At 33.0% G+C, this 141,492-nt stretch overlaps 15 protein-coding genes and 6 pseudogenes across 18 annotated transcripts; 14 read left to right on the top strand and 7 right to left on the bottom strand.

Moving 5' to 3' along the window:
* Nucleotides 1-2,740: 2,740 nt before the first annotated feature.
* On the bottom strand, nt 2,741-4,092 carry LOC149519864 (isocitrate dehydrogenase [NAD] regulatory subunit 1, mitochondrial pseudogene; annotated as a pseudogene).
* A 395-nt stretch (nt 4,093-4,487) lies between these two features.
* On the bottom strand, nt 4,488-7,355 carry LOC111308684 (SEC1 family transport protein SLY1-like). The gene is made up of 2 exons (XM_022907217.2): nt 7,097-7,355; nt 4,488-6,773 (listed from the first exon to the last, which is right to left on the bottom strand). Exons 1-2 carry the CDS (start codon nt 7,125-7,127, stop codon nt 4,936-4,938), a joined length of 1,869 nt encoding a protein of 622 aa, XP_022762952.2. The 5' UTR covers nt 7,128-7,355; the 3' UTR covers nt 4,488-4,935.
* A 413-nt stretch (nt 7,356-7,768) lies between these two features.
* LOC111308686 (Phosphoglycerate mutase family protein) lies at nt 7,769-10,288 on the top strand. The gene is made up of 6 exons (XM_022907221.2): nt 7,769-7,981; nt 8,337-8,417; nt 8,744-8,872; nt 9,032-9,094; nt 9,325-9,449; nt 9,872-10,288. Exons 1-6 carry the CDS (start codon nt 7,889-7,891, stop codon nt 10,062-10,064), a joined length of 684 nt encoding a protein of 227 aa, XP_022762956.1. The 5' UTR covers nt 7,769-7,888; the 3' UTR covers nt 10,065-10,288.
* A 289-nt stretch (nt 10,289-10,577) lies between these two features.
* On the bottom strand, nt 10,578-15,517 carry LAZ1 (organic solute transporter ostalpha protein (DUF300)). Its single transcript, XM_022907218.2, has 8 exons — nt 15,150-15,517; nt 14,993-15,049; nt 14,141-14,249; nt 12,996-13,180; nt 12,815-12,903; nt 12,223-12,484; nt 11,757-12,008; nt 10,578-11,372 (listed from the first exon to the last, which is right to left on the bottom strand). The coding sequence occupies exons 1-8, from the start codon at nt 15,285-15,287 to the stop codon at nt 11,022-11,024; spliced, it is 1,443 nt and encodes a 480-aa protein (XP_022762953.1). The 5' UTR covers nt 15,288-15,517; the 3' UTR covers nt 10,578-11,021.
* A 2,790-nt stretch (nt 15,518-18,307) lies between these two features.
* On the top strand, nt 18,308-19,302 carry LOC111307995 (butanoate--CoA ligase AAE1 pseudogene; annotated as a pseudogene).
* A 13,074-nt stretch (nt 19,303-32,376) lies between these two features.
* LOC111308697 (putative flavin-containing monooxygenase 1) lies at nt 32,377-34,691 on the top strand (annotated as a pseudogene). Its single transcript, XR_016328458.1, has 5 exons — nt 32,377-33,018; nt 33,147-33,317; nt 33,400-33,575; nt 33,716-34,074; nt 34,165-34,691. The product of XR_016328458.1 is annotated as a putative flavin-containing monooxygenase 1 (transcript).
* A 39-nt stretch (nt 34,692-34,730) lies between these two features.
* Nucleotides 34,731-37,860, bottom strand: LOC111308690 (lysM domain-containing GPI-anchored protein 2-like). Its single transcript, XM_022907226.2, has 4 exons — nt 36,346-37,860; nt 35,456-35,576; nt 35,164-35,354; nt 34,731-35,002 (listed from the first exon to the last, which is right to left on the bottom strand). The coding sequence occupies exons 1-4, from the start codon at nt 36,989-36,991 to the stop codon at nt 34,911-34,913; spliced, it is 1,050 nt and encodes a 349-aa protein (XP_022762961.2). The 5' UTR covers nt 36,992-37,860; the 3' UTR covers nt 34,731-34,910.
* A 464-nt stretch (nt 37,861-38,324) lies between these two features.
* LOC111308691 (glycerol-3-phosphate acyltransferase 9-like) lies at nt 38,325-40,417 on the bottom strand. Its single transcript, XM_089744986.1, has 5 exons — nt 40,226-40,417; nt 40,082-40,139; nt 39,839-39,957; nt 39,576-39,672; nt 38,325-39,078 (listed from the first exon to the last, which is right to left on the bottom strand). Exons 1-4 carry the CDS (start codon nt 40,393-40,395, stop codon nt 39,585-39,587), a joined length of 435 nt encoding a protein of 144 aa, XP_089601112.1. The 5' UTR covers nt 40,396-40,417; the 3' UTR covers nt 38,325-39,078; nt 39,576-39,584.
* Nucleotides 40,418-44,342: 3,925 nt separating this feature from the next.
* Nucleotides 44,343-48,303, top strand: RHS17 (root hair specific 17). The gene is made up of 10 exons (XM_022907222.2): nt 44,343-44,795; nt 44,941-44,994; nt 45,113-45,203; nt 45,401-45,477; nt 45,651-45,739; nt 45,825-46,008; nt 46,830-47,011; nt 47,218-47,320; nt 47,410-47,741; nt 47,864-48,303. Exons 1-10 carry the CDS (start codon nt 44,541-44,543, stop codon nt 48,294-48,296), a joined length of 1,800 nt encoding a protein of 599 aa, XP_022762957.2. The 5' UTR covers nt 44,343-44,540; the 3' UTR covers nt 48,297-48,303.
* A 735-nt stretch (nt 48,304-49,038) lies between these two features.
* On the top strand, nt 49,039-51,421 carry LOC111308688 (protein HIGH CHLOROPHYLL FLUORESCENCE PHENOTYPE 244, chloroplastic-like). The gene is made up of 8 exons (XM_022907223.2): nt 49,039-49,183; nt 49,265-49,503; nt 49,585-49,683; nt 49,768-49,962; nt 50,211-50,303; nt 50,412-50,507; nt 50,759-50,899; nt 51,034-51,421. Exons 1-8 carry the CDS (start codon nt 49,039-49,041, stop codon nt 51,208-51,210), a joined length of 1,185 nt encoding a protein of 394 aa, XP_022762958.2. The 3' UTR covers nt 51,211-51,421.
* Nucleotides 51,422-51,693: 272 nt separating this feature from the next.
* LOC111308689 (lysM domain-containing GPI-anchored protein 2-like) lies at nt 51,694-64,068 on the bottom strand. The gene is made up of 4 exons (XM_022907225.2): nt 62,788-64,068; nt 52,373-52,493; nt 52,081-52,271; nt 51,694-51,919 (listed from the first exon to the last, which is right to left on the bottom strand). The coding sequence occupies exons 1-4, from the start codon at nt 63,434-63,436 to the stop codon at nt 51,828-51,830; spliced, it is 1,053 nt and encodes a 350-aa protein (XP_022762960.1). The 5' UTR covers nt 63,437-64,068; the 3' UTR covers nt 51,694-51,827.
* Nucleotides 64,069-64,753: 685 nt separating this feature from the next.
* LOC111308692 (glycerol-3-phosphate acyltransferase 9-like) lies at nt 64,754-66,813 on the bottom strand. The gene is made up of 5 exons (XM_089744990.1): nt 66,629-66,813; nt 66,485-66,542; nt 66,242-66,360; nt 65,979-66,075; nt 64,754-65,481 (listed from the first exon to the last, which is right to left on the bottom strand). The coding sequence occupies exons 1-4, from the start codon at nt 66,796-66,798 to the stop codon at nt 65,988-65,990; spliced, it is 435 nt and encodes a 144-aa protein (XP_089601116.1). The 5' UTR covers nt 66,799-66,813; the 3' UTR covers nt 64,754-65,481; nt 65,979-65,987.
* Nucleotides 66,814-71,231: 4,418 nt separating this feature from the next.
* Nucleotides 71,232-72,096, top strand: LOC149519865 (O-fucosyltransferase 16-like). Its single transcript, XM_089744996.1, has one exon. It carries the CDS (start codon nt 71,314-71,316, stop codon nt 71,668-71,670), a length of 357 nt encoding a protein of 118 aa, XP_089601122.1. The 5' UTR covers nt 71,232-71,313; the 3' UTR covers nt 71,671-72,096.
* A 297-nt stretch (nt 72,097-72,393) lies between these two features.
* On the top strand, nt 72,394-74,791 carry LOC111308698 (protein HIGH CHLOROPHYLL FLUORESCENCE PHENOTYPE 244, chloroplastic-like; annotated as a pseudogene). The gene is made up of 8 exons (XR_016328474.1): nt 72,394-72,552; nt 72,636-72,874; nt 72,956-73,054; nt 73,139-73,333; nt 73,582-73,674; nt 73,783-73,878; nt 74,130-74,269; nt 74,404-74,791. The product of XR_016328474.1 is annotated as a protein HIGH CHLOROPHYLL FLUORESCENCE PHENOTYPE 244, chloroplastic-like (transcript).
* A 13,795-nt stretch (nt 74,792-88,586) lies between these two features.
* Nucleotides 88,587-94,255, top strand: LOC111308699 (uncharacterized). Its single transcript, XM_022907231.2, has 4 exons — nt 88,587-90,139; nt 90,387-90,598; nt 91,142-91,365; nt 92,691-94,255. Exons 1-4 carry the CDS (start codon nt 88,849-88,851, stop codon nt 93,430-93,432), a joined length of 2,469 nt encoding a protein of 822 aa, XP_022762966.2. The 5' UTR covers nt 88,587-88,848; the 3' UTR covers nt 93,433-94,255.
* Nucleotides 94,256-96,536: 2,281 nt separating this feature from the next.
* LOC111308700 (serine/threonine-protein kinase BSK1-like) lies at nt 96,537-101,309 on the top strand. 2 transcript variants are annotated; one of them, XM_022907233.2, is made up of 10 exons: nt 96,667-97,335; nt 97,438-97,573; nt 98,015-98,148; nt 98,266-98,371; nt 99,032-99,117; nt 99,463-99,651; nt 100,058-100,222; nt 100,307-100,420; nt 100,605-100,672; nt 100,875-101,309. In XM_022907233.2, exons 1-10 carry the CDS (start codon nt 97,009-97,011, stop codon nt 100,879-100,881), a joined length of 1,332 nt encoding a protein of 443 aa, XP_022762968.1. In that variant the 5' UTR covers nt 96,667-97,008; the 3' UTR covers nt 100,882-101,309. The 2 variants fall into 2 exon arrangements, with proteins under 2 accessions (XP_022762967.1, XP_022762968.1); XM_022907232.2 differs by lacking the exon at nt 100,605-100,672 and having other exon boundaries at nt 96,537-97,335.
* Nucleotides 101,310-102,278: 969 nt separating this feature from the next.
* Nucleotides 102,279-103,291, top strand: LOC149519866 (uncharacterized). The gene has a single exon (XM_089745008.1). The coding sequence runs from the start codon at nt 102,322-102,324 to the stop codon at nt 103,198-103,200; it is 879 nt and encodes a 292-aa protein (XP_089601134.1). The 5' UTR covers nt 102,279-102,321; the 3' UTR covers nt 103,201-103,291.
* Nucleotides 103,266-104,480, top strand: LOC149519867 (uncharacterized; annotated as a pseudogene).
* A 5,714-nt stretch (nt 104,481-110,194) lies between these two features.
* LOC111307996 (uncharacterized) lies at nt 110,195-111,094 on the top strand. Its single transcript, XM_022906368.2, has one exon. The coding sequence runs from the start codon at nt 110,195-110,197 to the stop codon at nt 111,074-111,076; it is 882 nt and encodes a 293-aa protein (XP_022762103.2). The 3' UTR covers nt 111,077-111,094.
* A 5,267-nt stretch (nt 111,095-116,361) lies between these two features.
* LOC111307998 (uncharacterized) lies at nt 116,362-118,607 on the top strand (annotated as a pseudogene).
* A 1,401-nt stretch (nt 118,608-120,008) lies between these two features.
* LOC149519868 (uncharacterized) lies at nt 120,009-120,978 on the top strand. The gene is made up of 5 exons (XM_089751134.1): nt 120,009-120,018; nt 120,143-120,270; nt 120,372-120,461; nt 120,532-120,750; nt 120,958-120,978. The coding sequence occupies exons 1-5, from the start codon at nt 120,009-120,011 to the stop codon at nt 120,976-120,978; spliced, it is 468 nt and encodes a 155-aa protein (XP_089607260.1).
* The last annotated feature ends 20,514 nt before the right edge of the window (nt 120,979-141,492 follow it).

A 141,492-nucleotide genomic window follows, 5' to 3' on the forward strand; every position in this document is an offset into this window, starting at 1 on the left:
AGAATCTTTCTATTAACAGTAGTTCATTACTAGTTGATTCTACTAAATATACATCAGATGAACAGTTTGACAATATCTCAAAATCATCTGCCACAAGCCCAATATATAGATTGACGTCAAGAACTTCGCTATTCAATGGGCTAAATTTTAAAACCACTTTGCACTCTGCTAATTCTAAGTTGTAATATTCAACGTGATCCACTGTATTTATCACATGCAGCGTTTTATTCTGAGTAAAGAGGTGTCAATAAATAAAAAAAAAAATTTCTTCAATTTTACCACTAAAAATGTATCACTGCATGTTTCCTGGCCTGCAGATTGCCAAAACAATTGGAGTTTGATTAGACCATGAGTCAAAAACTCCAGCAAGTATGCATTCTGAAACATTTGCTGAGGATAGTTCGATCCTTGTGATGAAGCATGAGACATTGTGTTTCTCTCTCAAAAGTTGTAACCTTTTGAAGGAATTGACGATAACATGGAATTGTAAGTAGGGAAGGTAGTTCGTGTACCTCCCTGGAAATAGGATTAAACAGAAAGATTTCTGATTCAGATGTTGGTGAAAAAGAAAGAACTTGGCCAAGTGAAGGGATTCAAATTGCATATAACAAGCAAATGTTCATGCAATATATATGACAAAAACCATTGGTGAAAATGCATATAGTAGCACATGGTTAGTCCCTCCGAAAAAATGAGCATGAGAACTAGTTTTCTGCAATACTTTGCAGATGTTACTTGCACGATATATGGCTACATGGCCAGTGGCCACAGGACATAAAACTAGTACAATATTATCATTAGAAGGCTACACAGGCACATCTAGCTAGTTTATTCTATAACTAAATAATATATGCAGCAAAATTTATCAAATTAAAAGAGTATAAAAACAAAAATAGTCATCCATAAGAGTAAGAGAGACACAGAAATTGCATTGTCACCCTTGTATATGAACTAAATCAATTAGCATCTCAAAAATCTAATTTTACAATCCGAATGATTACAATCCCCTCCAATACAATCAATCTACATTGCAATTAGCCAAAAGAAAAGGAATTTACTAGCCTGTACCCAAGAGAAGATCCTTTCAGCAGCCAACAAAATTGATTCCCTTAGAAACCTAAAAATCCGATTGAGCCCTATACCAGACAGGCCCATGTGAACTGAAAAAGATTTTTGTAATTGTCAAAAAGAAAAGAATTTATTCGAAGCCTGCACTAAAGAGTAGATCTTTTCAGCAGCCAACAAAAATCGAATCCCTTATGAACCCAAAAATCTGATTGAGCCCTATACCAGAGAGGCCCATGTGAACTGAAAAAAGTTCAATCTACATTATAATTGGCAAAAAGAAAGGAATTTACTCGTAGCCTATACCCAAACCCAAGAGTAGATCCCTTCACCAGCTAGCAAAATCGATTCTCTTAGGAACCCAAAAATCCGATTGAGTCTCAGGCCAGAGAGGGCCATGTGAACTGCAAAAGGTTCTTGAATAGTTGTGAACAATTACCTCTCTCAAATGGGTTCAAAGAAGAATTGATAAAAGAAAGGTACGGTATATACTGTATTTGGATTGTGGGCAATAAGGGTGGAGAAAAATTGATAGTTAGCAAAAGATATGGCTGGAACTTTACAACTGAACGAGAAAAAACTAAAGCAGAACGGAGACAGCCCATGTGGAAGAACGATGAAAACCCATCACAAGTGCTGAAAGAAAAGAAAACAAACCCAAACACAAAGACACATCGCATTTCCAAATCCAAAGACCATCACATGTGGGGAAAGAAATGTGGGGAAAGAAAAGAGAGAAGGAAAGGATGAGGAAATACAGGATTATCATGAGAAGAGCCCTAGGCCAGAGAGGCTCGTATGAACAGAAAAAGGTTCTTGAAAGTTGTGTAACAAATACAGCTCTGTCAAATGGGTTGACAAGAGAGAAAATCCACAAGAAATATTATGGGTTGACAAAAGACATGGATGCATGGATCTTGACAAATGGAAGAGGAAGAACCGAGAAGACACAGTGAGAAAACACATGCGGAAGAACGATGAAAACCCACAGACACAAACCCAAAGCTTAAGACCATTAATGGAGAAACAAAAGAGGGAAGAAAAGGAGGACCAAATACAGTATTACCAGGAGAATGAAAAGCAAGAAAATCATCAGGGTACATGTCGGTTTTTTGTGGGGACGACGAGGACGACGGGGGTCATCATCCTCTGCTGTTCTCCTCTTAAGGCGTAGTACTTCAGCCCTTCTCGAGCCAAAACCTTGGTGGCTAGTAACCCGGCCTCCTTTTCTTTTTGTTTCCGTCATTGTTTGAGGAGAAGAGAGGGTGGTTTTCATCATTGTTTGAGGAGAAGATAGGGTGGTTGATGAGGAAAGAATTCTTGACAGATATCTTGGAAACGCAGAGAGGCAGAGAGAAGTCTGTTCTTTGTTGTTAAGAATTCAGTTATAAAGGAGGTGCAACAAGGTACCAGTTATATATGTGATATTCTTTTTCTTCCAGCTCAAGAATTTTTTTCTTCAGGATAATTTTTACCATTAGTAAGGACTGAGACGTATATTCTTTTACTTTCAGTAATTATTGGAACTTATAACAAAGATATCAAAAAGCGGAAGTTATTAATCCAAGATCAAGAAAATTTAGAATCTCTGACTATCTCTGTTCTACTGTTGAACTAGTTTAAGACCTTTTATATATCACGAAGCTAAGTAATGTCACACGCTTAAAAAAGGACCTTTCACAGGATCATTTTCTAGTAAATGTTTTAAAGATTTTACAAGTGTCATATATCAATGTCTACTGCCGAGGAAAGTTCAAGACACCAACTGAATTACATATCATGCGTAAACAACAATGACTACCAAGTCAGGAAGCAGCCAAGGAGTTCATATTAAAAGATGAACTATAACAAAAGAAAAAAATTACAATAAGTTCATTATACTAGATACTTGGATATTTAGTTGCCACTTCCTGGCAAGACTCCAAAAACAACTCATCAGCCAGTTTCATAATGTTGGCCTTATGATCAGCAGTAACCTTCTTTCGATTGTTTAGATAAGCACATTCAAATGCATACTTTGCAATCCGCTCTGAACAAAACTTTGTTATCACCTACACCAAAGAACAGCCAAATTACCCAATAAGAAAATCTTCAATTTTTCACAAAAAAAAAGCAATTCAGTTATACTTAGTTACTTGCCTTAACGTTCTCAACAACGCCAGGCACGACCTCGTGTTCGAGACCCGAGTATTCCTCTTCAGTGTTCTCCATGATTAGTACGATATCCACCTTTTCATTTCTGGTTGGCAATCCTGTGGCACCCGTTTCATGTCGCCGTGAACTTCGTACTTCTCGAAGTAAACTGGGGCGTCCATTGCTTCCATCACTTGTTCCACCACGTTCGTCACTGATGGTTCGATTCCATCACCTGGGATTAGGATTACGGGTCTTGGAGCTCCGTCTTCTGGCCAGGGCATGTACGTCACGTCTCGGGTTTGGGTCTTTTGGGCTATGAGGGTACTCCGAAGAGGGATGGATCTGCGTGACGTGGACATTTTGGGGGTGAAAATGTATGAAGATTTCGGAGTTGTTGGCAGTCAAACTATGGTTTTAAAGTTTGATAGAAAAGGAAAAGGGTTGCAGAAAAGGCCGTTGACATGAAGCGGGAAGGTAAAAGAAGAGAAAATGATCATATTGCAAAGTACCCCCTTAATTTTAAGGATTTTATATTTTTGACTCTTAATTTGTGGACCGACTGGTCACTCGTTTATTGATGACAAATAATTTACAGAAGAGCTTACAATATGGTTTTTCATTTCCCGCTTTTAGTGTAACACTTCTTGATTGCATTGTAGTGTTTTGGTATAATACCTAAATAAACTCTAAAACTTCACTTTCAAATGCAAATAAGCCCTTAGTCTTTTATTGTACCAAACTAAGATTATGAACTTTTATTTTATTGTAATTAGAATCTTGATGATATAAAATATGCAATTTTTTGTTTAAAATTTTTTAATTGGATGATTTAATTTATAAAAAATACATTTTTAAATTCATTTAGATGAGTTAAATGATAAATATTTAAAAAAATACTATTTTAAAAATTCTATCAATTTGATATTATTCATATAAATTTATGATTTAATGAGTATAAATACAATAAAATAAAAGTTTAGTCTTAATTTCATAACAAAAGATCGAGGGTCTCTTGAAGTAAGATTCGAGGTTTATTTGAGTATTAAGCCTAACATTTGTGTTAAATTACAAACAACCGTTTTTTTTTTTTTAATATTAAAAATTTAATTTCAAGTAAAAAAAAATTGGACCCATGTACCAGGACAGAGGGAGGGGTTATTGAGAAACAGTAAAATGGAGTTTGAAGGGAGAAAGATACAAAGAATGCAGTAACAGGAAATGGGAATCTATGTTTGAGAGTAAAAAATTTTCTGACATTTTCCAAGAATACAATTGCGAACTACAAATGAATCTGAATAACACTAATATATTGATATCTGATGAAATTACGGGGTAAAAAGAAATCCAGGTGAAACTTTTTTAGTACAGCCAAGTAGGAGAAAGAAAGGTGATATAGAAAAAAAATAGAGGGCATCGATTGACGCCAACCCCAACTTCAGAAACTTATCCGAATAGAGGAAAAGGATGCTATTAATTGTCAAAATACCTAGTCACCGTAATGGAACAAAAATATATGTTCTTCTGAATAGTCAAAGGTTCAAGTCTTGATTAAAACCAGCATGTTCAAGAAAAAAGTGCGTGGCTCAACTAAGTGCATAGCCGCCCAGGTAACCAGCTTCACAGCTTCACATCTGTATTTACTTGGTCACATGGTATCTCCAAATTGGATCATGCTGCCTCCTTCAGCACTGGACCAGCGAATAGCAGGCTCTGCAAATTTATCCAAAAGCTGCATTAATGGGTTGCTGAAGAAGTAGCAACAGAACTGCCCAATCCCATCTTCTGCCCCAGTATTGTGAGTTGCTCAACAAACTCCATTCCGGTTAAAATTTCTGTTGTTCCATATATAACATGCTTGACAGGCTGCTGACGTTGTGCAAGGTCTTGCAAGCTGCCATACTCCACGTAATTTCCACCACCAATCATAAAAACAATAGCTTCTTTAAAGGGTCCTTTCAGATGGTTGCCACTAGTGCCAGAGCTCGACTTAGGGGCACGGGGATCAAACACAAGGTAAGAATCAATTTCAGGGTTTGGCTTCCCCTCCATCAAAGCTTCCACAGTCCTTGTCAGTGCCAGCTGCCTATCACTAGATAATAGGTTCTTCACACCTGCTGTGACAGCACTAATGGACTGGCCATAGAGCTTCTCAGCCCAATCAACAATGTTATTTCTACTAGCAGAATTTGTTGATGCCAATGAAACATTCAATGACTTGATCTTCTTCACATACTGAAATGCACTTGTATCAACCTCAGATTCTCTTAGTGCTGCTTCCACTGCTTCTGCTTCTGATGGGTTAATGGTTTCTGAAGAGATAATATACATTATAGCAAAACGCAGCTTATCTATCTTGGTACCTTTTCCCTTAAGTACACTCAGTAACTCATTTCGATCAATGCCACCTCTGACCATCATGTCATTCTCCTTCTTTACATAAGAGTCAAGAGATCTCTCCTTTATTTCACCCAAGAGCACTGTTGCAATGTTTGTGTGTTTATCAATAACCTGCTTCCGTTCTGTCAGCTCAGGCAAGGAGTTCACTGCGTTCATTAAGTGTTTTGTGTTCCCAATCAAGTCTGTCCCGTCAAACTCAGCTCCTGCAGTCCCACCAGTCCTTCTATTCACCTCATCAACATCCTTCTTATATTTGTTCAATTGGGTCTCAATCTCAACAGCAACTTCAGGGAATTCCAATGATCCATTTGACATCCAAAATGGATCTGAGCTATCCAACTCATATGATTTCATTCCACCTTTCTCTCCTGGAACACTCAACCTATTAAGCCTCAACCCAAGAATATCATGTACAAGCGGGCGGTACCTAAAATCATGTTGTATCCCAACTAATAACTCGAAAGTCCGATCAAAGATGCACAAAATTGGACGCTGAAATGAGCTTACAAAACCCCCACCTTCAGAAAACAAATTGTTCTTTGACAACAAATGATCCCTCAACTTCTGATCCAATGCTGAAGCAACCATCTCTGCTGGTCCACCACGCGGGCATCTTATTATAGGCACCACTGCAAGTGTAGCCAAAACACCAAATAATCCACTAACAACCGTCTCTATAATATCCTCAATCTCTTTATCCCCAGCAGATGGATCATTCAATTGCACATAAGTAGATTTATGGGACAAAGAGAATAAATTATCCTCTAATGTCACAAACTCCAAATACTGATCATGAACCTTTGAAATCCTATGGATTGAATCCGAATTCAAGGTCCCAGAAGCAAGATCCTCCAAAAGTGGCCTTGGTATAGATGAAGAGAAATTCAGATGGAAACTATCATAGAGAGAACGTGAGGCATCAGCTACAATTCTCTGGATATTGGAATGATCTGGCTGAACAAAATACACAGCCGGCACATCATGAACAGGTTTTCGATCCTTGTCAATAAGGAAATACAGGGTCACACCGTGTTTTCGCAGATCCTTAACATGGATCAATGGGGACAGTATGTTTTGACAAAATTTGTCATAAATCAAGATCTTGTAAACATCTTCATTAGCAGTTCCAGCAGGATTCACTGGTTGGTTCAGATTCAGCATCCGGATTACACATTCTGTAAACCCAACAAAATGATAAAGACCAAATCACCCACTAAGATCAAAATGACAGATCAAATTCAACAACCCAGTAAAGAAAAACCTAGACAAAACTAGATCCAAATAAAATTTAACAAAACAAATGGTGGGTTTGCGCTAGATTTTATCGATTTCGATTCAAAGAATAATAGATCAAATTTAACAAAATTTTAACAGGGTCAAAACAAGAGACATAAAAGCTTGTTCCAATTGCATCTACGTTAAAATCTACACGGGATATGAGATGCGTTTTGGTAATTTGAGGGGAAACGAAGGAGAGAGATCGAAAGAGAGAATTTACCTGTTTGTTTTTGGCGAAGATTGAGAGCCATAGGAGACTGGAAAACTGAGCTCTTTGAACAATAAGACTTTCAAACTTTAAGACTCAAAATTAGTTGCTTTGGGTTTTTCGTGGGTAATAAGAAGCCTTTGGGAGAGGTCTCTTCTCTGTTTTTCTTTATAGCCATTTTGAGGCAGTGAAAATGAAATTCATCTATCAAACTATCGATGGTTCAAGGCGTAAATGTTGAAAAAAGAACAAAAAAATGACCCTGGTAAACGATGTGTAGATTCCTCTGCGGTGAGTTTATTGTAGTATTCTACTGTTGAGAACTGAGATCTTGCCGCGTGGCGGGGAGATTTTTGGAGATGTGTTTGGTTGTCCACTAAAACTAAAAGATGTGGTCAAAATAATTCGAGAAAATTACGTTAATAAAAAGGGGGGAAAATCACATTTTTAAAACTTTTAGATGGGTCTGACATATGATGATGGGAAGATATTTTTTGTTATATATATATATATATATGATTATATTTATATATAATGTATAAATTTTTTGGCCCAATAAATACATTATTTTTATCAAATATTTATAGTGGTCTCATACTAATTTCTGTTTGGTTTTATTATTAATTAATGGAAATTTTATGGAAAATATTAAAAGAAAAAAAGGTCAAGGAAAAGTGTAAGAGAAACTCGTGTCTCTCCAAACGCGACCTTAAAATGATTTTCCATTTAGCAGAGGATACAGTTGCAACTGGCAAGCGCACAACAAGAAAGAAAACTGAAAGAAAGTGAGAAACAGCAGCAGAGATGGCAACGTCGTCGTTTTTGCGTAACAGATACTGGGTCCTCAGGCATGGCAAAAGCATCCCAAACGAGAAAGGCCTTATTGTTTCTTCATTGGTCAGTCAATCCCTTCACTTTTTTTTTTTTTTTTTAACATTATCTGTTCTTTAAGGCTTTTTTATAATTCTTTATTGCCTGCCTTTTTTTCCTGTTTTGTTTAAAGTAATGCTTATCTCATCTGGGTCTGTCCAGAAAAATGTAAAAAAGTGAAGGGAGCACTATGATGCGTTCAGGTCATAGTTTGTGAGATACCAAGTGATGCTGAGCTTCATTTTAGCCATAATTTCTTATTCATAGCGTTTGCAAAACCATAAAATTTATGTGTCACTCTAGATTGTATTTGTATCCATTTGCCAACTCTCAATTTTGCTACTTGGCGTTGGTTATTAACCAATGGTTAGAATCCCATCAGGAAAATGGCACTCGTCTTGAATATGGGTTAGCATCTGAAGGTGTTGAGCAAGCTCAGTTGGCTGGAAAGTTATTCCTAAAGGTATCTGCTTCTCATATAAATTTCCCTTTTTTTTTTTTTTAAGCATCCCATGCCAGAGAACAAATTTACACTGCTGATTGAAGGTTTCTGGGACTGACAATCACATAGCTGGCCTGTGATTGCTTTAACAGAATTTAGGCACGAGGCACTAAGTAATGAAACTAAACAAGTTTCTTGACTGAAACTAGTTCTAATCAGGAGTTGAGGCTCTCATTTGTTCCCTATTTTTTTAACCTAGCCATTTCATTTGTTTACTGTCTTTCGTGTCGCCTTTTATCATAAAAACAGGCTGCTTTACTCACAGATGGATTGCATACCAAGTGCAGGAATTGAAGGAAAACAACACACCACTTGAAAATGTGCGTATTTGTTACTCACCATTTGCGAGGACAAGTCATACAGCAGAGGTTGTTGCATCCGTTTTGAATCTTCCATTTGAGGGTCCTCAATGCAAGGTGAGCTATTTCACCATCTCATAGACTCACATATTGAATTAGAAAAGAAGGTTAGGAGAGGGAGGGATCAATTATAATCATCATTTATATTGAATGACATTTTCCTTTCTACTTTTCTTCTCACTGATATTTAATAAATGCTATTGGCTGGCGGCATAGGTTATAGAAGATCTTCGAGAACGTTACTTTGGTCCTTCATTTGAACTTCTGTCACATGAGAAAGTAAGTGATACATACTGGGCTCAATTTATACTTTACCAAGCATAATGTTGCACCTGAAGGATTCTGAGGTCTACTGTATAACACAACAGTTATTGGGTTATTGAGTTTATATGTAGGACCCTTAAAGCAACTGCCAGATTGTATAAACAATAAAGCATTGTTGCTTATTCTACCCTATGTGGTTGTTGACACTTGAGTCTTTCCTAACTTTTCTTGTACATTATAAACAGTATACAGAAATATGGGCTATGGATGAAAAAGATCCATTCACAAGGCCAGAAGGTGGAGAAAGTGTTGATGATGTAGCTTCTAGACTTGCAAGTGCTATGGCAACTATGGAATCAGAATACCATGGGTAAATTATTTAATTTTTGTTTTTCCACAAAGAAAATGTTTAACTGACATCTCGAATTATGAGATGTCCTCTGTTTCTATGGTAGGTTAGGTTCCAGCTAATAGATTTAAAACACTAACAGTTTTGGTGAGTATGGAATAAGTCATTGTATGCAGAGGCATGGAGTCCTTTATGATTGGAATCCTAAAAGTCCTAAGAGTTCTTAAGACTAATGAACAAGAATTAGTTTACTCCCACTAAAAGTAGAAATTTGCTCTAGTTTTATGACACCAAAAACATCATTTATTATCACATTGGTTGTTCCAATGTGCTGTGTAAATAATAAGGTATGCAATATCATAATCATGATAACATGCTGATACTGAGCTGATCCCCTATTGTGACACTAGTTTAAGTAATTATTCTTTCTTTTGGAGAAGCAGATGTGTGATCTTGGTTGTCAGCCATGGTGATCCCTTGCAAATCTTGCAAACCATAATTAATGCAGTTTCAGAACAGATGGAACCAAGTTGCAGTGACCTAGTGTCGAGAATTCAAGCAGTTAGAACCCCTTCTATTTTATCACAGCATCGAAAGTTTGCACTGCTGACTGGAGAACTGAGGGCAGTTCTATAATCCGCTGCTGCCCCTTTGTCGTAAAAACTTGGCGTGCATTTCATGACTGGAGACATTGATATGATCTATCTTTTATTACATAAGATAGCTATGTTTATCATGTTTCAATTATGCTCAGTCATTCCAGCTATGGTTACTTTGAAGAATTGTTTTAAAGCGAGAGAGATTCATTGATCACAAGTGGTCAAATAACTTTGATTTATTGAAAGGCGAAATGCTTCATAGCTACGCTTTATTTATCATGTGTGTTTGCTCGTAAATTTTTCATGCAAGAGCCATGAATTGCGAGCTCCTGATGAGGATTTTTATATGGAAGGCCAACATTTACCATTTACCATTTTCCCTTTTTTTTTTTAAAAAAAAAAATCTATGAATAGAAGATGAGAATGATAGGGCTTGTTAGGTTTTTTTAATCACTGGGTCAAGAAGCTATAAGAACGAAGTCACTGCAGTACTGTTCAAATTGCTTGATTCAGCACAAAATCACATCTTACATGAGAGACATAGGGAGAATGCATTCAAACGTGGAGCATATATTAATAGCAAGAATACAAACGGCTGTTATATGTTAAAGACTTTCTGGGCAATGATTTCCAGGCATCAGTCAGACTCCATGTGGACGTCTCTCAAAAAAATGAGCAAAAATGACCCAATCATGCAAAACCATTCTTAGTTCATTGAATGCAATGACCAAGCCCTCAATAAACTCTATACAACACGCCATCTATTAGAGAACATATCCACGGGTCCCCCGCATAAACCACCACCACGTTTTTGAGAAAATATTGACAGCAGGAGATTTGAAAGACATCTCCAGTTGCCACATGCAAAATAATGCTCTTCAGCATGTCAACCAAGCTAGCTGCCACAACCTAAGAATAGAAGACGTCTCTCTGAAGCACTCACACCAGCGTGTCTCGTCTTCTGTTCACATAACCACAATTATTCTTCTAAGCTTTAATCCTTTGTAACCCATCTACGGCCCCTAATCTGATAGCCACCATAACTCTGATCACTGCTGCTCTCTCCTCCACTTTCTGCACTGGTATATCCTGATTTTCTACTATGTTTCTTTCCCCTCGCAACACCACTATCGCTAATGCTTCCATTTAAGAGAGGATCATCTATACCACGAATTATCCTCCGTGCGGATGTGGCAATGCAACTGTCATCCTTTGTCTTTCTCCTGTCTTTGTCGTGCTTCTTTATGTTTTGAGAGATCTTATGCAGTTTCTCATTGAACTTGGTAATCCCCTTCTCAACAGGCTCAACTGCTTGGTTTACTGTAAATTTTACATCGTTTACAATCTGCAAAAGAAAAGAGCAGATTCAGCAATAGTATGTTAAAATAATAAAGAAAAGAATCTGGTAATCTGGTCTTTGAAGGATTTGACTTTATAGGCACTTAAAGGTAAAAAAGATTTTATGCTCTTTGAAAAAGCCCCCACCAAACATAGTGGGACAATATGCGTCATACTTTCAGGTTTTTTATTCTATTGTGGACGCTAATTAGCAACTTAATGAATTCCAATCCACCTGAAGAGATGCTACTGTGGAGAACCAACAACAACGCGTTCACCCTTAAGGTGATTACAGCATGTTATTATTATTTTATCACTAATTGATAACCACTAATCTCCACATACACAGTATAATCTAAAATTAAACTATTAGCATAAACTGAACACTTACATATTCACCACCACCAATAAATACATCCTTCACACTTTCTTTTATGGTCATTCCACTTCGAGCCTCTACGTCAGGCAGAGGTAGGCGTAGCTTTGTGGGTCGCTCACTATCCCTAACCTCATCAGGATCCAGAGGGCAATCTACAGATGCATAGTCTCCAAGTACTGAAACACTTCCAGGAATGCGGTCTCCCATTAGCTCATAAGGTTTGGAAGGGAAAACATATAGGTGAACAACAGAAGCAATGCCCATCTGTGCTGGAGGAATACCATGACATGTCAAACTTTCATATTAGAAAAAGACTTGTAGCATTTACAAGCTTTTTGGATTTAGATGACTGACAAGGGTAATGTTACAGTTTACATACTCATGGTTAAATCTTTTGCTTATTTATTATATAGCTGCATACCTATAGTAAATAGGAGTACAACCTAGAAGAAATACATTGGTGATTGAAGACATCTACCTCTATACAAATGATGAAGTCTTGGACACTTGACTTCAACTGCAAGCCTTCAGCAAATGGACTTCTGAATAGACCAAGAGCATAAATAAGGGCAATTGCCACACCTTGCCACCAAGTTAAAAACACAATTGATTTAAAAGTCAAAAACTTGGCCAATGGCTTTATGTGTGCCAGTTCATCCTTTGTGACAGTATAAAATTGAACTAAACAGTATAAAGCCCATGATTGACTGAAATTGAGAACCACCGCCATGTAAGGATACCTGCAAAATCAGGAAAAAATGCCAAGATAATGAGAAATATCTTAGGAGGGGCCATTCACAAAATTATATTTCACTAATGAATCACCACTTTAAATTCAAGAACAGCATAACAGAATATTTTAACCAAAAACTTATGCTCACAAGTGAAATGACATCATAAATTCAGATTTTAGGTGGCTTGTTCCTTAGAAGGTGAAGCACTAAAAGAGGCAAAAATATGAATAACAATCATTCAAAATTACTTTCTTCTACCCAGAAAAATCTTTCCACTACTAACTCACACAAAATCTTCAGCATCAAAAGCAACATTATACATTAAGATCATCTTACCCACAGCCCCATTTGAATTCTCCTTCACAATATACACCAAAAGCTTCAAGAATTACTGCTAAAAGGGCAGTCAATAACTTGATTATCATCTGCCAACAAAGCATACAACATTGTTAAAAAGGGAAACCAACAAGAGAAGAAAAAATAGTACTTCATCTTCTTTAAGCTAAACAGCACTTACATATTGGACAATGCCGAACTTGACAACTTGGTAAAACCATTGACCAAGTTTCCATGGTCTTAGGATATAATTCATAGGAAAAGGGTGCTTAACAGTTCCCTTTTCACAATCAAGTCCCAATAATGGAGTTTTAGAACTTGCACGCCCTAGCCTTTCCATGAATTCTATAGTCCTTTCTTCCCCACCTTAAAAGCAGAAATTGAAAGAAAGATTCCAATAAAGAATAGAAATTTTCTCAACATCAGCCACAAATATAAATAGCAGCTCAACTCTGAAAAATGAAGACCATTATACATATAAGGGAGAAGAAAAATACAAAGTGAAAATTTTAACAAATAGCCTGCATTGTCAAAGCACAAAAACTAGAGCAGTACTTTGACACTTATGCTGTATGATGGACCTTTGAAATCTCCATAAACCATAAATGCATATGTCATGCACAAGCTTTAATTTCGGGAAATTTTGACAGAAATTATTGTTATAAATTTAGGTCCATAATGTCAAATACATGAAAAAAAATAGCATGTGTAAGTCAGTTTGACAGAAGTACAGAACTGTCCAATCTTCTTTCCTACCTCTTTAATGAAATATTTACAATGCCCTTTTCTTTGTGTATGTGCATGTCAATGTGATTTATTTGATATGCATGTCATCACAAGCTCAATGAATGACATTCTTAGCACCAAACGACTTTAATTTAAAACCAGCCATTGGCTAGTAATTCGAAACAGCCTACAGCCACCATGTAGAATGTGCAGCATTCAGCCTGCGGCATTTGTCATCAAACATAAAGGTAAGGACTGCAAATAATCACAACCTGGACCTTGCTTGAGTAAAACCAACAGAGTAGTACATATTTTCTTTTTTAACTAGAATGAATTAGGAGCATTATGAGTGAGCACGGTATGTTAGACATCAGAAGAATCTATACATTCTTACACAGTAAGAAATGAAAGAATAAAGTGTTGAAATGTCTGTTCAAAGACATTGAAAACAATACCAGGGCGTTCAAAATTCGGATTCAAGGGTAATAGCAAATAACAAGACAGAACTGGAATTCCAATGATATAACATGCAAGGGTGGTGATCCAGAATTAAGAAATAAAATGTTTATTTACACTTCAACACTCTATAAATGGACATACCCAAGCAAGCAACAAGGTATCTTCCAAAGCAATACATGGCAAATGATTCATAGCAATCTCGTAGTATCGAACAATCAACACTAATTGAGGGATCCACCAACGAAACAAACTGTCAAAAACAATCTGGGTTAGCAAGACAGAAAATAACATATCATTGCACCAGATGCATGATGCAAAAAAAAAAAAAAATCATGTTGAAGTACTGTGCCAAAACTATACCTAAAATTCTTAAAGTTTCATAGACTCAAAGCACACCAAACTTAAAATTTTAACCTAAGATGAATATATTTCAAATTTCATACCAACACATTACTTAAATTAAGTAAAGAAATCAACTAACTACACCTTTCAATGCAAGCATGTAAGCAACATCAGATTACACTGTTCAAGATTCATGCCAATGTTTTTACATAAATTTTCTTAAGGTATATTCAGCAATCTCAAACACAAAAAATTTTACTTCAAATTTTCAAAAAGTCAGGCATGATATTTCAATTCCAGGAGTCTAACTACGGAAATTTCCCACCGCAAGAATCTCCAGAAGCAATAATTTTCCAGCATTGGTTACAAAAGATTTATGCCAGTGATTTTACTCTGATGTGCATTCCATAATACCAGAAGACCAACTTTCACCATGCAGTCCAGAAATTTGAGCAATAACAGACCGCGACTTCAAGCATTTTTTAATTTATCTGATCTCAAGACACAATTTAATGCTGTAACAGACAAGACCAACACTTATTTTCATCAAACAACTCAAAAATTAATGCAAAACACTAGGATTTTCATGATCTGAATTACATAAAACATCTAACTAAGAAAATAAGTCAAAATCTGATAAAAAAAACTAACCGATTCTACAGAATAGCAAGGAACCATAAGAATAACTCCGATCAAAAACTTTTGCTCCTGCCAGTCCAAAAACAAAAAAAGAAGTCAAGCAAAGCAATATCGAATAAGCAAAAAAAAAAAAAAAAAGCCTAAAATCTCTAACGAAACAAAAGCTTACCTCAGGATTCTTGTACGAAGAGAGGTGTTCGAAGATAAGATACATTGAAAGAGAAAGTGTTACGACTAAAAGCACTCCAGCTATCAAAGTCGCCCAAATAGGAGGCGAATAACCCAACAGATAATCTGTAATCTTCATCGGCTTCTACACTTTATTTTACTTTGATGATAAATAGCATACCTGACTTTCCACTTCAAAAAAAAATCAACGGACGATCATTGCTAATTTTTAAATTCCAAAATCGAGGGTTTTAATTGAACAGAAACGGGAAATTTGAAAACCCTAGAAAAAGCTTGATCGATTGAATATGGGAGGTAAAAGCCAAAAAGTAAGTCGTGTCTCGTGACTCAGAATGAGAGATGAAGCTCAGGCAGGGGTGCTGCACGTGAATCTGTTTTTTCCGTTATTGGTTAGATTACGTTAATGCCCCTTTAAAGTTTTGTGAATTTCGACTTTGCCTCTAGCTGTCTAACAGGGCTGTGTACCTAGAATCCGGATCTTCCTAGTGGCATATTTTTCTACATATTTTACCAGTTGGTTAATTTTGTTTTTTTTTTTCACTTTTTACACGCGTTTTGTTGGCTAAACAAAAAAAAAAAAAAAAAACAACTGGAATCATGGAATAGTAAAAATTGAAAAGGTAATTCTAGGTTGATTTACGTAATTTGATCTAACCATGCCATCATTTTTTTCACTTCACTGCTGATAAAAGAGGGCCTTTCTTTTAACTTTTGAGTTAAATTTAGATGGAGTTTTTAACTACTGTTTTCATGAATTTTTAAGCTTAGTTAATATATTTTTATTATAATAAAATATTTTTTATGTATATATAAGATTTTATATTTATGCACAGTAATTTTATATGTTATTAGAAGATATCAATTCATTAATAAAAAATTTTATTAATTTTAAGAAAATTATAAAAAATCTTAATTTTTTAAAAAAGAATTTTCACTGATGAATTAATATAATCTATTTTACTAATAGTATATAAAATTTATACATTAACAATCTACCAACTTTAAACTTTAAATGTAACACTAGACAAAGATATTTATCATTTTTAATTTATTGTGCGAAAATATTATTATATTTATCATTTTGCAATATCTTGCAACTTTATTTTATGTTGAATAATATTTTTATTTAATATATTAAGGTCATATTTGGTATATAAAATTATGATAAGATAAAATAAGATAATATTATAAATTTGATTAAATAAAATAATATAATCATTTTTTTTATATATGCAAGGATAAGAATAAAATAGTTTATTTATTTGTCAAAATTATCATTTTTTAATATTTATACGATTTAAATTATTGATATAATTTTTAAAGTTATAATTAGACATGTAAGTTTAATCATATGAATTAAAAATAATTCTCTCCACTTGAGATGATTAAATAATCTTATGTTAAAATGATACTAATCTTCATTGCAATCGTTATTCCTCTCTTTAGATACAAATCGAATATAATATATGATAATTAGTATTCTATCCTATTAATAATTATATGAATCAAACATGACCTAAAAATTATCAAATTAACCGTCAACTATCGCATCTAATATAGATATATTATTATAAATATTATATTAATTAAGTTTTTAAAAATGTACTAAAAAAAATGTTATACAATAAGATGGTTATAGACATCGATTAAGGATTATCTAATTATTATTTTAGGAATTTTTTATTTAAATTCATTATTTTTACTAAATTCAAGAAAAACTAATGCATTAATTGGACTTTACCTTTTTTCTAAATATCTTCTTAGCCAGTGTCACAAACAATTAGTTTTAAGAAAAAGAAAAGGATTTAACATGCATTAAATGAAATTTAACACAATGTTCATACCTGGCATTCATTTGCCATTTTAAGAAAAGGGTAAGATTCCCCCAACTAGATTAAACAATTGGCATAATCAAATTTAATAAAAAGCATACAATTCTTCTTATTTTAGGAAATAAAATCCACGCACTTCTAGGTTGATCTCAATATCAACCAGATTACCTAAATTTGATGAACACCTTGCTTAAATTCATTCCTATATATGTATAGGCCCTCAGCTCATGGTATTAACATCTTATATCCAGCAATTCTCCATTAACATCTTTGTTTTAATTGGGGATTGAGAGATTGGCAAGTATGGTTGGTTCAATGCTCTGCAAATTATTGTCCTCTCACTCGCGTACTCTTCCTGGAAAGTGCTTCCATGGTTTATAGTGACAGAGTCTCCATTGTTTATGGTTCTTTGAAATATACTTGGAAAGAAACCTTTCAACGTTGCTACAAACTTGCATGTGCCCTAAACCAATTGAAAGTTTCCCATGGCGATATTGTAAAGCTCTAATGCTTTCAACTTTTAAGTTGTTGTTTAGTTTTTCTTTTTATAACATTTGAAAATTTTTGTGATCAGGTTGCAGCATTGGGTCCAAACACACAGGAGTTATACGAGCTTCACTTTGCTGTTCCCATGGCAGGAGCAATTGTTTCTCCACTGAACATCTGCCAAGAATCACCACATTAGCTGTACAATTGAAACTGTTAGAAGCTAAAGTCATATTTGTTGATCATCAATTTCTCAACCTTGCCCTTCAAGCCTTTGAGATCCTCACCAAAACATGCACCGATTACAAGTTTCCTCTAGTTGTATTAATGCTAGAGACTGATCCTGTTGCCAAAATTGCCTCCAATAATCATCAGCTTTCGGGTCATCATACTTATGATTCTCTTCTTAATCTCACAAATGGTTCTGATGACTTCGATATTGTGAGGCCAAAAGGTGAATGTGATCCAATTTCCATTGTATTTACTTCAGGGACTACAGGAGAGCCAAAAGGAGTTGTTCACGGTCACAGAGGAGCGTATTTGACAACTCTCGCTGAAATTATTCTGAATGAACTGAAAGCCATGCCTGTTTATTTATGAACGGTCCCTATGTTTCACTGCAATGGATGGTGCTTTACTTGGGCTATTGCTGCTCCTGGTGGCACCAATATTTGCCTCAGGACATATGATGCCAAAATTATCTTTGCCAACATTATCAGGTACAATGTAACAATCTTGGTTGTGTAACCCCGGTCCTGAGTTTAATTGCCAATGCAAATCAGAACCCACTTCCATTCAAGGTAGATATAATGACGTGAGGTGCACCACCTCCACCTCCACCTCATGTCGTGCTCAAGGTGGAACACTTATGGAATGTCAGAGTTACTAGGACCTGGAACTGTTTATCCATGGAGGCTCGAATATTGCTCCTTATCGCCTGAGGAACAAGCAAAAATGAAATCTCTTCATGGCTTGAATCATGTCTTGATGGAGGGTGTCGATGTAAAAGACCCAATGACAATGGAAAGCGTGCCCTTTGATGGGTTGACAATGGGGGAGGTGCTGTTTAGAGGCAAGACCGTTACGAAAGGGTATTATAAAAACCCAGACAAAACTGAAGCAGCATTGAAAGGAGGATGGTTTCATACTGGTGATATTGCTGTGAGGCATCCTGATGGGAACATTGAGGTGAAAGATCGAAAACTTGATCTCATTATTTCCGGGCATAAGAAAATATCTGTGGATGTTGAAGCCGTGCTGTTTAGCCATCCAGCAGTTTTTGAGGCAGGAGTGGTAGGGCGTCCGAATGAGGTTGTAGGGGAGACAGTTTGTGCTTTTGTGATGCTTAAGCAAGGATGCAATGCGAGCCCTGAGAAGATTATTAAGTTCTGTGGAGAAAGCTGCCCGAACATATGGTGCCAAAAACTGTGGTTTTTGATCATCTGCCAATCACTTCAACTGGGAAGACAAAGAAGGCTGTTCTAAGGGAGAGAGCTCGGTCCCTTATCTAAAGAATGTCATGTCAAGGTCGTTGGGTCAGGGTGCATGCTTGAATAAAACAAGTTGATTTCTGTCGACAAAGATGAATAAAATGAAAAGTTATGTTAAGTTTTAAGTCTTCATTCTCTATGTTTCAGGTTGCTTTTGCCTGTTTAAGTTATAGTGTTTGATACATTTCCCAAACCAGCATATGTCGGTGAGTTAATATTTCCTGCACATGCAATGTATAAATGTTATATACAATCAATCCTTAACTATTTATATATGCATGTGAATTGCACAGACATATTTGATCGATTAGGCTTAAATTTTAGGAAGAAAACAAGCCCATTCAGCCCAAAATACCCCACCATTTTCAGCGGGCCAACTGGTCTGGGTAGGACCAACAATCTTCACTCAAAAAACATAACTTTGAGACCAAGAAGCCGAAATCATGTTTACCTACTGAAGAATTTACTTGGTTCAAGCGTTCATAGGCCCGCGGAGCGGTTTGAGATCTAATTAAAGGTCTAATAGATCAAATTTAAATCGATTTAATATTAAATTTAAAATTTAAAATTTGATTTAAATTTGATTTAATTTAATTTTTTAATTTGAATTTGATTCAAGATAAAAATTAAATTATTTAAATTTATTTAATTAAGTTCGATTAATACGTAAAAATAAGTTCGATTCTTATACTGTACAAAAACTAAATTATTTGTGCTCAATTTTAAGTTCAAAATATTTTATTAATTAAAAATAATAAAAATTCATTAACATATAAAAATTTGATTAGGCTAACAAGCAATTCGAATCATATATAAAAATATTTAAATTTGACTTGATCGATAAATAAAGTTATTCGAGTTCAAACTCGACTCAATAACAATTAAATTAAATTTAAAATTTATTTAAATAGAATATGAGTAATTTATAATTACTAATATATTATTTATACTTTTAATTTTTATGGTAAACTCTGAATAAATATTATCATGTAGATTCATTTTACTTTAATTAATTAGTAATTACTCTAGTTTTGACCTTTAGATATGGCTCAAATGGTCATGTCCTGACCTCATAGATAGTGTGTGTGGGGTGTGGGGAGTTAACGCACTACTTATGCTAGTTGTTTGACCTTTGAGTTTCGATCCCTATTTTATAGATAAGCACTGGGCAGTGGGAGTTTTTTTTCCAGAAACGTTGGTTTGGGACGTTGGCTGCATTTTAAGCAGCCTCTGGCAGATGGATAAGGATTAAACGATGAACGTGATTAAGAGTCCATTTTGTCAAGATTATCAGATGCCACCATTTTCATTTACTCTCCTGCACTCTTCACCATTTTCCATACGTAGCAGGTCCAGAGAGCTGACGCCATGCAACCTTGCTTTCTCTTATTATTTCGTCTGCTTCATTGTATGTTTCTTTATATATAGTATTTGTTTAATGGCATTAAAAGATTGGTTCACTTCCCTGTAACTCTAAATCAAGTTCGGCAATTGCCATCATTTGCCCCCATTCTGTTCCTTTCCTTTTCCATGGAGGTTTTTTTTTTTTTTTCATATTTTATATAGGGTATGAACATGTACGTATACCTTATATACCACCAGCAGTATGATTTGTTAATATAATATAAAATATTAATTTTAATGATGAAAGTTAATTTTTGTCAATCTTAAACATAAAAAAAATTCAATCATTAATGAATTATACATCTCATGTCATCTAGAGAGTTGAGTTGAATTACTCACCGTCTAAAGAAAGAGAGGAAGTTATGTTTTCGAGAAGGGAATGAGAGACGGAAGTAGTTCAATTAATAATTTGAATTATATAGCATGCTATCCCATTTTTCAGGGAGTTACTGAATTTTTTTACATATTTAAAAAAATATTTATATCATTACATTGTTAGTATATAAATTTTATACATTATTAATGATAGTTCATCAATAAATAAATATTCATTTTTAAAATAAATGTATGTAAATTAAAATAACTTACTAATTAATGACGTATTATTATTTGATTTATCTTATTAATGAATTATTATTATCTAATTTATTGATAATATATCAAATTGATACACTAATAATATATCAAATATAAATTTTTTAAAAAGATTACATCGCAGATTATGGCCAACAATGGAAGGAACCAACCGAACAAAACGAAATTAGTCATTTATAAATTATTTCATGGATTAGTATATTATTAGAGTTGATAATTAGAGATTGTGAGTTTGAAAGAGTTTAGAGGCATAATATATTTTTTAATTAGATATATGATAGGATAAAAAAATTTAAAATAAATTAGAAACATAAAAAAAAAAGAAATCATAATATCATTTTGAATATAATCTTATAAAAAAATCAAAATTATACCATTACTGAAATATCACTACAGCAAAATGGCGTATTAGCTGCAATTTTGTAGCGGCCTTTCATTTACAAACGTCGTTACCTTCTTTGTTTTTATAAAACTTCGGGCGTTTATTATCCAAACGTCACTAAATATTCAAATAACGGCGTTGTTACTTATTAACGCCACCCAAGACTTAATATTAAAGGCGTTTCTCAACTAAAACGCCTTGAATATTTTTTATTAAAAATTTTAGTGAATAGTTAAGGCGTATTTTTAGCAGACAATTCCTTCAATTATCATGTCATAAAAAATTGTATGAGATTAGTGAATGCGTTGTCTACAAGAAATGTCTTTAATATTTGGACCAAAAAATTTTACAGGCTTATTGAATTTATTTTGTTCAAAATACATTAAATATTAAGCTTATCAAATTGTTTGGATCGTGCGGATGTTTACCATAAGGTTGTTGGTTCGATCTGTCCTTTAGCCTTTTTCTGGGTTTTTACACAGATTATTTGTTATTGATTATTCTAGGCATTTTCTTGGCAAAAACACTTTCACCAATTATTTTAAAAAATTTTTCATAGAATATTGAAGGCGTTTTTCGTGGAGAGACGCTTTTAATAATCTATAGAAAAAATATAAAGTCGATTCTTGAAGGCGTTTTTGGTCGAATTCGCATTCTATAATCCAATCAGTAAATTTTTTTTGTGATTTTTAAATGCGATTTTGTAAAAAACGCATTTAATATTTTATAGACAAAACTTAGATGGGATGCTTGAAGATATTTTTGGCTCAAAACGTCTTTAATATTTTCAGCTATAAACTTTAATGGTCGAATTATTGAAAGCGGCTATATCCAAAAATGCCTTCATAATCGTTTTGTTAAGGATTATTGAAGGTGTTACCTGTAGGAAAATGCTCTTCATAATCCATTTGATTAATTTTTAGTTAGTATTATTGAATGAGTTTTTTACCCAAAATGCCTTTAATATTTCACATAATAATTTTTTGGGAGGATTATTAAAGAAGATTTTGGTAAAAAAAACATCTTCAATGTTTTCTATTAGGGGTGATTGAAGGTGTTTTCTTGCTAAAAACGCATTCATTAATCGCATCAAAAAAATATATTTGATACTGTATATGTAAAGTCAATTGTAGGTTTATACCTAGAAAAACGTTTGCTATCAGTTGTATATTTATGCCCAAAAAATGCCTGTTTTATATATCTGATACTATGAATTACATTTTAGAATTTACATAATGAAAATTGTTGTATTTCAATAAATTGACCACATATCCGAAATTAAAACTGATAACGTTGCCATATTAATATACTTTTCTGAAATAATCGTACTCAGTAATTTATTAAATACACATAATGTATTCATATTAAGTATAACAATAATATTAAACAAATACCTCCAATATACAAACTTAAAGTTTCCATTCAACATGGCATGTTAAAAACATTATAACAATTTGTTCCATATATATTTACATTCAACCAACAATGTCTAACCTGAAGGTTTATCAACATTAATAAATGATAATACATAATCACACCATTCTTTATAGATTTCATCCAGCTCTTCTTTCGTGAAGCTTTCTTTACCCTTTCACTAAAAAAAAATCAAAAATAAATGTTAAGAAATGAGAACATAATGTACCATTTTATTTTTTTGAATATATAACGAGTTTATGAAATTTATACTAACCTTGAATGGTGTGATCATAAAATCATGTAACATTATCTCTCATATAAAATGAAGGACATAATATCAACATTCAATATTATCGGGTTGACGAGGTATCTGAAAATTAAATTAAGTCGATTTAAAAAATATTTATCTACACAAATTCAGCATTAAAAGAATATATTTCACATTTACTGGTAATGACACCTATTTCAGTTTTTTTTTCTTATTGAATGTAGATATTACCCTAAATTGAAAAGAAAAAAAATTAGTGGGAACATAAATAAAATTACTTATGAAGAAATAGAACATATATAATATAATAAAATACTTTAATATCTCTTTATAAAAGTTTGAATATCGAGGTTAGGCATCGTCATTAAATTAACTGAATTAAGAAGATATGACGTTAAGGATTTGGTGTCAATCACAATAAGCATCCAATGATGACTGTAAAATAATAATAATGATATACTCAGAATACGCATCAGATCATAAAATGAAACATGTTGGAGTAATTAAGGTTGGAATATAACTTACTGCGCATTATACATGAGCAAATAATAATCAGCCAATTTTTTCATGCATAGGATCACATGATTAGCACGATACATGAACGTGTCACTCTACTCACTAATGAAGTTGGGGTCAATGAATCTAAATCTGTTCGTCAATTGTCTCCCCTTCAGCTCTTTATATAAGAAGTTACACGATAACAATCAATACTACTGGTTAGTATTACACCTTAATACTAACGTACTATATATTGAATTTGCATATTTGTATTTATAAGCTAACCTCATATAAGCATCGATTTCAACAGCTGATAATTCATCCATTTCACAAAATTCTTTCACCTCTTCCACACTAATGAAAAAAAATAATTGTTTATCAAATAAGTCTTTCTCAGACTCAATGGATATGAAGTTTTTGTCAGATAAATGCTCTAGTGAATATTTTGTTAACTCATCCATGAAGCCTGGACAAGGGTTATACTTTGAGTATGAACATCCTCCTACAATATTTAATGAAATATAAGTATTAAAATCAAATCAATCAATATAATAAACAAATTAATATTCATATTATAAACAATATCATATTTTTTGGGTCGTAGCGGATAGTGGGATCATTTTCTTACTTGCAACGGAAGCTTCTCATACGAAAACGATGCTATCAGGCTGAGCTACTAGTATAACCTGCTTCATTGGTGCCAATATGGACTTCAAAGCAACGAGTTTTTACTGTTGGTCATTGAGGCGTTGCTCCTGGTCATTAATTTGTTGTTGTTGTTGCTTAATTATTACTTCATATTGTGCATTTCTTATTCGTGAGGTTTTTGGTTGTTTACCAAAATACGTTGATGGCAAGACAAATTTACCAACCCCATGAACACGACCAGGCCTTTCTTTAACGCCTAATACTAAAGATAAATGATCTTCACCATATTGGGTTGCCAATTCACTATATTTTACTTTGACAGTATAATCATCATGAAAGACAATAATAAGTTGGGCTGTTAGAATAAATCTAAACAAGTTAGTATACACTCATGCATATAACCACAATGCCAATCATACATTATATCAAAAAAGTAGTTATACATACAATCTTTTTTGTTATTTCTTCGATTGCTTCATCTACGAATGATCTATCATTTTGTAGATTTTCTTGTTTTCAGACATCCTATATGAAAACTTCTGTGTTTGAGCTCACTAATTCCTATTAAATTACAGTAATAAAAGAATCAGAATGTATGAAATGAATATTCATAAATATTTATTAATGAGTATAAAATAAGTGTGCGAATACATACAAGCCCATACTTCACGTTTGCATATCCTTTTCTTGCTGTCTGATGGTGATGTTGCTATTTTGCCCAAATATTTCGATGTTGTTATTTGATTTTCTACAAAATTTAGAAATTAAGTCAATCACATATGAAGATCAAATGCTATATTGCATAAAGACTTATAAACTTGAACTATTTTGGTAATGGGTTTACATACCGAAAAATCTTCTGAAAGTCAATATTGAACAAAATTTATCCAATCTTCAACACTTATGACATTTGCATATGCCGCAGATGAAACAGCCAAAACATCATTTTCACCAGCTAACGATAAAATATATTGGGTTGTCAATCTACTTTTAAAGTCTCTGAAAGCTTTCCTAGCAGATTGTAACATAATCTTTTTACACTCAATTAAACGTCGAATCATTCCTAAATAAGTTAACACAATTAGTATCAATACATTGAATTTCAATTAAATGATCATTTAACAAATTTTACGAAATAGTTGAATAAACATACCACGATGGATTACCATATCTCATCATTTAGATCATCAGAAACTTATCATCAATCGATGTACGTAATTGAAATCCTCTTATGGACAATAGCTCCAATATGAGTAGCCATCTTGGCAGCTTCTTCCGACACAAGCTCCCACTTTGATTGAAGTGAACATGAATTTTTGTGTCAATTATTTTGATTTGTTTATTTGGGCCCCTTTTTTTTTTTTGACCTACACTTCTTTCTTCTGCATGTTCATTAGAAGGATAATGATATTGTTTGGAGTCCATAATACATGCAATATTGATCATAATTATACGAATTACACAATATGACCTTCTAAATTGATCATTGTACTTAATTTAATACAATAAATACCATACTATGTACAGAAATAACATTTAACACACCATTCAACAATGTGCTCATACACACCCTTTAGCAAACCACTCAGAAACATCATTTAGCATACGATTCAACCCCTCAATTTTATTCAAACCCTTTCAACAAAACAATATCAGATAATAAGGTTCAGCAAATCATTCAGCATGAAATATGATTCAGACCCCTAATATCATACAATATCATTCAACAATAAAATATTAGTAAATAAGGTTTAGCAAATCATAATATTTAATGCACACTACATAGAAACAGTATACTTGTAATATGAATAGAATCTTGGATGACTATGCTGATGGTGATGTTAATGAAAATATATAAACGCATATGTCAATATTAAGGAACCAAAAAAACATAAATTCTCTATTAAATATTGTAAATAATACAGTAAACTAAAAAAAAACTTACTGATTAAAACAGAGGTTTACAGCAGTGATTTGTTAAAGGTCGATGGTGACGAACGAGAGAAAGAAACCAATGGTCTGCTAGAAATGTGTTTAAGGGTTTGGTTTATTTGGTTGAATAACGTAACTTTTAATCGTTTTGTGTACTAGCCCTCTATAAATTCCTATGTTCAAGGCAGGGAAATGAATATAAAATTAATTATTAAAGGCATTTCCATGGAACAACGCCTTCAATAATCACCTAAAAATTTTATTGAAGATTATTGAAGCATTTTTTACAAAAAAGATGCATTTAATTATAAGCCTTTAAAATTGTCCAACCAACTTATTAAAGGCGTTTTTCATAAAAAAAATACCTTTTCTAATTCTTAAAAATTATAAAAGTCATTTTTATTAAAAAATCACCTTCAATTATTATGGATTTTCAAAGTTTATAACAAATTATTAAAGGCATTTTATAATAAAAGACGCATTTAATAATCCAAATTTTTTTTTTGAGAAATTATTGAAGGCATTGTTATCTACAACCACTTTCACTAATTATCTATAAACTGTGATAAAAATTATTAAATGCATCTTTCTTGGATATTTGCCTTCACTAACCGTGTTAAAATTTGTGTGACGGTATATAAAAAGTATTTTACAGTAGAAGACGCCTTTAATAATTACTAAAATTTTTAGTGAAAAAATTTTGAAGGCTTCTGTTATTAACAAACGCCTTCAGTAATGGATTACTAAGTTTAAAGATATATTAAAAGTGCATTTTCGAATAAACGCTTTCTATAACCATCGTGGTATATTAAAAGTGTGTCACAATAAAAGACGCCTTTAATAGTCTGAAAAAAAAATTTTAAGAAAATTTTTGAAGGCATTGTTATATGCAACCGTCTTTATTAATTATATACAAACTGTTATAAGAATTATTAAAGGCGTCTTTCTTGGATATACATCTTTAATAACCATGTTAAAATTTGTGTGACAGTATATAGAACGTATTTTACAGTAGAAGACGCTTTTAATGATTCTTAAAATTTTTAGTGAAAAAAATTTGAAGGCATCTGTTATTAACAAAAGCCTTCAGTAATAGATTACTAAGTTTAAAGGTATATTGAAGGCGTCTTTTCAAATAAACGCTTTTCATAACCATCGTGATATATTGAAAGTGTTTCATAATAAAAGACGCCTCTAATAATCTGAAAAAAAAATTTTAAAAATTATTGAAGACGTTGTTATTTATAACCACCTTCACTAATTATCTACAAAGTGTGATAGAAATTATTAAAGGCATCTTTCTTAGATATACGCCTTCAATAACTATGTTAAAATTTGTGTTACAGTATATAGAATGTATTTTACAGTAGAAGATGCTTTTAATGATTCTCAAAATTTTTAGTGAGAAAATTTTGAAGACTTCTGTTATTAACAAATGCCTTCAATAATGGATTACTAAGTTTAAAGGTATATTGAAGGCACCTTTTTGAATAAGCATCTTCCATAACTATCATGATATATTGAAGGCGTTTCACAATAAAAGACGCCTTTAATAATTCGAAAAACTTTTGTTAAGCAAATTATTGAAGCTGTTAACGTAAAAAATGTCTTCACTAATTATCTGCAAATGCTTTCACTAATTATCTACAAATTATGATAAGAGTTATTAAAAACGTTTTTTTTTTTTATATACGCCTTCAATAACCATATTAAAATTTGTGTGGTGATATGTTCAAAGTGCCTATAATATATTCAAAAAATATTTAAGAGGAAATTATTGTTGGCATTTTTTGTTAGTAAATGCCTTCCATAATCTTGTCCAATAAAATTTTTTTCAAACTTAGCACATCCAATCACCAACTTCAAGCTTCATCTTCATTATGATACTATTTCTCTTTCTAGACCAAGTACAATTTACTTTTCCTTTCTTCTGCTTTTAGTATTCGAGTATTGTCTTTTAGAACCTTATTCGACTATTCATTACTTATTGACTTTAGCTTTTACTTCATTCAACTATTCCTTCAGCTTTTGTAATTCACGATTTTTTTTTGGTGAAAAAATTTTTCTCTAAAACCCACATTATTTCACCTTATGTCAACCCCAACTATAAATACTCTTGGGTACTGTCTACGTTAGCAGTAAAGTTTTAACAATCATAATATCTAGTAGTTGATAAATTACTTCACAATAAGGAGTTTTCATTTTTGTATAAGTATTGGTCTTGTTATTATCTTTTGTTTAAAACATAGTAAACTTAAGTATTGTACATGTTCATTTTCATATTAATTATTTATATACATTTGGTTTGATAATGTAGCAACTAATAAATGGATAAGAGTTGGATGCAAAAGTAAAGATTAAGTCAAGAGTACAGAGATGGAATAGAAAATTTTTTTAATTTTGCTTTTGAGAATACCAGTGAAGATAATATGCTATTATGTCCATGTGTGAAATGTGCTAATATCGAGTGATAAATGCGTCAAGTTGTTTATGAGCATTTAATTTGTATTGGATTTCTATCGGGATATGTTAATTGGTATTTTCATGGAGAGTCTGTACCGTTAAGGTCTTCCACTATAGTTTCTTCAACATCAAAGGCTTCCTATCACCAACATGATCATTTTATAGCAGATGACATTGAAGGCATGTTGCGAGATACTTTTAACATTCATAACTAAAATTTTCATAATCTTTCTCCTCAAAATGAAGGATTTAATCAATCCAATGTTGAAATGCATGAATTTGATGAACCTGGGATAGGTGTATGTGACCAGCAACCTAGAGAAGAAGCATCAAAATTTTATAGGTTGCTTAAGAAGATGAATGAAAAACTTTTTAAGGGATCAAAGCATTCAAGGTTGTTTTTCTGTGTTCGTCTTTTTCACTTAAAATGCTTATGTGGATAAACTGAAAACTCTCTGACTTTATTATTACAATTTATGAAAGATATATTTTCTTTTGTAAAAATCTCTGAATTTTGTAAGGAATCAAAGAGGATGACCAAGGATTTAGGTTTCAGATATAAAAAAATTTATAGTTGTCCCAATGATTGCATGTTGTATTGGGGGGATAGAAAAAATCAAGAATTTTATCATTTGTGTGGTATTTCTCATTGGATTGACAAAAACCTCAATGAAAGGTTGAATGATGATGGTGATGAGGTATGTGTCAAAAAAAAGTCTGTTAAGGTTTTACGCTATTTTCCATTAATACCAAGACTTCAATGACTCTACATGAAAAACGAACGAATGATGGATCATTAAGGCATCTTGTAGATTTTTTGGCATTGAAGTCATTTCAGTCTAAGTTTTTAAACTTTGCATCTGATCCTCAAAATGTTATGCTTAGACTGGCATTTGATGGATTCAACCTGTTCAAAATGATGAGTATTTCTTATAGTACTTGGTCAGTTGTATTGATTCTTTACAATTTATCACCATAGATTGCTATGAAGCAACAATCATTTATATTGTCTATGATAATTCTTGAAGAAAAAAATTCGGGTAATGATATAGATATCTACTTACAACCACTTATTAAAGAGTTAAAGCAATTATGGGAAAGAGTTGAGACCTATGATGCATCAAAAGTAGAGAACTTCGATATGCGTACTGCTTTATTATGGACTATCAATAATTTTTTTGCTTATGCAAATTTATTTGGTTGGAGTATAAAAGGTCGTTATGTTTATTCATGTTGTGCTGCACAGACATGTTCAACGTGGTTATGTAATGGTAGGAAGTTTTGTTATATGGGACATTGTCGATGTTTAGATAATAATCATCAATTTAGATTCTAAAAATATCTCTTTAATAAAACTGAAAAGTTGAAGAGATCGCATTTACCCATTAGTGGGTCTAATATCTTGTCAAAGCTAAAAGATATCAATTTCATATATGAAAAAATGACTCCATCAAGAAAAAGAGTGAGGGACATCTTTGAAGGTATCTGGCCTCGTATTACGCAAGTTGATGATAGTCGTATAAAAGTTGATGATCTTGATGTTCAAAGTGATGAAGAAAACGATGAAGCAGATGACCCCCAATGAGTATGAATTGTGAAAAAAAGTATATTTTTTGAGTTGCCTTATTGGGAATATAATTTATTACGCCATAACCTTGATTTGATGCACATAGAGAAGAATGTTTACGAAAATTTTATTGGGATAATTTTCAATGTGAATAGAAGATCTAAGGATGACTTAAAGAGTGGGTTTGACCTAGTTGATATGGGGATTCACCAAAACCTTCATCCTATGTTGCATCCTAAAGACAAATATCGATTGCTTGCTGCTTGTTTTAAGATTTCTAAAGTTGAAAAAGATGTGTTTTGCAAGGTTTTAAAAAATGTCAAAGTTTCGGATGCTATACGTCAAATATATCAAGATGTGTGAATATGAAAGAGTGAAAATTTTTTTCATTGAAGTCACATGATTATCATTTTTTGCTGCAAAACTTACTTTCAATTGCTTTACATTCATCAATATCAAAGCAAGTAACTTCTGTGGTAATTGAATTAAGTAACATATTTAAATCTCTATGTTAGAAATGTATGACTATGAAAGAGCTTGACAAAGTTCAAGATCGACCCGCGATTACTTTATGCCATTTAGAGAAAATCTTCCCTCCAAACTTCTTCATTATTATGATGCATTTGGTTATCCACCTTCCATATGAAGTAAAAGTTGATAGGCCGATTTATTATCGATGGATGTATCCTACTGAAATGTATTATTTGTTAATAGATTAATTACATTTTTATTGATTATCAAACCAATCTACTTAAAATAACATATGACTAATGTCTTATTGTCGCAACAAATACTATCTGAAAGGTTAAAGTCTTATTGTCGCAACAAATACTATCTGAAAGGTTCGATTGCTGAAGGATATTTAGCAGAAGAGTATATGACATTTTGTTCTCGTTATTTGGAAGATGTTGAAACGATATTTAATAGACCTTCGAGAAATGTTGGTATGCAGCATACAGACTTGGCTTATAATTATCTTTTTCAAAGTTTTGGACAACCCATAGGCAAAGCTAAATTGGTGGAGTTAGATGATAAATATTGGGCACAAGCACATCGATATGTTATTTTTCATTATGACTCAATTGAATCATTTTACACGTAAGTTGTTTAGTAAAGAAATTATTCATTACATTAGGCATAATTTATTGTGTTTTTTCTATTGTTAATACTTTATCATGATGCTATATAGTGAGTATATAAATAATTTGAGAGATCCTGCACATTATCGACAATCAAACCCTTGAAAGCTTAATAAGTTGCAAGATACAAACATCGCTAATATTGAAGTATTTTTATATTTAAACACCTTTAAAATAACGATATTTTCTGTTACAAACGCCGTCAATGCAATGGTATTTTTCTCATAAAAACGTCACTAAATTAGAGGCGACTAAAATATACAAACGCCGCTAATATTGAGCCATTTTTAGATTCAAACACCTTTAAAGTAGCGACGTCTCAAAGATATAAACATTACTAATATTGATGCATTTTTTCGAAAAACTTCACTATTTATTGCGACAAGTGTATAGGCGACACTCTGCATGATATTTTTCGCAAACGTCGCAAATCTTATAGTGGCGTTAATAAACGCCGCTAAATGATAAAAAAAAAACGCTGCTAAAAATCAAAACCCTTGTAATGTATTTACATGCTGTTATATATTTAATTCAACAAATAATTTTAAAAATTAACATTTATTTTATTTTAAAATTATTATTAAATATACAAGTTTCATCTTACTAAATTTATTTGTAAAATTTAAAATTTTCATTTATAAAATAATAATAGATATTTATTAAATAATATTAAAAATCCTCGACCGCTAACTTTTTTTTTTCTTTTATGACCAACAATTTGGCATCATTCTCATCTCACCCAAAGAAAATAAAATAAAGCAGGTGCAAGTATATTATATTAATTAATTTGTTCAAAGTATAGATAAACATTCATCAATTACATAGATCTTATAACATATATTAATGCATTAATAAGATTAGCATTACCATAATTATTCTTTTATTTGAGATTAGGGGATTCACAAAAATCATGCATCAATTATTAATATTAAATTAAATGTTCGAGTGTTATTAATTAGTATTTATATTGAATACATTGATTAAATAAAAAGTTAGAATCATTGATCTTGGACCTTACAAATAAAATAAAATTTCCAGCATTGCAAGAGTCAGTAAAGGAACACGAGGAATTGTCATTATGTAGCTAGTTCAAAATAAATAAATAATTACATCAAGCAAAGCAGAAAGAAATGCCACTAAGTAGACCCAGTTAGTTCAATTTATAGAAAGTAAAATATTTATAATGAAATATCTACTAAGTCGGTTCAATTCTCAAGCTCTTGTATACAGAGGTCTATATAGAGAGAGAGGCAAAAAAAGGTGAGAAGATCAGCATATCAGAGAATTTGGCAATGGAGAGACAGGTGGCTATTATTGGAGCTGGTATAAGTGGCCTCCTTGCCTGTAAGTATACCTTGTCAAAGGGTTTCCATCCAATTGTTTTCGAATCACAAAGCAGCGTTGGAGGGGTTTGGACCAAAACGGTGGAGACGACAAAGCTCCAAACTGCCAAGCGACTTTATCAGTTCTCAGATTTTCCTTGGCCATCTTCGGTCACAGAAGATTTTCCTAACCAATACAAGGTCTTCTATTACATTCGGGCATATGCACAACATTTTGACTTGCTTAAGCAAATCAAATTCAACACCAAAGTTGCTGGTATTGAGTGTAACGGTCCCCAGGACGAAGAGATTCAATCTTGGAGCTTGTGGGGTGGCACTGGTGAGCCCTTCAGCTCCAAAGGGAAATGGAAGGTCATTGTGGAAGGCCTGAAAACCCTTTCAACTGAGGTATGTTAATCTACCAATTACAAATGGTGATTTGTGTTACAAAGTGATACGAAAAAGGTTACCTGGATTCCTTTCCATGCAGTAAATTTTCTTTGTTCAAATTAAGACATCAATGAATTTTATTGCAGATTTACCAAGTGGACTTTGTAATCGTTTGTGTGGGGCGGTTCAGTGGTCTACCAAACATCCCAGAATTCCCACCAAACAAGGGCCCTGAAGCATTTCATGGTAAGGTAATACACTCGGTGGACTATCCAGAGATGGATTGGACATTGCAATGGAGTGCTCAGCTGCAAATGGTAATTAAATAGAATTTAATCTAAACTGTTTGTTATCGTTCCAAGGAAATAAATTTCTTTAAATTTCAACTGGTGTTTGCAGGGGTGGAAAATCCTAGTACAGTTTTTTGCAGGACTGCACACTGGAATGTCCCTGATTATCTTCCTTGGGGGTTTTCACTCGCAAATATGTATCTTAATCGTTTCTCAGAGCTTATGGTTCATAAGCCTGGTGAAGGGCTTCTCCTTGCTCTCTTAGCTACAATTCTTGCACCTCTGGTAACATATTTCGTTTCCTTCCCTTTCTATTTTCACGTTAGAGTCAGATGATCCTCAATTTATTTTCTTTACTCGTATAGTTTTTTTTTCCATTATGTTTATGAAGGATGATTACTCATTTACCTGTAAATATTTGACAGAGATGGGCATATTCAAAATTTTTTGAAAGTGATATAACAAGGAAGCTTCGTTTGGCAAAACATGGCATGGTCCCAACACATAGCTTCCTCCAAGAAATCAGTTCTTGCTTGATCTCAAAGGTCCCAGAAAAATTCTATGACAAAGTTGAAGAGGGAAAAATCAAATTGAAAAAGGCCCCCAGCTTCAGTTTCTGTCACAATGGCGTTTTGGTTGAAGGTGAGACTACACCTGTAGAAGCAGACATGGTCATCTTGGCCGCAGGATTCAATGGGGAAAAAATGCTCAAAGACATTTTTGTGTCCCAAACCTTTCAAGACTATATAACTGGATCCCCTGATGCAGCACTTCCACTCTACAGGTCAAATTTTTTTCTTTCTTCCAAGAGAATTAATCTACACATTTATATATCTACATTTACCAATTCTCATCAAGTTTCTTGTTTGATCAGGGAGTGCATTCAGCCTAGGATACCTCAACTAGCCGTGATCGGATTCTCTGAGAGTGCTGCAGATTTGTACACCTCAGAGATAAGATGCCGATGGCTTGCATAACTTCTTGATGGCACATTCAAGCTACCTAGCATTAAATAGATGGAAAAAGATGTAACAAAATGGGATGAATACTTGAAACAATACTCGGGTGAATACTATCGTAGAAAGTGCATAGGTGCTCTCCATATCTGGTATAATGATCAGCTTTGCAAAGATATGGGATGGAATCCCAGACGGAAGAAGGGATTCTTTGCTGAACTTTTTGAACCTTATGGCCCCCTTGGATTATGTCCCTTCTTAAACTGCATGCCATGACAATTCAAATTCATGTTTTCTCATAATTTAGAGCTCAAAAATTATGCTTCATCATCTTGTTTGTCCCCTCTTTTCAATAAATGATTCCTGGTTTAGCTTAAATTAACATAATCATGTATGAAGCACGATTTGAATAAATTTGCTTTAAGATACTCCGTTTTGAATTTTATTCCATGGTTTACGTAGCCCAAAATGTAAGATGACTCTTCGAGGGAACTGTGAAAGAGTTTATTCACCACCACATCGAATTTGCCTTGACCAATTCAATAATTTCTGATACAGTATCATAAAAAAGAAACATCTTTTACATTGCAATATTCAACTCCCGGTTTTTCATACCGCAAAATAGAGGGTGATGGACTGGGACCCTGTTGAGAGTAATAACATTTTACTGGAATAGAGGGAAACAAAGCAAGACCAAGAGGAAAAGAAAGTCCCAATTCAAACTGATTCTTGAAACATCATTGCTTGGAGAGGATGCTGTTCATTCAAAACAGAGAAACAAAAAGATTGTAAGATTTGGCCTTTCCTAGATGTTGAAATTTGGAAGACAAATGGCCACTTGCATGCCCTGGACTATGAGCCACATACTGAAAAAATGTCTGCAAATTAAGACAGTTTAGAGGGTTATATTTACTTACTTGAACAAGAGGAGTCCTGAACAAGTTGTGTGAAGATGGTTGCGTTGTTAAAGCCAGTATAGAAACATGTGGATCTATTGCAACCCAAGGGGGTACTATCGCCAAGGGATAAACCTGCTGAACCTTCACATTGCATAGATGGGCATGCATCCCACTTGGATGGTTTATTCCGGGATGCTTCACAGTGTAATCTGACCAAGTCAGCATAGATATACATAATTAGATCCTGAAGAAACTAGCATATTGAAAGGCCAAATTCCTTACAGAACAAGGCATTTGAAAATCCACTTACGTCCAGTTGTTAGCAGCATCACACGTGCATCTCACACAACCATTTGCAGTGAAGACGTATGTGCCATTAGCAGCAAGCAAAGGGTAGTCCAACGAGTCATCTCCCACTGATGAGTTACAGGCTGTAAAAAGAGATGAAAACCATCAAATTACAATGACTTTAGGTCATAAAGCGTACAATCTTTTGGAGACTAAATGAAAGATTGTCTGCTATCATTGGAGCTAGACGAGGAAAAGTACAGAGTAATGGAAAATATATATGCTAAAACCTAAATCATAGGATTCTTTTGGTGGGACAAAACAAAAGAATGGAATCATTAATACAATATTTACCATATAAATATATATCCAGAAAAATAAAAATAATTAGTAGCATATCTGTATATGAAAAACAATCACTCTCCAAGCTCTCTTATACTAAAAATTCAACTATGAAAACTACAATATTTCTGCCATCACCCCAAAAGCATCATGGCTACATATGATGGAAATAACCTGAAACGTAAATCCAAGATGGATGAGGATGTATCTCAAATAGCCAACACCCAAAGGCATTGAGACCATACCATGAAATCAAACATTTGCAAGTGGAAACCAGCGGTGGAAGGAAAAACACTTTAAAGTGGTGGGCCATACCATAATAATGATTTGACAAAACTTGGGCTGTTCTCACCATTAAATCAGTCTTACTATTAGTATTATCTTTAATTAATTTAATGATGCCAAAGCATGAAAAGGTTAACCAGACATGGCAGAAAAATATCTAAGAAAATTGCAGAGGTTGTCCAATTTCATTGCCTAATTTCTAGCTTCCCACCTATTGATCTATACCATCTACAGATCAAGACCTACCCAGCTTTTAGTAGAGGGGTAAAACGAAAGTTACTATACCTCTGAGGGGAACGTCAATCGGTTGGCCAGCTATTAAGTCTTTTTCAGCTATCCCATTAATCCTAGCCAGAGTCTCCTCGTTAGTTCCAAACTCCTGAGCAATCTCCCCCAAAGTACTCTCTGACTGCACGACATGTGCGTAATGCACCACTTTCTCGCCGTCGACGTCATCACAGCTACAGGGCAACGGGAATTTCAGCTTCTGCCCTATCGCTATCACATTCGGATTTGGAATCCCATTGAACGCTGCAATTTGCGGGTACAGTACTAACCGCGAGAATACCTCAGCTGCTATGTGGTATAGACCGTCGTCTGGCTGAACCGTGTAGATAGTGCCATCGTTGGAAGTTCCAGTGTTGTTGTAGCAAACACAATTGATGGGGACTCTGATGACTTGTTCTGCAGGTATGGTGTGGTTGCCTCGAGTTTTAAGAGGCAAGTTGTTGGCTCCGAGGAGACTCCTGAGGCGCTTGACGTTGAAAAGAGATTGAATGGCGCTGATGTTGGTGTTGTTGACAGTGATGTAGCCAACCAGGGCACGACATGTTTTTGGAGAGCTACAGTTGAAGCCTTGAGCAGCGCTGTTCTCCAGGGTGAGAACTGAGAGCAAAACTGGTAGGAGAAAAAACAGTTTAGCAAAACCCATGTTTCTTTCTTTTTGCAGCTTCTTCTTGTTCTTTGTTAGTGGGGTAGGGTTTCTTATATGAGGAGTTTTGGAGTGGGGTCAGTTAGGTTAGGGAGGGTTGCTTTGCATCAGGAGGGAAGCTGGAAGTGTGGAAAACGGAGGTGTGGGAGAGAAGAAAATGTTGGGATCTGGTTTGAGTTTTAAAGGAGACATTTGAGTATTTTGACTGCCAGACATTTGAGTATTATTAGTCTTGTTTTGGTTGGACACGTTTGAGGGAAATTTTGTCTTCACTGCGTTCACATATAGCAATTGTGTTAATGTCAGCTTTGCCTTGATGAAAACTTGTTCTACTACTGTTTTAGATTCTACCTTTTTCTGCAACTTGGGTTTTCTTATCTGTCATAATTGATGCACGATGATTGAATTCCGGGTTCTGAATTATAGGAGTCTACTTGTTTTATTTTAAGGAGAAGATAAATCTGAATGGTTGACGAATGATTTGAGTCAATCCCAGCATCATTTGCAGGATAATGGGGCCGAAATGACCACAATTTTCTCATCAAGACAAATACCACAACCACCAGTGCTCCAACAAGAAACCAAAATGGCTAATTGACTTCAACGGTTGCATATTTTAAATGAATAATTTATACAAACAGAAAGATGGATCCAAACATGTGAATGACGAACTTTTCTTAGATTGGTTTTCTTTGTTGTCGTGCAGCTTTCAAATCGTTATTTTATGTATATCGGAAAAAGATGTAAGTGGGGCAGACCAGCGGAGTCTTTACGCCATTGTCGTCAGCTAACCAGTCAACTCGTTCATTCTGATTCTAGCTATATATCATGCATCGAGGCCAAACAATAAATTTTGAAGTAACTATGATTAAATCATCAATTGTTTAGTGCCATTAAAAAATAAAGTTGAAAAAAAAAAATAGCTACAATAACCATTCCAAGGATCAACCAGATGAAGTCCAGAAACAAAGACCGGAGTTCTAAACAAAAATTGTAGGATACCTTTCTTATTCTATTTGAAAAAGAAACCTCAAACCTGAAACTAGTACAATGCAAATTTTTAAGAGGCTCTTGTTTTCAATATGGACAGCCAAACCAACTAATTCTAATATTAATAAAATCAGCATCCCATAAATGAGAATCAAGTGGTGCAGACATGCCTCATTATCATTATAAAGACAACTAACAAACTAAACAAATGTACATTATGGTTATCAGTTTTCTTCCGGTCACCAAAGAACGGATTCAATAAAGCATTGTTGTCTGCAAGTGGGAAATGACCCATTTAGACTACTATTCTTAGTTCCAGAAGCCAGATCAGCGATTCCAAGCATAAAGTAAAAAATGAACAGCTTGTATAAAATCAGCCAAGACTTTAAGTGTTGGATACTTGGCAGCTCAATTCACATAAAAGAAATAAAATGACAGAATCACAAATGTAATAGTCAAAACAAATAAAAAATCTAACAATATAATCTTATTATACACAAAGGTTACTCAAAATTGGTGTCCCTATCTTGTGTAAGTCGAGGACTAGAAAATCCTGTTAAAGGGTAAGTTAACAAGGACAAGGGACCTAGTTGCAAGCGAATGGATAAATTGCTTTAGATGGGAATTTGTTGATGCATTGACATCAAAAGCTATATCTTTGTGGTATTAAAAACAAGACCACAAGCTACTGAGCATGAACTCATAGCTGCAGCTACCATTTAAGATGCCCCATGCGTTTATGTACTTAAAAGTATTACACATGGTGGGAAAATTCAATATTAGTGATTGCCATCTACATAAACCACAAATGAAGTTCCAAAGATATGAGATGTTATCATAACCAGAAAAAGGGGCAAAGGAATAGCATAGGTTTGTCTTACTTTCGCTCTCTATGCCTAGGGCTAGGGCGAGAGAGCTTCAAATATCCGTCCCATACAACCTTTTCGAGACCTGCTTGAACCTTTTCAGGGCTAGGGCTAGCGTCCGCAGTACTACTTACCAACCCATCCAGGGTGCTTCTGCAGAATGATAGCAAATGCAGCCATCTGTTCTAATATGATGAAATCGATCAAAGAAGTATGATTGGCCACAAACACCTGTTCAAACCATGGAAGGAATGCTCAGATATCTTTTAATTTTCAAAGACAACATAAAAGTCAGATCAGAACCTTATGAAATAAAATATAAAAAATAAAAATCTTAGATATACTGACAACGAAACTAGGAAGAATATAAAATGTAGAAAGAATAGTCAGCTAAACCCGAATGCTACAGTGGTTCCAGGACGCAACAAAGAAGCTGCAGATTAGCTCCACGAAAACACAATGAAAAGAAAAGATGATGAACTAACTAAGTCTAGGAATAAACTTTGCATGTGGTAAATGTGCTAGAATACAGGTAGCACAAGCTTGCTAGCAGAAAATAGGAAATCCCAAAGAGAGAATGCCAAAAGTTGCCATTTTAGATAAACTTTTTCTTCCCTCATAAGTATGGTGTGAAACCACCAACACCACACACAAACAAACACATACACGCTTACATATACATAGAGACATAAAAACTGCACAAACTAGAAGTGCATAAAAGCTCACACCTCCATCTTTTACAACTTATCGTGCCCTTTGAGTAGAAAGCGTACAGGAATGAAGGACGACGGAAATATTACCCATCCTATAGTGAAAACCATAACCCTGCAGATTTAACAGCACAATAAAAACTCAGAAACAAAGCAAGTATTTCAACAAATCATACACTACCTAACTAAACTCTAAAAATGACATAAGCAAACTTCATTCAATCATAACCCATCACGCATCAAACAATTCAATGTTAATTTTGAGAAGTACAATCGCTAACCTCACAGGAAATAAAATCAAGTACCGAACTGCCGCACCAAAAACACCAAAGAGGAAACAAATATATATTCCAGTTCCATGGTTCAGGAGAATTCCACTTAAAACACCATGTGAGTGAATCTTGAAAAATTTTCACCAGACACCTCTACTCAAAATCAAAACTTTAGGGTAAACAAGAACAAGCCGATCATTTTTTGTTTTATTAAAAATTAGCAGAACTTTTACAATGAGAGAGAGAGCTTACATCAACAATGGCACCAGCAGTGTCAGTTAAAGGGGGAGAAATATCAAGTAAATCCCGTCTGAAACCAATTCAAAAACAATAATCAATAATTAACTGATTTTTTTGAAAAAAAATCGAAAGAAAAGAGTGGGGAAGTGAAATTACGGGCGAAGCTTGCCGAGGGGTTCTTGAATGGAGGATCCGAAAGGGAGATAATCTTCGATGTTGGGCCAATCCAATTCCAATTCGGAGCTCAATGAGCTCAGCTTCCCTTCACTAATGCTTCGTGCGGTGTCGCAGATGGCCGTCGGGATTTTGTTTGGTTTTGAACCCATGCTTTTTTGTTCCCTTATAGTGGTGCCCATAAATAAACCAAATGCCCTTTTTAGGGTAAATAGCTCTCATGGTTCTCAAATTTTAAAACCTTTTAATTTAGTCCTTAAATTATAGAAAATAACATTAATCTTCACCCCCCTCCATTAGAAAAAAGACTTTTTGAAAATAATGGTGTTTTTACTTTTTAATTGACAAATTTTTTAAAGTAATACACTGTGTATTGGCATAAAAATTCAGTGGATTAATTACGCAAGGATTTTTAATTAAATTATTAAGTTAGGCCACTTGGGTCCTTCAAAAGAATAATTAAGTAGGACTGCTTTTCTCTTTTGGGCCAATAGTAATAGAGGAGTTCGTTGGGCCTTATATTAATAATGATACTGTTAAATATTTAATTTGAGAATTTAACCTATTTTTTTATACTTTAAAGCCGAGTTTTTAAATTTTATAAATGAAATTAAAAATTATTTTGTATTTCTTTAAATTATATTAATTTATTAATTTTTTTAAAAATATATTCTACATTAATGATATGTGATAATATTTAAATCCATTAATAAAATTTAAAAACTTCACCCACTTTATTTTAGATAATCTCCCATCTTTTATTCCCTTGAAACCCCTTTTTTTATTGAAAAAAAAATCAGTCTCACTCTATATATAGAATTTTTTTTTTTTTTGAACAACAGAATCGAATGATGTAGAAAGGATGGCGGCTCAAAGAATCATTGTCGGTAAAGCATCGGCTTCTTTTTTGAATGGCAGTTACAGGCGTAAAGCCCGACCACATACTAACACTGCACTTAAGGCATTTATAGGCCCAAAGGCCCAAACAAGATGGGCCTTGTTAAAATTCAACTAGCCTTAAGCTCCTCTCTGTTCTTTTTCTTTTTTTTTTTTAATAATAAAAATATAGTTTGAATGACTTTGAAAACATTGGTTTTGATATTTGGTATTGCCACTAGAGTTAAATTTGATTTTATTAATTAAATTTATTTTAATAAACTTATGAAATTTAAAATTTAAGATAAAAAGTTTTATTATTATGAATTTATTACCAAGGCAAAAGTGAGTTTATAAGTAATTTTATTTTAAATTTTTAAAATAAAAAATAAGTCTTAAAATATTCATTCATGCAAAAAGCCCTTTTTTTTTTTTTTAAGATTTGATAAAATAAAAAGGAAATCTTTTAAATTTGGACCTAAATTAAACTAAGTTTTCCACTTAAGAAAACCTTAATTGGAGGTAACCCTACGAAGACTATTTTGACCTACACTAATTTATTAAATAATTAAAATATTAGGTAACCCTACGAAGACTATTTTGACCTACACTAATTTATTAAATAATTAAAATATTAATTCTTCTCTAAGTCCCAAGAATGAAAGCCCTATATTTGCTAGATGAGTATGAAAAGCCTTAACTAAACTCTTTTAAGTACAATTAGTTTGCTAGATGAAATCAATGATTCAAAACCCAAGGCTTGGTTGAATCATTGGGTTGTTGCGTGTTGGTTAAATAAATATTCAAAACACCCTACACAATATATGATTTCTAATTTTTTAAATGCAAACTTAACTTAATTAATTATATAAAATGATTCATTTGGATTTGGTTGATTAAAAATAATAAGCATCTAAGCAAACATATATATATTTTTATAAATGATATCGTAATTTGATGTACGAAAAAAATAATAATTTTAAATATTAATATTTAAAATTTAAATTATAAAATATCAAAGTTTAAATTTAATTATATGACTCGACCAATTCAGTTTGTTTAAAGGCGGTGGAAATTGGTATCTTTTGGCTACAAAGCTCCATTTCATGTCACGTGGAGCTGCTCAAGTTTTGCTTATTTTTTGGCGTCGAGGATAAGAAGCATTTCGTCACAGCAAAAACAAACATAACAAATATATATATATATATATATATATCTAACAATAACAGTCCAAAATTTATTGTGAAAATAAAAATCAAACCTTCGATCTAAAGAAAAAGCCTGTCTTAGATAAAACACTGTCAATATTAAAAAATGAATGAGTCTAAGTTTAAAACTTTTAATTAAATATAAAAAAATTAGCATATGGTCAGAGGTACAGTTGTGCACTGAGTGGCCTATTTGGAATATTATATATCTTCCTCGATTATGTGTACTTGTTCAAATTATTTTCAACTTTAATATGAATTTTATCTACTCAGATACTTCACCCTTCGTTTTAAAAAAAAAACTAGATGTTAATTCATGCAAAATTCCTTCTTTTAACATGGAAATTGAAATTTATTACAGCTGTACAATTTTTCATCTTGTTTCAAGTACAACAACCCAATATTTTAGAGCGTTAGGTGCTTGACAATGATTTTGTTGCAACTGACTAATGATCTTAATTATCACCTAATTAACATAAAATTTTTTAGAAAAAAAATCTAAACAAATTATTGTTTCCAATAGCGTTATTCGGTTTAATAATTTTGAATTTCACTTTTTTTTTTTTACCGTTTAAGTGTTTTTAAAATTTATTTTGATATCCATAAATGTATTTAAATTTAAATTTTTATCTTTTTTTTTTTTATAAAAATCAAACCTTTATCGATAAAAAAAATTAAAAATTGAACCATCTCCCAACGTATATATTTTTTCTCTTCATTATTGGTTGGACATAAAATTAGGATACGATGCAATAAGGGAAAGAGAATGAGTGTTTTTAACAAAAGATATTGGCTGTTGTTGGATTCTGACTGAACTTTTTTACTGGATGTTAATTACTTAATTACTATTATTGACCCTCAATTAGTGATTTAATTATTGCTTAAAAGTTTGTTTAACAACAAAAGCCTTTGGATTCTGCGGCCAGGATTAGCCACTAGAAGACAAAGCACACACTTAATTGTCACATCGAAAACGTAACTATTACTTAAAACGACGATGTTTTAGAGTAAAGGAAGCGTTTTCATCCACGCACGTAAAAGCACGAGTCGCTGACCTGGCTTCGCTTTCACTGAATCAAATTATGCCACGCGCTTAACGGTGCGTTGGCGACTTGGCGTTATCATTTCTTGTCAGATTAGACAAACAGAAAGTCTCATAAACACGTGCCGGGCACGTGAGGAAGAGGGCAACAAAGATTTGCTGGCAAAAAAAATTCAGTATAAAAACAATTTGGAAATTTTCTTATGTAAACACTCATACCGTACAATTTTTATTTTTATAGGACTGTATTTTTTTTTCTTGTTCCACAAAATCAGTGGGAAATCAGAGGTGGTTTTTTTTTTTTTTTTTTAATAAATTATAGATATTATGACACATTTTAATAATGTAATTTTGAATAATAGTATGACAATTAAGGACAAAATACAAAACTTTATTAATTAGTAGATTTTAATTAACAAAATAAAAAATGCAATAAATAAGATAATGTTTGAATTAAGAGAGTTTATAATTCAGAAATAGTAAAATTTATTATCATTGGCAAGTAATAAATATTTTAATCAAAATAATTAAATTATTTATTTATATAAATGAAATTCAAATTTAAATATTTGAGTATTTATATGCACCTATCAATAATTTAAATATTCAAAGCAAATGATTAAATTAGTTCGAATTTAATTTTTTTAGTAGCAAGATATATGCATCTATCACTAATTCAAATATTTAAATAATAAATTATTTTTTTAATTCATTTATTTGAATATCAGATGTACAAATCTATCATTAATTCAAAATTTTGAATATAAATAAAATAAAATTTAAAATACCCGTCATTTTGGATAAGAAAAAAAAACCGTATATTTTAAACCATTTATTTATTTTATTCAAAACATATCTTAAAAAATTGGTTAAAACAAAAAAAACTCCAACAAATAAGATCTTACAAAGATCTATTCATTCAACACAGAGACAAAAGCCTTATATAATTTCAGCTACCGTCTGAGTACTCACACCTAAACATTTCCTTCCAAGGTTACGCGCCATCGGCATTTGCTGCCAAGGCAAAAAAATAAATATGTAATTCTTCTTTTTTTTTTTTTGAATTATTTTGTCTGAAACCTCTGGATTTTGGATTCTTTTTGTAAAACCCAGAAAAAAAAATTATTATAAAAAGGAAAGTTGGTGCTTAAAAGCATTACATGAAAATATTATGATGCTGAAGAATCTAAAACAGCTTATATTTTCTCTGAAAATGAGGAGAAAGAAAAGAGAACGTAACGATATCCATCTTCACGGCTCCAACAACTTTTGTATCCGACTTAACCTCATTCTTTGGCGCAAACGCCACCGTATCTTCTCCTTCATCTCCGCCGTCTCCGGTTGTCTCCTCCTCTTACTCTTCGCCTTATCCGTTTTCTCTCCTCCTCCCATCGCCACCAATCACTTCCTTTCTCACCACTCCTCGGTTCGTCACGTTATACCTCCCTCTTGTTTTCTTTCGTATTCATGCTATTTTCGTGTGTTTGTTTTCACAAACTTTAAAAAAAGATAATATAATATTCTCCTATTTTTATGGCCTGTTTTTTTTTTGTGTTTGTTATTTTGTTTAGGTGGTGAAAAGAGAGGCCGTGGAGTCCAATTTCAATGAGGTGTTTCAAGTTCCGGTATGATTTTTTTTTTTTTAAAGTATAATTAGAGCTTAATGTTAATTTTTTGTTTTGAGTTTGATGACTTGTTTGGATCTTAAAATTAGTTTTGATTACCTTGTTTTTGTGGTTTTAGGCAAGTGGAGGAAATTTAGGTCGTGATTTATGGAGTTCATGCCAATCAAAGTTCTACTATGGATGCAGTAACGCCTCTAAGAATTTTCAAAGTATTCCAAATTTAAATCTTTATTTTACTATTTAATTTTTTTGTTTGGGTTTTGATATAGAAATCTAAATTTAATTTTTTATATAGATTTTTCCCCATTTTGAATTGACTTTAAATTTAAATACTAGCTGTTTGTTCATTTACACTTGTAAAATACAAGGCTGCATTTAATGGTTAGCTAATTTGTGTATGTTTTAGCTGCTGATGTGAAAACACATCCCAACCGATACTTGTTGATCGCTACCAGTGGAGGGTTAAATCAACAGAGAACAGGGGTAAGTTTTTCTGAAACAGACATTTTATGGAGCAGCTTCTGGGCTGTTATGCTTATTGGAATTGACAGCTAATGTTGACTTTTTGCGGGGCTTATTGTCTTGTAAGGATGCAGTGAATAAGTGGGAAGTTTATATTTTTGGTGCTGACAATATTGTGACTTTTATGGCTACAGATAACTGATGCTGTTGTTGCAGCATATGTTTTAAATGCAACTCTGATCATTCCCAGACTGGATCAGAAATCTTACTGGAAAGATACCAGGTCTGCTGTTTTATTCATGTTTAATCCAAATGCAGGGAATAGTTTTTATTCTGTGCTTTTATAAGTGATGGGGTATTTGACGCAGTCGATTTGCTGAAATATTCAATGTTGATCGGTTCATTTCATCACTCACAAGAGATGTTGAAATCATCAAAGAGATACCACCAAAGGGAGGTAAAGCTTGGGTTCCACGTAGAATGCGTGTTCCAAGGAAGTGCAATCCAAAATGCTATCAGACTCGTGTTCTACCTGTTCTAAATAAAAAACATGTAAGTAATAGCTCTAAATTGGCTGCCACGCATTTCATGTCCTAGATTTTGTTTTATGTATTGTATATGTTTCGGCACATAAAAAAACATAATAAAACCTGATTTTACCAGGATCTAACTTTTTGGCTCTGCCAATGTTGCTTTCTACTGTACTTTGTAGTACGCGGCCAGCCTATCAAATTTGCTATGAATCATCACAGTGGAGATGTTGTTGTAACTGGAAGTCTGGTGTCTAGGTTAAATTCTAATATCCTTGGAAGTGATAAGCTACACCGTATAAATTCAATTTCATTATACAGGCACACAAATGACAAAAATCATTTGATGCACCTTGCCACTTAGTTGCTAGGCTATGTTACAAGTTACAACTGTGGAGATAGGAAATTGTTTTGCAATCAATAAGTCACCAAGCCTAACCATTAGCAGAGAATGGAAATGGAACCTGATATATTAGCACAGGGCATATAGTTAGGAAACCTTAGTTATTAGTACCCAGAAAGGCAAGTTTATTGGTTTGAAAGGCATCAGTGGCCTTTGTGGGCGTCAGTCATATCAAGTTTTGCACTCATAATGATTGTGTTAATTTTATATCCTGCGGTATTAATATCATGTGTTGATGTCAAACCTCTTCTTATTTACCAAGAAAGATGATACTTAATCCATCTTTTCATATGTTAAATTAACTGTGATGGTCTATCTCTTGATTGTTTTGTTGTGCTTGAAACAAGCATGTTATTAAAAAACTGACAATTTAATCATCTAAAATAGAAAATAACAAATCAAAAACTCACAATTTTTTCACCATCCTTTTCCTGTTGCAGGCGGTTGAGCTTACAAAGTTTGATTATAGGCTTTCAAATAGGTTGGAATCAGATTTACAAAAGCTCAGATGTAGGGTGAACTACCATGCTCTAAGATTCACAGATCCCATTCTTGAAATGGGTAAAATCTTGGTTGAAAGGATGAGGATGAAAACCAAGCATTTTATTGCCTTGCATTTGAGGTAAAGAGCATTCTGTTGTTAATCATATTGTCTTTAGATATTACAGTCTTTTTAAATGCCAATAATTTATGAAATTTGGCTGCGGCAATGGCTGCACTCTAATGGTGTTTATGCCTTTATTAGATGTTAAATCAGTTTGTCTGAACATTTTTACTGTAAAAAGTGAAGGACTTTATTAATGCAGGTTGATATATCATTTTCCATAGGTTTGAACCTGATATGCTTGCATTTTCTGGATGTTATTATGGTGGTGGAGAAAAAGAAAGGGGGGAACTTGGTGCAATCCGGAAGAGGTGGAAAACTTTGCCTGTAAGACCATGCAAGTTGTTAAAGCCACATCTTTAATCCTAAATAGCTTCTGAAGCATTATAACATGTTTATTTTGGTATGAACTGCAGGCGAGCAACCCGGAAAAGGTGAGAAGGCATGGAAGATGCCCACTGACTCCAGAGGAAATTGGTCTAATGCTGAGAGCATTGGGGTTTGGCAGTGATGTTCACATTTATGTGGCATCAGGTGAAGTATATGGAGGTGAAGAGACATTGGCCCCGCTGAAAGCACTCTTCCCTAATTTTCTTTCAAAAGAGACTATAGCCACCAAGGAGGAGTTGGCACCATTTTCATCTTTTTCTGGTCGCATGGCTGCACTGGATTTCATTGTTTGCGATGAAAGTGATGTTTTTGTCACAAACAATAATGGAAACATGGCTAGAATGTTAGCTGGTCGAAGGTATGCAACTCTTTTTTCGTTGGGTTGAGCTTGCCTATAGTCACTTATGCATGTAAATTACATTGACAACACACTTGTTTGCTGCCTTTTTTTCTACTAAATATATTTGTCTATTATCACAGGAGATACTTTGGGCACAAACCAACAATCCGACCTAACTCTAAGAAACTGTACAAATTGTTCTTGGATCGAAATAACATGACATGGGAAGAGTTTGCATCTAAGGTCCGAACTTATCAGATTGGCTTCATGGGAGAGCCAAAGGAAATGAAACCTGGCAGGGGTGAGTTTCATGAAAACCCTGATAGCTGCATATGTCAGGCTGAGGGAGTTGAAACTATTCAAAATCCAACTCCTGAGGACCATGAAAATGAAAACGACAGGAAAGATGCTATTGAAGAGAGTGATGAACAACTATCTATCGATGAGGATCCAGATTGGACTGATATTGATTATTTGGATAACGGTGGTGGGTTCAAGGAGCCGCCTAATCTGGACAGCAATGTGTTAACCAAACAAGAACAACCTGAAGTGGAAGAGTTCTTTTCAGACTAAGATGAATCAGGTTGGCAAATCCGTAATGAATTATTTCCTCAAATTCTTTGGTTCTTTTACGATCATACATTGGAGATTGCTCCCTCCTATTGTACACAAAAGGCCTTGGCAATGGTAATTGAGGTTGGGACATCCAGTTTCTGTAAATGTTGGCACATAATTAGGTACCAAGTAGAAAATTCGTGTTTTTACATTACTTTGGAGGGTTTTTGCCGTTAAGGCAATGATGGGTTAATAATTGGGATGGGTAGATTGGTTCAGGATTGAAATTAGTTGTTAGGTTATTCTTTTCCCTGTTTCTTAAAGAAAAAACCAATAAGACAAGGAAAAAATACCTTTGTCTCAAATGTTTTACTGAGAGACAGATGTTTAAGTACAGCAAAAAATTATGGAACAGAATGGAATAGTAGGTAGTCTTTCTTGTTTATTTTTGACAGGCTGGTTTGGTTTTCATTTTATTGGTGTTACTGGAAATTGCTTAATGTTCACACCAATAAGCGGATGAATATTCCTCAGAACCGGCATTTACCAGAAACGGCGTCGTTGGGGATGGCGCGAGCCAGAGCCACGAGCCGGATAGCGGCACCCCAATCAGAAAGTATACGTGGCATATTTCGTAATCCACTTTGATGAACGACGTGGCAAGATTTAGATCCATTGTTTTTCCTTTTCTCTCTCTCTCTCTCTCCTCTCTCCACCTGCCTTTTTTTTGGGGGTACGAACACACAGAGCAAAAACAACAATGGCGTTGAGACTTCCCACTCAGCTAGCGACACGTGGCATATTAAACCACCGCAACCACACTAAACCCACCACCACCTCGCTGTCATGGCGGCGGGCAATATCACAGGATACTCTACTCCCCTACCACACCTCTCTCACCACCAGTAAGCACCCAATTTTTTTTAACTTTGCTTCAAACGGAATTTCCATCTCAAATATTCTTGAATATTTTATCCTGCCTACAGAGAAACCGCGCGTGCAACAATTGGTAACATGCAGTGCCAGTGGAAGTGCTCTGGCAGTGAATATGGCTCCAGGTACTCCCGTCAGACCGACAAGTATACTAGTAGTTGGTGCCACTGGAACTCTTGGAAGACAAATCGTGAGACGGGCACTCGATGAAGGGTACGATGTAAGGTGCCTTGTCAGGCCCAGACCCACTCCTGCCGATTTCCTCCGTGACTGGGGCGCAACCGTTGTCAACGTAAATCTTATTTATAATTTGCGTAAAGTTTCAACCTTTTCAAATATTACCCTTTAATGCACATATTCATTTTTGGAGCAGGCAGACCTTAGTAAACCAGAGACAATACCTGCAACATTGGTTGGTATCCATACGGTTATAGATTGTGCCACGGGTCGTCCAGAAGAGCCCATCAAAACGGTATGATTGAATAATAATGGTGAATTTTTCTGTTTTTTGTTTTAACTTTTTGTTCAAATTATCTGATCTATGTGTTCTGTGTAGGTAGATTGGGAAGGAAAAGTTGCTCTTATACAATGTGCAAAAGCAATGGGGATTCAGAAATATGTATTCTATTCTATTCACAATTGTGATAAGCATCCTGAAGTTCCATTAATGGAGATCAAGTATTGCACTGAGAAGTTCCTTCAGGACTCTGGCTTAACCCACATCATAATCCGGTTATGCGGTTTCATGCAAGTAAATTTCATCTACAACTCAATCTTTCCTGTTTCTTTTTTTTGTGTCTCTTCCTTGTAGTTGATCTTGACTATTTATGTTTGTAAAATCATACAAAAAAAAAGTTCTATGCTTTAAAATGAACATAAATAAAAACATGATTGCTTGGAAGAAACAGTATATAATTGAATTAATGTATGAGTTTGCACCATGTTTCTTTTTTGTACTAAAGCTGTATTTTATATAAATGCCTGTTGCCAATTTGTCAGGGGCTTATTGGGCAATATGCAGTACCTATACTGGAAGAGAAATCTGTGTGGGGGACAGATGCTCCAACAAGAATCGCTTACATGGACACACAGGTTTAGACATTCATTAATTGTTTTGTGGATCGGTTTCATGTATATGAGGGAATACTTGTTATTGATCATGGGATTTTGGTATTTAATCAAGTTTTCTTTTGGTTTTAGGATATAGCTAGATTGACATTTATAGCTTTACGAATTGAGAACATTAATGGAAAGCTTCTCACATTTGCTGGTCCTCGAGCTTGGACAACCCAAGAGGTATATAAGAATCTTTATTGTTGTCGACCGACGTTCTGTTGCTGCGCTTTCACATTCTGACTATTTCTGGTGAATAATTTGGAAGATAGTGCAATGCTTTAGCTTTCCTATTATCAATCTCTTGAGATCTTTTTTGACTTCTTATGTTAGCATATTTCCATTCTTCAGGAACTCGAGAACAACCGTTTATAAGTGTTGATGTACAAATAAAAGCCATTGATTTATTTTGTGTTAAATTTTGTTTATTTTAGGTGATAGCATTATGTGAGAGGCTCGCAGGGCAAGATGCAAATGTTACCACAGTTCCAGTTAACATCTTAAGATTTACTCGTCAGCTGACTCGGTTTTTTGAGTGGACAAATGATGTTGCTGATAGATTGGCATTTTCAGAGGTATTAAGTTAATTTTCTCTTCTAGTGATTTCAATCATGCTCCATGAAGCAGCATGCTGATTTTAAATAGTCATACTTCTCAATTATCTTGCTCTAGAGCCTTGTCAAGGGTACTACTGTTGTGCACAATGCAGGTCCTTGCAAGTGACATTGTTTTCTCGGCTCCAATGAGTGAGACTTATAATCTTCTTGGTGTCGATTCGAAAGATATAGTTACACTGGAGAAGTATCTGCAGGATTACTTCACAAATATTTTGAAGAAATTGAAAGACCTCAAAGCTCAATCAAAGCAAACTGACATCATTTTTTGAAAGAAGACCTATTTGTAATTTCTGTGTAACTTATGTTACGTACCCAAGATACAAACTCCAGGTAAAACCTATGCAGGGTTTTGATTTCCATTTGGATTTCCTCTCTTTTTTCATGGAACAACATTCTGTTATTCTGTATAGAACCAGCCAAGAAAAAGGAAATTAGAGGAGAAAATCATAGCATTCATTCATGACTGAATGGATTGGTATTAGTTTTCTGCTCAAAATTGACTGGAGGAGAATGGAGATTATTGCCTGAGGATATATCTGAGCTCTGGTCCAAACATGTTAGTATGGATAATATAATCTGCAGGCCAGCCCATCAAATCTTATTAGGCTTCTATTCCCTTGAGGATGAACCCATTTAAATTTTACAAAGCAATTTTTTGTTGAATATTTTATTGAGAAAAAAAATGGGATTTCTAGCAGGTAGTTGAGGTAGTGACTGTGAAAGAGTTTATTCACCACCACATCGAATGTGCCTTGACCAATTCAATAATTTCTGATACAGTATCATAAAAAAGAAACATCTTTTACATTGCAATATTCAACTCCCGGTTTTTCATACCGCAAAATAGAGGTTGATGGACAAGGACCCTGTTGAGAGTAATAACATTTTACTGGAATGGAGGGAAACAAAGCAAGACCAAGAGGAAAAGAAAGTCCCAATTCAAACTGATTCTTGAAACATCATTGCTTGGAGAGGATGCTGTTCATTCAAAACAGAGAAACAGAAAGATTGTAAGATTTGGCCTTTCCTAGATGTTGAAATTTGGAAGACAAATGGCCCCTTGCATGCCCTGGACTATGAGCCACATACTGAAAAAATGTCTGCAAATTAAGACAGCTTAGAGGGTTATATTTACTTACTTGAACAAGAGGAGTCCTGAACAAGTTGTGTGAAGATGGTTGCGTTGTTAAAGCCAGTATAGAAACATGTGGATCTATTGCAACCCGAGGGGGTACTATCGCCAAGGGATAAACCTGCTGAACCTTCACATTGCATAGATGGGCATGCATCCCACTTGGATGGTTTATTCCGGGATGCTTCACAGTGTAATCTGACCAAGTCAGCATAGATACACATAATTAGATCCTGAAGAAACTAGCATATTGAAAGGCCAAATTCCTTACAGAACAAGGCATTTGAAAATCCACTTACGTCCAGTTGTTAGCAGCATCACACGTGCATCTCACACAACCATTTGCAGTGAAGACGTATGTGCCATTAGCAGCAAGCAAAGGGTAGTCCAACGAGTCATCTCCCACTGATGAGTCACAGGCTGTAGAAAGAGATGAAAACCATCAAATTACAATGACTTTAGGTCATAAAGCGTACAATCTTTTGGAGACTAAATGAAAGATTGTCTGCTATCATTGGAGCTAGACGAGGAAAAGTACAGAGTAATGGAAAATATATATGCTAAAACCTAAATCATAGGATTCTTTTGGTGGGACAAAACAAAAGAATGGAATCATTCATACAATATTTACCATATAAATATATATCTAGAAAAATAAAAATAATTAGTAGCATATCTGTATATGAAAAACAATCACTCTCCAAGCTCTCTTATACTAAAAATTCAACTATGAAAACTACAATATTTCTGCCATCACCCCAAAAGCATCATGGCTACATATGATGGAAATAACCTGAAACGTAAATCCGAGATGGATGAGGATGTATCTCAAATAGCCAACACCCAAAGGCATTGAGACCATACCATGAAATCAAACATTTGCAAGTGGAAACCAGCGGTGGAAGGGAAAACACTTTAAAGTGGTGGGCCATACCATAATAATGATTTGACAAAACTTGGGCTGTTCTCACCATTAAATCAGTCTTACTATTAGTATTATCTTTAATTAATTTAATAATTCCAAAGCATGAAAAGGTTAACCAGAAATGGCAGAAAAATATCTAAGAAAATTGTAGAGGTTGTCCAATTTCATTGCCTAATTTCTAGCTTTTCATCTATTGATTTATTTCATCTCTTATAACGTATAGATCCGAAGATTTATCGTTAGACATTAATTTAAAAGAGTCACCATCAATCTTTTTTATCTAGATACGATTGACTACCTAAAGAATCTGTCCTTTCGGGAAATACTTAAGTTTAAGGGTCCCTAAAAGAATAGATCCAGGTTTACTAACCAGAACAGGGTTCGAGAGTTTGGTTACGTGTGAGGAAGGTTATAGCACCCTCACAACGCCCATCGAAAGATGGTACCAGCTTAAATTTGTGTTATCCAATGAGTCTTAAAATTTTACCGAGTAATTAATTATTGAAAATTATTCTCAATTGATTCTAATACTTTTAGCAGAAAATTGAGAAAATTCCCTCACCTCAAGAATATGCAAGAAAAACTACTGTTTCACTTGCAGAGGCTCAATCGTCGGATTATTTAAAGAAAAAATCAAAATCAAAATCAAAATAAAAAGGAAGAAAAGAATGATTTTTTTTGTGCAAAAAAAATTGATACTTTCAACTTTTTCTCAAAAATATTTTTTTGAAACTTTAATTTCGAGAAAAATTGATACTTTCAACTTTTCCTCAAAAATTGATTTTTTTGAAAATTTATTTTTAAGAAAAATTGATACTTTCAACTTTTTTCCAAAAATATTTTTTGAAAACTTTGATTTTCAAGAAAAATTGATATTTTCAACTTTTCCCCAAAAATATATTTTTTTTATTTTTATTTAAAAAAATAGAATAATAAAACAAAATAAAAGTGAAGATAAATAAATAAAAAATAAAAAAAATAAAGAAAAGTAAAACAAAAATAAAAATAAAATAAAGATAAAAGAATATTAAATAAACCTAATCTAAAAATTAAAAAAAATTAAAAAAAATAAATAAATAAACAAATAAATAAATTCAAAAAAAAAAATCTGAAGCGGCTTGGAGTAGGCTCGGCTCAAGGAAGAGAAACGGCTCGGGGAAGTGGCTCGGGACTTTGGCTTAGCTCGGCTAACTACTCGGGGAGATAAAACACGCGCAGGTCAGGAAGCGGGTCGATGCTCGGGTCGGGTCGGATCTCGACAAAACGAGCGAATCTTCTAGGTCACTTAAGGCAAAAACGACGTCGTTTTGAGATGGTATATAAGGCTATTTCCTTCATTTTTCGACAGAAAGCTTCTCCCCTCACTCTTTTTTCCTTTCTTTTTCTCTCATTTCTCTCTAAAAAGGTCGAAGAACTCCGGTTGAATATTCACCGGATTCTGAAATTTTTCGTCAGAATCTAAGTTTTTTGTCGAAAGTTCATCGAAAAGTTGATCGATTTCTGGGATCCTTCATCGTAAACTGGGCAGCTGGCCAGAAACTTCAAACTTGGCCGAAATTTTCACCAAAAAATTCAATTTTCATCGAAAAATTCAATCGAAATCTGGAATTTTCCAAAAATTCCCAGAAAAAAATCTCTAAAATCTCCAAAAAATTCATGCTAATTCCTAAAACACTTCTAAACCTTTTCTTAGCCTTCTATAATTTTCTATCCGCCCTTTTTCTCTCAATCAGTAGCTTTTGCTCACTGTTTTTCTGTGTTTTGCTTCTGCTCCAGAGGGTCCCTTTTATAGAGATTGATCAAAAAAATTTTTGATCAATCACAATTCCTCTTTAGATCGGGATTCAATTATTAAATCCAACATGGACTCTTTTGATTGAATCTCAATCTAATTTTCAGCCAGATAAATAAAAAAAATCAAACGAAAATAAATCAGATAAACCAGAGAAATTAACAGATAAATTAAAATTAAATAACAAATAATACATAAATATTAACAGGAAAAAAAAGAAGAAAAAATAATAATAAAAATATATACATATTAATAGATACATAAATACTCAAGATAAAAAAATAATAATAAAAGAAAAAAAATATAAAATAATAATAAAAATAAAACTAAAATAGAAATAAAATAAAAATGTAAAATACAAAAAAATAAAATAAAATGAAGAGAAAATATATATATATAGACTTACCCATTTGGACTAGGTCCAATTGATCCGGGCCTGGATCAAATTAGGTGTCTACAGCTGCCTCTCTTTGCACATTTTCTGTGAAACAAAAATTACGCAAAGACGTAGACACCCAATCAAGACTCAACTCGACCTTTTTACTCTTTGTTTTTTTTTTATTTTTTTTGTTTTTGATAAAAACTCCTCTAGGCAGAGGTTCAATGACTTTGAGAAACATAAATGGCTCCTCTAATCAGAGGTTTAACAACTTTAAAAAAAATAAACTGCTCCTCTAAGCAGAAACACCACGACTTTGAAAAGTAGATTGCTCCTCTAAATAGAGCCACCACGACTTTGAAAAGTAAATTGCTCCTCTAAACAGAGGCACCACGATTTTGAAAAAGTAAATTGCTCCTTTAAACAGAGGCACCACGACTTTAAAAAAGTAAATTGCTCTTCTAAACAGAGGCTTGCTCCTCTAAACAGAAGCACCACGACTTTGAAAAGTAAATTACTCCTTGACAATCATGTCCAAAGGAGTTATAGATCGTGATTGAAGACATTTGTAATGGGAACTCGAAGATTCACAATTTGAGTTGACATTCATAAGTTCAGATTCGCAAGAGCCTTCCAACTTTGTAAGAATTTATTGAAATTTAATTCTCAAGATTTCAGTTTCATTTAAATTTGTAAGATTTCAAGATTTGCATTACAACTTGTAAGACTCGCATCAAAGATCCTCATTTGAATTTTGAAGGCTCACATCCAAAAGTTCAAGGCTTTTTAAAGGTTCTTATTTGGCAAACTTGGAATTCATATCCAAAAGTCTAAAGCTCTTCATTTGAATTTTGAAAATTCACATCCAAAAATTCAAAGCTTTTCATTTGAGTTCAAAGGCTCACATGCAATAAAACTTAGAGTTTCACATCTAAGTTCAAAGGCTCTCATTTAAAACATTGGAAATTCATATCCAAAAGGTTGAAGTTTTGTATTTTGGAGATCCACATCCAAAAGTTCAAAACTTTTCATTTGTTTGAAGATTCACATTCGATGAACTTTAGGGTTTCACTCATCAAAGATTCTCATTTTAAAACTCAAAGATTCTCATTTGAGTTCTCAAAAATTTTCATCAAAATATTCATAATTTTTTTTTCAAGTGACTCAAAAATTTGCATGAATGAATCTTATGACCAAAGATACATATGCCTTTTTAATGATGCAAATGCAGTAACCTATATTCTCATAGTGCCAAGCATATCCAATCAAATTATGTGCATGTATTATTCAAACAATGATGCCCCATGATGCATCTAATGCAGACGTCAATAATGTCATGGAATCCTAAATAATTGTGGTAATGTGGCTCTCAAAACTTCACTATTTTGTATGTCTTCCTTGTTCAGTTTTTCAATACTTTGAAATAAGTTTCATCAATCGATCATCACTTGACCACCATTCATAGAATTCTCAGCATTAAAAAATTTCAGAACAAGTTTCATCCACCATTACTGAGTCATTACTTACAGGTGTCTCAGCATTAACCATTCCAAAACAAACTTTGTCCATTGATTGTTTTCATCATTCAATCATAACTTGCAAGTCATATCGACCAATTCATCCTTGTACTCATCACTTTATTATACCACTTTTCAAGATTTGCCCATCATATTCTCCATTTGGTCACATCATATATCTTTTCAAATCATCTCTTTTAGGTTTCTACCACCATCATCTTAGATTTCTTTTCAAATGAATGTAAGACTCTTTTAAGCACATATTCATTCATTCATTATCATTTCAATTCTCGATAAATACAATGCAATCAAGCATTTTCTCAATTAATTCTAGGGGTGAAACAATAAGAGAACACAAGGTGAATTATGGTAAAGATAATCAATGAAGATCTATTTTGGTACAAAACAAATGGGAAAGGAAATAAATTGGATACATGTCATTGGGATCAATGGTATGTCCAAATGATGAATATTCAGACAATTCTCAACATTAATCTAGGATTCTTTTTTTAAAAACTCATTTCATTTACTACTGAAGTCATCTTGAGCTTAGCGAACTTTACCCCAGTTTTTTAGGGATCTTCAGATGCCTTTGATCTTTCATTCATGTGAGCCATTTGACCTGGATCTTTTTCTACCAAAATCACCCGTTCAGGTTTTCAATTTGAATCTCTTTTTTTTTCATTTTCTCATTTTTTTTTCATCATCTTTTTTTTTCTCATTTTTCATCTATTGTTGATATCTTTCATACATCAAACTTTAGAGCAATGTAGCATGATTCTATTACTTCATCATGAGCATACTTTCGTTCAACATATGATCATTTAAGTTGAGTATTCACACTTGATCCAAATGAACTTTTCAAGGTTGTAATGTAGGCCAAGGTGAAGGGTCATAAAAAATGGATATAATAGGTTCAAAACATGTATTAAAAAGGTTCAAAACCAAATGATCATTTGATACAACTTGGCATTTTGCTCCCATATCGTTTCACTACTTTTTTCTTTCCTCACATAAAGGATTCTCATTACTTTACCCCAAGTCATGTGTGGCATTTATTTATTTATTTATTATTTTTGAGACCTTTTATGATTTTTTCAAAAATTGCCCCCAGTGTAGAGGGTGATCTTCGGTTGAGGTTCCTCAGAAAAAGAAATCATAATAGGCTCAAAGGGGTAGCAATAAATGGTTTTTCGAATGGTAAAAGAAAGATGGTCATTTTTCATCTTAATTGTGAATACTTTTCTTGAACATCATCTATTGAACAAAGCTCATGATCCTATATAAAAGATTACATGTCTTCAAGACATATCTCTTTCACTTCTGGTAATGGCTTACCCTTTTTTTTGGTCAAATCATCTTCTCATATTAATGTGGATGAGTTCTCAAAATTAAATCCCAGAATTATTGTTATCATTGTCTAAATATTCATCATCTGAAATTTAAGAATGGGAGTATAAGTTATGAAAGGTAACAGAGCATGGAGTAATGGTCAAATGAAAGAGAAAAATGTAATGAAATGTATTAACTTGCCTTTATTAAGATGATAACAAGTGAAATCATATTGCAAAAAGAAATCTAACAATTACTCGAAAAAAAATCCTAAAATGACAAAAGAAACCTTCAACCAGCCTTATCTCCATTCTTTAAAATTGTCCCCCTATGCGATCAGGTGAAGAATCTCTATTGACATCTTGTCCCTTAATTCATTGTGACTCTCTGGATCCTTTTTATTCTTGACTTTCACTCAGAACGCTAACATTATGTGTTGTTGCTTTTCCTTGATCAAAACTTACCATTCCATCATTGATCAACCGTTGCACCTTATGCTTTAAAGCAGTGTAATTTTCAGTAGAATGGTCAGTAATTCCATAATGGTAGTCACAGCGGGCTGTAAGATTATACCACTTTGGATAAGGTGGTTTAAGCGGCTTCACATGGCTAGGGGCAATCAAATGGTTATTATAGAGTTCTCGATATAACTCTGTATAAGTCATAGGGATTGGATCAAATAGAAGTTTTTCTCGAGTAGTCCGTTGTTCTCGTGAACCACTTGCTTGATTAATAGAGCGAATTTGGGTTCTTGTAGGAGCTTGAATGTTAAGGCTATATGTAAGATCTTGAGGGCTAAAAATTGATCGGTATATGGATGAATAAGGCAGTTGTGGAGCTAGCTGGTATGGGTAGGATGAGGTATTATTCACAGCAAGATAGTATGAAGAGTAACCTTGGGATGGATAGGATTGATAACCCTGAATTATTGTCTATCAAAGCTCACAGCTTGAGCTTGAGCTTCTTTCTTTTCTGATGCCTTTTTGGTTTCTCCTCCTTTCAACTTGTCATTTTTTATGACACTTTCAATAATTTTTTCAGAGATCACCATGTCAACGAAATTTTTTGTTGCATTCCCTATCATCTTTTCATAATAAGGAGACTTCAAAATGCTGATAAATAACACTGTAGTTTCTTTCTCAGTCAGAGGAGGTTGTACTTGAGAAGCAATATCTCTCTACCTCTAGGCATACTCTTTAAAAGACTCGTTTGCTTTTTTTTTCAGATTCTGTAAAGACAAACGATCAAGGGCCAAATCGATAATATATCGATATTGACTGATGAAGTCATGTGCCATATTGCTCCAAGAGCGAATGCGGGTTCTGTCTAGCTGAACATACCATCTGGCCGCAGAGCCAGTAAGGTTATCTTGAAAGACATGCATTAAGAGTTTTTCATCATGAGCATGAGCTACCATCTTCTGATAATATATAGTGATGTGAGTTCTGGGGTATTTCGTACCATCATATTTTTTAAATTTTGATACTTTGAACTTATGAGGGATAACCATATCAGGGACTAGGCAGAGTCCAGCAGCATCAACTGACCCATAAAAACTAAATCCTTCAATAGCCTGTAGCCTTTGCTCTAACATACTAATCTTGGAGCTTTCTTGAGTTTCTACTTTTACCTTTTCTTTCTCCTTATCTTTCAAACCATCTAGATCAAGAATTGGTTTTATTATCTTTTCAGTAAAGACAGGATTTATATAGCTATTATAATGCCCTGGGTTGGAAGCTGACGGTATTTCAGGATATGTTGGATATGTGAAGTGTTACGGTGAAACCTCTTGAGTAGACTGGGCTTGAGGTGGGCCAAAACCTGAATGATATAAAAGGTCAGCCACTTCTTACAACGAGGAAACTTGTTGGCTTGTATCTTCTTCAACTCCTTTTCCCTTATTTAGCTTATTAAGAGTATCAATAATCTTACTCAGCTCACTTTCAATCTTTTCTTATGCTTTTTCTATCTTTTCAAATCTATGAAAATTTTTCTGCTCTATTTGTCTTGCTCTAGATCTTGTGTTATATCGATGGGCAAGGTTCTCACTAGATGAAGCTATCCTTGAACCTTTAGCACCATAATTATGATTAAAAATGTTATGCTATGCTTTATGTATGATGCTTTGATGCACGAATGAAATGTATATTTTTTTGAATGAAATCTAATATGAAATGGATGCAAATGATTGTGTTAAAACATGATCATGAAAGTAATGCAGATGCATACAATCAGACAAATAACCTAGTTAGTTTCATGGATGAAATGAAAGTGATATTGATGCACAATGTTACATATGATAATGAAAATGATGCATAAAGTTAAACAATCAAAATGATTAGATAAACACCCTTTTTGTGTCTTAATTTCAGGATATATCTATCATTGGGTAGAAAGAGCTCTATCCTAGGTTTAGACACTCTTAAGGTTCACTATATGCGATTTTAAGGTCAAAGTCTAAAGGTCTTCAAATTGTTCCTTACATCCTTATCCATCACAAACTAGTAAGGCACCCTAATCCTCACCAATTACAGGTTACAAGCGAAAAATGTTCAATTTGAGTGGGAGTATTTCGCTAGCCACTACGGAGGCATTAGACCTCACGAAAGTAATTGGTACTTTACTCCCTCCTAGAGGGATGAAGCTCTGGTGTAGAGCTCATGTTATGTACATGCGTATGAATGACATAATTAACAAAGCAAATAAACATGAATGAATAATAACACATATATACAAAAAGGTTCAATTTTATTAGGCTTTTGGATAACATAGATTATTTGCTGGCCTGACTCTTAAAGTCTCCAGTGGAGTCACCAAGCTGTCATAACGTCTAGATCTGAGGATCTATCGCTAAACATTAACTTAAGGGAGTCGCCACCAATCTTTTTTATTTAAGTGCGATTGACAACCTAAGAAATCTGTCCTTTCAGGGAATACTTAAGTTTAAGGGTCCCTAAAAGAATAGATCCAGGTCTACTAACCAGAACAGGGTTCGGGAGTTCGGTTACGTGTGAAGAAGGTTATAGCACCCTCACAACGCCCATCAAAAGATGGTACCAGCTTAAATTTATGTTATCCAATGAGCTTTAAAATTTTATCAAGTAATTAGTTATTGAAAATTATTTTCAATTGACTCTAATACTTTTAGCAAAAAATTGAGAAAATTCTCTCACCTCAAGAGTATGCAAGAAAAACTACTGTTTCACTTGCAGAGGCTCCATCGTTGGATTATTTAAAGAAAAAATCAAAATCAAAATCAAAATAAAAAGGAAGAAAAGAATGATTGTTTTTGTGCAGGGAAAATTGATACTTTCAACTTTTCCCCAAAAATATTTTTTGAAAACTTTTATTTTCAAGGAAAATTGATACTTTCAACTTTTCCTCAAAAACTCTTTTTTAAAATTTTATTTTTAAGAAAAATTGATACTTTCAACTTTTCCCTAAAAATATTTTTTTTATTTAAAGAAAATAGAATAATAAAACAAAATAAAAGCGAAGATAAATAAAGAAAAAAATATAAAAAATAAAGAAAAGTAAAACAAAAATAAAAATAAAATAAAGATAAAAGAATATTAAATAAACCTAATCTAATAAATAAAAAAATAAAAATAAATAAATAAATTCAAAAAAAAAACTTGGAGCAGCTCGGAGTACGGCTCGGTTTGACTCGGCTAACAGCTCGGGGAGGTAAAACACGCGTGGGTCAAGAAGCGGGTCAACGCTTGGGTCGGGTCGGATCTCGACAAAACGCACGAATCATCTGGGTCACTTAAGGCAAAAACAGTGTCGTTTTGAGAGGGTATATAAAGCTATTTCTTTCGTTTTTCGGCAGAAAGCTTCTCCTCTCTCTTTTTCTTCCTTTTTTTTTCTCTCGCTTCTCTCTAAAAAGGCCGAAGAACTCCAGTTAAATATTCACCAAATTCTAAAATTTTTCGTCGAAATTTGGGTTTTTTGTGGGAAGGTCACTGAAAAGTTAGTCGATTTCTGGGATCCTTCACCGAAAATTGGGCAGCTGGCCGAAAACTTCAAACTTGGCAGGAATTTTCACCAGAAAATTTAACTTTCGTCGAAAAATTTAATCGAAATATGGAATTTTCCAGAAATTCCCAAAAAAAAAAACTTCAAAAATCTCCAAAAAATTTCTGCTAGTTCCTAAAACACTTTTAAATCTTTTCTTAGCCTTCTATAATTTTCTATTCGCCATTTTTCTCTCAATCAGTAGCTTTTGCTCACTGTTTTTCTGTGTCTTGCTTATGTTTCAGAGGGTCCCTTTTATAGGGCCTCTTTGGATCGGGATTCAATCATTGAATCCAACATGGACTCTTCTGATTGAATCTCAATCCAATTTTCAGTCAAATAAATAAAAAAAATAAAAAAAATCAAATGAAAATAAATCAGATAAACTAAAAAAATTAACAGATAAATTAAAATTAAATAACAGATAATACATAAATATTAATAAAAAAATAATAATAATAATAATAAAAATATATATATATTAATAGATACATAAATACTCAAGATAAAAATAATAATAAAAGAAAAAAATATATAATAATAATAATAATAATAATAAATAATAAAATAAATATAAAATAAAATAAAAATGTAAAATAAAAAAATAAAAATAAAATTATATATATATATATATATATAATTACCTATTTGTACCAAGTACAATTGACGCGGCGTGGACCAAATTGATACACCGTCTACATATCAAGACCTACCCAGCTTTTAGCAGAGGGGTAAAACGAAAGTTACTATACCTCTGAGGGGAACGTCAATCGGTTGGCCAGCTATTGAGTCTTTTTCAGCTTTGATCCCATTAATCCTAGCCAGAGTCGACTCGTTAGTTCCAAACTCCTGCGCAATCTCCCCCAAAGTACTCTCTGACCGCACGACCTGTGCGTAATGCACCACTTTCTCGCCGCCGACGTCATCACAGCTACAGGGCAACGGGATTTTCAGCTTCTGCCCTATCGCTATCACATTCGGATTTGGAATCCCATTGAATGCTGCAATTTGCGGGTACAGTACTAACCGCGAGAATACCTCAGCTGCTATGTGGTATAGACCGTCGTCTGGCTGAACCGTGTAGATAGTGCCATCGTTGGAAGTTCCAGTGTTGTTGTAGCAAACACAATTGATGGGGACTCTGATGACTTGTTCTGCAGGTATGGTGTGGTTGCGTCGAGTGTTAAGAGGCAAGTTGTTGGCTCCGAGGAGACTCCTGAGGCGCTTGACGTTGAAAAGAGATTGAATGGCGCTGATGTTGGTGTTGTTGACAGTGATGTAGCCAACCAGGGCACGACATGTTTTTGGAGAGCTACATTTGAAGCCTTGAGCAGCGCTGTACTCCAGGGTGAGAACTGAGAGCAAAACTGGTAGGAGAAAAAACAGTTTAGCAAAACCCATGTTTCTTTCTTTTTGCAGCTTCTTCTTGTTCTTTGTTAGTGGGGTCAGTTAGGTTAGGCAGGGTTGCTTTGCATCAGGAGGGAAGCTGGAAGTGTGGAAAAACGGAGGTGTGGGAGAGAAGAAAATGTTGGGATCTGGTTTGAGTTTTAAAGGAGACATTTGAGTATTTTGACTGCCAGACATTTGAGTATTATTAGTCTTGTTTTGGTTGGACACGTTTGAGGCAAATTTTGTCTTCTCCGCGTTCACATATAGCAATTGTGTGAATGTGAGCTTTGCCTTGATGAAAACTTGTTCTACTACTGTTTTAGATTCTACCTTCTTTTGCAACTTGGGATTTCTTATCTGTCATAATTGATGAACGATGATTGAATTCCGGGTTCTGAATTATAGGAGTCTACTTGTTTTATTTTAAGGAGAAGATAAATCTGAATGGTTGACGAATGATTTGAGTCAATCCCGGCATCATTTGCAGGATAATGGGGCCAAAATGACCACAATTTTCTCATCAAGACAAATACCACAACCAGCAGTGCTCCAACAAGAAACCAAAATGGCTAATTGACTTCAACGGTTGCATATTTTAAATGAATAATTTATACAAACAGAGAGATTGATCCAAACATGTGAATGACGAACTTTTCTTAGATTGGTTTTCTTTATTGTCGTGCAGCTTTCAAATCGTTATATATCGGAAAAAGATGTAAGTGGGGCAGACCAGCGGAGTCTTTACGCCATTGTCGTCAGCTAACCAGTCAACTCGTTCATTCTGATTCTAGCTATATATCATGCATCGAGGCCAAACAATAAATTTTGAAGTAACTATGATTAAATCATCAATTGATTAGTGCCATTAAAAAATAAAGTTGAAAAAAAAATAGCTACAATAACCATTCCAAGGATCAACCAGATGAAGTCCAGAAACAAAGACCGGAGTTCTAAACAAAAATTGTAAGATACCTTTCTTATTCTATTTGAAAAAGAAACCTCAAACCTGAAACTAGTACAATGCAAATTTTTAAGAGGCTCTTGTTTTCAATACGGACAGCCAAACCAACTAATTCTAATATTAATAAAATCAGCATCCCATAAATGAGAATCAAGTGGTGCAGACATGCCTCATTATCATGATAAAGACAACTAACAAACTAAACAAATGTACATTATGGTTATCAGTTTTCTTCCGGTCACCAAAGAACGGAGTCAATAAAGCATTGTTGTCTGCAAGTGGGAAATGACCCATTTAGATTACTATTCTTAGTTCCAGAAGCCAGATCAGCGATTCCAAGCATAAAGTAAAAAATGAACAGCTTGTATAAAATCAGCCAAGACTTTAAGTGTTGGATACTTGGCAGCTCAATTCACATTAAAGAAATAAAATGACAGAATCACAAATGTAATAGTCAAAACAAATAAAAAATCTAACAATATAATCTTATTATACACAAAAGTTACTCAAAATTGGTGTCCCTATCTTGTGTAAGTCAAGGACTAGAAAATCCTGTTAAAGGGTAAGTTAACAGGGACAAGGGACCTAGTTGCAAGCGAATGGATAAATTGCTTTAGATGGGAATTTGTTGATGCATTGACATCAAAAGCTATATCTTTGTGGTATTAAAAACAAGACCACAAGCTACTGAGCATGAACCCATAGCTGCAGCTACCATTTAAGATGCCCCATGCGTTTATGCACTTAAAAGTATTACACATGGTGGGAAAATTCAATATTAGTGATTGCCATCTACATAAACCACAAATGAAGTTCCAAAGATATGAGATGTTATCATAACCAGGAAAAGGGGTAAAGGAATAGCATAGGTTTGTCTTACTTTCGCTCTCTATGCCTAGGGCTAGGGCGAGAGAGTTTCAAATATCCGTCCCATACAACCTTTTCAAGACCTGCTTGAACCTTTTTAGCGCTAGGGCTAGCGTCCGCAGTACTACTTACCAACCCATCCAGGTTGCTTCTGCAGAATGATAGCAAATGCAATCATCTGTTCTAATATGATGAAATCGATCAAAGAAGTATGATTTGCCACAAACACCTGTTCAAACCATGGAACGAATGCTCAGATATCTTTTAATTTTCAAAGACAACATAAAAGTCAGATCAGAACCTTATGAAATAAAATATAAAAAATAAAAATCTTAGATATACTGACAACGAAACTAGGAAGAATATAAAATGCAGAAAGAATAGTCAGCTAAACCCGAATGCTACAGTGGTTCCAGGACGCAACAAAGAAGCTGCAGATTAGCTCCACCAAAACACAATGAAAAGAAAAGATGATGAACTAACTAAGTCTAGGAATAAACTTTGCATGTGGTAAATGTGCTAGAATACAGGTAGCACAAGCTTGCTAGCAGAAAATAGGAAATCCCAAAGAGAGAATGCCAAAAGTTGCCATTTTAGATAAACTTTTTCTTCCCTCATAAGTATGGTGTGAAACCACCAACACTACACACACACAAACACATACACGCATACATATACATAGAGACATAAAAACTGCACAAACTAGAAGTGCATAAAAGCTCACACCTCCATCTTTTACAACTTATCGTGCCCTTTAAGTAGAAAGCGTACAGGAATGAAGGACGACGGAAATATTATCCATCCTATAGTGAAAACCATAACCCTGCAGATTTAACAGCACAATAGAAACTCAGAAACAAAGCAAGTATTTCAACAAATTATACACTACCTAACTAAACTCTAAAAATGACATAAGCAAACTTCATTCAAACATAACCCATCACGCATCAAACAATTCAATGTTAATTTTGAGAAGTACAATGGCTAACCTCACAGGAAATAAAATCAAGTACCGAACTGCCGCACCAAAAACACCAAAGAGGAAACAAATATACATTCCAGTTCCATGGTTCAGGAGAATTCGACTTAAAACACCATGTGAGTGAATCTTGAAAAATTTTCACCAGACACCTCTACTCAAGATCAAAACTTTAGGGTAAACAAGAACAAGCCAATCATTTTTTGTTTTATTAAAAATTAGCAGAACTTTTACAATGAGAGAGAGAGCTTACATCAACAATGGCACCAGTAGTGTCAGTTAAAGGGGGAGAAATATCAAGTAAATCCCGTCTGAAACCAATTCAAAAACAATAATCAATAATTAACTGATTTTTTTGAAAAAAAATCGAAAGAAAAGAGTGGGGAAGTGAAATTACGGGCGAAGCTTGCCGCGGAGTTCTTGAATGGAGGATCCGAAAGGGAGATAATCTTCGATGTTGGGCCAATCCAATTCCAATTCGGGGCTCAATGAGCTCAGCTTCCCTTCACTAATGCTTCGTGCGGTGTCGCAGGTGGCCGTCGGGATTTTGTTTGGTTTTGGACCCATGCTTTTTTTGTTCCCTTATAGCGGTGCCCATAAATAAACCAAATGCCCTTTTTAGGGTAAATAGCTCTCATGGTTCTCAAATTTTAAAACATTTTAATTTAGTCCTAAAATTATAGAAAATAACATTAATCTTCACCCCCCTCGATTAGAAAAAAGACTTTTTGAAAGTAATGGTTTTTTTACTTTTTAATTGACAAATTTTTTTTAGTAATACACTGTGTATTTGCATAAAAATTCAGTGGATTAATTACGCAAGGATTTTTAATTAAATTATTAAGTTAGGCCACTTGGGTCTTTCAAAAGAATAATTAAGGAGGAATGTTTTTCTCTTTTGGGTTAATAGTAATAGAGGAGTTCGTTGGACCTTATATTAATAATAATACTGTTAAATATTTAATTTGAGAATTTAACCTATTTTTTTATACTTTAAAGCCGAGTTTTTAAATTTTATAAATGAAATTAAAAAATTATTTTGTATTTCTTTAAATTATATTAATTTATTAATTTCTTTAAAAATATATTCTACATTAATGATATGTGATAATATTTAAAAACTTCACCCACTTTATTTTAGATAATCTCCCATCTTTTATTCCCTTGAAACCCTTTTTTTTTATTGGAAAAAAAATGAGTCTCACTCTATATATAGAATTTTTTTTTTTTTTTAACAACAGAATCGAATGATGTAGAAAGGATGGCGTCTCAAAGAATCATTGTCGGCAAAGCATCGGCTTCTTTTTTGAATGGCAGTTACAGGCGTAAAGCCCGACCACATACTATCACTGCACTTAACACATTTATAGGCCCAAAGGCCCAAAAAAGTGGGCTTTGTTAAAATTCAACTCGCCTTAAGCTATTCTCTTTTCTTTCTTTTTTTTTTTTTTAATAATAAAAATATAGTTTGAATGACTTTGAAAACATTGGTTTTGATATTTGGCATTGCCACTAGAGTTAAATTTGATTTTATTAATTAAATTTATTGTAATAAACTTATGAAATTTAAAATTTAAGATAAAAATTTTAATTATTATGAATTTATTATCAAGGCAAAAGTGAGTTTATAAGTAATTTTATTTTAAATTTTTAAAATAAATAATAAGTCTTAAAATATTCATTCATGCAAAAAGCCCTTTTTTTTTTTAAGATTTGATAAAATAAAAAGGAAATCTTTTAAATTTGGACCTAAATTAAACTAAGTTTTCCACTAAAGAAAACCTTAATTGGAGGTAACCCTACGAAGACTATTTTGACCTACACTAATTGGTTAAATAATTAAAATATTAATTCTTCTCTAAGTCCCAACAATGAAAGCCCTATATTTGCTAGATGAGTATGAAAAGCCTTAACTAAACTCTTTTAAGTACAATTAGTTTGCTAGATGAAATCAATGATTCAAAACCCAAGGCTTGGTTGAATCATTGGGTTGTTGCGCGTTGGTTAAATAAAATATTCAAAACACCCTACATAATATATAATTTCTAATTTTTTAAATGCAAACCTTAACTTAATTAATTATATAAAATGATTCATTTGGGTTTGGTTGATTAAAAACAATAAGCATCTAAGCTAACATATATATTTTTTATAAATGATATCGTAATTTGATGTACAAAAATAATAATAATTTCTAATGTTAATATTTAAAATTTAAATTATTAAATATAAAATTTTAAATTTAATTGTATGACTCGACCAATTCAATTTGTTTAAAGGCGGTGGAAATTGGTATCTTTTGGCTACAAAGCTCCATTTCATGTCACGTGGAGCTGCTCAAGCTTTGCTTATTTTTTGGCGTCGAGGAGAAGAAGCATTTCGTCATAGCAAAAACAAAAATAACAAAATATATATATATATATCTAACAATAACAGTCCAAAAATTATTGTGAAAATAAAAATCAAACCTTCGATCTAAAGAAAAAGCCTGTCTTAGATAAAACACTGTCAATATTAAACAATGAATGAGTCTAAGTTTAAAACTTTTAATTATATATAAAAAAATAAACATATGGTCAGAGGTACAGTTGTGCACTGAGTGGCCTATTTGGAATATTATATATCTTCCTCGATTACGTGTACTTATTCAAATTATTTTCAACTTTAATATGAGTTTTATCTACTCAGATACTTCACCCTTCGTTTAAAAAAAAATACTAGATGTTAATTGATACAAAATTCCTTCTTTTAACATGGAAATTGAAATTTATTACAGCTGTACAATTTTTCATCTTGTTTCAAGTACAACAACCCAATATTTTAGAGCGTTAGGTGCTTGACAATGATTTTGTTGCAACTGACTAATCATCTTAATTATCACCTAATTAACATAAATTTTTTTAGAAAAAAAATCTAAACAAATTATTGTTTCCAATAGCGTTATTCGGTTTAATAATTTTGAATTTCACTTTTTTTTTTTACCGTTTAAGTGTTTTTAAAATTTATTTTGATATCCATAAATGTATTTAAATTTAAATTTTTATCATATTTTTTTTTATAAAAATCAAACCTTTATCGATAAAAAAATTAAAAATTGAACCATCTCCCAACGTATATATTTTTTCTATTCATTATTGGTTGGATATAAAATTAGGATATGATGCAATAAGGGAAAGAGAATGAATGTTTTTAACAAAAGATATTGGCTGTTGTTGGATTCTGACTGAACTTTTTTACTGGTCGTTAATTACTTAATTACTATTTTTGACCTCAATTAGTGATTTAATTATTGCTTAAAAGTTTGTTTAACAACAAAAGCTTTGGATTCTGCGGCCAAGATTAGCCACTAGAAGACAAAGCACACACTTAATTGTCACATCGAAAAACGTTACTATTACTTAAAACGACGATGTTTTAGAGTAAAGGAAGCGTTTTCTTCCACGCGCGTAAAAGCACGAGTCGCTGACCTGGCTTCGCTTTCACTTAGGGGTGTAAATGATACATTAGTACTCGCAAATTACTCGAATTCGATTCGAAAAAACTCGAATTCGATTCGATTATTGTCGAGTCGAGCTTGAATTCGAGTAGCTCGACTTATCGATTGAACCGAATTCGAGTATTCTTATATCTGATTCGAATAGCTCGCGAGACTAATCGAGTTTTTATATTTAAATATATTTTTATTATTTTAATTAATAAAATATTTCGAATCTGAGTTCGAATTCGAATTCGAGCATAAATAATCGAACTCTTATCGAGTATACGAATAGAGCTTATTTTTATATATTAATCGAGCTTAATCGAACGAATTCGAGTAGCTCGAATTCGATCACGAATCGAGTTTGAACTTAAAAAATAAAACTCGATTGAGCTCAAACCGAGTATCGAATCTCGAATTATGAGTCGAGCTCGAGCTCGAGCTTCTCACTATTCGGTCCGGCTCGTTTATACCCTTACTTTTACTGAATCAAATTATGCCACGCGCTTAACGGTGCGTTGGCGACCTGGCGTTATCATTTCTTGTCAGATTAGACAAACAGAAAGTCTCATAAACACGTGCCGGGCACGTGAGGAAGAGGGCAATAAAGATTTTGCTGGCAAAAAAATTCAGTATAAAAACAATTTGGAAATTTTCATATGTAAACACTCATACCGTACAATTTTTATTTTTATAGGACTGTATTTTTTTTCTAGTTCCACAAAATCAGTGGGAAATCAGAGTTTTTTTTTAAAAATAAATTATAGATATTATGACACATTTTAATAATGTAATTTTGATTAATAGTATGACAATTAAGGAAAAATACAAAACTTTATCAATTAGTAGATTTTAATTAACAAAATAAAAATTGCAATAAATAAGAAAACGTTTGAATTAAGAGAGTTTATAATTCAGAAATAGTAAAATTTATTATCATTGGCAAGTAATAAATATTCTAGTCAAAATAATTAAATTATTTATTTATATAAATGAAATTCAAATTTAAATATTTGAGTATTTATATGCACCTATCAATAATTTAAATATTCAAAACAAATGATTAAATTAGTTCGAATTTAATTTTTTGAGTAGCAAGATATATGCATCTATCACTAATTCAAATATTTAAATATTAAATGATTTTTTTAATTTAGTTATTTGAATATCAGATGTACAAATCTATCATTAATTCAAAATTTTGAATATAAATAAAATAAAATTTAAAATACCCGTCATTTTGGATAAGAAAAAAAAACCGTATATTTTAAACCATTTATTTATTTTATTCAAAACATATCTTAAAAAATTGGTTAAAACAAAAAAAACTCCAACAAATAAGATCTTACAAAGATCTATTCATTCAACACAGGGACAAAAGCCTTATATAATTTCAGCTACCGTCTGAGTGCTCACACCTAAACATTTCCTACCAAGGTTACGCGCCATCGGCATTTCCTGCCAAGGCAAAAAAATAAATATATTTGCTGCCTTTTTTTCTACTAAATATATTTGTCTATTATCACAGGAGATACTTTGGGCACAAACCAACAATCCGACCTAACTCTAAGAAACTGTACAAATTGTTCTTGGATCGAAATAACATGACATGGGAAGAGTTTGCATCTAAGGTCCGAACTTATCAGATTGGCTTCATGGGAGAGCCAAAGGAAATGAAACCTGGCAGCGGTGAGTTTCATGAAAACCCTGATAGCTGCATATGTCAGGCTGAGGGAGTTGAAACTATTCAAAATCCAACTCCTGAGGACCATGAAAATGAAAACGACAGGAAAGATGCTATTGAAGAGAGTGATGAACAACTATCTATCGATGAGGATCCTGATTGGACTGATATTGATTATTTGGATAACAGTGGTGGGTTCAAGGAGCCGCCTAATCTGGACAGCAATGTGTTAACCAAACAAGAACAACCTGAAGTGGAAGAGTTCTTTTCAGACTAAGATGAATCAGGTTGGCAAATCCGTAATGAATTATTTCCTCAAATTCTTTGGTTCTTTTACGATCATACATTGGAGATTGCTCCCTCCTATTGTACACAAAAGGCCTTGGCAATGGTAATTGAGGTTGGGACATCCAATTTCTGTAAATGTTGGCACATAATTAGGTACCGAGTAGAAAATTCGTGTTTTTACATTACTTTGGAGGGTTTTTGGCGTAAGGCAATGATAGGTTAATAATTGGGATGGGTAGATTGGTTCAGGATTGAAATTAGTTGTTAGGTTATTCTTTTCCCTGTTTCTTAAAGAAAAAACAAATAAGACAAGGAAAAAATACCTTTGTCTCAAATGTTTTACTGAGAGACAGATGTTTAAGTACAGCAAAAAATTATGGAACAGAGTGAAATAGTCGGTAGTCTTTCTTGTTTATTTTTGACAGGCTGGTTTGGTTTTCATTTTATTGGTGTTACTGGAAATTGCTTAATGTTCACACCAATATGCGGATGAATATTCCTCAGAACCGGCATTTACCAGAAACGGCGTCGTTGGGGATGGCGCGAGCCAGAGCCACGAGCCGGATAGCGGCACCCCAATCAGAAAGTATACGTGGCATATTTCGTAATCCACTTTGATGAACGACGTGGCAAGATTTAGATCCATGTTTTTCTTTTTCTCTCTCTCTCTCTCCTCTCTCCACATGCCTTTTTTTTGGGGGTACGAACACACAGAGCAAAAACAACAATGGTGTTGAGACTTCCCACTCAGCTAGCGACACGTGGCAATTCAACCACCGCAACCACACTAAACCCACCACCACCTCGCTGTCATGGCGGCGGGCAATATCACAGGACACTCTACTCCCCTCCCACACCTCTCTCACCACCAGTAAGCACCCAATTTTTTTTTTACTTTGCTTCAAACGGAATTTCCATCTCAAATATTCTTGATTTTCTTTATCCTGCCTACAGAGAAACCGCGCGTGCAACAATTGGTAACATGCAGTGCCAGTGGAAGTGCTCAGGCAGTGAATATGGCTCCAGGTACTCCCGTCAGACCGACAAGTATACTAGTAGTTGGTGCCACTGGAACTCTTGGAAGACAAATCGTGAGACGGGCACTCGATGAAGGGTACGATGTAAGGTGCCTTGTCAGGCCCAGACCCACTCCTGCCGATTTCCTCCGTGACTGGGGCGCAACCGTTGTCAACGTAAATCTTATTTATAATTTGCGTAAAGTTTCAACCTTTTCAAATATTACCCTTTAATGCACATATTCATTTTTGGAGCAGGCAGACCTTAGTAAACCAGAGACAATACCTGCAACATTGGTTGGTATCCATACGGTTATAGATTGTGCCACGGGTCGTCCAGAAGAGCCCATCAAAACGGTATGATTGAATAATAATGGTGAATTTTTCTGTTTTTTGTTTTAACATTTTGTTCAAATTATCTGATCTATGTGTTCTGTGTAGGTAGATTGGGAAGGAAAAGTTGCTCTTATACAATGTGCAAAAGCAATGGGGATTCAGAAATATGTATTCTATTCTATTCACAATTGTGATAAGGATCCTGAAGTTCCATTAATGGAGATCAAGTATTGCACTGAGAAGTTCCTTCAGGACTCTGGCTTAACCCACATCATAATCCGGTTATGCGGTTTCATGCAAGTAAATTTCATCTACAACTCAATCTTTCCTGTTTCTTTTTTTTGTGTCTCTTCCTTGTAGTTGATCTTGACTATTTATGTTTGTAAAATCATACAAAAAAAAAGTTCTATGCTTTAAAATGAACATATATAAAAACATGATTGCTTGGAAGAAACAGTATATAATTGAATTAATGTATGAGTTTGCACCATGTTTCTTTTTTGTACTAAAGCTGTATTTTATATAAATGCCTGTTGCCAATTTGTCAGGGGCTTATTGGGCAATATGCAGTACCTATACTGGAAGAGAAATCTGTGTGGGGGACAGATGCTCCAACAAGAATCGCTTACATGGACACACAGGTTTAGACATTCATTAATTGTTTTGTGGATCGGTTTCATGTATATGAGGGAATACTTGTTATTGATCATGGGATTTTGGTATTTAATCAAGTTTTCTTTTGGTTTTAGGATATAGCTAGATTGACATTTATAGCTTTACGAAATGAGAACATTAATGGAAAGCTTCTCACATTTGCTGGTCCTCGAGCTTGGACAACCCAAGAGGTATATAAGAATCTTTATTGTTGTCGACCGACGTTCTGTTGCTGCGCTTTCACATTCTGACTATTTCTGGTGAATAATTTGGAAGATAGTGCAATGCTTTAGCTTTCCTATTATCAATCTCTTGAGATCTTTTTTGACTTCTTATGTTAGCATATTTCCATTCTTCAGGAACTCGAGAACAACCGTTTATAAGTGTTGATGTACAAATAAAAGCCATTGATTTATTTTGTGTTAAATTTTGTTTATTTTAGGTGATAGCATTATGTGAGAGGCTCGCAGGGCAAGATGCAAATTTTACCACAGTTCCAGTTAACATCTTAAGATTTACTTGTCAGCTGACTCAGTTTTTGAGTGGACAAATGATGTTGCTGATAGATTGGCATTTTCAGAGGTATTAAGTTAATTTTCTCTTCTAGTGATTTCAATCATGCTCCATGAAGCAGCATGCTGATTTTAAATAGTCATACTTCTCAATTATCTTGCTCTAGAGCCTTGTCAAGGGTACTACTGTTGTGCACAATGCAGGTCCTTGCAAGTGACATTGTTTTCTCGGCTCCAATGAGTGAGACTTATAATCTTCTTGGTGTCGATTCGAAAGATATAGTTACACTGGAGAAGTATCTGCAGGATTGCTTCACAAATATTTTGAAGAAATTGAAAGACCTCAAAGCTCAATCAAAGCAAACTGACATCATTTTTTGAAAGAAGACCTATTTGTAATTTCTGTGTAACTTATGTTACGTACCCAAGATACAAACTCCAGGTAAAACCTATGCAGGGTTTTGATTTCCATTTGGATTTCCTCTCTTTTTTCATGGAACAACATTCTGTTATTCTGTATAGAACCAGCCAAGAAAAAGGAAATTAGAGGAGAAAATCATAGCATTCATTCATGACTGAATGGATTGGTATTAGTTTTCTGCTCAAAATTGACTGGAGGAGAATGGAGATTATTGCCTGAGGATATATCTGAGCTCTGGTCCAAACATGTTAGTATAGATAATATAATCTGCAGGCCAGCCCATCAAATCTTATTAGGCTTCTATTCCCTTGAGAATGAACCCATTTAAATTTTACAAAGCAATTTTTTGTTGAATATTTTATTGAGAAAAAAAATGGGATTTCTAGCAGGTAGTTGGGGTAGTGACTAAGAAACCTCCTCTCTTGTTCACGGGGTTAAAAAAGTAGGATTAATGATTAGCATGGTGGGCCTTTCTTTTCCTTTCTGATGGCGGGAGTGGGTCATGTCAAACAACCTCAGTGGTCCATATCATCAATTGGCCCTTCATTGAAGCATTGGGTTGGGTTTGGCCCCAATTTGTACATTTCAAATTTCCTTATTCCAACAAAATTCACTTCTAAGATACTACAAGGTTGAAAGGTAAGTTAGGGGGAAAAAGGGGTAATAAAAGCCCCCACAAAATTTGATGTTTTGAGTACAAATTTAAGTGGGTAATAATTTGAATATTTATGATATGATGGTGTAATTGTAAGTGGAATTGAAGGGCCACAAATGCAAAGAGAAAGAGAGAGAGAGAGAGAGAGAAGAAAAGAGGAGGACCAATCATGGATGCAATGTGCTAATCTATATATCTATCACAATCAAAATTATTATATTTCCAACATTATGAAACTTTTGGTTCAAATCAGGTTTCCTTTTGAATTGCTCCAATTTGTAATCAACCTGAAAATATAGGGATCATGAGTAGTGATTTGAGCCAGGTTTGGGTTATTAAAATAAGGACTTAATATTTGATATATTATCGGTATAAAATTTTGAATATGCAAGCGATATTAAGAAGATGATACATATCTTTTATAATATATTTAAAAAAATAAAAAATTTAATAAAAAAAGAAACAAGATATTTATCACTCTTTTAATCAAATACGTGTAATTAAAATTTTATATTAACAGTATATCAAATATTAATTCTACAATAAATTAAAATGTTATAATTTTCTTAAAATAATTGTTTAAGTTACTTTTACAAACAAATATTTTTATCATATACATTGAAACAAAAATCATCTGATACATTGATTGGGAAAAATAATGTAAAAAACCCAAAAAGTTAAATCTTCTTAAGCCATTCAATTTCTTTTGTGAAAAAAATAAATTCTTATAATACAAGTTTTTCCTGCAGCGTGTGTATTTGGAAATCAAGTTAACAGCTAATATTACTATATCTATTTCACATCAAACAGTTTAAAATTCATGAATGTCAATTTGATGTGTAAAACAAACGACAAACAAAGGTAGAATTTGGGTCCTTTCCTTCTTTTTGCCTGTCTTATCCTTTGTTTTCTCTCTTCTTTTTGGAATTATGGGTGCTTGAATTTCAGTAGCATGAAATTCGTCTCTCTTTCTCCTATTATTGTATTATCTGTTTTTTCTTCCCCTTGACAGGTCCAGATATCCCGAGAATGATTCATGCTATGAATCTGCAGTTGCTAAACAGCAAGGAAGAACCTTGAGGTAAAATCAAGGTTATAATTATATAAATTTGGCCACCATCAAATTTCAAAAAAGAGAAAAAAAATAAAGGTAATGTACAATATGTGAAAAATGTTATCAAAATAAAAAATAGACACCCAATATTATTAAAACTGTTAAAGTGGATTATTCTGCCTATAATAAATTTTTAATATTTTATAATATTATATTTAAGATGAATTTTTTATTTACAATCAATTAATTTTAAGTTGAATGTTTAAATAGTATCAAAATTAAAATTTTTTTTTCATTACTCTTTCATAATTTGTTATATGAAAGCTTTTTTTCATCTTTTCCTACAAGTAATAGGAATCTATTAAAGTGAGTTATCTCACATCTAATAAATTTTTAATATCTTATAATTTTATATTCAAATTGGATCTCTACAATTACTGTCAATTAATTTTATTTGAAATCATAATATTTGGTTTTGGTTGATTTTTTTTATTTGATTTAGATCAAATTCGAATATTAAATATATATATATATATATATTAAGTTCAGATCGAATTTTAAATTGAGATATGAAAAATTGAAAAATCAAATCAAATTGAATTATATTTTTATTAGTTTTTATATATTTTTTAAATGTTTATAAAATAAAATAATTATTTTATATATAAATATATTTAAAATTTTATTAAAATAATATTTTAAAAAATAAAAAAAAATTAATAAACTGAACTAAATTAAATCAACAAAATTCAATTCATATTAAATCGATTTAAAAAAAATCAATTCGAATTCAAATTAAAATTTAAAATTTAAAATATTATATATTATATATTATTTTAAAAAATCGAATAAATCTCCTTCAATTCGAATTATTACCGTCCTTATCCATTAGAATAATTTGTAGTCACCAATCTGATGATGAGGGGCTCAAGAAAATTATTTGAAGACAGTAAAATTTGAAGGACGAAAAAAAGGGTTTTTTTAATTAAAAAAAAACAGACAACTTGTAATCTTTTATTGGATGGTCGAATTAAGGGGACTGAGTTTATTGCTTTATTGCATGTATCATGATTCAAAATCTCCATTGTTGACCATTTATCACTTTTTGTTTCTGCTCTGCAGTCTTAAATCAATTGATCAACTTTTTAAAGGAAACTTGATATGTAATCCATGGCTGCCATCCCAAAAAGGTTTGAGAAAATCCTTCTTTATAAGTTCAAGTTCCTATAAATATAGATTCAAATCTTGCAATCCTTTTCATGGAGGGCTAAAAAATGAACCAAATTCAAAGCGTTTTTCCAAATGGAATGACTGTAAATTTTGGTTAGAACATTGGAACATTGCAGATTTGAAGTTCATCCCTGTAGGGTTTATCTTGTCTTTGACTTTCCGTACGTCAATTGAGAACTACAAGTAACGAGATTGGGAGATTCCAAAGCTCCTGACTCGGCATAATTTGGATACTAGTGGAAACTTTGTACCATCGTTCACATGCAAAACAAAAAAATATACCCAAATTTAGCAAATCCCCCATCCTTGAAATACGTATAAAATGCCAAAAACCCATTATTGTTTTTTTTATTCCAAAACCAAATTTAATTAGTTTATATAATTATATTTAAAAGTGATATTAAGTAAAATTACGAGTTGAATTTTAATATTTATAATATTTTATCTTTTTTTTATTATAATTATTTTTATAAAAAATTATCTATTTTATGTGGTGGCCACTGGGGTCTGGGCTACATTTGTGTTTGCATTAATATTGGACCCCAGATTTTGATTCAAGGGGAGGCATTTGCATCAAAATTATCAGTCCTTCACAACCTTCCATTTACTCCTAGCAGTAATATTCTTTTGAAAAGAAATTTTGGATTCATGCTCTCAAGTAACTTTCCCATATTCCTAAGAGAATATTATGATTAAATTCTCTCACCATTCTTTACCATGGAAGACAAGGGAATCCCTCTCTTCTGCAACAAAAAAGTCTTCAATACTTTGGCTTTTGCAACAAATTGGTGGCAGGACAGTGTGCATATTCTTATAGGAATAATTTAATCAATAACAAATCTCCACTTCTACTGTTGTTTTGCAAATTGCCATGGCAAAACTGATGGTTAAGCCATTCATTTAAAAATCATTTTTTTAAATGGAAATTAAGTTTAATCCTGAAAAGTGGCAAAAACCTTGCATGCTTTTCAACAAGATCTGATGGCAGTTTTACATTCATCCGCTTGAATGTGAGAGAGGGTTTCAGAATTAACAGAGAAAGTGAAAGTGATTGTTAGGAGTCTCATCTCTGACTCACTTTTATTATCAGCATGGATACCTTTTACTTAAAAGAAGATACTGTTATGTACCAAAAAAAGAGAATCTACTGTTTCAAATTTGTGCTAAGTCACATGCCTTGCTACCCATATGGACCCTTTAACCCATATTTACAGTATATCAGATCTGTCAATTCTGCTCCTATCCCCCCATTCAGCCATTCTTCTTGCTAAACCAGCAACATTATAAATATCCTATGTAATTCAGTAATTCACCAATAGGAGGTGGGGGGAAGGAACAAGGTGAATATACTACCCTCTAAATTTTCCTGAGGATCAGGTGGTTAGTTTGCTAAGAAGTGATATATATATATATATATATATATATATATTCCATATGTCTCACCAGTAAAGTGAAGGGCAGCTTTCTTTGGAGGTGACTTGGTGTCTTTTCAAGTTCAAATCACAAATGGAAAGAATTTTATTAATCATCAAAGTTGTTCAGCAAGAATTATTGGATTAGATCTGTTTCAAATCATTGTCTGCCATAGGGATAGAGACCTCTCTCACATTTTTGTCTTTTGAAAAATATTTCATTGATCAGTGATTGATGAACCTTGCTTATAAAATCATAATTCGAACCTTAATTATTAAATATAAGATTGTATTTTTTCCTTGAATTGTTCTTAATTGAAGCTTATAATAAAAAAAGAATAACTGCTGAAAATAATATTCTCGTTAAATAAAATAAAAAATAAAATTTTCGATCACAAGTTGAAATGAACGATTGAGATTTTTGCCAAGAATAAGATAAATGTGGATGTTAATGGCAATAAACTCATGATTATGTTTGTTTATGAATTATCAAGCTTTGATTATAGAAAGGAAACTTTGGAAATTAAGCAGTGTTGGTGAATCCCTTCTTACAAAATTGCAAATTATTAACTTGAGACCCTTTGCTTTGTAGTTCATGTGCCTAATGATTATCCTCAAAAACATCAATCATCACGTGTATGTGATAATCAAAATTGAGTATAAATGAGATAAGTCATCAAATTTAAATTGATCAATAAATAATTGATTCAATCGGTTAAAATTTATTTTTTTCGATAAAAAAATTTTATATTTTAATTCTGTCGCTGATTATTTGTTGGGATTATTTTTAATACATAATCTTAAATCATTTATCTTAAACTATTAGATATGATACATCTTATCTTGATATAAAAGATTGAACAATCTATCTACTTTAAATTTTTCTTAAAAAAAAAATTGAACTGTCCTTCGAAACCATACAGTGGCAACATGCCAAACTGTTACTGCACATGATAGTAGCAGTTTTTGTCGAAAACCCATTATCTCAATCAATTACATCATTAATGTTTCATTTGAACGATCGATTAAAAAAAAATTTATCATCATATCATTTTATTATTGAATTTTTATAACTTAAGTAATGAACGAGAATCTTTTACGGTTGTTCAAATAAAATATAAAAAGGGGATACTCAAGAATTATGCAAATCAAACCAGATCCATCCATAAATATAATTAAAACGAAAGCTTATTTTGGCTAAATTCAATTTTAATGTAGGATTGCGCAATGGCACAAATTGAATAAAAAATGAGTGCAAACAGAGAGAATCCAATTACTATATGCACCTAGCTTTTTGGTTAAAATGTTGATCACGTTTCGATGTGGAACACATTGGATCCCTTTTTAAATGAATTATTAGATAATATTGCGTCATTTTTAAAATTGTACAAAAACTTATTAAAATTATATTAAAATTTATCAAAAGTATATTAAAAATTACTCAAATTATATTAAAAATGATCAAAATTAATAAAAAATTACCAAAATTATAACAAAATTTATCAAAATTATGTTAAAGATTATCCAAAAAAAAAAAAAAATCAAAAGTTATAACAAAAGTTACCAGACTGATATCAAATCTTACCAAAATTATATCAAAAATTACAAAAATATGATAAAAATTACCAACATTATATCAAAATTTATCAAAATAATATAAAAAAATAAATTCTATAAAAAATTATAAAAAATATATCGAATGTTAGTAAATCAAAAGTTACCGACATTACATCAAAATTACCAAAAATATGATAAAAATTATAAAAAAATTGCATCAAAATTATAAAAAACTTATTAAAATTATATTAAAGTTTATCAAAAGTACACTAAAAGTTCCTCAAATTATATTAAAGACTATCCAAAATGAAAAATAAAAAGTTATAACAAAAGTTACCAAAATGATATCAAATCTTACTAAAATTATATAAAAAATTGTAAAAATATGATAAAAGTTACCAAAACTATATCAAAATTTATCAAAATAATATAAAAAATTATAAAAAATATATCAAATGTTAGTAAATCGAAAGTTACCAACATTACATCAATATTACCAAAAATATGATAAAAATTATAAAAAATTGTATCAAAAGTTGCTAAAACATCTTTTTAATTTTTCAACTAAGAAAATCATGCAGGGCTGGTTCTCTCAGTGGGTTCAGTCAGGGACACATAATTGCAAAATTATGCAAATTTCGTTTTGATGATTGCTTCCATGAAAATTTACATGACATTATATGACAACTGCCGCTCCTCCAATAATTATTAGTTCTCAAATTTTGCACCATATAATTATGAAATATGAATGCTATTACCTTCACCAAACCTAGTTCATTCGACAATTATACAATTTAACATGTTCTAGCTATCAAATGAAATTGGATATATTAATTGATAAAAAAAAAAAAGGGTTCAAAAGAAAATTTTATGATTATTTAAAACTAAAAAAAATAAATATCCTGTATCATCATTTCAGGCTTACTTTCACAAGAATGGCAAAAAATGCAATAAACATTTAAAATTGTGGTGCTAACTTTCTTTTTTGGTTTTGTTTCTGATAAAAATAAAAGAAGTTTGAAAAGGACATGGTATCATAGCATTAAATGTATTGGTTGGTACTCATAGCAATCGTGGCCTTGGAGTGTTGACCCTCCAATGCCCTTTCGTAACTCTATGCCAATGCAAAGTGGGGACAAGAAAAATGCCATAGTTTTTGCAAGATGAAGTTTCACAGAATCAACGTCAGGGTGACTTCAGTAAAGCTTTTTCCTCCCTCTGTTGCTTCTTTGTTTTCATTTTTACTCTGCCTTTTTCTTATTATAGCTCAATCACATGGGGTTGGGGTATTTATGAATCCGACACATCAACCCTTAAAGATATTATATATATATGACAGAGATATTGATTAATTATAGCTTTTGGCATATGATATTATTATTAAGGGCTCGGTTAATCATGTTTATAAATACAATTTATTACAGTTTAAATATTATTTTTAACAGAAATTTGTATTTAACAAGTATCTAATTTTTCTTTCTTTCTTAATTTCATGCATCCAGCGGCAAATCTGCTTAATTTTTGTTTGTGCTATTGTGGTCCATTCTTGTCGGTGTCCTTTACATCAATGCCAACCATAATATTGAAGGTGCTTACTACTTAACTCATAATGTGAAAAACAATGTCGCTGGGGACATTTATTTTCATAATGGGGATCGAGATCCCAAAAAGATACCAATACTTTAAAAGAATGAAACGATACTATATATATTACTTCCATCATTTTAGTTCCAAGTTTCATCCTCCAATCCAAAAATTACAAACTCATAAACTTAATTATTTTACAAGCTAGGATCAATAATATTTCGATCCAAGTATTTTGAGAATAAAATCTTGAATATATCAAGTTAAAATGAGAGAATAGACCTTTAACATCATTCAAAAATTTAATCCAAATAAAACATGAAGATACTTTCATCTTATTATAAAAAAGGGTTTAGTTTTTTTTTTTTCTTGATAATAAGCAAACTCATAAAATTAAGTTATTACTCTTCGTCATTCCATGGTCATACTCACACATATATATATATATATGTGTGTATGTGTGTTTATATGTATGTGTGCACGAAAAGTATGCTGATGAAGAAAATATTTAATTCATAGATGATATGTTGCCAATGGTGTGAATTTTTCTTGGCTACGAAATAGTATAAAATGGGTTTTAACTTTCTGAAAATCAGAGGAAAATACTCCTATAGAAGAAATAAAATTAACTTCCTGGTAGATTAACCACTCTTGCCAAAGTGAAATTACTTGGTGCTTAAGGCTCTTGAAAGCTCTTTTATGCTGATCAACAACTCTTAGCCTAGGTTCCTTAAGTTTCTGAATTTTGCATTAAACTTTAGACTTCAATTCTCAGCATTGAACAGTAGAGGATCCAAGGACATGGAAATCAGATAATCACTGCCCCTTGGCAAAATAGTGAACTTTCTCTTCTCATTGGCGAAAGGACAATCCTTTTGATTGCATTTTCAACATCCTAACTTCATTTCTCGTTCCATTATTTGAGAATATAATTGGTGGCGTTGAGAACCCTTTTCTTTGTTTCAAAGTTACCATTGATCATTAATTTGAACAAAGATGTACAGTCTTGACTAATTGGACGGTTATAAATTGAAAGCACGAAATTTTTCACTATAAACCAATCGGTTGAGTTTGGTATTGAAAAAGAGATTTGGATTCTCTCAATCACATTTTCAATATATTTTTAATCATTATTCAAATGTATTGGTTCTACAATTCATAATTGAATCTTACAAATATGTAAACGTAATGATGAAAAATAATAAAAGAGTTTAACTTTGAAAGAGCAATATCCCAAAGTCTGATGAAGGAATAATTTTATAATTTTTTAGAACAAAAGAAGAAAGCCTCAATTTGAAAAAACGAAAAATTATTGTAGATGTTATGATTTGAATTTTAATTTTTTGTTGAATTAAATGAGTTAAACCTGGGTTCAATGGATTTATACCTTCGGACAAACCAAGTTTACCAATAATCACTATTAATCCAATCATGGTACATCTATGATTGGGAAAGATAATGTGACCACTTACCACTAAGAGAATATAATAATAGGTGAATCATAGATCAATGTGATAATCTAAGCAATATCTTTAATCAAATTGGGGTGCCATTGATTTAAATGTTATTGGACTGAAAAAAATGTCATGTGCCATCACCCTATAAAATTTTTTCTACTAATTTTTATTTATTCTATAAAATATTTTAATATAATCACTTTTTGAGAGGAAATAAAAACACATCCATATTATATTTGAAACCCAACCATACAAGTGATAATAAATATATATAGCATTCCAAATTGAGGCAGGATATTGTGCATGAATAGATTAGGTCAATCTCATACACTCAAAATGGTATAGGATTTTTTTTCTATTTTTCTTTGATTAATCACTCGAACCCTCCTCCCACGTGCATACTCATGGGCTAGAACTTTGAATATTCCAAATCAAAGACCTACCCTCCTCCCACGTGCATACTCATGGGCTAGAACTTTGAATATTCCAAATCAAAGACCTTCTAGAAGGAAGAAAGTGTTGGACTTGGTGTTCTATATTTGTTGGATTCATATCACTCACAAATGCTTTTTATAATAATATTAATTATGATTAATTAATCATAGTTAAAAATTATATAAGAGTTTATTATTTAAAAGGTTTAATTTTATATAAATTTTTTTATAAATTTTATATAATATTAAATTATAATTAATTAATTATATTGAAGTAATTATAGGTAATATAATCTTGTATTTGTTTATCTTTGAATGTTCGATCTGTGGGCAGGATTGGCTTGCAAGAGGGTTTTCTTTTTTTATGTTTGTTTTGCCTTGCCATGCTCATGCTACTTTAGAATATGTTCACAATCATGCTTGCCATTCCACAGCCTTATTCAAAGCAAAATTCAAAGTGAAAGTTTTCAATTTTTGTGGCTGCATACCACCGAAGTTTCCCCTAAAACATAAATCAAACACCTCTGGTCATTACTAATTATATACATCAAACATAAAATTTTTAAATTTTACAAGTGAAACTAAATATATCATTACCATTTATATGACATGATCTTATTAATTACAATCTTACATACAATTATCCATTTGTGTAATTTAAAAACTCGTATTAGAGTATTACTTCCCGTAAATGTCATCTTCCTTTGAACAGGAGGATTGATTTATTTTTATTTTTCTAAAATAAATTGAGATATAATTTAAGATTTAGGGATGAAAATTGAAGAACTTGAGTGAAATTTATAGATGAACTTGACAAATTAAAAAATAATACGATGATATAATTTAAAATTTTAATAAAAATAATAAATAAATTTAATAAAATAAAAAATATATATTTTATATTTTATATTAACATGAATCGTGATAATCGATTTTTATATAAATATATAAATTATTAATATTTTATATGATACAAACACTTAATTATCAATTTTATTTGTAGGTGCTTCATGGTGAATATATATATATATATATATATATATGTATGTATTTATACATGCATATTGAAGTTGGAAAAGCCATTGAGTATGGGGAAGAAAAGCCAACATCAAATTTAACACGTCTCTTAACGCCTTATCTTATTATCTTACGTTTATATATAATATATTTGAACATGAATTTGAGAAGACCGTTAGTGGTTTGATTGTGACTTTATACAAACATTTGACATCTTCATTCCAATCCTTAATAATATAAAAAAATGAGAAGAAATTCTAAATTATTTATTTTTGAATGTTGGAACTTTTGCTTAGTCATGGCTTATTTGTCTAAATTACCCATGTAGTTTAACAGATATTACCTGTTTTGACTTGGGCAATTTTGGTAGTCTATGACTTCTATTTAAACAGTTGTGAATTTTCTTTATAAAAGTAGAGGCTTAAAGGGAAAAAATAAATAAATGTAGGAATAAATATAAAATGTACACAAAAAGCCTTGAATCTGGCAAAAATTGCCTTAGCAAATTGGTTTTCTCTTCTGTGGAAAGTTTTTTTTTTTTCCTATAATTTTTCTTCTTTTTTAAAACTCATAAAATTAAATATCAATGGAAGGCTGGAGGAGTGCAAAGCTTTTAATTCAAGAAATGGTATAATTTGAATTACTAAATTAAGGATTATTGCTTGCCTAACTTTTTCATAATGTGGATTGAGAATATAATTTAAGTAAAAATTACTCTCTTGGTTCCATAAGTTATGTTTCATTTGATTTTTTTATGATTAAAATTAATCAATTTTGATTATTGATTTTTAAATATTTTATTAAATTATTTTTTTTTATAAAATTATATTTAAAAACTTACTAATTCAAACTTTTTAAAAACTATTTTTCTCATATTTTTAATTAGCAATATATTCAAAATAAAATGAAATTAAAATTAAAAAAATCTTTAAAAATCAAACCAATACATTATTTTTTTGTAAAATAATACCAAATATTCCCTTCCTCATGAAATCATTGAACTAATTTTAGTACTATTTGTAGGGTTTGGAGGGCCCTAATGATAACATATTTTAACTGAAAATAAAAGCTTTTAAGAAATGGGGTGACTATTGAGTGGGGTCTTAAGCCCACCAAGCTTAATATATTAGTCATATTTCAACAAAAAGCTATTTTTAAGGTACAAAATCAAGTTAGCATTTTTGACCATTCCCATAGGCTTAGGCCCCATCAACCAATAACAAAATGAGATGATTCTTGTACAACTCATTCCCAATTCCCCTTTCAACCTAATCCATTTCTAACCCCAATTTCTCATTTCCATATTCAATATTGCCTTTGCAAAAAAAGGTTAAAATTTGGTGTATTTCCTTTGGTAAATTGGAATATATATTTCAATTATTTTTTGTTAGATACAAAACTAGGAGTTTATAAACTTTTTACCAATAAAAAAAATTGTTGAATTTAAAAACTTATTTGGATACAACAAAAATATAAAAATTTATTTTAAAAAATAAAATAATTTAAAATCTTTTTTAATATTTTAATATTGTATTTTTTATTTAAGGAAGGAAGATTTGAATGACATTTTTTGATAGAGAGTTTTGCATTTATAATTGAAATAAATATTTTGATGTAATCGCATTGCGTAAGGAATCATTCATTTGTAATTGACTTAAATGTTTAAAAATAAGTACGTTTATAATTTTTAAACTAAAAAAATAATTCGAATAGGATTAAAAAAACTTAAAGAATCATGCATGCATCATGCGCTAAATGTTTGGACGTGAACACATTAAATTAGGTTTGATTTTTATAAAGAGCATTTTAAAAATAAAATTTTGAAATCATATGATTAATGTAAAAATATATATATTCTAAATCATTTTAGTTAGAGGACAATTTTTTTTAAATTATTAATTTATCTTTTAAATTTTTATTTTATTATTTATTTAATTAAAAAAATTACATATATAAAAATTTTAAATTTGTAACCTTCAAATATCACTTAATTAAAAGTTAAATGAAAGAAAGGGTATTTATGGAAGATCAGAGCTGATGAAAAAGACTAGGACAAATAACGTCATGATATGAACGCGGTAGCAGGCGTCAAAGTTTCTCTCAGACCAAACGACACCTCTCTCCTTTTTTTTTCCCTTCAAAGTCCACTCACAACTCCCTCAAAATCCCTCAAAAATAGAATAACACAAAATTTTTTAACCAAATTGTGTCTAACTAACTAAACTCACAATTAAAAAAAGAGTATAAAAACTATAAAAGAAAAAAAATGTGTCATAGGAGTTTGATTTTATATTTATTTTATCTAATATATATTATATAATAATATATAAAAATAAATTTATTACATAAATGTTTAGACAAACAATTCTTAAATGACACATAAAATAATTTTTTTAAAAGTATAAAATAGTTTTTATAATTACAAATTAAATAATTCTAAATTTATTCAAATATTAAAATTATTTAAATTATAATTAAAATACAATCAATTTAAATATATATATTTAAAATTAAAAATGTGAAATATGGATTTTATTTTTTTAATAAATAATTTTAGTTGTTTACCAAATAATCTTATTTAAAAATTATTTAATTATCAAAATCTTTCAAACATGTTTAAAAATTATAAAGATTAAGTTTATCCAAAATTTTTAACAATTTTTTTATCTTGATTTAAAAAAAAAATTATCTTTTTAAAAAATTTATATAAGATATTAAAAATTCAAGTAATTTTATGTAAGATTTTAAAAATTCAAAAAGTTTTCATCTTAAATATTTAAATAATAAAATTATCAAAATGATTATATATATTTGAACTCTAATTATTAAATTATATTTCAAATAAATACAAAAAATTTAATATTATCTTTATCACTTATTATATTCATTTTTTTAAAAAATTAATTTAAAAATTATCTATTTAATCCTAATTACCACTAAAAAAATTCTTATATAAATTTAAAACTACAAATATAATGTATTATATATCATTTTTTATTTTTTAATAACTTTTTTTAAGGTATATTCTATTACTATTGTAATTTATTTTTTTGTTTATAAATTTTTTAAAGATATATTTTATTGGTATTACAGTTTCATTTTTATGAAAAATAATATTTTTTAATTTATTTTTTTTCTTTTTTACATATTTTTAATATTTTTCATATTTTGTATAATAATTTAATATAATTTATTAAAGTGAAAGTGTGTTAATATTTTTTTATTATTTAATTTATCGTTCAATAATATATATTTTTATTTTTAAAAAAAGACATAATTTATTTTTATTTGATATAATTTTACAAGTATATAAATATTATTATAAATAAAAATATCCAAACAAAAGATATAAAATTTTTTTATTATTTTCAAAAAATTTATTTTATAATGAAAAGATAATATGTATAAATTATATATATGTTATAGACTTTAAAATTTTGAATATAATTTTTAAAAAATTAATTTTTATATATTTATATTAAATAAATAAAATTATTTTATGTATCACACCAATTATAATCTAGTTTGTAACAATAATAATAAGCTCAAGTAATACATACCGACTCACAAAGAAAGCACTGTTTCAGAAGCGTTTTGTTTCTCTCTGTCTCTTCTTTCCACTTTCTCTTTCTGCTACAACACGACGATAAACTCCGAGCTGGCAAAGATTCCCTCGTTGGCTTCCTTTCTTTCTTCTTTCTTTCTCTTACCCCAAAAATTTTCCCGAGAAACGATCACCACAATCATGTTTTTTCTGTTGTTCATCTAAATCGGTACTAAACCTGGGTCTTTTTTGTTTTATTTATTTATTTTTATTTTGGCAAAGTTATGGGATGTTCTAGTTCAAAGTTAGATGATCTTCCGGCAGTTGCTCTTTGTCGGGAAAGATGTAGTTTTTTAGATGAAGCGGTTCAACAACGTTTTGCTTTTGCTGAAGCCCATGTTGCTTACACTGAATCGTTGAAGTCATTTGGTCAGTCTCTGAATAATTTCATTGAGCATGATTTTGGAGTTTCTTCAGGGGCGGCGTTACCTCCTTCTCATCCGTCTCCTAATAAGCTAAAAAGTAAAGCTGTGGATCCAGATGAAGTTGGGTCAAGTTCACCCAAAAAAGGTGCTGTTTCTCACCTCCATTCCCATTCCAATTCTGGGTCTCATCTTCACTTCCGTTCTGATTCAGATGAAGATGACTCTGGCGGGTCTTTGCACCATTCAGATCATTCTTCTCCTTTGCACGACGATGATGGGGGTCATATTGGGTATATGAACCAAAATTATACCAATTATGGTGCTCTCGAAACTGGGTCTTTTCCAGGGTTTACGAATATGAATTTTATGAAAAAGCAACCAACGCCGTCTATTGTTTATGAACAAAGGCCTATGAATGCAGGGACAGTTTATATGGGTGAATCTTCATCTTCTTCTTATTATCCTTACTCTTATGCGAGTATTAATAATAATCCTAGTTCTAGTTCATACCCTTATCCGAGTTACCAAAATTACGGTGGTTTTAGTAATTATTCTTCTTATTCGGCGTCTGGTTATGAGTCTTCACTACAACCGTCGTCGAAGGCGGCGGGGTCATCCTCGAAATCGCCTCCGCTGCCACCTTCGCCTCCGAAAGCTTCAGCTTGGGATTTCTTGAACTTTTTTGAGAGTTATGAAAACAACTACCGTCCGTATACGCCGAGTAGGGATTTGAGGGAGGTGAGAGAAGCGGAAGGGATCCCTGATTTGGAAGATGAGGATTATCATCATGAAGTGGTTAAAGAAGTGCACGGAGATCAGAAATTTGTTGATAGCGGAGGTTATTCGAAGTCCCCAGTTGAAGATGAGAATGGGAAAGTTGTTGGTAGTGAAGCAGGGGCTTCGCTTTATCAGACGAGGCCGAGTGTTGGGATGGAAAATGATGCGGTGGAATATGAGGTTCATGTGGTGGATAAGAAAGTTGTGGATGATGAGAAGGCTGAGGAGCGTGGTAACGGTTCACGAGGCGCTCCAATGGATGTTTTTGAGGTACTTAGAGATATAAAGGTTCAGTTTATGAGAGCTTCAGAGGCAGGGAGTGAAATTGCCAAGTTGCTTGAGGTGGGAACACTTCCTTATCAGCGCAAACCTGGTAAGGATTTTCATGATTTTTTACGGGATTATTGTGTAATTGGTTTGTCTATTTTCTTGATCTGTAAGAAATTTCTGATTATACATCATCTGCGGATTGGAAAATTCTGATTTTTGCTATAAATATGAGTTTTTGATTTGCAGCTTGATTAGATTTTTTTCATTAAAATAATAAGATTCGTTTTTTTTTTTTTTTTTTTCTCTAAAAGTAATACTAACTGTGGGCTTTGGGGATCTTCGTGAAACAGTTTCCAAGATGTTGCATGTCGTTACACCTTCATTATCAGTAGTATCATCTCAGCCATCTACTTCTAAGACTGCTGGGCCTTCATCTTCAGCTGACAACACTGATCCAGCTTTTATAGACTTTGCTGAAGAATTGGCCAGGAAACCGAAAAATCTTTCCTCTACTTTGCAGAAGTTGTATCTTTGGGAAAAGAAACTCTACAATGACGTGAAGGTATATTGTGTCTTGATGATGTTTTACCTGTTGTTAAAATTGGTTTCTGTTTCTACCCAACCCTTTACTTATCAGCTCTTTAGAATTTCATATTCATGATTATCTCAAACTGCTGTGTAGACTACTTGATTCGTGGTTATTAGTATTGGTTTTACATTGGTTCCTTTTTTATTGTAGTGTATTGTGTTAGAATATGTTTGATTATCTATTATTATATACCTGCCTATGTTTTAGTTTAATTTGATTTACATCTCATTAAGGAACCATTTCTCTGAAAGTTACTGCTGTGAGATATTCACCTTTGAAGGGCTTCATGTTGTTGCATTTTATGCTTTTTCCTGGATAACATAATAGAGGTTTATATTTCAAAGTATGTTGTTTCTGCACCCATTTTAGGAATATATTGTCATTATCGTGACTTGGTTTTCTGGTGGCATTACAATGGCTTAGTTATTCTCTGGATTAAGAGCACGTGGGCCTTTTCTTTAATAGCTCCATAACCTTTCTGATGCTCTTTAAATTGAAGTTTCTGATGCAATGCAGGCTGAGGAGAAGATGCGGGTAGCTTATGACATGAAATGCCGCAAGTTGAAGCGACTAGATGAAAGGGGTGCTGAAGCCAACAAGGTTGATTCAACCCGGAATATAATAAGGAACCTATCCACTAAGATAAGAATTGCAATTCAAGTTGTTGACAAGATATCTGTAACAATTAATAAGATCAGGGATGAGGAACTATGGCCACTGCTCAATGAACTGATTGAAGGGTATTATTTCTGCTTGTTTAACTCTTTACATTTTTCCTATCTCGTTCTGCATTTTCTACTTACTTTCACTTCTTAAACTAGTATTTTGTTTTTAGCTGATATAATTTTCTCTTACTTTCAGCCTTGCCAATTGATTGTACGTATTGATATCTTTAACTAGCATCTTTAATCGGATTATTTGTTGCTGTCTTTATTCGTTGTATGGTAATTATTTTTTTTAATTTTTTCTTGCCCCTGCTATTTATTATGTAGATATGCCATTGTAGCTTGTGACAGTGTACAGTAAAGAGTGATAAGAGTTGGACGTGAAAGATGGTACTGGCGTGAAGGTGTTTAAAGGGTATGAGGGGTTAAAGAAAGAAAGAAAAGGAGTTAGCAAACCTGCCCCCCCATAAAAAACTGCTACTGCAGTTATTACTTATTAGGATATGTGCTGTTAGATCATACTTTTCTTTTCCTCGTTATGTGGATTCTTGAGATATTGGCATCAAATAGTTGGTGGGTTTTTCCTAAAACGTCTAGTTACTATGTTGGGAAGATTATTCATTTGAGTTTCAGGTTTAGTGCTTGAGATTCTATATCTATTGAAATCTCATTAGAAGTTGTTAAAAAGTCTGTCTATGAACAGAAAGATACAAAATAGATGCCAATTACTCTTAAAAGTCTATAAATCGCATCATTTACTCTTTTTTTTGGGGGGGGTGGGGTGGGGGGGCGCGTCTTCAACTGAAAGGTTTTTTTCTTTTCTGGTAAGTTTTCTTCCTGTCTGCTTTGCCTGAAGTGAAGACAAATAGTTGAACTAGTAATTAGATTTCTGTACATTGAACAATAAAATGTCCTTCATCTGAGCTTTTCGTAATGCACCTTACAACACATTATACCATATAATAGGTATGTGAGACTTTAGCACAATTTACCTGTTCAAATACACTTTTATGAGATCATGTTCACAAATGTAATCTAGGAAGAGTTGATAACCTTATTGGCCGTATGCCAATTAATTGCTGTTGAAGGACATTTTATTTTTATGTTGATTATAATTGTTATATGAATAGCATACAAAGGCCTGAGAAGTAAAGCAAACGTTCTTTGGCTGGCTCAGTAGTGCATGATTGTAGATAATGATGTCAAATTGCTTTCCAATTGAATCTCTTGTGCACTTTTTTATTTCCTAACGTGATATTTTTGTCTTTTTTCATGGTTTTTATTTCCTTAATTGTACTGAATTTGCAATTTTTTGTCACTTCAAAACCAAAATGTACCTATCTTTTACAACCATCATTTTTACATTAGTCTTATGTTGTTTCCTTGTAATTTTTTCCCAGGTTAAACAGAATGTGGAAATCTATGCTTGAATGCCATCGTAATCAGTGTCAGGTGATTAGAGAAGCCAAAACTTTAGGTTCTATTGGATCTGGCAAAAAGCTCAGTGATGATCATCTTAGGGCCACATTGCAGCTTGAGCATGAACTTATAAGTTGGATTATAGGATTCTCCAATTGGATAGGTGCCCAGAAGGGTTATGTCAGGGCTTTGAATAATTGGCTTCTGAAATGTCTTTACTATGAACCTGAAGTGACAGATGATGGAATAGTTCCCTTCTCACCTAGTAGGGTAGGTGCACCCCCCATATTTGTAATATGTAATCAGTGGTCACAAGCAATGGATAGAATATCTGAAAGGGAGGTGGTTGACTCTATGCGGATTTTTGTCACGAGTGTCCTCCAGCTTTGGGAACAAGATAAATCAGAAATGCACCGGAGAATGATGGGCAATAAGGATTTAGAGAGAAAGGCTAGGAGTTTGGAGAGAGAGGATCAAAAGTTACAGAAAGAGATCCAAGCATTAGATAAAAAAATTGTTTTGGTCTCTGGAAATGGTGATAGTCTCTCAGTAGCTGGAAATGTTGCGTATCAGAGTGAGACTAGCAACAGCAGTTTGCAGGGGAGCTTGCAACGCATCTTTGAGGCAATGGAAAGGTTCACTTCTGAGTCCTCAAAAGCCTATGAGGAGCTTTTGCAACGTGTTAAAGAAAGGATTGCTCAAGAGCGCGAGAGAGTGTCATAGGGCCATAAAATGAATTGAATTGTGGCATCCCTTTGGATTTGCAATCTGTTGCCCAGTGAGAAATAAAGCTAACTGGTGGTTAGACGGGTCCTGTAATGCACAACTTGGCTGGTTGCTCTTCTGTCAGGGAAGACTTGGAGTCAATCAGGTGATGAGGGAAATAAGATAGGAGCAAGCCTTCCATTGTTAATGTTGAGGAGATGATTCATCCTCTGCCTCTGATCAAGAATAATTACAGATGGGCTATGATGCATAAGTGAAGAGATCAGGAGGGGCAAGTAGCTGGTTGTTGCGGATTGCAAAGCCTTCAACTGACAGTTTTCGAGCTTTGCCAAGAGCCTGGGATATTGGTTTTGCATTTGCTCATGTGGGGGTGGTTAGAAGTGAGAACTATTCACGGTGTCCAAAATCTCACTCAAAAGTGCAACTCATAGCTTTCTACCAACTAGTTGGCATCATGCACCACTCTTTCATTAAAAAATAAAAAAATTTGGCATACTTTTGCGAACGAAAGCCGTCAATGTGACCAAGCCATCGGAGTAGGCAGATTCTCCATCAGTTTTGCATGATCAGGAGTTTTAAATGTGGTTTTTGTGAGCATTTTAGAGTGATGCAAGTCACTGGAATACCCACAACCAAATGTTGTAATGCCATTTTCTTTTCCATTGTGAATTAAATTACGTCAATTTTGTATAGAAGACAGTTCGACACCCTGCAAATTGAAAGCATTGTCAATAAAGGATGGTGTTATGACATGTCAAAATGAAATTTGTACCATTGAAGAACTTTGCCTGCATTAAACATTAAAAGTGCCCTTTAACTATTATCTAGGTTTGCTTATCATTTGCTCATACTGACTTTGTAGTTTGTAGTAGTAACTAATAGTATTACTGTATTTTTTTTGTTTTTTGTAAATTTATATATAATTATTTTAAAAATTTTAAATCATAATTTTTTTTATATCTTATAATTATATCGTATTTTAAAGTAGCAGATAATGGGTTGGTGTTATACTACTATTTGATGCAATGTTTTGAAAATAATTATACCCAACTTGACAGACTACAGCATCTGAGAGTATAGATTCAATATTATGAATTTTCCAGCTGAAACGTATCTGAACAACTGTTGCTGCCATGATTAATGCAGTAAAGAAAATCCAAGAAGTAATCCATGATTAATGCCTCCCTTTCTAAGGGGCGGTGGATTGTTCTTCTAAGTCCAAATGTGAATTTCAAGGCTTTCAATTAGTGATTTTCACTTCAATTTATTCTCTATGAAAACTGAATTGATTTAAATGGAAGCTGGTGGTGTTGAACCAAAGCCAAACAGCTTTAGCAATTTCATTTAAATGAAAGCTTTGATTTAAACCCTAAATTGATATGATGTTAGGCAGACTTTATTTGTCTTGGCATAATACAAATTCACAATTTCTATTTCCAGAAATGAAGGCTTTTTCTTTTCGTTCCACTTATTTTTTTCCTCACAAACCAAAATGGGTGGGTAGGTGGAGTCTATAAATTTATAAAAACATGTTCATCATTTTGAATCCTTTACATTTATACTAATTTCTACACTGAGAAAATGAAGCAGCAAAAAAATAAGACCTTCGTTTAACATTTTTTTTATATATTTAAGATTATAAAAAATTAAATTTTAATCATTAAAATTATAAGTTGAGAATTTTATTAACAGATTACATAATTGTCGGTTGTCTAACACTATTTTTAGTATTGATTATTATTGTAATTATTTCATAAAAGCCCTTGACTTTGGATTTTGATATAATATAATTTTCTCTTCCAAATATAATGGTTATTGTTTAATTAATCCCAATTTGGCAGCCATAAAAGGGCATGTTGGCCCCATGAATGGACAAACCTTATAATCTGTCATGACTTCTGAAATGGTTACTGCTGTCTTGCCTAACTATGAATGGAGTTGTTAAGTTATTTCAGAATATTTTTGTTAGGCTTTCCCCCAAGTCCCAGCTGGAAGAAAATCTTTCTTTTCTTCCTTAGACAAATTGCCATGCTCTGGCATCTAGGGGAGTGGTCATCTCCAATTGCTGGAACCAAGTAATTAGGCCAGCTATTGGTGGAGAATCTATGCTTTCTCCATCAGTTTTTATGCTTAATCTGTTCTTGGATTCTCATTAAAGCCAATTTGAACCAAAAAATGACACAAAATTGAGAAGAACATAAAAACAAGTAAACAAAATATTCTCCTTCTGTCTTGTAAGAAAAATAGTTCAACCACATGAAAGAACAATAATGAATAGCCTGAATCACTAAATGTTTAAAACCCATTATTGAAAATTTGAAGAAAAAAAAGGGATTTATTCTATTTTTTGGTGACCTCAAAATTGGGGGATCTAACATAGTTGTAAAGGCATTTTTATGATAAGGTTTAATAAAAAATTTTAATTTAATCAAATACTGATGGGTCAAGTTTAGCTGTAAAAAAGGACTAATTTGTTGACACCTAATAAATCTCATTCATATGTTACTTGTAGAAGTTTTTGGTTCAATGAACTTTTCCAGCCTTTTGGCATTTTCTTATGAAATTAGAGCAAAAGTTGATAGAATTTTTGATGTAATCACTTAACAAACATGATTTATCATCTGCCAACACAAGTTTCATACATTTTGCTTTACTGTGATTATTCTATTCATAGTATTATCATGAACAGTGTAAAAGGGTAATGGAAAAATATTGAAAAGGAAATTAATAAAGAGGAAAAAAAGAAAGAGAAAAGTCTCATACTTCTTTCACAATTTTCCCTATTATTGGTACAAAACTAAAAAAAACAAAGGTAAAATTATAATAAATAAATAAAATGAATGAATGAGTCTTCTTTTCCTTTATTTTTTAAGTAAAAGAGAGCATTCCTTTCACATTTACTTCCAATTTTCCTCCTATACTCATATTTAATAATGTGAAATTGATTTTAAAGACTAAATAATTTTAAATATGAGATTATAATTATATAATAAAAAAGTGATAAAAAAAAGAAAGCTATCGAATTTAAAATTTTAAATAAAAATTTTATATAAGTTTATTAAAAATAAAAATATTTAATATTTAATATATTGATATAAATTATAATACAATAATTATGAAACTAAAAAAAAAAAACAGTGTGAAGCTGAAGGTAAATACGGTATACTAATATTTTGCAATTTAAGTACTCCAGGAAAAAGCATTTATGATTGATGAATTATGATTTAACTTGAGAGAAGCAGCTTAGTAATTTCCCAGGGGCTGTATTAAAAAGTGAGTATCACTGTCTTAAAGTCGGAAATGATCACCTCCTTTATTACCTCAACCAGTTAAGCATTGAAAAAGGAAAAGCTAGAAGTGAACAGCCTCCTCGCAAAGGCAAGAAAAAACCTGAAACATAACAAAAACTCAACCTTTAAAACAAGGAAACAAACTACTTTGTTATAGTAACAAAGACAGAAACCCAAAGCTCCCCTCAAAGTCCTAAAACCCATTTTTTATTAGCCTTTTGTCTTTCTTTGTCTTATGATTTCTGTTCTGAAAAGTAAAAGAGAGCTTCAATCAAACTGAATTATGGGTTGTTGTGAATCATCTTTTCTAACAGAGACCCATCCAGAAAAAGAACAGACTCAGCAAGAAGTACAGCAGCCACGGAACCATAATCAATCAGGTTCGGGTTCTGAACCCGACCCGGCTGCTACTAATGGAGTCCCTTCTTTCTTGGAATTCTCTTTGGCTAACCTTAAAGCGGCAACCAATAATTTCAGTCCAGATAACATAGTTTCCGAAAGTGGGGAAAAAGCTCCCAACCTAGTTTATAAAGGTCGTTTACAAAACAGGAAATGGATCGCTGTTAAGAAGTTCGCTAAGATGGCTTGGCCTGACCCCAAACAGTTTGCGGTATTGCTATTATAATTATTTTTGGTTTTATTTTTTTTTTTTTTGTTTTTTTGGGTTTTTTGTTAAAAATATTTGAAGTGGGTTTTTGTGGATTTTGGTTAGGAGGAAGCATGGGGAGTAGGGAAGTTGAGACACAGGAGGCTGGCAAATTTGATAGGGTATTGCTGTGATGGAGATGAAAGGCTGCTTGTTGCTGAGTACATGATTAATGATACTCTTGCTAAGCATTTGTTTCATTGTCAGTTCTCATTCTCATTTAACTAGAAGAAATCCATTTTTTTTTGTTTAATTTTTTTAAAAAACTTTCTTGCTCATGTTTTAAGTAGTTTTATTTATTAGGCTTGATTTTTTACGTCTTGCTAATTGTTGCCAATGACATGCCTTACGTAACTCTAGCTTAGCCTTTGTTTCTCTTCCAGTTATTCTTGATTCTTTGTTCATGCTAAAAGCAGTTTATCCAAGAACTTTTGTTTTAATTTCTTGCTATTTTATTGAGTTTCTGTAATCCATACTGATTTTATAGGATAGAGTACAAGTAGATTTTATTGGTAAGTTTGATATAAATGATAATATTCTTTGATTGTTTTATTTTTTTAGTTAGATGCATTTAGGTTGAGAATACATCTGGGCTTTTCTGTTTATCTCAGACTAAACTTGCGTCTTTGTTCATATTATACAGGGGAAAATCAAACCATTGAGTGGGCAGTGCGTTTAAGAGTAGCTTCCTGTATTGCCGAAGCTTTAGATTATTGTAGCAGTGAGGGCCATCCGTTATACCATGATTTAAATGCTTACAGGGTTATGTTTGATGAGGTATTGGTCTCTTGAATTTAAGATTGCTTATTATGTATAGACTTATTTTCTGCCTCTTTCTCTAGCATTAACTATCACTTAGGGCAGTAATTGATGTCTTTCTAATGGATTTTGTAGGATGGTGATCCACGTCTTTCATGTTTCGGCCTGATGAAAAATAGCAGGGATGGGAAAAGTTATAGTACTAATCTTGCCTACACACCTCCTGAGTATCTAAGAAATGGTAATTCCTTTGCTATTTGATTTATTTCTGGTGGTTAGTATTTTGTCCAAATGTAAAGGGATATACCTGTTACGCATATCTGGAATTTACTTTGGTCCTTACTAATGTTACTTGACATAATTGGTTTATGTCAAATCCATTGGTTTTGCTTCAATTGCTTGCATGTGTTCCCTGTAAAAGGCTTCTCTTCATTTGTGTTTCATTCTTATGTTCTTCAATGAAGTTTGAGTAAATGATATGAATGATGTTAGGTTACCAACATTCGCAGACTTCCTCTTCTTACAACAGTTACTATTGCAACTTCTAGATATCTTTGTTTCTTCCTCACTTTCTCTGGCAGAAACTTGGTTAGTATTTTTCATAGAGCATACAAATAGGGAATTGGAGGCCAGGCTTTTATAAAAATGGATTCTGATGTTAATGTTTAATTGGTTGTGATTTTGTGTTCACATAGATGAGTTGTTCTGATCTTTACTATGTCATGTAGAAAATCATCTCCAGATGTATTATTGGCTGTTTTATCTGTCATTGTGTTGTTCTGAGCAATTATTACTGTTTTATGATGTATGACAACTATTTTCTCTTTTCAAATTGCATGATTCTTTTCATTGAATTTTCTCGAACTTATGCTTGTTATTGCCACAATCTTGTAAATTGTAGGGAGAGTCACCCCTCAAAGTGTTATTTACAGCTTTGGCACTGTTCTTCTTGATTTGCTAAGTGGGAAGCACATCCCTCCTAGTCATGTAAGTGGATTAAGTGGCTTATATTGTGGTACAAGGGATGCACATGTACTATTGTGTAGGTTTTCTTTCATTTTCAAACTGTGCAACTCAGAATCAGTTATCTTATGGACTCTTGCAATTCTTGTGAATGAGAACTTGCTATTTGGATTGTGAGTTCATGAGATTTAACTGCTATGGTTCAATTCATTTATTTCTGATTAATTTTGAAATCTTGTACTTACCAACTTTACTATTCCTTTTCAACTGCTGCTTGTCTTATGCTTTTACCTGTTTTACTATATGACAGTTTTAATCTTGAAGGATACAAACTTTGGTTTTATTCTTGATGGCTATGCATGGTTGCAGGCACTTGATATGATACGAGGTAAAAACATCATTCTCCTCATGGATTCACATTTAGAGGGAAAATTTTCTACAGAGGAGGCAACTGTGGTTGTTGGCCTTGCCTCTGAATGTTTGCAATATGAACCGAGGGAGCGGCCCAGTACGAAGGACATTATTGCCACACTTGCTCCATTGCATACCAAACCTGATGTAAGGAACTTTGCTGCTTTTACCTATTCAGTTTCATAATAATTTATTCTTAATTTATTGGTGAGCCAAAGATTTTGGACCTGTAGGTTGCATCTATTCCCTTTAGTTAAGAGTTGAAAATTTTCACATATATGGTTTCTATAGTGATTTAAATCACTCAATGGACCTAGATCGGATGAAAAAATGATGACTTTTGTATCTGAGTTGTCCCAGATACTTAAAGGTCTTCTGTATCAATGCTTCCTTACGTGCTTCACCTCTGCTATCGTTACCTGAACTGTCCAAAAGCTAAAACATGATATGGAGTGAATTTCATTACATTTATTATCTGGTTTCTGTTGTTTTGAATATCAGAGGAGCGTGCTTTTCTTTTTAGATCCTGATTATTATATCTCCTGGTTTGCAGGTTCCATCTTATGTCATGCTTGGAATCTCAAAGTATGAGGAAGCTCCACCAACTCTACAGCGTCCACTTTCACCAATGGGTGAGGCCTGTTCACGACTTGACCTCACAGCAATTCATCAGATATTGGTGATGAATCACTACAAGGATGATGAAGGGACTAATGAGGTGAATGACTTGTATGAGTGATTTCTTCAATCCATTTTCTTTAGTCTTTTGCTAAGAAGTTTATATAATTGTGGATTGCTTCAGTTATCTTTCCAAGAGTGGACTCAGCAGATGAGAGATATGCTTGAGGCTAGGAAGCGAGGGGACTATGCATTCCGTGATAAAGATTTTAAAACTGCAATTGACTGTTATTCCCAGGTTTAACTTTAAGACTTTAACTTGTCAAGAAGTTTTACATTCTTTGGTTGAAAATTTGTCAATGATGCTAACGTGCTAAGTTATTGTTTTGACATTTCCATAGTTCTTTGACAATTGATATTGTATTAATGGAATTTCCTGTTTGTTGGTTTTCCTGTCATCTATCCTTTTCTTATCTTGGAAGGGGTTCGTGTTCTTAATTTTCTCCTTTGGAAATATATATGTGGAAATATATATTAGTGTTCACCACAGGTTAGTTATCATATCATCAAGCAGCTTTTCTTGACCAAAATGACCATTTATGTAATTGAGGTTATGTGCTTGAAGTTGACCCTCTTGACCATCTGCATAAGTTTTTCTCATGCTGTAATGAGACAAATGTTAAACATAGACTAGTATTAAACCATCTTGATTTGGGATGGAAGCCTTTTGGTTACTTTTTCTTCCTATGCAGTTCATAGACGTCGGAACCATGGTCTCCCCGACTGTTTTTGCTCGGCGCAGTCTGTGCTATCTATTTTGCGAAACACCAGATGGTGCCCTTGCAGATGCAATGCAGGCGCAAATTGTGAATCCTGAGTGGCCCACGGCCTTCTATATGCAATCAGTTGCCCTTGCCAAACTAGACATGCATAAGGATGCCGCAGACATGTTGAATGAAGCTGCTGGGCTTGAAGAAAAGAAGCAACGAGGGGTGAAGGGATCATGAGAACAAACATCTAGTATTGATTCTACACCCCTGTACCCATTCTTGTTGAGGCTGCCCAAAGTTTGTGTAAAAATCTGAGCTTGAAATTGAATTTGAAAATTGAAATTGTATGAAATAGCAAAGAATATGTATTTTCCTCCCATTTGTGAATGGAGTATCTGTCCGTAATGTTTGCAAATATATGCTTAACTCATCAAGGAGGCTCCACCATGTCTCAATGATGGGTTTCCTGAAGAAAATTCTCAATTTCTCTTATAAAAGCAATTATCTTGTAGACTGATACGATTTTGCCTTAACAGACTCCCCAGAATGTTGGAGCAAAGGTGTAATTATAGTCATTCTTTCATTCTTTTCATAACAAAAATGGATAAAGGTGACAGTTTTTTCAAAATGTGTCCTGTGCCTCAACTTGCCTTGTCGCCATTGTTGGTTAACTACTCATCTTGATATCTGCAACTGTTTAACATAATATTTTTCCACCAATCTTCCGAGTCCTCATGTTTTGGAGGCAAGAAAAAATAGAAGACGGCTTAAATGCCATTCCTAATTGCTTTTATGTCTTATGCTAAGAAACAATTTGTTGTCTAAAGTTTTTGAGTAATGTGGCAAGTCGGCGAGGTTTCAACACTTGTTTTTCCACTTTGCACAAGCGGCTTTGCAATCCTGTCTCTCCTACCACCTAACATGCAGTGGGACCTCCTTTTTCTCGTTTGCAACCTGTAGATGTGGCTGTAGTTTGTTTTTCATAAACAAATTATTCAAAATTTAGCACAAGCACCACTGGAATCTTGTTCCCCAATAAGGAAAACCTCATCCTGATATGTAGGATCATTTTTGCATAACCAACTATACAGAAGGGATTGTACTAGTAGATGATTGTTTATTGCATGAGAGAAGACAGGGCCTCAGTGCCACTCGTGCCCAATAATTAAGCATCATTTCTGTTTAAAAGATTAGTTTGTTGAGATTATAATTGTGTGGTAAGTTGGGCTGGGAGGAGACATTGAGCATACATTGGAAGCAAAAATGTTGTGATCCAGATCAGGATCACGTTGCGACGCATGGAGGTTGCAGACGAGATTCTTTTTGTCTCCCTCTTGCCAATATATATGATCGGAGCTAGAGGGGGAAGAGGCACTGAGTTGATCAAATTGTACATTGAAGCCTTTAGCCTTTTGATCTAACACAAAAGATGGCTTCAACTTTCAAACAAAAATCCAATTTTCATGCTCGTTCAAACAGCTTGCCTTCTAGGCCTCATCCATTTATTCCTCAAATAGATGAGCGTATCTGTAGGCTAAAGTCCAATGAAACAGCCTCTTCATCATCTCCATCAATCCGCAAAAAACTAAGTGGCCTTAGAGATCTGTATGAGTTGGTTGATGGTTTCCTTCAATTGCCTCTCTCACAAAACTCCTTAGCCCAACAGTGCAATGATAAACATGTTAATGAGTTGTTGAATGTGTCTCTCAGGCTCTTGGATGTATGTGGTGTAGCCAAGGATGCTTTATTGCAGACCAAGGAAGATACCCAAGAACTTCAATCAATTTTGAGAAGAAGAAGAGGTGATGAAGCTGGGTTCACAAATGAAGCTAAGGCATACTTGGCTTCAAGGAAGAAAGCAAAGAAGTTAATAAACAAGTCTTTGAGAGATTTGAAGAGTAAATGTGACTTAGAAAATGAAGTTAAAGATGCAATTAGCATGTTGAGAGAGGTAGAAGGAGTTACCTTCACAGTGTTTGAATCACTCTTGTCCTATATCAGCGGCACAAAGATGCAACCAAAATCTTCCAAATTGTCTTTGGTGTCCAAGTTGATGCACTCCAACTCGAAACGCGTGACATGCGAGGGAGAAGCAACACAAACCAACGAATTTGAGAAAGTGGATGCTGTTTTTTCCGCTCTCATTGGTCACAAGAATAGAAAATCTAGTTACGTGAGCACTGAGAATGCACAAATTGAGTTGCAGAAACTGGAGTCAAGCATTCAAGATCTTGAAGATGGAGTGGAGTGCGTGCTTAGGCTCTTGATCAAAACTAGAGTTTCTATTCTCAACATCCTCAGCCATTAGCTGCAGAAAATTATAACTGATGGCATCTGAAAAAGTTTCGACAATTTTTCTGTACATCCTCGTATATGGCCAAAAAAAATACGTGTATAATTTATCTGATCATAAATGAATATAAGTTTCATGAACAAATCTAAATTTTTCTTTATTATACATTAATTGTTTATTCTTTGCAGGGAAACTTAGGCATCAGGAGAAATTGTTGAACGTAACACATCAAATATGCAGACAAAATTTCCATGATATACACAATGCTTCTATATATATATATATCAGACTGCTGCCTTTATCCCGGCAAGCTTTAGCACAAAATAAACACAAAGAATAGGTTCATGAGTTGTTGGATGGTTCTCTGAGGCTCCTGGACTTGTACAGAACTACGAAGGATGTTGTGCTGCAAACAAAAGAGAGCACAAATGAAATTCAATCAGTTTTGCATAGAAGGAAGAGTGGTGAACTTGAGCTTCTAAGTGAGGTGAGGAAGTACTTAACCTCCGGAAAAGTTGTCAAAACAACTATCCACAAGGTATTGGGAAATTTGAAGGGCATGCAAACAAAACATATTTTCTCTCCTTCAGAAGATCACGAGGCAAAGGCCATTGTTAGCATGCTACAGGAGGTTGAAGCAGTCACTTCTTCCATGTTTGAGTATTTGTTATCTGTGATCTCAGGGCCAAAGCCTGGAAGTTGGTCTTTAATTTCGAAACTATTGCACCTCAAAAGAGTATTATGTGAGGAAGTAGGAAGAAACGTAAATGAATTAGAAAAAGTTGAGGCTGCTTTAAAATCACTAGCGGGTCAGAAGATAAGCAAATCTGAGAACATGAATTTTGAGATGCAAGACCAGCTAAAAGACTTGGATCTGTGTATTCAAGATTTAGAAGATGGACATGAGTGCCTCTTCAGATGTATGATCAAAGCTAGAGTCTCCCTTCTCAGCATCCTCACCCTGTAAAAAATTGTGATTACCTCCACCTGTCAATCATGTATAGAAATGAAATATGCTCTTCATACTATAACTATTTACTCTTTCGCACATAATATAATGAGCATTGCATGTCTCATTTTCTTTGTCAGTAGCATTTATTTTAACCTTCTTTTCAGATTAAAAAAAAAAAAATCTCCAATGAAAGAAATTAGACAAGGTCAATAGAGGAAAATATTGCTTTGCCAAAGTAAAATAAACTTCAGAAAATTTTGCTTCTATTGCATATTCCTACTTTTCATCTTCACTTTTTAGTTCTTTTTTGCATTTAGTAACCATCTATTTCAAGTGCATTGGAATGAACCTCACGACTCAATGAGTTTAGATCATAAAAATAGCTGACAGGATAACACTATTTGCATTGTCAAAATGATTTGATTGCGAAGGGACCTAATATGGCTTCTTTATCAAAATAAAATCTGTCAAATTCCAATTGGTCTCAAAGAAAACAATTAAATTCTTACAATATAGATCCGGATTTTTGCATGGCTGACTCATATTTCACTCGTTCTAAGAAATCAAAACGTTCTTGACATCTTATGCCCTGTATATGTAATTGTGAAGGATTTAGAGCAGAGGAAGAACAAAGGAGAAAACAGAAGAAATTAATGTCACTTGCAGTAAATGAGTTTTATTTCATTAATTTATAGGTTTAAAAAATACAAAAGTTGGTTTAATTACTACAAAAGTTATTTGCCTAACAGTATAGATCACCATACACAGATCCATCATGCTACCTAAACTGATCAGATGGCAGAACATATTACAAAAGTTACAGTAGAAATACCATACCTAGTTGCTTCAACCACTAACACTCATCCTTGACATTTCTACTGGAAACACCAAGACTTTTCCTTATTAAACCTTGCCTTTGGTAAGGCCTTGGTCAGAATATCTGCAATCTTCTAACTTGCAATGCACTAGCTTCACTTCATTCTCAGCTTCAACTTCTCTAATAAAGTGATAATTGATCTTAATATGCGTAGTTCTTCGATGAAACACAGGGTTCTTGACCATTGCAATTGTTGATTGATTATCACAAAAAATTTCTGTTGGATTATCTTGCTTTTGACTCAAATCCATCAAAATTTTTCTTGGCCAAATTACTTAATTGACAGCAGCTGCAGTAGCTATATACTCTGCTTCTGCTGTCAATTGAGCCACAGTTTCTTGTTTCTTTAAATTTCAGCTGAACACATTTAATCCAATGAAGAACACAAAGCCTGAAGTGCTTTTCATATCTTCATGAGAGCCAGCCCAGTCACTGTTTGTGAATTAAACCAATCTTGAACTTTCATTCTTCTTGAACCAAATTTTAACTTCATTGGTTCCTTTGACATATCTTAACACTCTTTTTACAACCTTAAAATGCAACTCACTAGGATTTGCATGAATCTAAAGAGTAAATTTGTAGCATACATGATGTATGGTCTTGTTGCTGTCAAATACAATAAGCAACCAACCAAGCTTCTATAAATAGAACCATCAACTTTGTTAGCTCCATCTTTCTTAATGAGCTTCTCATTTTGAGCCAAAAGGGTGTTGACTAGTTTACAATTTTTTATCCCAAACTTATTCAAGATTTCATTTGTATATTTTCTTTGACAAATGAAGATTCATTGCTGGTCTTGATGAATCTTCATTTCAAGAAAATAAGACATTTCTCTCATATTTATCATCTAAAAAACTTCTTGCATTTGGAGTTTAAAATCCTCCACAAGAGTTGATTTGCTACTTGTCACCAAAAGATCATTAACATACAAAGAAACAATCAACAAATTATTACTGTTAAGAACTTTAATGTACAATGTTGCTTCATTAAGGCTTTTCTTGAATCCTAACTTCAACAAATGATCATCAATTTTGGAATTTCAAGCTCTTGGAGCTTGTTTTAATCCATACAAAGCCTTTTTGAGTAGATAGACTTTGCCCTCATCTCCTTTGGCAATAAAATCATCAGGTTGTTCAATGTAAATCTCTTATTTAAGATAACCATTCAAGAAGACAGATTTGACATCAAGTTGGTATATTTTTCAACTTTGCTGAGTTGTTAAGGCTAATAGCAGCCTTATGGTGTCCAACCTTGCAACTGGAGCAAATGTCTCTAAAAAATCAACACCAAGCTGTTGGGAGTAGCCTTTAGCTACCAATATAGCTTTAAGTTTGTTGATGGAACCATCAACATTCAACTTTGTTCTGAAAATCCATTTAACACCAATGATATTTTTGTTGCTTGGTCTGTCAACCAGCATCCATGTTTGATTTTTCTCAATCATATGAATCTTTTTCTTCATGGCATTTCTCCATTTTAAAAATTTGACAGCTTCTTTAAAGCTTGCAGGTTTAAGAATGGCAACATTTGATCTTTGATAAATATCTGTGAGTGGTCTGATTTCTCTCACTAGTTCATGATCAATGATTTTATTTTCAAACATATAATCTTCTTGATTTTGAAAACTTATTATGTCTGTAATAGTTTGCTTGACTGATTCTCCCTTTTACTTTTTTCAATTTCAGGCAGCTTGCTCATTAAATCTCACATTTTTGCTTACAATCATCTTGTCTGTAAGTGGATTGTAAGTCCTATAGCCTTTGGTGATATTGTTGTAGCCCAAAAAAATACAGACTTTTACTTTTTGATCAAGCTTGTCCCTTTTGATATCAGGAACGAACACATAACAGATGCTGTTAAAAACTCTAAGATGCTGCATTAATGGTTTGCTTCTATACCGGGCTTCGAAAAGAGTTTTTCCCTTTAAAGCTTTTTTGGGTAGCCTATTGAGCAAGTAGATAGAGGTATTGACTGCCTCTGTCCAAAATTTTTTGGAAAGATTCTTCTCAAATAGCATGCATCTTGCCATCTCCATGACTGTTCTATTCTTTCTTTCACTGACTCCATTTTGTTGTGGAGCGTAAGTTGCTGTTAGTTGGTGTTCAATTCCTGCAGCTTCACAAAATGCATTAAACCTGTTAGATGTGTATTCAGTACCATTGTCTGACCTTATGATCTTGATTTTGCATCCACTTTGATTCTCAATCCAAGCCTTAAACTTTTAAAATACATCTGTAACTTCAGACTTTTGTTTCATGAAGTAAATCCAACATATTGTGGTAAAATCATCTATAAAAGCAATGAAATATCTACTGCCATTCAAGGACAAGGTTTTCATAGGGCCATAAACATCAATATGAGCAAGTTGTGGTTTTTCAGTTGCCCTCTATGCTTTGTTAATTGCAAATGGCAACTTACTTTGTTTTCTTAGCTGACAGACTTTACACACTCCAACACTAACTTCAACAATAGGTATGTTTAATACAAGATCATTTTTATGCATGAAATTCAATGCATTGTAGTTGAAATGTCCCATCCTTTTATGCCATAAAGAAGATTCATCATGTGAATTAGCATATGCAGAGGAAGGAAAAACATTTTTCTTTCATATTAATAGTAAAGAGTTCATGGTTAGTGAGATCATGAATTATGCATGCCTTGTATTTGAAAACTAAAGAGTAGTTCTTTTCTAGTAACTGTCCTACACTTAACAGGTTTCAATCTATTTTAGGCATAAATAGCACATCTGAAATGAGTTTGGTACCTGTTGGTATCTCAACTGCCACTACTCTTTTTCTTTTGAGTTATATAAAATCATCATTACCTATTTTGACTTTAAAGGTATAAGTCTTGTCTAGTTCTTTGAACATGTTGATATCAAATGTCATATGGTGTTGCAACCACTGTCAATGAGCCATATACTTGAGGAGGTTCTGGTTCCATAGCAAGTTGCAACAAAAACTTGCTCTTTTAGCTATTGTTTGTTGTCAACAACTCTAGGTTGTTGATCTAGCTACTGTTGTTTTTTATTTTTACATACCTTCTCCATGTGACCAAGCTGCTTACAATGCTTACATTGTATGTCAGGTCTGTACTAGTAATATTTCTCTAAGTGAGTGATCTTTTTACAGTGAGAACAATGTGAAAATTTTCCTTTCTTTCCATTGTTTCCAAAACCTTTGTTTCTTCGATCTCCTTATTTTCTGCATTTGCTTTCTATTTGTATCTTGCCTTTCTCTTTGGCTGTAAAAGCACTTTCTGTTAAATCCTATTGTCTGATATCCCTTTTTTGCTCTTGAGCTTGCAAAGCATTGAACAATTCTACTGAAGTTATTTTGATCAGGTCCTTGGAGTCTTCAAGGGATGAAATTTTTGACTCAAACCTTTTTGGTAAGTTGACAAGAACCTTCTCCATAATTCTTTTATCTGACAGCTCCTCACTAAGTAATCTAATCTTGTTTACTATCTTCATGAGTCTGTCATTGTACTCTTTTAAATTTTCAGACTTCTTCATCTTTAAGACTTCAAACTCTTTTCTAAGATTCAACACTTGCATTTGTCTTATCTTGTCACTGCCTTGAAATTTTTTCTTGAGCACATCCCAAGCTTGTTTTGCAGTTTCACAAGTCATGATTCTAATGAATATATCATTAGAAACTGAAGACTCAATACAACTTTTAGCCTTGTACCTCTTTGCTTTTTTTTCACTATAATTTTTCATTTGAGTTATTGTTGGATTTACAGGAAGTTGTGGTGGTTCATTCTCATTTTTCATCACTTTCCACAAATCAAAAGCACTCAAATATGTCTTTATTTTGACAGCCCATATCTAGTAGCTCTCATCAGAAAAAATAGGAGGTAGAGGTAATGAGCAACTGCTTGAGGCCATTTAAGGTTGACAAAAGTTGGCTGGTAAGTGTTTGATGGCTTTTCACTCAATTTTAGGAGCTCACAGGTCCTCTAAAACCTTAAAGATTGCTCTGATCCTAATTGAAGGATTTAGAGCAGAGGAAGAACAAAGGAGAAAACAGAAGAAACTAGTATGTCACTTGCAATAAATTGGCTCATCAGATCATGAGCTTCATTTCATTAATTTATAGGCTTCGAAAATACAAAAGTTTGTTTAACTACTACAAAAGTTGTTTGCCTAACAGTATGGATCACCATACACAGATCCATCATGCTACCTAAACTGATCAAATGGCAGAACATATTGCGAAAGTTGCAGTAGAAATGCCATACCTAGTTGCTTCAACCACTAACAAATTGTTACCCTCATGATGTTCTATAATATAATGTAAAGATTGCAAAACCAAGTATAAGGATCTTACCTTCCTCTTGCATTACAGTCTTATCTGTACCATTTTGCATTTGATTGATCAACCACAAAACTCTTTAATTAGCATCAATAACAGTGGTTACTGCACGCGGGCATCAATAACAGTGGTTACTGCACGCGGGAATCATAAGCATGAGGCCATCAAGAGCACTTCAAATGCAGCGTTCATCTTTACCTTATGGTTTATGGTTGCACAAAAAATTAGCTTCAATCAACTGAATTTCAGATTTCAAGTTTGCACGAGTGGCTTTGCAATCCTGTCTATCCTACCACCGTTCAAGCAATGTGGCCTCTTTTTTATCTTGTCTGCTACCTGTAGATGTGGCTGTAGTTTGTTTTTCCTTTACAAATTATTCAAATTTTAGCACGAGCAGCACTGGAATCTTGTCCCCCAATGAGCATACCTCAGCCTGATATGTAGGACCATTTTTGCAAAACCAAATATTGAGCAGATGTGTGATCTGCAATCACTCTTTCTTGGAAAATTGCACAACTATACAGAAGGGATTGGACGAGTAGATGATTGTTTATTGCATGAGAGGAGACAGGGGCCTCAGTGCCACTCATGCACAATAATTAAGCATCATTTCTGTTAAAAAGATTCGTTTGATGAGATCATAATTGTGTGGTAACTAGGGCTGGGAGGAGACATTGAGCAAACATTGGCAGCAAAAATGTTGTGATCCGGATCAGGATCACGTTACGACTCATGGAGGTTGCAGACGAGATTCCTTTTGTCTCCCTCTCGCCAATATATATGATCGGAGCTAGGGGGGGAAGATGCATTGACTTGATCAAATTGTACATTGTTGCCTTTTAGCCTTTTGATCTAAGACGAAAGATGGCTTCTTCACCTTTGAACCCAAAATCCAATTTTCATGCTCGTTCAAACAGCTTGCCTGCTAGGCCTCATCCTCTTATTCCTCAAATAGATAAGCATATCTGTAGGCTAAAGTCCAATGAAGCAGCCTCAGCATCATCTTCATCAATCGGACAAAAACTAAGTGGCCTTAGAGATCTGTATGAGTTGGTTGATAGTTTGCTTCAATTGCCTCTCTCACAAAACTCCTTAGCCCAACAATGCAATGATAAACAGATTAATGAGTTATTGAATGGGTCTCTTAGGCTCTTGGATGTATGTGGTGTGGCCAAGGATGCATTATTGCAGGCCAAGGAAGATACCCAAGAACTTCAATCAATTTTGAGAAGAAGAAGAGGTGATGAAACTGGGTTCACAAATGAAGCTAAGGCATACTTGGCTTCAAGGAAGAAAGCAAAGAAGTTAACAAACAAGTCTTTGAGAGATTTGAAGAGTAAATGTGACTTGGAAATTGAAGTTGAAGATACAATTAGGATGTTGAGGGAGGTAGGAGGAGTTACCTTCACAGTGTTTGAATCACTCTTGTCCTATATCAGTGGCACGAAGATGCAACCAAAATCTTCCAAATGGTCTTTGGTGTCCAAGTTGATGCACTCCAACTCGAAACGCGTGACATGCGGGGGAGAAGCAACAGAAACCAACGAATTTGGGAAAGTGGATGCTGTTTTTGGCGCTCTCATTGGTCACAAGAATAGAAAATCTAGTTACATGAGCATTGAGAATGCAAAAATTGAGTTGCAGAAATTGGAGTCAAGCATTCGAGATCTTGAAGACGGAGTGGAGTGCGTGCTTAGGCTCTTGATCAAAATTAGAGTCTCTGTTCTGAACATCCTCAGCCATTAGCTGCAGAAAATTATAACTGATGGCATCAGAAAAACTTTCCACAATTTTGCTGTACATCCTTGTAAATGGCTAAAAAATACGTGTCTACTTGATCTGATCATAAATGAATACAAGTTTCATGAATAAATCTACATTTTTCTTCATACATTTAGTGTTAATTCTTTGCAGGGAAACTTAGGGATCAGGACTAATTGTTGAACATAACTCATCAAATAAGCAGACAAAATTTCAATGATATACACAATGCTTATATATATAAGACAGCTTACCTTGTAGACCTCATCCACTGCGTTCCCAAGTAGAGGAACATCCATGCAGGACTGGCTAAGGATGCCTCCTTCGTCGTCTTCATCAATATGTAACAAACTAAGTAGTCTGCAGTCAAAATGCTAGAAGGTTTGAAGGAAATTTAAGAAAGCTGAGTTAACTCGGTGATGAGCTAAGCAAATTCGATTAGGTCGACTAAAAATTTAATCTTTGGCTCTTGCTTTTACTTTCTTCTTCCAAAAATGACGTATGTTACGTGCATATGTAATGATAAATTATAAATGTATGTAACATTCCACCTTCCTTAAAAAAACTTTTGTCCTCAACGATTAAAACTTGAAAATCAACGCTCGCATTTTCCTATATTCTTCTACACTGTTTCAATTGTTGATGAATTTTACTCAAATAAATTAAAATTGAAACAAATGAACTGAATCGTTCCAACATACCTCATGTCATGGCTATTTGATTAAAGTTAATCTATTAAGAGTGTCATTCATCTAAAATAAAATCAACCTCTTTGTTAAACAAAATTTGATAATCTCGCAATTGTAAAGATGGCAAGATGATCAAATTTTCCACCTAAACTCAAAGTTATTGGATGATTCTGACTTGAGAAGGAAATCTGGTGCTTGATTTGACAAAAAATTTTTGACAGCTTAAAAAATTTCCACCTCTTTCAACCATCATCATAATCAACTTTATATGAAACTATTAGATTCAAACGCAAAATCATGACATATATATATATATATTTATATACCAATCTTATTGATTGCACTAACTTGGCAAGTCTTTGATCTAACATCTCAACATGCTTGATACCAAAATATTATGTACCAAATTAATAAGCAAGACAATAAAAATAGTTTTAAAAAAAAAAACTCAATTTTTTGGATTTATTTTGATTTAACCTCAACTCATAACATTGACCTTTATAAATCCTAAAGGATAATGATAAATATAAATAATCATTATCAATTAACAAATAATCCTAACTAAAAAATAATGATAAATCCTAAAACATAAAATACAAAGATAATTATAATTAAATATCTTAAAATTGTAGGTGCACATAACCAGCAACCTCCTAGAGTTCCGAAAACAATAGAACCAAAAAAAAAAAAAAAGAAAAGCAATTACTGAAGTTTGAAGCTGTTAGGATTCCTATTGTCTCAAAATTAAACGAAAAAATATATTATCACTCTGCAAAACTGATCTTTCACATGGATGCATACACCAATTCAAGTAAGATAACAGGCTGAAACTTAAATGTTATGGCTGTGTTTTCAGTTAGGAGGACAGCTTAATAACCATGCAACGTCAATCATTAAACTCCAAGCATTTTCTATTCCGTGGTATAAAATGTGTAGCAGTTGAGATTGTCTGCAGATCTTGCTTGCCTCCTGCATGACAATAAATTAATCCTGGCAGGCAGAAGTGCAAAGAAAACAGTAGAAACAATAGCCATTGTCTGTGGAAAAATTTTAAAACTGCTCAAGCATCGCCCATTAAATAGTATAGTCTTATCTCAAGAATCAAGATATATTAGGAGTTTACTAATTAAAACAATTATGTTAATGTCACGTCCCAATATCAAGACGTAATATGATCGTATTATCTTGAAGAAAATCTTAAAGTAATACTAAACCTTCTTTCTTAAACATTCTAAAATTCTTCAATAAAATAATCTACAAACTAAAATCTATATCTTTAATCCAACTGATAATACATCTTTATATATCCAAATACAAATTATATAAAATATAAAACTACCTTTTAAAATCTTATTGGCCAACATATTCTCCGATGATTAAGTAATCTTACCAATTTTATCTTTTAGTTTCACACAAAACTAACCAAACTTATCACTTAGTAATTTGTAAAAAAAAAGTAAAAAGAGAATGAGCAAATCACAACTCAGTAAGTATAGCCTCACACACCTTATCAGATCAAGCATTATTTTCTTACACATCATATAGATCATTAAAACCATTCATCAAATCATAATATCAAAACATTTCAAGATCATCGTTTTGTCAAATATTTAATAAATTCATAAATCAAGTCAAAATATGTCACTTCATAAATCATTGTAAAATATGCTATCATTCAAATATCATAATCAAATCAAATCATGGATCAATCATTAAAAATCATCGTAAATCATCATTATCATTGGTTTATCGTTAGCTACGGTCATTGTCATAACCCGTGACATTGACCGTATCGATAATTTTCTCATCATGATCATTGCTAACTATTATAACCCGCTAGCTAGGGCTTTGTGCTAACCACTATTACCTGTTAGTCAGGGTCGTATGATCATGTCTTTGCTAACTACTATTACCCGTTAGCTAGGATCGTAGAACTAGTTTTGTTGTAGATGATCTCACTTCCTAGAGATATAAAAATGTAGCTATCATAAAATCATTCTTTAAACATAAATAATTTTCTCATTTCATTCATAAGTATGATTCATCGTTTATATAAAAAAACACAAAATAATCATATGCTTGATCCTATTTTCATACATTGAAAATAATGAAATAAAATATTCATTCAATTAAAAACATACATATATACATAGTTTCGAAAACAAAAAAAGTGTGTGGGATTCTACTTACCTCCATTCGATTTCACCACTTAGTTTTTCTCTCAAAATAATTAATGGCCTATCCAAGATCATTTCAATAAATCAAAATTTAATCAACCCTTTTTGAGAGCATTTATACAAAAATCAACTAAGTTACACAAAGGGTTAACTTAACTAATTAATATTAACAGCCTGACCTCTTTTCATTAAAACAGTCATATCTCAAAATAACCAAATCAAAATTATGATCTCTTTAATGCATTAGAAACTAGACTTGATAAGCTTTCTAACCATATATGGCACATCTCGTAATTTCTTGTAGATTAATTATAACAATTTTTGAAATCCACGTCGGATGCTACTGCTAGACAGCATGTATACCTTCTAATAAAAATTACACATTTATTCACAAGAAACTCCAAATTCAATTCCCCTTATTTCGTTGAAAAGTAGATTCAATGACCTTCTTAACATGTATGGCTCAATACATAATTTCTTGTATAAAAATTAAGAAGAATTTCGAAATTCTTCATTGCTGCTACTAGATAGCCTGCACATCCTTAAGTAGAAATTAAACAACTCTTCATAGAGAACTCGAATTCAACTTCTGTTTATTTCATTAGAAAGTAGATTCAACATACTTTCCAATGATATATAATAATCACAGCAATAATCTATCCATTAATACAAAATTTTATTTTAATTCATTATTACAGATCACAACATCTCATTCAAAAATAGAATTTTTCATTTAATCTTTAAAAACTCAAATCCTTATTTTCAGCCTTCAAACTCCATTCAATAATCATCAATAAATCTTAAGAATATGAAATAAACAAAGCCCAGTAATTTATCCAAATAGATCATTAATATTAATGAAAGATTTCATGATTTTTTTTTGTTTTTGCTCTCAAAACTTCAACTCCAAATAATAACAATCAACTTGATATTTCTTTTTAAATAAACTTTTAAGGGATTAACTTGATTGTAGTCTCTGATTGTGAATCTCCAACTTGATTTTTCATATTTTCTAACTCTAAAGAAGATGAGGAAGAAGAACTCTATTTTCTTTCTATTTCACGATAATTAGATTTTTTTTTTATCTAATACTTCAACCCTTTTTCTTTTATTAAATAATGTCTTAATAAACTGATAAATTTTAATATTAGTCTAGCCTAATTATTATTTGAGCTGGAGCATTACAGTTAATGAATTGCAAAGCTGGTCAAGTCCAATATTACCTTTAAATGCAATTTGAAAGGATGAGATTATTCATGTCTTCCCCATCACATCATATATATTGGGTAGATGAAGAAAAGAAGGCAAATTGCCAGATTGACTTGAGAACACAAGTGCTAAGTTCTATCTCCAGCAGAAATAATGGCCACCACTGCTTCCAATATCCGAACCTGTTACCATGCTCATTCTAATGACTTGCCATCTAGATCACACCCACTAACTACAGAGGTTGAAGAGCATTTGAAAAGATTGGCTTCATCAGAATCTGCATCTACATCATCAGCCTTCAACCATAAACTCAGTAGCCTTAAAGATTTCCATGATTGCATTGATAAGCTGCTTCGCCTCTCACTCAGCCCAAGAGCAGCGGAGGGAATATGTCAATGAGCCGTTAAATGGATATCTTAGCTTTTACTCGTGTGCAAGGATGCCCTATTGCAAGTAAAGGAATGCACACTAGAACTTCAATCTATCATGCATCAAAAGAGAGGTGCTATAACAGGGCTTGTTAACGAGGTTAGAAAATAATTGAACTGTAGGAAGGCAGCTAAAAGGAAAATCTTGAAGACCCTAAAGAATTTGAAGCATCAGGAAAATAAGCAAAGCACTGTTTTCAATGAGACCGGAGCCATGGTTAGCCTCGTAAGGGAAGTGCAAGCGGTAACTCTCAGTGTCCTAGAATCCTTTTTGTCCTTTACTTTTGGGCCTAAGAAAGAATAAAAGATGAGCTGTTGGTCACTAGTCTCAAAGCTATTGCAGACAAAAGGAGTAGGAAGTGAAAGAGTACCGCAGATCAATGAAATGGCAAATGTTGAAGCTACATAGCTATCCCTTGCAACAAGCATATCTGACATCACGCAAATTGAGAATGTTCAAAATAAACTACAAAAAAAACAGAGTCTTGCATTCAAGACTCCAAAGAAGGGTTTCAGGGTCTGTTTAGGCACCTGATCAAAGTCAGAGTCAATATTCTCAACATACTCAACCATTAGCTAGCCTCAAATATCATTTGACTTCATCTAGTACATTAAATACAACACAAATGTAATAGTCTTATGTCAAAGTCAAATATACTTAGAAAATTTTGCTTCTATTGCATATTCCTCCTTTTCGTATTCCTTTTTCAATGAATCTCGCCGATTAACCATCTATTTCAAAAGCACTGCAATGAACCATGTGACTCAATGAGTTGAGATCATAAAATTAGCTGACAGGATAATACAAAATTAGTGTTGTCAATATGATTTAACTGCGAAGGAGCCTAATATGCCTTCTGTATAAAAAAAAAAAAAAAAACTAACAAATTCCAGTTGTCTAAGGAAAACAATTAAATGCTTACAATATAGATCTAGATTTGTACAAGGCAAACTTATATCTCACTTGTTCTAAGAAATCAAAATATTTTTAACATCCTGCGTCCTACAAATGCTATTGTTTTATAATATAATGTAAAGATTGCAAAACCAAGGGTCTTACCTGCCTCTTGCACTGCAGCCTTATCTGTACCATTTGCATTTGATTGAGCAATCACAAAACTCTTTAATTAGCATCAACAACAGTGGTTACTGCATGCAGGAATCATAAGCATGTGGCCATCAAGAGCACTTCAAATGCACCGTTTATCTTTACCTCATGGTTTATGATTGCACAAAAAATTAGCTTCAATCAACTGAATTTCAGATTTCAAGTTTGCATGAGCGGCTTTGTAATCCTGTCTCTCCTACCACCATACATGCAATGTGGCCTCTTTTTTCTCTTGTCTGCAACCTGTAGACGTGGCTGTAGTTTGTTTTTCCTTAACAAATTATTCAAAATTTAGCACAAGCAGCACTGAAATCTTGTCCCCCAATAAGGCATACCTTAGACTGATATTTAGGATCATTTTTACATAACCAAATATTGAGTAGATGTATGTTCTGCAAATCACACTTTTCTTGGAAAATTAACAAATGTGCACAAGTATTCAGAAAGGATTGGACAAGTAGATGATAGTTTATCGCATGAAAGGAGACAGAGGCCTCAGTGCCACTCGTGCACAATAATTAAGCATCATTTCTGTTAAAAAGATTAGTTTGTCGAGATTATAATTGTGTGGTAAGTAGGGCTGGGAGGAGACATTGAGCAAACATTGGAAGCAGAAATGTTATGATCCAGATCAGGACCACGTTACGACTAATGGGGGTTGCAGACGAGATTCCTTTTGTCTCCTTCTTGCTAATATATATGATCAGAGCTAGAGGGCGAAGGTGCATTGAGTTGATCAAATTGTATATTGAAGCCTTTAGCCTTTTGATCTAAGACAGAAAGATGGCTTCTTCACCTTTGAATCAAAAATCCAATTTTCATGCTTGTTCAAACAGCTTGCCTTCTAGGCGTCATCCACTTATTCCTCAAATAGATGAGCATATCTATAGGCTAAAGTCCAATGAGGCAGCCTCTTCATCATCTTCATCAATCGGACAAAAACTAAGTGGCCTTAGAGATCTGTATGAGTTGTTTGATAGTTTGCTTCAATTGCCTCTCTCACAAAACTCCTTTGCCCAACAATGCAATGATAAACAGGTTAACGAGCTGTTGAATGGGTCTCTCAGGCTCTTGGATGTATGTGGTTTGGCCAAGGATGCTTTAATGCGGGCCAAGGAAGATACCCAAGAACTTCAATCAATTTTGGGAAGAAGAAGAGGAGATGAAGCTGGGTTCACAGATGAAGCTAAGGCATACTTAGCTTCAAGGAAGAAAGCAAAGAAGTTAATAAACAAGTCTTTGAGAGATTTGAAGAGTAAATGTGACTTAGAAAATGAAGTTGAAGTTACAATTAGGATGTTGAGAGAGGTAGAAGGAGTTACCTTCACAGTGTTTCAATAATTCTTGTCCTATATCAGTGGCACAAAGATGCAACCAAAATCTTCCAAATGGTCTTTCTTGTCCAAGTTGATGCACTCCAAACGCGTGACATGCGGGGGGGAAGCAACAGAAACCAACGAATTTGAGAAAGTGGATGCTGTTTTTGGCGCTCTCATTGGTCACCAGAATAGAAAATCTAGTTACATGAGCACTGAGAATGCACAAATTGAGTTGCAGAAACTGGCGTCAAGCATTCAAGATCTTGAAGATGGAGTGGAGTGCGTGCTTAGGCTCTTGATAAAAACTAGAGTTTCTGTTCTCAACACCCTCAGCCATTAGCCGCAGAAAATTGTAACTGATGGCATCTGGAAAACTTTCTACAATTTTGTTGTACATCCTTGTAACTGGCTAAAAAATACATTTATACTTGATCTGATCGTAAATGAATACAAGTTTCATGAACAAATCTATATTTTTCTTTATTATACATTTAGTTTTGATTCTTTGCAGGGAAACTTAGGCATCAGGACTAATTGTTGAACATAACTCATCAAATAAGCTGACAAAATTTCCATGATATATATATATATATGTGTGTGTGCGCGCGCGCGCGCGATATATCATTTATATATAAAAGTATAAACTCTAAATATATTAAAAGTAAATGACATAAATAATCTCATAAACTTTAATAAATAACAAATTTCCATTATATATCTGTGCATGAAAGCTCCTCTACTTGAGAACGAAGTAGCTGAGATTGTCTAATATAACTAGATGAGATTAATCTATCTGATATAACTAGATGAGATTAACCTCATCCATTTCGTTTGTATGTGTGTGTGTGTGTGTGTGTGTGTGTGTGTGTATACATATAAAAGACAGATTAACTTCATCTACTTCATTCTCCCTCTTCGTCTTCATCAATATGCCACAAACTAAGTGCTCCGCAGTCAAAATGCTAGAAGGTTTGAGGGAAATTTAAAAGAGCTGAGTTAACTCAGTGATGGACAAATCTACATTTTTCTTTATTATAAATTTAATGTTTATTCTTTGCAGGGAAACTTAGGCATCAGGACGAATTGTTGAAGATAACTCATCAGATAAGCAGACAAATTTCCATGATATATATATATATATATATATATATATATATATATCAGACAGCTTACCTTGTAGACCTCATCCACTTCGTTCCCAAGTAGAAGAGTGTTCATGCACAGGTTAAGCATTAAGGATGCCTGCTTCTTCGTCTACATCATTATGTCGCAAACTAAGTGCTCCGTGGTCAAAATGCTAAAAGGTTTGAAGGAAATTTAAGAGAGCTAGAGTTAACTCAGTGATGAATTAAACAAATTCAATAGGTCGACCAAAAATTTAATCTTTGGTTTTTGCTTTTACTTTCTTCTTCCTACAATGAGTTACCTCCTAGAGTTCTGAAAACAAGAAAAAAAAAAAAGAAGCAATTACTGAATTTTGAAGCTGTTAGGATTCCTATTGTCTCAAAATTAAACAGAATAATAAATTATCACTCTGCAAAAGTTAAATGTCTTTCACATGGATGAATCCATGCACCAATTTAAGTAAGATAACAGGCTGAAACTTAAATGTCATGGCTGAACAGCTTAATAATCCCGCAACATCAACCATTAAACTCCAAGCATTTTTCTATTCCGTGGTATAATAAGATGTGTAGCAGTTGAACTTCTCTGCAGATCTTGCTTGCCTCCTGCATGAAAATAAATTAACTAAGACAGGTAGAAGTGCACAGAATGCAATAGAAAAAATAGTGTCTCCGGACAAAATTTTAAAACTGCTAGTGCATTGCCCATTAAATATTATAGTCTTATCTCAAGAATCAAGATATATTAGGAGTTTACTGATTCAAACAATTATGTCAAGTCCATGTTACCTTTAAGTGCAATTTGAAAGGATAGGACTCTTCATGTCATGCCCATCACATGAAAATATAGATCGGGTAGATGAATGGAAGTAGGCAAATTGCCAGATTGACTTGAGAACGCAAGTGCTAATTTCTATCTCCAGAAGAAATAAAGGCCATCACTCCTTCAAACATCCAAACCTGTTACCTTCAAGATTTACATGATTGCATTGATAAGCTGCTTCAACTACCCTCACTCAACAAATCTTAGCCCAAGAGCAGCAGAGGGAATATGTCAATGAGCTTGTGAATGGATCTCTTAGACTTTTAGATGTGTGCACCACTGCCAAAGATGCTCTATTGCAAGTAAAGAAATGCACACTAGAACTTCAGTCAATCTTGTGCTGAAAGCGAGGTGATACAACAGGGCTTGTTAATGAGGTTAGAAATACTTGACCTCTAAGAAGGCAGCTAAAAGGGCATTTTTGAAGATCATAAAGAATTTGAAGCTTAAGGAAAATAAACAAAGCACGGTTTTCAGTGAGATTGGAGTCATGGTTAGCCTCTTAAGGGAGATGCTAGTAGTCACTTTCAGTGTGCTGAATCCTTGTTGTCTTTTTACCTTAGAAAGAATCAAAGATGAGCCATTGGTCACTAGTTTCAAAGCTATTGCACACAAAAAGAGCAAGAAGTGAAAGAGAACAGCAGATCAATGAAATGGAAAATGTTGAAGCTACATTGCTATTCCTTGCGACAAGCAAATCTGACATCATGCAAATTGAGAATGTTCAAAATGAACTAAAAAAACAGAGCCTTGCCTTCAAGACTTTGAAGAAGAGCTTGAGGGTCTGTTTAGGCGCTTGATAAAAGTCAGACTCAATATTCTAAACATTCTCAACCATTAGCTAGCCTCAAATATCATGTGAATTCATCTTGTAAATTAAGCAAACACAAACATAATATTATTATGTCAAAGTAAAATATACTTGTAAAATATACTTCAGAAAATTTTGCTTCTTTTACATAGTCCTTCTCTTCTTATTCCTTTTTCAGTTAATGAATCTCGCCTATTAACCATATATTTCAAATGCATCGGAACGAATCTTGCGACTCAGTGAGTTAAGATCATAAAATTAGCTGACAGGATAACACAGAATTTGTACTGTCAATATGATTTAACTGCGAAGGAGTCTAATATGCCTTCTGCATTAGAAAAAAAAAAAAAGCTGTCAAATTCCAGTTGTCTCAGGAAAACAATTAAATGCTTCCAATATTGATCAAGATTTGCACATGGTAAACTCATATCTCACTTGTTCTAGGAAATCAAAATATTCATGACATCCTACGCCCAGCATAATCAATTGTTACCATCATGGTGTTTTATAATATAATGCAAAGATTGCAAAACCAAGTATATGGATCTTACCTGGCTCTTGCACTACAGTGTCTTATCTTATCTGTTCCATTTGCATTTGATTGATCAATCACAAAACTCTTTAATTAGCATCAATAACAGTGGTTATTGCATGCAGGAATCATAAGCATGTGGCCATCAAGAGCACTTCAAATGCAGTGTTCATCTTTACCTCATGGTTTATGGTTGCACAAAAAATTAGCTTCAATCAACTGAAATGATAGACAAGTAACAATGAGAATAACCTGTCAAAATAAATCAAGCCGATTTAACAAATGAGCTTGCAGATCTTGTCTGCCTCCTGTACAGCAAAAAAAATTGGGATTACACAATTATCTATCCAAAGCTAATAAACTTAATCAAATTAACTGCATAGACATGCTCATGCTAATGAAAATGTTGACAACATCAACCACCCATGATGACATATATTAATTTTATATATGGGGGCACACAAGTGATGAAGACCCCATGTTTAAAAAGGTTAACCATAAAACGATAATTAGCAGAACTATAAATTAGTTGACACGCTAAATGCAGAAGAAAAAATGGTCACTGTCACTTAAATGATATTAAAACCACTCATGCCTTGCATATTATTAAGTATTTCTTAGCCCAAGTTACATTTGGATTGGACTGATTAAAACAACTATGTAATGAGTTGTAAAGCTCGTGGAAAGGAGACAATGCATGAACATCACTAATATAATATTCAGATTGATATCAAGTCCATGTTACCTCTAATTGTCATTTGAAAGGAGGAGATTCTTCAGGTCTCACTCATCCAATAATATATATTAAGTAGATGAAGGGATGGGCAAATTGCTAGATTTAATTGAGAACACAGCAGCTAAGTTTTCTCCATTGAAGAAATAATGGCTACAAATCCTTCTAACAACTTGCCCTCTAGATGAAGCCCACTAACTTCATATATTGATTGTATTTGAGCAAGTTGACAACTTATGAAGCTGCATGATTGTCACGCCCCGAATCGAGACATAACACGGCCATATTACCTTGAAGTAAAACCCCAAAGCAATACGAAGCCTAATCCATAACCATTGAACAACTCTCAAATATAAAATATTCTCATTAATTAACATAGCTAGATAACAAGTCTCCAAAGAGTATTACAACTAAAATAAACAATACTTCATAAAATCTTATATTTCTAAGTAGTTTTTCAATGCTCGATTCTTCTAACTTTTCTCAAGCTAATCATACTTATCATTCATAACATCTGTAAAAGAAAAGAAAATAGGGAATGAGCAAACCACAGCTCAGTAAATAAAGGCTCACACACCTTACCGGATCAAACATTGTTTCATACATGTCATATAGATCATTCAAAACATTCGTCAAATCATAATGTCAAAACATCTCAATATCATCGTTCTGTCAAACATTTCATAAATTCATAAATCATTGTAAAATATGTTATCATTCAAATATCGTAATCAAACCAAATCATGGATCAATCATTAAAAATCATCGTAAATCATCATTATCATTCATTTATCGTTAGCTACGGTCACTGCTATAACCCGTGACATTGGCCGTATCGACATTTTCATTTTCATGATCATTGCTAACTATTATAACCCGTTAGCCAAGGCTTACACTAACTACTATTATCCGTTAGCCAGGGTCGTATGATCATGTCTTTGCTAACTACTATTACCCGTTAGTCAGGATCGTAGAACTAAGTTCTGGTGTCGATGATCCCACTTCCCAGGGATATAAAAACGTAGCTATCATAAAATCATTCTTTAAACATAAATCATTTTCTCATTTCATTCATAAGCATGATCCAACATTTATATAGAGAAACACAAAATAATCATATGCTTGATCCTATTTTCATACACTGAAAATAATGAAATAAAACATTCTTTCATTTAGAAACATATATATATATATATACATAGATTCGAAAACAAAAAAAGTGTGTGAGATTCTACTTACCTTCTTCTGATTCCACCACCTAATTTTTCTCCCTCAAAATTTAGTGGCCTATTCAAGATAATTCCAGCATAACAATAATTAATTAACCCATTCGAGGCCACTTATATCAAAACAATTAAGTTAAACAAATAATAACTCGAATAATTAATTCTGGCAGTCTGCACTACTTTCACTAAAACGACCATAACTCAAGATATCCAATTCGGAATGAAAATATTTTTAATGCGTTAGAAACTAGACTTGACAAGCTTTCTAACCATATATGGCCCATCTCGTGATTCTTTGTGGATTAATTATAACAAATTTTGAATCCACGTCATATGCTGCTGCCAAACAGCCTGTATACCTTTTCATAAAAATTACGTATTTATTCATAGGTAACTCCAAATTCAATTCCGCTTATTTCATTGGAAAGTAGACTCAATAAGCTTTCCAAACATATATGGCTTAATCTGTAAATCCTTGTATAAAAATTAAGGAAAATTTCGTAATTCCCCCTTACTGCTGCTACTAGGCAGCCTGCACCTCTTTAGGTAAAAATTGGATAACTCTTCATAGAGAACTCGAATTCGACTCCTGTTTGTTTCATTATAAAGTAGATTCAAAAGTGCTTTCCAACCATATATAGTAATCATAGTACTATTTAACCCTTTAATACAGAATATAACCTTAATTCATCACTACAAACACATGATTCATATCGGGATTTATACCAAACAAAGATTTCCTTTCTATTTCTATCAAATTTCTGTTTCAGCAATAAATTCACATTACCAACTTTCTCAATACTTAACTTGACTCTAATTAAAGTTTAAATCATCTGCCCAAAGAGGGATAATGAAAACCCTAAAATTTTAGGGTTTCTCGATTATAAATTACACCTTAAGACTTAACCATCAATACTCCAAAATTGAAAGAGATTATTTACTCACCTCTAACAAATAATTTCTCCTTGTAGATTTGTTCTTCCCTTCACTTAGAATCCTTCAATTGATCTTTTCTGTATAAGAAACATATGAGAAATAAGTTTTTGTTTTTATTTCGATTAATCGTCGACTGAAAACTGAAAAGTTAACTCTATTAATAAAAAATTGAGTTATTTATCAATAAGTCCTCTGCACTTCTCATTCTTTATTAAAGAGTTCCCCCACTTATAAAAATACTTAAAATAGTCATTTTTTTTCGGGTATTACAATCTCCCCAACTTATAAAAAGTTTCGTCCTCGAAACTTGATTTACCTTCATTTTCGAATAACTGAGGATGTCGTTTCTTCATATCATCTTCCATTTCCCAAGTTGCTTCTCTTGGTGTATGATTGCTCCATTGGACTTTTATAAAGGGAATAGTTCTATGCCTTAAGACTTGCTCTTTTCGATCAATTATTCGAATAGGATATTCCAAGTATGTTAAATCTTCTTGAACTTCTAAAGGTTCATACTCTATCACATGGCTTGGGTTAGAGACATACTTTCTCAACATGGACACATGAAAAACATTGTGCACACCAGATAGTTGAGGTGGCAAAGCTATCCTATATGCAACTTCTCCCATCTTATCAAGAATTTCAAATGGACCTATATAACGTGGGCTTAGCTTTCCTCGCTTCCCAAACCACATAACACCTTTTGTGGGTGACACCTTTAAAAAAATAAAATCCCCTTGTTGAAATTTTAACTCCCTTCTCTTTTTATCTGCCTAACTTTTTTAATGATCTTGTGCTGCATTAAGTCTCTCCTTAATCACCTTGATCTTTTCTACAGTCAGTTGCACCATTTCTGGCCCTAAGAGTTTTCTTTCCCCAACATCATCCCAACATAAAGGGGATCTACACTATCTACCATACAAGGCCTCAAAAGGAGCCATCCCAATACTAGATTGATAACTGTTATTATAAGCGAACTCCGCTAAAGGTAAGTAATCATCCCAACTACTTTTTAGATCAATCACACATGCTCGAAGCATATCTTCTAAAATCTGATTTGTTCTCTCTGTTTGCCCATCTATCTGAGGGTGAAAGGCTGTACTCAATTTCAAATTTGTCCCCATAGCTCGCTGTAAGCTTACCTAAAACTTAGAAACAAATCTAGAATCTCTATCTGACACAATACTCACTCAAACTCCATGCAATCGGATAATTTCACCTGTGTACAATTGTGCTAGTTTATCAAGTGAAATAGTCGACTTGATAGGTAGAAAATGAGCTGATTTAGTGAGTCTATCAACAATTACCCATACTGCATTATTCTCTTTAGATGACCTAGGCAACCCCATCACGAAATCCATAGAGATGTGCTCCCACTTCTATTCTGGTATTTTCAAAGGTTGTAACAACCCTGATGGTTTTTGGTGTTCAACCTTAACTTGCTGACACACTAGACATTGGGACACAAACTGAGCTATGTCACGTTTCATATTATTCCACCAAAAACTTCCTTTCAAATCTTTATACATCTTAGTGCCTCAAGAATGTATAGTGAATCGAGACCCATGTGCTTCTTCCAAGATCTCTCGTTTTAGATCAAGATCATTTAGTACACATAATCTATTTTTAAAACGTAATGTGCCATCCTCGTGAAGATTAAACTCTGGCCTCAAACCATTCTGCACTTTTGTCTTAATTTTGTCTAACTCACTATCTTCTTTCTGTACAAATTTTATCTTTTCGATCAAAGTTGGCTGAACCACCAAACTAGCCATAACAATACTTTTTCCCTGTATAATCACCTCGATTTGCTGCATATCAAGTTTTTCCAATAATTTTGGTTGCAAAGTAAGCAAAATAGCCATACTTCCAATGGACTTTCTACTAAGAGCATCAACAACTACATTAGTTTTGCCCGGATGATAATTGATGGTCAAATCATAATTTTTGATTAATTCCAACCATCTTTTATGTCTCATGTTTAACTTTTTCTACGTAAACAGATACTTTAAACTCTTATGATCCGTATAAATTGCACAAGGCTCCCCATATAAATAATGTCTTCATATTTTCAAAGCAAACACAATGACAGCTAACTCTAAGTCATGAGTCGGATAATTTTGCTCGTAGGTTTTTAATTGCCTAGAAGCATAAGCAATTACCCTATCATTCTGCATTAACACACAACCCAACCCCTCACTATAAATGGTAAAACTACCAATATCAGAAGGTAAGGTAAGGATAGGTGCTGACACCAATCGTTGCTTTAGCTCTTGAAAACTTTGTTCACATTCTTTAGTCCATTCAAATTTTGCTCGCTTTTGAGTTAAACGAGTCAATGGTACAACAAATTGAGAAAACCCCTCAACAAATCTTCTATAATAACCTGCCAAGCCTATAAAACTTCTTACTTCTGTCACATTTATCGGGCGAAGCCAATTCACCACTGCCTCAATCTTTTTCGGATCAACTGAAATCCCATCTTCAGAAATAACATGACCAAGAAAACTAATACTTGTCAACCAAAATTCACATTTGTTAAACTTTGTGAAGAGTTGTTTATCCTGTAAGATCTGTAATACTATCCTCAAATATTTCTCATGTTCTCATCACTCTTAGAATAAACTAGAATGTCATCAATAAAAATAACAAATTGATCCAAATATTATTCAAAAATTATATTCATCAAGTCCAGAATGCAGCAGGTGCATTTGTTAATCCAAAAAGCATAACCAAAAATTCATAATGGCCATACCTAGTTCGAAAAGCAGTTTGGATACATCACCTGCCTTAATCTTCAACTGATGATATCCACACCGTAAATCAATCTTTGAAAAGACCTTTGCTCCTTATAACTGATCAAACAAGTCATCAATTCAAGGAAGAGGATATTTATTATTCACAGTCACTTTATTTAACTCCCTATAATCAATGCATAAGCACAGACTCCCATATTTCTTTTTAACAAACAATACAGGAGCTCCCCAAGGTGACACACTAGGACGAATAAACTTTTTCTCTAACAATTCTTGGAGTTACACATTTAATTCACGTAACTCAGATGGAGCCATGCGATAAGGAGGCTTAGATATTGGTCCAGTTCTAGGGATAAGATCGATTTCAAATTCAATTTCTCGATTAGAAGGTAAGCTAGGCAAGTCCTCAGGAAAAACATAAAAAAAATCTCTAACAATCGAAATATCTTATAATCGTGAGCCTACATTCATTTGAGTGTCTTTCACATAGGCGAGGTGGCCTAGACACCCTTTCTTTAGAGATTACATGACACTTGAGATCGACATAATTTGACACGGAAGGCTTAAATGATGACCTTCATATACAAGTTCTGATTATCCTGGACACTGAAACACTACTCTCTTTCTGTAACAATCAATAACTGTATGATGTATAGATAACTAATTCATCCCTAAGATCACATCAAATTTTAGCATCTTTAACTATACCAAATCTGCTAGTAGTTCACAACCCCTTATGTGTACAACACAATTCTTATAAACACTATCAGCACACATAATTTTTCCCACAAGAGTAGCAACATATAAAGGCTCATTCAACTTTTCAGGTTCAATACTCAAAGATGCAAAAACTTGACAGAAACAAAGCTATGAGAGGCACCAGAATCAAATAAAACATTAGCATGGACACGATTAATAGGAATAGTACCTGTCACTACATTATCATTTACATTAGCATCTTGGCAGGTTAAAATGAAAACTCGAGCATTTTCCTTTTGTGGTTGTTCCATCGATTTAGCTTTAATAGCATCATTCTTCTTGTTTAGGCTATTTCGAGCAATATGCCCATATTTTCCACATTCAAAGCAAATTCCTGTTTTCCTAAAACATGGTCCAGAATGAAATCGTTCACAAAAATCACATTTCTCGAGCTTAATACCAGATTTCATCTCCCACTTCTTACTTATGTTTCTTCTGACATTCTTTTGGTGATTACTCTGATCTCCTTCAAACCTTGAGCATTTTTTATCACCCCTCTCTTGCTCATATCTTTTCATGTCTGACTCAATCTTTAATGCTCGTTGTAACACATCTTTATAACTATCAATTATGTGAGAAAACAAACGAGATCGAATACTTGGCTTCAACTCATGCTCGAATTGTATTGCCTTATTCTTATCTGAGTCAATGATGCGAGTACAGAAACATCCCAGCTCATTAAACTTGTTGGCCAACTCCAACATAAACATATCATGCTTTTGCTGTAATTACAGAAACTCATTCTCCTTCTCTACTTTCACTGATTCTGGAAAATATTCATAAAAAAAAATCTCTTTAAACTTTTTCCAAGTCAGAGGCTCACCTGAATCTTCAAATGTGGGATTTATGGTATCCCATCAGTACTCAGCATTTCTTCTTAGTTGAATGACAGCCAAGCTCAATTTTAAATCTTCAAAGATACGCATTGCCTTAAAGAGTTTTTCTAACTCTTTAACCTAAGCTTCTGTAACCAAAGGATCAGGGTCGTCTTCAAACTGAGGTGGGTTGACCTTTCGAAATCGTTCATAAGTTATCTCGCGTTGTTGCAGATTCTCTTATGTTTGCTGCTGTTGTTCTATCAAATTAGACACCACCTGACACACTCCAACTAAATCATCCCGCGTCACCGGAGTATTAAGATCATTTTCAATATCAATTTGCTCATCTTGAACATTGGTGGTTTCGGATTCATCCCTTCTCCTGTCAGTTCTTTTCCTTCGACCCGTAAGGTTTACTAATGTCTCATTTTTACCACTAACTCTTACCTAATTTAATACCAACAAAGAAAAAATTCGTAAGCGATCAAAATAAAATAATCAAATCTTATCAGTGTAAATGCTAAGAATACTTAAGTTCTACACTATCTATAACTCAATTCTTTCCTTTCCTGAATCTTAAACCTTCGCTCTGATACCACTTATGTCACGCCCCGAATCGAGACATAACACGACCATATTACCTTAAAGTAAAATCTCAAAGTAATACGAAGCCTAATCCATAACCATTAAACAACTCTCAAATATAAAATATTCTCATTAAGTAACATAGCTAGATAACAAGTCTCCAAAGAGTATTACAACTAAAATAAACAATACTTCATAAAATCTTATATTTTTTAAGTAGTTTTCCAATGCTCGATTCTTTTAGCTTTTCTCAAGCTAATCATACTTATCATTCATAACATCTGTAAAAGAAAAGAAAATAGGGAATGAGCAAACCATAGCTCAGTAAGTAAAGGCTCACACACCTTACCGGATCAAACATCGTTTCATACATGTCATATAGATCATTCAAAACATTCGTCAAATCATAATGTCAAAACATCTCAATATCATCGTTCTGTCAAACATTTCATAAATTCATAAATCATTGTAAAATATGTTATCATTCAAATATCGTAATCAAACCAAATCATGGATCAATCATTAAAAATCATCATAAATCATCATTATCATTCATTTATCGTTAGCTACGATCACTGCTATAACCCGTGACATTGGCCGTATCGATATTTTCATTTTCATGATCATTGCTAACTATTATAACCCGTTAGCCAAGGCTTACACTAACTACTATTATCCGTTAGCCAGGGTCGTATGATCATGTCTTTGCTAACTACTATTACCCGTTAGTCAGGGTCGTAGAACTAAGTTCTGGTGTCGATGATCCCACTTCCCAGGGATATAAAAACGTAGCTATCATAAAATCATTCTTTAAACATAAATCATTTTCTCATTTCATTCATAAGCATGATCCAACATTTATATAGAGAAACACAAAATAATCATATGCTTGATCCTATTTTCATACACTGAAAATAATGAAATAAAACATTCTTTCATTTAGAAACATATATATATATATATATATATATACATAGATTCGAAAACAAAAAAAGTGTGTGAGATTCTACTTACCTTCTTCTGATTCCACCACCTAATTTTTCTCCCTCAAAATTTAGTGGCTTATTCAAGATAATTCCAGCATAACAATAATTAATTAACCCATTCGAGGCCACTTATACCAAAACAATTAAGTTAAACAAGTAATAACTCGAGTAATTAATTCTGGCAGTCTGCGCTACTTTCACTAAAACGACCATAACTCAAGATATCCAATTCGGAATGAAAATATTTTTAATGCGTTAGAAACTAAACTTGACAAGATTTCTAACCATATATGGCCCATCTCGTGATTCTTTGTGGATTAATTATAACAATTTTTGAAATCCACATCATATGCTGCTGCCAAACAGCCTGTATAACTTTTTATAAAAATTACGTATTTATTCATAGGTAACTCCAAATTTAATTCTGCTTATTTCATTGGAAAGTAGACTCAATAAGCTTTCCAAAAATATATGGCTTAATCTGTAAATCCTTGTATAAAAATTAAAAAAAATTTCGTAATTCCCCATTATTGCTGCTACTAGGCAGCCTGCACCTCCTTAGGTAAAAATTGGATAACTCTTCATAGCGAACTCGAATTCGACTCCCGTTTGTTTCGTTAGAAAGTAGATTCAAAATTGCTTTCCAACCATATATAGTAATCATAGTACTATTTAACCCTTTAATACATAATATAACCTTAATTCATCACTACAAACACATGATTCATATCAGGATTTATACCAAACAAAGATTTTCCTTTCTATTCCTATCAAATTTCTGTTTCAGCAATAAATTCACATTACCAGCTTTCTCAACACTTAACTTGACTCTAATTAAAGTTTAAATCATCTGCCCAAAGAGGGATAATGAAAACCCTAAAATTTTAGGGTTTCTCGATTATAAATTACACCTTAAGACTTAACCATCAATACTCCAAAATTGAAAGAGATTATTTACTCACCTTTAACAAATAATTTCTCCTTGTAGATTTGTTCTTCCCTTCACTTAGAATCCTTCAATTGATCTTTTCTGTATAAGAAACATATGAGAAATAAGTTTTTATTTTTATTTCGATTAATCGTTGACTGAAAATTGAAAAGTTAACTCTATTAATAAAAAATTGAGTTATTTATCAATAAGTCCTCTGCACTTTTCATTCTTTATTAAAGAGTTCCCCCACTTATAAAAATACTTAAAATAGTCTTTTTTTTTTCGGGTATTACAATGATTGTATTGATAAGTTGCTTCATTTGGCCCTCAATCAACAAAGCTTTAGCCAAGGAACAACAAAGCAAATATGTTGATGAACTGTTGGATGAACCTCTGAAGCTTTTGGGCATGTGCAGCACTTCCATGAATGCCTTATCACAAACAAAGGAATACACAAAAAAAATTCAATCAATTTTGCGTACAAGACGAGAAGCTGAAACAGGGCTTGCAGTCGAGGCTAAAATATACTTGAACTCTAGGAAAGAGTGAAAAAGGCAACCAACAAGGCTTTAGAATATTTGAAGCATGTGAAAAATGAATATGATACTTCTTTCTCCAGCAGAGGCAGTGAGACCGGAGCCACCTTCAGCATCTTGAGAGCGGCGCAAGAGGCAACTATCAGTGTCCTAAGTTCTTGTTGCTTTTTATCTCTGGGTGAGAGATAGTGTTAAGCCGCTGGTCAATAGTTTCAAACTAATGAATTCCAAAAGATTAAGGTGTAATGAAAGAGAAATACATATAAATGAGCAAGATAAGCAAATCTTATGTTAAAGTGGGTTATCCCACATCTAATAAATTTTCAATATACTATAGTCTTATATTTAAATCAGGCCCCTCCACATGTTGTCAATTAGTTTTAAGTTTGATGCTTAACATGGTATGAGAACCAAAACTTTCTTTTCGTTGCCCTTTCTTAATTTTTCACGTGGAAAGCTTTTTCCATTTTCACTTACACGTGATGGGGACTTGTTAAAGTAAATTATCCCATATCTAATAAATCTTCAATATCTTGTAGTCTTATATTCAAGTTAAGCCCCTCCACATACTGTCAATTAATTTTAAATTTGATGTTTAACTTGGTATCAGAGCCAGAACTTTCTTTTCGTTGCCCTTTCTTAATTTGTCACGGGGAAAGCTTTTTCCATTTTCACTTATACGTAATAAGGGCTTGTTAAAGTAGATTATCCCACATCTAATAAATCTTCAATATTCTGTAGTCTTATATTCAGGTTGAGCCCATCCACTTACTGCCAATTGATTTTAAGTTTAACATGGTATCAGAGCCAAGATTTTTTTTAAGTGTCCCTTTTCTTAATTTGTCATGTGCCTTTTTTTAATTTGTCATGTGGAAGACTTTCATCCATCTTCGCATACACCTGACAAATTAGGAATATGAGTATTTTTTTCAGTTGCTTAACATGATATCAAAGCCATGATTTTCTTTCTGTTGCCCTTTCCTAATTTTTCACATAGAAAGCTTTTCCATCTCACTCACTATGACAAATTAGAAAAGGAAGGATTTTTTTCATTTGCTTAACATCTTAGAATCAAACGCTTATTGAGAATAAACAAAATGAGTTACAAAAATAAAAAATATGTATTCAATATTTTGTATAAGTCTTCACTCTCTCTTTAGATGTTTGATCAAAACCAGAGTCATTACTCTCAACTCCTTCAACCAATAGAGCCTCAATTATAATGAGGTTTGAATTGTATATTCATGAAACCGACATGTAATATTCTTATGATAGGGAAATCTGAAAAATTTTACATTTTAGCATAAATTTTGCATCCATTAACTCAAATCTAATCTCAACTTTCTCTTTCAAATGCTACATAACTGAAACAACAAATTTTGGATTTCGGATTTCATTAACAAATAAGGGAAAAAAGCAACAAAAGAATTGCCTACAGCAAGTTATCTAAGCCTACTAGATGTAATATGCAATTCACTCACAAGCACCAATAACTGGTTTTTGCTTCTTCATTTTTAAAGCAAATGTTGTCAACATCACGAGGTGTACTGCAAACTGCACATCCTTAGGAGATATAGACCGGGATGAACAACCCAAAACAGTTTGCACTGGGTGCCTGGCAAAGATGAGAAATTCCTTAGATCCAAATAACAATTGTATTATATAGCATTTTACCTAAAGCTCCAACCTCCTAATATATTCTGCCTAGAAGACAACCCAACGCGACAGATGGCAAACTTGCCAGACTGAATTGTACGTTCAACTCTCTAGGCTATCTTTTATCTTTGGAATTAATTAATCCAGCAAAATTAGAAGTAGAATAAAAGTTGAAATATGTAGCAAAATATCACCCGAAAATTGAACCAAAGGAAAAACAAAGTATGTAAAATAGTGCAAAATCAAAATAAAAAATAGAATCAAAATCAAGCTTTCCTTCTTTGGTTATTGTATAAAATAAAAGTAAAAACGTTTACAAGGATACAATGAAAAGGATCAGATTGTAAAATTCTTTTTGGCAATATTTATTTTAAATTACATAAACAAGTGAAAGACAAAAGACACATAAAAATATGTACAAATTTAAATAAATTTTTTAATTCACAAAATTGCTCCTTCATGATTCACAATGTCTGAAACAGATACAAAGAAAGAATATATTAGTATCAAAAGGTTTCAAAAACCTAAACACTGGACCTGCAAATGTCAATTATTTTTTTTGCATTGCATTGTCATGCACAAAAAGTGAAATTAGGATTTTTGAGAATGTTCAGATCTCTCAAAAATTGAAGGCTATAAAAGAAATTGAAAGAATAATCAAAGATTTGATAAAAAAAACTTGGGAGTAATTTAAGAAGAAATATAAACCAACCTTTGAATTTTTAAAAACCTAAACCCTGATTCTTTTCTTTGAATTGCATTATCATGAACAAACGACTAAACTTAGTGTTTTTGAGAAAGTTCAAATAAAAAAAACTAAAGCCTCTAAAAATTACATGTTTAATAAAGAAAAAACTTGAAATAATAACCAAAAAGAGATAAAAATTTTTGAAAAATTGAATTCAGCGTTTTTGAGAAAGTTCAAATAAAAAAAAAAAAACCAAAGCCTCTACAAATTACATGTTTTTTTAGATAATAAAAATTACATGTTTAATAAAGAAAAAACTTGAAACAATAACCAAAAATCGATAAAAATTTCCAAAAAATTCAAAGCATAAACAAAAATTTGACGATAAAGAAGAAATATAATCCAACCTTTAAATTTTCAAATACCTGAACCCTAATTCTTTTCTTTGAATTGCATTGTCACGAACAAATTACTGAAATTAGGGTTTTTGAGAAAGTCAAATACTGAAGCCTATAAAAATTACATGTTTAATAAAGAAATAACTTGAAACAATAACTAGAAATTGATAAAAAAAACTTTGAATAAATTCAAAGAAGAAACAAAAATTTGAGAACAAAGAAGAAATATAAACCAACCTTTGAATTTTCACAAGCCTAAAACCATACCATGCCTTGCGAATCTTTTTTTTTTTTTTTATGAATATCACGTTTGAGTGAAATTTTTTAAAACGTTCCATGGAGAGAGAGAAATTGAGAAAGCTTTATTACAGAGAGGGAGGGAAATGTAGAGTAACGGTTAGTGGGCAGAGACAGAGGGAGTGGGGCTTTTGTTTTCTTATTAATATTATTTTGACCGCTGGAGATTTTATTGTATTTGTCAGTATTTTGTTTAATTGGTCTTAAGAAGCATTATCTATCGTTAGATTACCATCTCAGATCTACGATTTTTATTAGCGTCCCTTTCACGTTATTCGTTAGATGCTAAAAAAACGGCTAACTCAAACTTTAACTAAAATATTGGGCCTTTTAAACCCCACATGGGCCCTTTAAACATTATATGGGCCTAATCTCTATCTTGTAGAGTTTCGTTGCACTCAATTTTTTTATTGTCTCACAATAAAAAATATGAAATAAAAATTAAATATAATACAAAATATAAAATAAAATCAATTTTAGTTCAAAAATTCATCTATTTAATATTTCACGATTTTTTTAATGATTTTATAACGATGAATTCATTTACATATAACAAAAATTTAAAAGATGTTTGAGAACATTAAGAACATTTGTAATTATCATGCATAACGAGTGAAATTAGGGTTTTTGAGAACATTCAGATCTCTTAAAAAAACTGAAGGCTATAAAAAATTAGTTGTTTAATAAAAAAATTAAACAATATTCAAATATTTAATAAAATTTTTTTTGAATAATTAAAGAAGAAACAAAAAGTTGAGAATAAAGAAGAAATAACCTTTGAATTTTCAAAAACCTACACCCTGATTCTTTTCTTTGAATTGCATTATCACCAACAAACGATTGAAATTAGGGTTTTTGAGAAAGTTCAGATAAAAAAAAAAAACTGAAGCCTATAAAAATTACATGTTTAATAAAGAAAAAATTTGAAACAATAACCAAAAATCCATAAAAACTTCGACCAAATTCAAAGAATAAACAAAAATTTGAGAACAAAGAAGAAATATAAACCAACTTTTGAATTTTTAGAAACCTAAATCATACCATGCCTTATGAATCTCAGTTTTATTTTTTGAATTGCATTATCACTTTTGGGTGAAATTAAGGTTTTTGAAAACTTTGAGATCCAAAAAAACCGAAATCGATAAAAGATCTATCATATAAATTTTGAATAAATTCAAACAAGAAACTAAAAATTGAGAATAAAGAAGAAATATTTACCATGCACATTGAATTCTTTTTATCTCTCGCCATCTTATCATTTTATTTCTAAAACCGATCACGCTCTGGGAAACTATTTATAGTATCGTGAGGGTCAGGGTTGCTTAGAAATAACGTTATTTTAAGATAGTGGAGACTTGCATTATCGATCGTTAGATTACGATCACACTCAAATCTACGGCTTTTATTAGCTTCCCTTTCATGCTATACGCTAAATGCCAAAAGAACGCCTAACTCAAACTTCAAATTGGGCCCCTTAAACCCAAATTGGGCCCTTAAAACACCACATGGGCCCAATCTCTATTTTGAAGAGTTTCTTTTCACTTATTTTATTATCTTTTTTGTTACAATAAAAAAATATAAAAATAAAATCAATTTTAGTTCACAAATTTATTTGGTTAATATGACACTAATTTTTTTTTGACGATTTTATAACAATGAATTCATATACATAGAATGAGAATTTAAAAGATTTGAAGCTTAAATTTCATAAACTTTTGTCTTGTGATAACTTGTAAGTTATATGTATGTTTCTCAAAATTTAATAATCATAGGATTAAATTTAGAAACATTAATGAAACCTTCCATACATGGAACGATAGTTAAAATTATATATATATGTCTGTCAAATTCATAGTTTCTAAAATAATAATAATAATAATAATAATAATAATAATAAAAAGATATATAGAACTAAATCCTTAATTCATGTTATTATATATATGGTCCAAAATTGTGATTGAAAGGTAAAAGGCAAGGTGAGCAAGACCTAAAACTCCCAATATGTTAGGCGCTATAGCTCACTAATTAAGTATTATTATTATATATAGGCAAATAAACTATATACTAATTTTTAGTGCACTAGCCAAAGCAATAAGTCAATAGCCTACATGTACATAAGTGGAAAAGACTTTTATACACTATATTGAACCAAGAATTAGATGTCAAAATATCTGCCTCTTCAAATCATTTAATGTATTTAAAGAGGTCAATTAGAGCATAATGAAATGAATATTTGGAACAAAATGTAAATTATTTCTGCATAACTAAAAATATAGTATTTTTTCTAGTTAAATTTGAGGCTTAAGCTAATTGATTTGAAATTTAAATTTCAATACATGAAATTTTTTATCCTACTGCTCAAGTTAAAATCTCCTTTATACAAAAATAAATATATATATTTTTTAGTATTCCTTTAAGCAAGTTGTGATATATTACTATGCATGATTATAAAATCTGTCATATTACCATGCATCAGACCAATAAAACAGTTTTGCAAGAAAATATATAGACTTCTAGCTAGCATCGACTTGAGTTATGGTGTTCATCTCAAAAAGCTGCTTTAATGGGGGAAAATACAAAAAGAAAAAAGAAGTGTTCATGTTACCATATTGCATCCAGACAATTGTTTGTGTCGGTTTCTCGTCGCATATTTCAAACAAAGAAAAGTGTTTCAAAACTGGGATGTATCGAAGAAAGATGGGAGCTAAATATTTTGCCTAGGAGTTCATCAACTGTTTACAAGATGGTCTTAGTTAAGTGCAAAGCCACAAAACCTAGTTTTTAGACCTTGGAATATACCAAAAGCCGGAGTCTGGATGCTGCCTTCAATAATTGGCAAATCTCCCTCAGCTCTGATGGTAGCTGCAGCCTGCAGGTTATTTCGATATCTTATACGGGACCATATCATTATGTGACAGACCTGAACTGAAAGGAACTTGATACCTATCCTCGGGCCCCATTTCTCAATGACTCAATATTGCATCATCCAAATCAATTATTGTAGCATATTCTCCCTTTTCATACCAGTGTTTAACTTTACTGATCAAGTTTCAAGCCCAGTAACAATTTGGAAAAAAATAAATTGCTTCTACATAATTATTTTGTTAACGACATAGTCTTTTTAGTTCTGTTTGGGAGCGGCTTGTCGCGTTTGATTATAAAATTTGTCATATTACCAAGCATGATAAGACCAATAAACAGTAATACAAGAAAATATATAGAGTTCTATCTATCATCAGCTTTCTTTATGGTATTCCTCTCAAGAACCTGTATATTAATGGGGAAAAAACAAAAAAAAGAAAACAAAAAAAAAAAAGAAAAGAGAAGAACAAGAAGAAAATAAGTGTTCATGTTGCGCCATGCATCCAGGTTGTTGTTTGTGTTTGTTTCTCGTCGCATGTTTCAAACAAGGAAAAGTGACTCAAACTTGGGATGTATTGAAAAAAGATGGGAGTAAAATATTTTGTCAAGGGGTTCATCAATTGCTTGCAAGATGATGTTTATCAAGTGCAAGGCACCAAACCCTAGTTTTTAGACTTTCAAATATACCAAAAGCTGGAGTCTGGATGCTGCCTTCATTAATTAGCAAATTGCCCTCAGCTCTGTCAGTGGCTGCACGCTATCTCGATATCTTATACAGGACCATATCCTCCCGCGATGACCTGAACTGAAAGGAGCTTGATAGCTCTCTTCAGGCCCCATTTCTCAATGACTCAATTTTGCATCATCCAAATCAATTATTGAAGCATATTGTCCCATTTCATACCAGTATTTAACTTTACCGATCAAGTTTCAAAGCAGTAACTATTTCATCGGAGTTAAGATCAGAATTGAGTTTCAGACTTCAGAGTTCGAATTCTCACTCTGCATGTACCTCTCATACCAAAAAATGTTATCTTATAGTTATCATAGGGTAAAAGAATAGATACCTTAAGAATAGCTTTTCAAATGACTTTGAAGAGATGCAAAACATTGTCCCTCCCCCAATTTTCTTTTCCTCTGCTCTGTTTGCCAAGTTCAAGCAAAAAAAGCCTAAATAATAACCATATATAGAATCATAGATCACTTCTTTTGGGAGCATGTAAAGCAGAGAACAAAATTTACATATACAATTGTCGTAATGGTTTTGTATCCGTCCGACGAATTTGGAAACGAAATAAAAAATAACGGAGTCGTCACTAATCTTTTTTTGGTTAGGTGCGATTGGACACATACTAAAATATATCATTTTAATAAAGTTTTAAAATTAATTAAAATTTATTAAAAAGATAATTTTACGATCTGTGAAACAGTCTGGGTTCGAGAGTTAGTTACGCGTGAAAAAAGATAATTAGCACCCTCATGACGCCGGTTTAAAAATGGTATCACTTAACAATGTGTTATCCTTTGATTTTGATAAAAATAGTCCAATTTTTGGTATTTGAAAATAATTTCCTTAATTTTTTATTTATTAGAAAAAAATTTTTATTCTCAAGAAAAATAAATTAAAACATTTTTATTGAAATAATTCTTAAAATGTTTCAGTACGTTGGTAACATTAAAAGAATTTTTTCTCACCTAGAGATTTTTTAGGCATCGCTTTTCAGAATACCTTAGAATCTCATCCTCGAAGGCTCAAATTTACTTTTCATAAAAAAATGTCATGCATGCAATTCAAAATGTTACCATATTGATGCACACATTTTATTCTCCTTTGTTAGAAATTTTATTAATATTTATTTTTAATTAAAATTTTAAAGAAAAAAGAATTTAATTATATTGTAAATTTTCTATAAATATTCAAATACACTGATAATATTTTACAAAAAATCTTCTCACCTAGGGATTTCTTAAAGTATCTCTACTAGAAATACTTTTAGAATCTTATTATTGGATAAAATTTTCTTTCTTCTCATTTTTATTACTTATATTTTTAATTTATTAATTAATTTTATTTATTACTATTTTATAAGATAAAAAAGAAAATTTTTATTGTATTGAAAATTTTTTATAAATACTCCAATACACTGGTAGTATTTTAAAAAAAATTTTCTCACTTAGAGATTTCGTAGGTATTACTACACGAAGTACTTTTAGACGGGCGTGCCAGGCACATCAGGTGCACCAGCAGGTAAGCTAGAGGTTGAGGCCCGTAGACCAGGTGTGCTGGCAGGTATCTGGGTGCAAAGCCTAGCAAATGAGTTCAGAACGCCCGTCCAGCTTGCAGGCCAGCCCGTGAGACCAAGGCCTGGCATACAAGCTACCCGCACCACATCTAGAAAGGCCCAAGGTGCTGGACACGCAAGGGAGGCTTCTGGAAGCAGGCAGGATCAGCATGAGCATCCTGACAGATTTGGTTGACCCTGAAAATCAAGAGTTAGTATCCTGATTGATTGTAATCTGTATAATCCCATGATTTTAGCCTTTATTCTAAGGATATTGCCATTAAGTGTAGCTGAAGCCTCAATTATAAATAGAGGGCTGCTCCACACTCATTTGTACACCATCAAACACTTCTGTTTCAGTGAATACAAGAGCATTTCTAGCATTATACCTTGTTATCATATTTCTCTTTAACTTGCGTAATCAGCCCTTTCCATTGTTCTAGTGCCCGTACGCTTGTGTTTTAGGCTGACTTAAGCACTAAAGAGGAGATTCCAAGCCTAAGATCGCACAGATTTTGAGCCTAAGGTCGGAGCCCGTAACAGTTGGTATTAGAGTAAGTTCGGTTCTGCATGTTTATGTTGTGCAGGTTAGATCATGATTGAGGAGATGGCATCCCAAAGTGAAGCTGCTAACTAACAACCAGAGGCCCAGGAGCATGGGCATGGAAGAGGTAAGAAAGCTAGTTTTAGAGATATCTGGTCTACCATGGACGGTAGACTGGCCAAGGTGGAGGTGACCATGGGTGACATGAGGGAGAAGCTTGAGGAGGTAGAGACTCACATTGCATTGCTAGACTCCATGGGGGAAGAGATCCAAAGTGAGCTGGAAGCTGCTCTCAACAAAGGCATGGACTTGATCACCCAGAAGAATAAGGCTTTGGAGGTTGAAGTGCTGACCTTACGCGATGGCATGAAAGTCATGTGCCAACGGATGGAAGAGCTTACCAGTGAGTTCGTTGCTTGCAAGACTGCCATTGGGAATGGCATGTTTGCTAGAGTGTCTAAATCCAAATTGGATGTCCCCAAGCCTAAGGAGTTTAAGGGGACTAGGGCGATCAAAGAAGTAGACAACTACTTATGGGGTATGGAGTAGTACTTTCATGCTATGGGCATGCAAGACGAGACGATAAAGGTAAGCACCACTGCTATGTATCTCATTGATGTAGCCTTATTATGGTGGAAGCGCAGGTGTGATGATGTCAGGTGTGGGAGCGTCAAGATTGAAACATGGGCAAAGTTCCAAAAGGAGTTCAGGGAACAATTTTACCTGGAGGCACGGGCAAAGTTAAGCAGGTTGAGCCAGCAAGGGGACATAAGGGAGTATATCTAGAAATTCTCTGAACTGATGCTACAAATCTCGGATCTAGGCGAGAATGATGCCTTATTTACTTTCATGGATGGGTTGAAGTCGTGGGTGAAGCATGAGCTACAACGAAGGGGAGTTCATGACTTGGCTAAAGCTATGACTATTATCGAGGCCTTGATAGAATTCAAGCCTCTGAACAAGTTTGAGTCTTTCAAGCCCAAGGGTAAGGGCATGAACGATAGGGATCGAAAGAAGCAGTCTAAGGGGAAGGATCGTGACCAGGAGTCCAAGGATGGAGATCGAAACCGTTTAACTAAGGATGGCGAGAGGAAGCCAACAGGCAAGTGAAAAGTAAAAGGGGATCGAGAGCCACTAGCATACTACCTATGTGGAGGGAGCCACATAGCGTGCAATTACTCGCAGAAA

This window comes from Durio zibethinus, chromosome 2 (assembly GCF_047325235.1).
Source record: "Durio zibethinus cultivar Kanyao isolate XHJ-2024 chromosome 2, ASM4732523v1, whole genome shotgun sequence".
In the NCBI taxonomy this organism is placed as follows: Eukaryota; Viridiplantae; Streptophyta; class Magnoliopsida; order Malvales; family Malvaceae; genus Durio; species Durio zibethinus.

What these genes read in the sequence shown, in the direction of transcription:
- LAZ1 (XM_022907218.2), bottom strand. Translation starts at nt 15,287, where the DNA reads ATGAAGATTACAGATTATCTGTTGGGTTATTCGCCTCCTATTTGGGCG. An exon ending in ATACCTTGTTGCTTGCTTGG is followed by an intron (nt 13,181 to 14,140) that starts GTATGTCCATTT and finishes TCTGCTTTTAAG; the next exon opens with GTGGGGAAGAAAGGACTATA. An exon ending in TTATTGGTGGTGGTGAATAT is followed by an intron (nt 11,373 to 11,756) that starts GTAAGTGTTCAG and finishes TTTCTTTTGCAG; the next exon opens with ATTGTAAACGATGTAAAATT.
- LOC111308699 (XM_022907231.2), top strand. Translation starts at nt 88,849, where the DNA reads ATGGGATGTTCTAGTTCAAAGTTAGATGATCTTCCGGCAGTTGCTCTT. An exon ending in AACTCTACAATGACGTGAAG is followed by an intron (nt 90,599 to 91,141) that starts GTATATTGTGTC and finishes GATGCAATGCAG; the next exon opens with GCTGAGGAGAAGATGCGGGT. An exon ending in CTCAATGAACTGATTGAAGG is followed by an intron (nt 91,366 to 92,690) that starts GTATTATTTCTG and finishes ATTTTTTCCCAG; the next exon opens with GTTAAACAGAATGTGGAAAT.
- LOC111308689 (XM_022907225.2), bottom strand. Translation starts at nt 63,436, where the DNA reads ATGGGTTTTGCTAAACTGTTTTTTCTCCTACCAGTTTTGCTCTCAGTT. An exon ending in GATTGACGTTCCCCTCAGAG is followed by an intron (nt 52,494 to 62,787) that starts GTATAGTAACTT and finishes CTCTTTCTACAG; the next exon opens with CCTGTGACTCATCAGTGGGA. An exon ending in GATGCTGCTAACAACTGGAC is followed by an intron (nt 52,272 to 52,372) that starts GTAAGTGGATTT and finishes TGACTTGGTCAG; the next exon opens with ATTACACTGTGAAGCATCCC.
- LOC111307996 (XM_022906368.2), top strand. Translation starts at nt 110,195, where the DNA reads ATGGCTTCTTCACCTTTGAACCCAAAATCCAATTTTCATGCTCGTTCA.
- LOC149519868 (XM_089751134.1), top strand. An exon ending in CCAAAGATGCTCTATTGCAA is followed by an intron (nt 120,271 to 120,371) that starts GTAAAGAAATGC and finishes ACCTCTAAGAAG; the next exon opens with GCAGCTAAAAGGGCATTTTT. An exon ending in TCAGTGAGATTGGAGTCATG is followed by an intron (nt 120,462 to 120,531) that starts GTTAGCCTCTTA and finishes TTTTTACCTTAG; the next exon opens with AAAGAATCAAAGATGAGCCA.
- LOC149519866 (XM_089745008.1), top strand. Translation starts at nt 102,322, where the DNA reads ATGGCTTCAACTTTCAAACAAAAATCCAATTTTCATGCTCGTTCAAAC.
- LOC149519865 (XM_089744996.1), top strand. Translation starts at nt 71,314, where the DNA reads ATGACATGGGAAGAGTTTGCATCTAAGGTCCGAACTTATCAGATTGGC.
- LOC111308686 (XM_022907221.2), top strand. Translation starts at nt 7,889, where the DNA reads ATGGCAACGTCGTCGTTTTTGCGTAACAGATACTGGGTCCTCAGGCAT. An exon ending in AACTTCTGTCACATGAGAAA is followed by an intron (nt 9,095 to 9,324) that starts GTAAGTGATACA and finishes CATTATAAACAG; the next exon opens with TATACAGAAATATGGGCTAT. An exon ending in ATGGAATCAGAATACCATGG is followed by an intron (nt 9,450 to 9,871) that starts GTAAATTATTTA and finishes TTGGAGAAGCAG; the next exon opens with ATGTGTGATCTTGGTTGTCA.
- LOC111308700 (XM_022907232.2), top strand. Translation starts at nt 97,009, where the DNA reads ATGGGTTGTTGTGAATCATCTTTTCTAACAGAGACCCATCCAGAAAAA. An exon ending in CTGACCCCAAACAGTTTGCG is followed by an intron (nt 97,336 to 97,437) that starts GTATTGCTATTA and finishes GATTTTGGTTAG; the next exon opens with GAGGAAGCATGGGGAGTAGG. An exon ending in CAATTGACTGTTATTCCCAG is followed by an intron (nt 100,421 to 100,874) that starts GTTTAACTTTAA and finishes CTTCCTATGCAG; the next exon opens with TTCATAGACGTCGGAACCAT.
- LOC111308691 (XM_089744986.1), bottom strand. Translation starts at nt 40,395, where the DNA reads ATGGGTTCAAAACCAAACAAAATCCCGACGGCCATCTGCGACACCGCA. An exon ending in CTGCTGGTGCCATTGTTGAT is followed by an intron (nt 39,958 to 40,081) that starts GTAAGCTCTCTC and finishes AAATTTTTCAAG; the next exon opens with ATTCACTCACATGGTGTTTT. An exon ending in TTGATTTTATTTCCTGTGAG is followed by an intron (nt 39,673 to 39,838) that starts GTTAGCGATTGT and finishes TTAAATCTGCAG; the next exon opens with GGTTATGGTTTTCACTATAG.
- LOC111308688 (XM_022907223.2), top strand. Translation starts at nt 49,039, where the DNA reads ATGGCGTTGAGACTTCCCACTCAGCTAGCGACACGTGGCATATTAAAC. An exon ending in CCACACCTCTCTCACCACCA is followed by an intron (nt 49,184 to 49,264) that starts GTAAGCACCCAA and finishes TCCTGCCTACAG; the next exon opens with AGAAACCGCGCGTGCAACAA. An exon ending in GAGCTTGGACAACCCAAGAG is followed by an intron (nt 50,508 to 50,758) that starts GTATATAAGAAT and finishes TGTTTATTTTAG; the next exon opens with GTGATAGCATTATGTGAGAG.
- LOC111308684 (XM_022907217.2), bottom strand. Translation starts at nt 7,127, where the DNA reads ATGGCTCTCAATCTTCGCCAAAAACAAACAG. An exon ending in TCTTCGCCAAAAACAAACAG is followed by an intron (nt 6,774 to 7,096) that starts GTAAATTCTCTC and finishes TTGGGTTTACAG; the next exon opens with AATGTGTAATCCGGATGCTG.
- LOC111308692 (XM_089744990.1), bottom strand. Translation starts at nt 66,798, where the DNA reads ATGGGTCCAAAACCAAACAAAATCCCGACGGCCACCTGCGACACCGCA. An exon ending in CTACTGGTGCCATTGTTGAT is followed by an intron (nt 66,361 to 66,484) that starts GTAAGCTCTCTC and finishes AAATTTTTCAAG; the next exon opens with ATTCACTCACATGGTGTTTT. An exon ending in TTGATTTTATTTCCTGTGAG is followed by an intron (nt 66,076 to 66,241) that starts GTTAGCCATTGT and finishes TTAAATCTGCAG; the next exon opens with GGTTATGGTTTTCACTATAG.
- LOC111308690 (XM_022907226.2), bottom strand. Translation starts at nt 36,991, where the DNA reads ATGGGTTTTGCTAAACTGTTTTTTCTCCTACCAGTTTTGCTCTCAGTT. An exon ending in GATTGACGTTCCCCTCAGAG is followed by an intron (nt 35,577 to 36,345) that starts GTATAGTAACTT and finishes CTCTTTTTACAG; the next exon opens with CCTGTAACTCATCAGTGGGA. An exon ending in TCAGGACTCCTCTTGTTCAA is followed by an intron (nt 35,003 to 35,163) that starts GTAAGTAAATAT and finishes TTGAATGAACAG; the next exon opens with CATCCTCTCCAAGCAATGAT.
- RHS17 (XM_022907222.2), top strand. Translation starts at nt 44,541, where the DNA reads ATGATGCTGAAGAATCTAAAACAGCTTATATTTTCTCTGAAAATGAGG. An exon ending in TCCTTTCTCACCACTCCTCG is followed by an intron (nt 44,796 to 44,940) that starts GTTCGTCACGTT and finishes TATTTTGTTTAG; the next exon opens with GTGGTGAAAAGAGAGGCCGT. An exon ending in TTTATTGCCTTGCATTTGAG is followed by an intron (nt 47,012 to 47,217) that starts GTAAAGAGCATT and finishes CATTTTCCATAG; the next exon opens with GTTTGAACCTGATATGCTTG.